Consider the following 144,179-nt stretch of genomic DNA (forward strand, 5'->3'; position numbering starts at 1 on the left):
GGTTGTAGATAGGGTTCGGGTCCTCTATGGAAGCAGAAACAGGAGACACAAAGGAGGGGTTTGTCTGTCAGAGGAAATTGTAGCACTGATGACAATTGGGGTGGGGGCAGAGTGGAAACATATTTAGGGAAGGAGAAGTGAGAGGCAAGTTATTCTTAAAGCCAAGGATGTTTGGAATACGTTACTCATGTTACTCTTGATTAATTAACAAGCTTTGAGGGGTGGAAATGGGAGCAGGGGGTGGGAATTAGGGGGGGGCACTTAGTGGAAGAAGCAACTCTGGGATCAATTATGAACCTGTGGGCTCTGGAGCCTCCTCTTTGTGCCCTCGGTTGACTTCTGAGAATCTGGGACTGAATGACAGTTTGTCTTTACAAAGACAAGGCAATGCTCTAACACTGACCAGATCTACTGGGGCATCTGTCCTCGAATCCCTTTCCTCCAAACTTCCCTCTGGAGGAAAAGACTAGATTGAGCAGCTATCGGGAAGAGAGGAGATATCAGGCCACCCATGAGTTATTTATAGAAAAGGAAGGATAGCAGCAAGTCCTCAGACCATTAGGTTCTGCTCTTAGTCATGAGGACTGTGGGAAAGTGAGGAAGTGTTATGATTCAAAGGGGAGTGAGAGAGGCGTATGCATTAGTGGGCAATATGTAACTTCACAGGTCCAGATTGTACAGATCATACAGATCCTTGGTCATAAAGAAAGACCTTTTTGTCCAAACGTAACAACTCATTCTTGTTCTTTGCAAAATTGCATTATGTGTGGCTTCACCAGTCTGAAATCTAATTTGTACCTTCCAAAGTAACTCTGAATTCCTTCCATTGCAAAAAAAAGACTGAGAAACATTGTCTGTACAACCACTAAGAGGGAATTTCATTCTAAAAAGACTCATTTTGAGACTGTTCTCACAAGAAGAACAACATCATTGGTTGTTTCAGCAAGTACCCCAAAACGACATACCTCAGCAGCCGCTCTATGCACCTAACTAGTCCCGGGTTGGCCCCCTTTTGCCCTCAGAACTGCCTTCATTCTTCATGGCATACATTCAACATGGCGCTGGAAACATTCCTCAGACATTTTGGTTTATCTTGACACGATAGCATCGTATGCATTACTGGTGCTTTTTATTAGTAATTTTTATTGTTTTGAGCTCCTCCAACTACACACAGACATAGACACAAAGACACACACACATGAAGCGCGAGCAGAGAGGCCGCTGTGGTGACGCAGTGGTGGGCCGTCAGGGCCTTCAAAGCCTTCTCTGCCTAAACAGAATCACAAAGTTAAAGCTATTTTATAATTTAATAATGTTTCCTAAATACACTACATGTATCATAATTTATAAAAATATTTTAAGTAGAGCTTTTATCCAATCAGATTTCACCTCTGTGTCTCTAGGTAGAAGAGAGGCCCCAGGCCTGCAGACTCACCAGTGAATCCATGTGCAGTTTAAGTGAATGGGGACGATAGTGTTGATCGTCATAGTCTTCAACCAATCAGATCTTTAGTTTGAGATGTTGGGCTTGTTCTTTGACGTGTCAGAGCTGCTAGCTGGCCTACAAGTACATGCAGCTCAGTTTTCAGGTGCAGCGCTGCAGTGAGATGCTGCGTGTGCTGTGATTGGTCAGTGTGCGAGCACGTGACTATTGGAAACTGAAACTTAACTTGCCAGCAGAGCTTAGTTGGAGGAGTATGAGTTCAAATTGAAAGATATGAAGAAATTATAACATTTTTAGGGTTTTGATTGGTGTAGTTTTTTTTCTTTTTTTACCTAGCTTTGTTTTTTCAACACTCAGTGGCTGAATAAGGAGGAGAAACGGATTTAGTGGCGGAGTTACTGACAACGTCTTTCTCAAGAAAGACATTTCAGGAAAAGCTGGACATAGTGAGAAATGGTCAGTCAACCCATCAGCTGGCAGCCCTGACTCAGCAGGAAGAGGATTTGTATGAACGGAGTTTCTTGCTGACGGCGTCAGAGAAGCGTTGCACATTTTATGGCTAAGAATGTGTTTCATTTTAACTGAGCTCTTGGTGTTTGGAGCTACGCTACGCTAACCTAAGGACACCATAGCATGGCAGGACACAAGCTACCGTGCTTTTGAAAACTTTTGGAGATGGGGAGACTCGACTGTCATCACTGGCTCCATGAATCCAGAAGGACTTCTTACTGGAACTGAAACGATGTACTGGGATTAAACTCTTTAAGTTTCGGTAAGTCACAAACTGCATCAGTTTTTTTACATAGTAACATAGTTACTACTGTTCATTTGTCTATCGTGTTGTTTTTATTAATAGTATTTGAATGGCTCATGCTCTTATGTGGTGGAATGCGTGGATCCGCTGCAGGTTTGCTGGATTGATGCGTCATAATGAGGTTATTAGGAGGTAATTCACCTGTAGTAGGACAGCACAGAAGGCCCAGGTATAAAATGCACAGCCCGCCACTGTGGTGAAGTGAACCAGGTGAATTGAAGGATACACAAGTTGAACTACGCTCGTTACTGTTACTGCAATAAAATATTTCCGAGTAAAAAGCCCAAACTGTATCATTACATCCACGGACATGTAAATTAAAATGAAACCTAATCCAATCGGCCACCGCCGCTGTTTACACAAGCACAGCATGAAAGATCGGCCAAAAGCTCTTTTTTTGTAAACTTCTCTGTTGGCTGAGACAAAGCAGACAGGAGGACAGAAGACACAAGGACAGAGGAAGGGAGGGCAGAGGATATAAGGAATGACTGATACTGACTTATGTCTGTGTTCTTCATTCTTCATATACTTCACTCAGAAATGTTATTTATTTTATTAACATTGGTTTCCAGTGAGATATTTATGACTTTATAGAGTGACTTTGCAGTTGTAAACATAACTGTTGCTGCTCTAGAAACAATATTTAGCTATATCTAAACTATAAATAACTTCTAAATCTGTTCTGAATTTATTTTAGTCAAGTAGAAAAGCAGAGTATTGATAATAATATCTTCTAGTTGTACTAAATACCGATCGATAACACTCCCTACCTGAAGGCCACAGTACGTCTCCGACACACTTGGAGAGGGAGGGGTGAGCTGAGGGCTGCTTTGTTGGTTGCAACCTGACACAATCCACTAGATGCCCCTAAATCTTACACACTGTCCCTTTAACCCAAACCACGATCTCTTCCTACACCTAACTATAGTTTCGTTTTGTTGCCTAAACCTGAGTTCCCTGTGACGACGGAAGTTTATTTAAAAAAGAGCATATGCATGTAACAAGCTGAAATTGACACTTTCGTCGGAAAATGTAGGAAAAATGAGGAGTCATTTTTCATAGGATATCATATGAAACTGGTACAAAGGGGCCCAAATACTGCCAAGAAAAAAAGTCTGACCCATTCATACAATCAGGATGGATCCATGCTTTCATGTCGTTCACAACGAGCCTTTCCATCTGAAAGTTGCAACAGGAATCAAGACTCATCAGACCAGGCAACGTTTTCCCAATCTTCTATTGTGCAGTTAAGGGGAACCGGTACCAACTGTAGCCTCAGTTTCCTGTTTTCATCCGGTGTCCTATGTGATCTTCTGCTGCTGGAGCTAATCGGCTTCAAGCTTTCACGTGTTGTGCGTTCAGAGATGCTCTTCTGTATACTTCGGTTGTAACGAGTGTTGTCTCTCTCCTCTGACCTCTGCCATCATCAAAAAGCACTTTGGCCCAGAGAACTTTTGCTCATTGGTAGTGATGTGTCCTTCTGTGTTGATGCTTCGAAACGTGTGTCGAGTAATCCAGGAAGATTTTTGACTGATTCAGGAAATGGTTCGCGGGTTTGGCGTGCGATTCGAAATATAAGGGGCAGCGAAACGCAATGGATCCCCCCTGGGACTAGCATGACTGCCTCCAGCTAGCCAAACCTGTCTGGTATACAGCTAGTAGACAAGCTTTGCATGTACTGCTTCCCTTTCCCGCTAGTCTGCTGTCTGATTGTGAGGTCAGGCTGATCTGGGATCAGCTCTTTGGCCTGAAGAATCTCCAGGTCTTGGAGGAGCAGTGCTTGGGACTTTATTGTGCGTTTGTTTGCAATCTATACGAGCATCACCAACATCATTCATTCATTTATTCAATTCAAAGCTTCACACACCAAAGCCATGGTGTCATTATCGTCACTCTTCCTGTTTTACATTTATTGTCCACTTGATGGCACAGTAGAGCAAATGAAGCACCATGAAGCTTCGGCCCGTGAGTGAACCAATTGGATGGAAAGCTTTAATGCTTCATGAAGCTTCATCTCGCCATCACTACTCATTGGATATTTTCATATTCTCTGTGAACCTGTAAACCCTCGAAAATCCCAGTAGATCAGCAGTTTCTGAAATACTTACAACCATGCCACATTCAAAGTCACATAAATCACCTTTCTTACCCATTCTGATGATTGGTCTGATTGGCTGATTAAACATTTAGCATTAACAAGCGGACTAACAGCTGTACCTAATAAAGTGGCCAATGAGTAAGTTCCTGTAACAGGGCCCTCTAGCAGCTGTTGTAAGTATGGCAGGGGTGTTGGGGTCTGACCATGTGGCCTTGCCATGTGCTTTGAAACAAAGAAGTCAGGCCTTTCCTTTTGCAAAGGGTTCATCCTGATTAGAGTTTGAAGGACCAAAATCCCCACTAGGACGAAGTTCACATTAAGGTGTGAACTCGTCACCCAATGCAACACTGCGGTCTAATTGGATGAGACCGGGGATGCAGAGGTGGGACTTCCGGTTCCCCGGCCGGAAGCAGCTCTTGAACGCATCGCTATTCCCCCGACCCTGCGTCGGTGCACAGAAGCACGCACGCAACGTTTGCTGTTTTAAAGAAAATCCTAGGTTTAACAGTTTTAGATGCGCTGGACGTATCTACTGGACTGTTTGTTTGTTTTGTTTTTGTTCGCATCCTGGACGAGGAAGCGAACAATTTTCCTGCAGAGCTGAAGAAACAGACTTCTTCAGGGAAAAGAAAAAGGACGACTTCTTTTTCTCCTCAAGTCGACTTTGTGCTAGCCGTAAGGACGGGAATTCCCTTACTGAGCCGAAGAAATTCTCTGCTACCGAGAGAATCTACTGCGCCGCTTGGAGCCGCGCTGCCTGAGATCCACCGACAAACTCAGAAGGACCACATCTTCAAAAACGAAATCACCTCCTAGTAAGCTACTTACGGTGTCTGGGCAGATTTAGGTTATTGTGTTTATTATCTGGTTTGTGTTGCTTAATAAGTTCCTGTCATTTTGATAACATGGTGTGTATGCTCAACAATCGGCCGAGATTAACGATCGAGATCGTTAATGGTGTGTAGAAGTTACTGTGTATTTCATACTGCTGCAATCGTGTTGAGATAATTCACCGCTAGTGGAGGCGGAAGTTGTTTCTCATCAGGTCAGAGGTCAGAACCGCGGCTGTGACAAAGAGTCACCGGCTTTGTTTCTGTAGCTGACAGAACAATCTTCCGCGGCTGGGAGGATCCTAATCTGTTTTTGGAGGACCCTTTTGTTTTGTTTGCTTTCTCTCTTCTTTTACTAACCCACACACACATATAGCTTTAAGCTAATGTAGCTCCGGGGTTGCGCTAACGGCTTCAGACACGTGTAGATAACGAGGTCTCTATTGTCTACCGCCATCGTAGAGCCTCGTGTCGTCTTGTGGTCTCGCGAGAGACGTCGCCACGTTTCAGATTACGTCATACGTTGTCTGAGCTGTTCTCTCGCCCCTTCCCCCTACACACACACTGCGTGCACACACTGCATGCACACACTGCATGCACATACACACACTCTCTTATATACAATGTATAGTTGTTGTTAGTTTTAGATATTAGTTGATTAGATCATTATTATTGGAACTTAATAAACTCTGTTATATTTTAAAGAGCAGCTGTCTGTGATTACTTTGTGCATGTATTGTGATAATAGCTGATATGAGGTCTGTTGCTGGAACTTAAACCTTCACGTTCACTCTGAATGTGTAATAGTACTCAGACTGTTGATATTGTGAGTGAATACTAATTATGAGACTTAGTTTATCGTTTGGTTATTGGTCCCTGTTCGCAGGGTGGTTCCCCGTTATTATTAATAATCATTAATAATCTTACTGACATTAATAATTCTATTGATGTCAATAATTTAGTTTTTTTATATGCTGATAACTCAAACACGCTCCTTTACGTTCCTAACAGGGTAAAGGAGGAAGTCAGGTGCCTCATAGAGGACGAGGAGGTCCTGGGAGATGGATGTGTCAACAAGACATCAGGCTTTAACAAGGGAGACTGCTGTCTGTCATCACTTTTTCACGATCGTTCCTTAAACTCTACCAAATGTCTTTTTACAGTCACCATGGCGACGAAGCTGCCCTAACCTTGAAACCAAACCTTGATGAGAAGTACACCAAACCTTCACCGTAGAGTTGTCACATTGTGAAGCAGACAGTGTATCATGGTGATGACTGTGTTCGTCTCTTACAGTGCTAAAGGGAGAAGACATGTTGTTTTCACACTTCACAACCACAGACTGTATATAAGAAGTGGACGTAGTCTTCGTGATGTCACCCATTGGTTTGTGGACTGATGTTATGGAGCCTCGAATTCGCCATCTTGGATTACTGCCTTCGCCATGTTTTGTTTTTTTGCAACCGATAAAAACAGAAGTGACCATATTTGGAATACAGTTGCCCCGCCCTAAAGCATCCCCTGCTTTATGGTCTGTTTGACTCTAAATGGACCATCATTTACTAAATGAACATCATGCTGTATTGAAGAAGACTTGTAACTAGAGATTGAGACCATAAACTCATGTTTACAATGTTTACTGAGGTAATAAATCAAGAGAGAAGTAGAGTCATTTTCTCATAGACTTCTACACAACCAGAGGAGTCGCCCCCTGCTGGACATTAGAGAGAATGCAGCTTTAAGACACTTCCTCATTGGCTTCACTCAGCAGAACAGGAGGTTGCCACCTGTTCACACACTGCAGTGACCCTCTAGAAATTGTTACCATGCACTGCCATGTTCCACCTGCTCCAGCATTTTGCTCTGGTGGAAAATCCTTCATCGGTGTGATGTGGTTACATTAACAAAAAAATATAGAAAATGTCTCCTACTTCACTAGAGTCAAGTCTACTATTAGTGTATGTTTACTGGAAGTTTCCACATCACCATGTGTAAGTTGCAAACTGGACAACGTCTGACTCCAAACTTGGGATGATGTCACAAATTGTAACTTGTACTGAGATTTAAGAAGAAGACACTACTGTTATCGCTTCCTCGATACTGCTGCTTCTGCTGTTTTTATGACCACTGTGTGTTACTACAGCTTTCTCTCCCTCCCCCTCAAAAAAAACCACACTGATAACACAGGCTGTTCTCCCTCCGACTGAGCAGTGCATTGATAACGTCATTCTGGATCAGCGAGTGTTAGGGCTGTTTGGGTAGTGACCTTATTGACTCTGAGAAGTCTGCTCTCGCATTCCTCACATTCCCCACAGCCATCCTTATCCCCCCATCCCCCACCATCCAGAGCTATGGAAACCAGTCTGTTACAACCTTTCACCAAGTAACTGGCACAAGATTTACTTTTACAAACAGAGTCAGAGTCTAATGGTGGGTAGAAAAGCTTGGCTCAGTTACTCTGCTTCATAATATGAAGCCTAGACCGTCTATGCTTGATACATTGTTAAAGAGACTGGTTGTTGAGTACAACAGAGAAATTAAATGTTTGGATAAAGTCATCAGCTTATCTGGTAGGTGCCTTAGTGAAATGTTATCAAGACTTCAGGTCTGAGAATAAGTACTTTTTTTGCCAGTCCAACGCAGTCACATTAGGACATCGGCATGGTAAAAACATAAAATCATGATTGTCTCATTATCCATAATTCACACCCATTTGGTTGGACAGCTATGTGGAGGAGAGGAAGGAGGCAGCTATGTTGTTACAGACACATAAACTGTGTTCGTAACTGTCCCCGTGAACAACACTATGCTATGTTGCTATGCTTTCCAGGAGAGACTGTGAATGTCCGCCATAATGCCCATATTTAAATAATATTGCGTCTACTCCTCTCAATGATGGCCGGCTTTTCACTCCGCCCTCCTGGGTGGCCATTCGGAACAACTGCTTCTACGTCTTTTCTTTTTAGTGTGCAAGTCGTGGAGATAGATCAACATTGACTTTTGGTTTCACACGGGACACAAACATTAGTCTCCTGGGTGAAAGTCCTCTGTTTGTTTGACTCGTCCATCCTCCCTGCGTACAAGGACGTAAAAAACAAACGTAATCTGGGTGAAAATACGTTTTCCTAAAAACATAATTGACGTTGCAGTTTGGTTGTATGGGAACTTGGACTGACGACCGCTTGGCGCTAAAATGCTTTGTGAATTACTCTGAGTCCTGAAGGTAGGACTGACACACTAAGATTTTCTTCCTAAGATGTTTGCTGAATACGACCACTGGTCTTTAAAAAGCTTTGGTTCTTTGGTTAAAAAGTGTGCAATGAGTGTGAATGAGAGGATTTCAGTGCAGATTTACAGATTTCATCGGAAGAATAAACTGTTTTCTAAAGCTCTGAAAGATGTCATAAATTTGTAAAGTAATTTGTGTTACATGGTGAACGATGTTTGGCACAAGGAAAATAACAAATTCCTAATTTTGCCCTGGACAAATGAACTGTTTTTTTCCTAGGGGGTCTGGTTGAATGGAGTACTTTTCTCTGTCAGGCGGACAGGACAGGTTTGACGGTTTTGGGCTGGTCAGAAATGTGCAAAGCCTTCAGGCTCTTGTGGACAATTCAATGGTAGAGGGGCAGCCTCCGTGTGCCGCTCAGTGAGCGAGGCTTGGGCGAAGACCGAGCAGGCTTCTCTGGAGGCTAAACTGAACCTTTATCTGACACTTAGAATGTGGGTTTATGATAAACTGTGAGAGCACTTGTGTGTGAGCATGAGAGGAACGTCTCAGCCTTTCTGGAAATATTTCCTCTTGTAAAAACAAACCTTCGAGGAAACACTCAGGAGCCTGTGGTTTAATGCATGCTGCCACTGTGGACCTTGGCAAAATAACACCAGTGATTTTGTACACCCCATACCTCAATTCATTTACTGGCTTTATGTCTTTGGCAAAGAGTTACACAGGAAATAGATGGAATTGCTGTTGCTAAATGATTAGAAGAAGTTCCTCACAACCACTGTAAGGAAACAAACTGGCTTCCTCTTGCCAATTGAGGTGTTTATATATCGAAAAACCAAAACCTGTTTTTATATTTGGGCACTGCAACATTTTGGTCAGTCCTTATTTCTCCAATGGGCTATTGAAGAAATAATTAATACTAAAAGCGCACTCAGTAATGGGCAGATCTCTGTAATGGTCTATATTTTTCTATAATGTTGAATGAATACAAACTATTCAATTCAATTCAATCCCCAAAAAACCCTTTAATGGGGAGAAACGAGGGAGAGACCTTAGAGAGAGCTACAGAGGAGGATCCTCTATCAGGATGGACAGAAGTACAATCTTAAATGTGCTGAGTGTGTCTGCCCCCCGGACTGAAACAGGAAGCTGGTTCCACAAAAGAGGAGCTTGATAACTGAAGGCTCTGGCTCCCATCCTACTTTTTAAGACTCTAGGAACCACAAGTAACCCTGAATTTAGGGAGCACAGCTCTCTAGTGGGGAAATAGGGTGCAATGAGCTCTTTAAGATATGATGGTGCCTGACCAATTCGGGCTTTGTAGGTAAGCAGAAGGGTTTTAAACTCTATTCTATTTACAGGGAGCCAGTGCAGAGAAGCTAATACAGCAGTAATATGATCTCTTGTCTTAGTTCTTGTTAGTACACAAGCTGCAACATTCTGAATCAGCTGGAGAGATTCAACAGACTTATTAGAGCAGCCTGATAATAAAGAATTGCAGTAATCTAGAGGTAACGAATGCATGAACTAATTTCTCTGCATCGCTTTGAGACAGGATGTGCCTGATTTTTGAAATATTACGTAGATGAAAAAAGGCAGTCCTTGAAGTTTGTTTTATCTGGGAGTTAAAAGACAAATCTTGATCAAAGATAACTCAGAGATTCTTTACGGTGCTCCTGGATCCCAGCGCAATGCCATCTAGAGAAACTATATCATCAGATAACTGATGTCGGAGGTGTTCTGGGCTTATAGAATAACTTCAGTTTTGTCTGAGTTTAACATCAGGAAGTTGCAGGTCATCCAGGTTTTTATTTCCTTAAGACATGCTTGAAGTTTAGTGAGCTGATTGGTTTCATCTGGCTTGATCGATAGATATAATTGAGTATCATCTGCATAACAATGAATGTTTATCAAGTGTTTTCTGATAATATTGCCTAAAGGAAGCATATATAAGGTGAATAAAATGTTCAAGCACAGAACCTTGAGGTGCGCTGGGTAGATCACGTCACAGATCTGGAGTTTCTGCCTCCGCACTGCTCTGTCAACGAAGGGGAACGTTTCGTGCCTTGGGTTGTTTTATGCAATGTCACTATGAATCTTTTCATAGTGACATTGACTAACGTTGGTCTTCATCGAGGCTTCATCGTTTACATTTACAAACTGAGATCGATCTGATAAATAGGACTTAAACCAGTTCAGTGCGGTTCCTTTGATGCCAATCAAATGTTCCAGTCTCTGCAGCAGGATGTAATGATCAATGGTGTTGAACGCAGCACTAAGGTCTAACAAGACCAGAACAGAGACAAGTCCTTTGTCTGATCAATTAGAAGGTCATTAGTTATTTTTACCAGAGCTGTCTCTGTGCTATGATGCTTTCTAAATCCTGACTGAAAGTCCTCAAATAAACTATTGTTTTGTAGAAAGTCACACAACTGATTAGCGACTGCTTTCTCAGGGATCTTAGAGAGGAAGGGAAGGTTAGAGGTCGGTCTATAGTTAGCCAAGAGTGGGCTTCTTAAGAAGAGGTTTAATTACAGCTACTCTGAAGGACTGTGGTACATGGCCTGTTAGTAAAGACAGGTTGATCATATAAAGACGTGCTAACTAAAGCTTAGTCGGTATAGGGTCTAAAAGGTAGAAGGTTTAGACTTAGAAATTGTTGAAGTCAATTGGTAAAGGTCGATGAACATGGGTTATACCATGGAGCGAACCTCCTTTGTTTTACTAACTTCTTTTTTTGAGGGGCAATAATGTCTAGTGTCCTTCTCAGTGAGCCTGTAGCACTATCGACAAGATCATCAACCTGGGTCGGACTAAAGTTATCACAGGAGTCCTCTGTTATATTGAGGCATGGTGTTGAGTTAAATACAGACGGAATCGCTTCTTTAAACTGAGCTACGGCACCATCAGATAGACATCTAGTGTAGAAACCTTTGCTTAATGGCGTACACTCCGTTAATAGGAATTCAAAAGTTATTAGATGGTTAGATTAATGGTCCGATAAAAGAGGGTTCTGTGGAAAGACTATTAAATCTTCTATTTTAATGCCATAAGTCAGAACCAGATCAAGTGTTAAAACAGTGAGTGGGTTTCTGTTCACTCTGACAGAAGCCAATCGAATCTAATAATGAGATAAACGCAGAACTAAGGCTATTATTCTCGACATCCACATGAATATTAAAGTCACCTACAATAATTACTTTATCTGTTTTAAGGACAAGATTTGATAAAAACTCTGAAAATCCCGATAGGAATTCAGAATACGGCCCTGGGGCCCGGTAAACTATAACCAATAGAACTGGCTGTATTGTTTTCCATGTTGGGTGTGAAAGACGAAGAACCAGGCTTTCAAATGAGTTCTAGTCTAGTTTAGGTTTAGGGTTTAATAATAGGCTTGAGTCAAAGATGGCTGCTACTCCACCTCCTCGGCCGGTGCCTCGAGGAATGTGAGTATTAATATGACTTGGAGGAGTTGATTCATTTAGGCTGACATGTTCTTCATTACACAGCCAGGTTCCAGTGAGACAAAATAAATCAATGTGATTATCTGATATTATTTAATTTACTAGTACAGCTTTAGATGACAAAGATCTGATATTTAAGAGTCCACATTTAATTATCCTATTTTGTTGCACTGTTGCCTTGGTATTAACTTGGATTAGGTTATTTAGTTTAACTCCTCGACTGTTTACTTTTGATTTAATGAATTGAAGTGGCCGTGGGGCAGACACAGTCTCTATATGGTTGTGGGTGAGTAACTGCTCTAATGGAAGTGCAGAGAAGTGTGTAAGACTGTAACTCTGCTTCCTGGTCTGAGCTTTGGATTGTCAGATCTGGGTCAGATTTGCAGAAATGAGATCTGCTCCATCCAAAGTGGGATATATGCCGTCACTCATAAGCAGACCAGGTTAAGCAGTTACAACTTAAGCAGTTGCTGATCACTTGCAGTCCCTACCGACCGGTTAAAAGTTGTGAATAAACAGTGAATTACATATGTTCTCAATAGATTATGTTTAAAAAAAATGTCAATCACTGCAACCACGAGAGGTCGTTGAGCATACAGTCATGAATGAGCACAATGAACATTCGTATGATGGATCCAGCAGAATGCGAGACACAAAGCTCACACACACAACCAAATACATGATCTCTTGGCGGTTATAATGAATAGTAAATATCGCTATATAGTCCCTAGAATGGGTCAAGCTCAAAAACACTGGATTCTACAGCTCCCATAATGCACCTTGATCATCGTCAATATGCTCCCAATGAAGTCGCTAGGATTGCTGGTTAGCCAGCTGGACTTTACAAGCAGGAGGCCTGAAACAGAGATTAGGACAGAGACAGGTTGTTTATTTCACCCACAATGAAAACATGACAGTCTTCTCTATGTAACATACGGTGAACCACGGGCAGCATGTGGTCCTGGCGGCCTTATATAGGCCGACCACCGACAAAGATCCCCCACCACAGTAGAGGCAACTCTGACCCTCACCTGAGAACAAAATGACCCAAACAACAAATGCATTCAAATACATATCTACTATCCTAATGTCAATCATATGCATGAGCTCAATTTCAGTTACACATTACAATAAAGTCATTGAAAGCCTGAATAGGAGTTTCAAGTACGCTAACACCCCTACACTAATTACCACATGGTATCTCCTGGAGCCTTCAAATAGGTGCTCTTTGTCAAACAGCAGTGATATGCCAGGTGTGTGGAAGTGTGAAGGTAGTTGGGGTTGGAACTTCTGGTACCTTAAATGTGAATGCCTTTAGGGCGACACCATGTTTTCAATCAGGAGAGACTTTATTTAAATGTAACAATAATTTACAACACATGCATAAAAATGTAATAGTGCAACGTCTTTGGCAATATCAATACTTTTTTCTTCTTCTGAAAACTGAACAAAACAATAGTTTCAGTGCTTGAGACTATGAGGTCGCCCCCACCAATTGTACACTGGACGTACAAAGATAAAGATTCGCAACAAAGTAGGATAATAGAGGGGCAGTGATGCTGAGGTGAGAATCCCCCTGGAGTCCAGGCACCGGTGGTGATGATGAAGATGACGATGAGGAGCGTGACTGTGATGCTGACTGGAGGTGACTGGGGTGGAGGAGGGTCGCATCTGCTTAGAGCTGCAATGACAACTGACAGCAGCAGAGAGGAGAACACTTTTTAAAGTTTGACAGCAACAATGTGATTGACTTAAGGAAACCGTGCAGAATCTGGTTGGTTACTTAAAAGTGAATGTTAAAGGTCATCACAGGGAGAGAGAGACTATGAATGAAAAGGAGTGTAAAGAGAGTCTTCCTGACTGAACTTCTGCTAAGGCTTCATGTACGTACTTAAGAGGAAAGACTGTCCGAAGAGATACTTATCATCCCACCACTCAGAACAGGTACAAACACTTTTGCCTTTAGCAGTCGTTGGTTGGACACAGTTTGTATGAACAAGTTAGTTTCAAGCATAGCCCGCCTTGAAACACCTTTAAACTCCTTAAAGTCTTTGCTGTCTCCAACCCTAAGCTAAACATCATCTGGGTTATTCACTCAGACTTGACAAAGCTCCACCAGAGTTACAGAAGACATTATACAACAGTCCAGAAGAACCCTGTAAGAATCAGTGAATTGACTTTGACAGAGAGACATTAGTGGAATGTCCCTTTAAAATGTCTTCTTTTTATTGGGACAAATGAAACCAAAACTATTTACATGGAAAGATACCACTAGATATACATCTGTATTTTTAATGTGATTGAACCAAAAACCGTGGATCTCTTTCAGAACATAGTGACTGTAAATGTAACAAATCCAGTCCGAGAGATGCTCATCCTCACATATTCTTTCATACTCTAATCTATTTATTGCTGGATCAAATAGATAGACTCTTCAGTACTAAAATCGTATCCTGTTGTAAAGCTTCTTAGGGAAGAAGCCAGGGTGGCTGGTTAGGCACAACTATGGCCACTAACTTTACCTAAGTACATGTACCTGACCTAACAAACCCGACCAGAACACTCATATCATTGTAGAAGGCAATGGCGACTGCCCCGTTTTGAGGTTAAAGGACTTTGTTACATTTCTGGGTTGAAAGTTGAAACCATGTGACTTTTTCACATTGTATCACTATCATGTATGAGTTATGTGTGACATAGTGTGTTGTGTGCAGCAATACAAATAATTAAATTCTCTCTGTGTGTAGCGGTATGGTTATGTAAGGCTTGAGGTTAGAGCTGATGGTTAGGGTTAAGGTTGGAGGAATGAATGTGGTTAGTAAGTGTTCTCAAGAGTATAGTGTATACTATACACTATACTACTATATCTGTGTGTGTGTGTGTGTGTGTGTGTGTGTTTGTGTGCAAGAATGGAGAAGTTGATACCAATGACCTGAACACTCTTAATGTGGATTAGTGAAAATTTAAACATCCGCTGGTTGAGACATGCCTGGAGCGTGTGAAGAGAAAGACACCTAACCTGCTGGCTTTGAACTCCACCAACAGCTGCTGCTGTCACTTCTGTGTGTCTGCCCCATACAGTCAGCAACAGTTCCTGCTGCAGGCTTCCTAAAGAGCAACATATTGAAAAGAAGGGTCGGCGTATGGATCAGTTTGAGCTTTTCAAAGTTTCCTTGAGAGCTTTCTGGATATAGACTTTTAACGAAACAAATCAGAGGAGAAAGATAATAGCAGCTTGTTCTGAAGTGTGATCAATGTTGTTGCTGGTATATAAAAGAAAGAAGTCTGGAGAGTTGTTTGGTTTGACACATCTAGCTTGTACAAGCCAGTCACTTAAAAGACTACATATACAAATAAAGGCTGTAATGTCTCTGTGGGTCTATTATATAAACGTTTATTTCCTGCAGCTTCACTGATTCTTTTTGTCTGCACAGTGGGTGGGCTGCAGCGCATGCTGCAAACACCCTGGATGGGTCTCCAGCCCACTGCAGCTCCATCACAGACAGACTGTAGACACTTCTGTTCTCAACCTGTCTCAAAAACAAACAAGGAACCAAACTGGAAGTTTGAAAGAAGAAAACACCATTTAGACTGGAACTCTGGAAGGTTGTCAACTACAATCCTTTTGTAGTTTGTTGCCACAACACGTTCTCACACCCAACTCAGCAAATACCAATCAGTGGCCTACACTTCAAACACTTCGAGGTACCTTCTCTAGACTACAGTTCCCACTCGTTACACGCATAGTGTTTTTTTTAAATAAATTGTTTACAGGAAACGTTTCTGCTTGTTATGTGCACACAGTCTTTACCAAAGGAAACTTTAAACATAGGTCTACCTAGTTTACTTATGCAACAAAAATGCATAATTAGGTTTAGGCAACAACTTTTTTAGGCTTAGGAATATATGGTCATTTTAAATGGAATTTACAAGAGACATGAACTGTGAAAGTCCTGTGTTTGATCAAACGTCATCTATCCTTCTCTCCCTCCTACCCTATGTGGACTTTCTCCTCTAATAATGACTTGGGTGGGTTTAGAGGTTGCCATTGGAGTTAGTTGAAAGCCTGGTGTGTCGCATACAGAAATTAAAGTGTGCGTTAGTATCAGGCGGTAAGGGTCTCTGACCAAGCGTGGGTATTTGACAAGTTGGTTGCAACATTTGTGACATAAACAGTAGAATTATACCTTTCATGGTACAAGGTAATCCACCAGAATTGTGTGCCTGCATGTATTTGATTGGCCAACACTGTGTGTTGATGGATGATGTCTCAGGTACGCAGGTTCGGGTGGTCACTAAACCAAACCAATCACTGGATGGATTGCTACAGTGATGCGTGGTTCCCTGAGGATGAACCCTAATGATTTTTCATCTAGCGCCACTTGTAGATTAACATTTTGAGTTTGAAAAGAAACATGTCTGTTGAACAGCATGGATTGCCATGAAATCCACTACGGGTTTCATGGTTCCCTGAGGAAGAACACATAACTTTGATGATCCTCTGACTTTTCATCTCACACCACTAGCAGATTAATATTTTCAGTTTAAAATGAAACGTTGAGTCTGTTGAACTGTATGGATTACCCTGAAATGAGGTAGAGACCTTCATGTGTTTCAGTACAACCTCACAGAGTTATTAACGTGTCTGCAGACTCTTGTTTTAAGTCAGCAAGCTATCTGTCGGTCCTCCTGATACAGATAAATAAGAAACAAGAGACAGTTTTGACTCAGAGGAACTTTCTTCAAATCAGAACTGAATGTCCCAGTTTCATAATCACAAATACTATCCTCTGTTTTTAGTAAGGCAAGGCAAATGTAGTTATAGCGCATATTTCATTACAAGCTTCACATCGAAATGCACACAATGCCCAGTAACAGGTATAGAGCAATATAAACATTACAAATGATCAACAAAATGCATCAAAAACCAAAGAAGGATAAAGCACTTCATATTTATAGCAAGTTGTATTGTGGAAATTTATGATTTGTAGAGATTTGACGGTGTGGAGGGACTTTGAGATGCTCTGGGGGCCTTTGGACCAGCAGATGGAGCCTTCTCCCTACTGGCAGTGTCCCTGATGTATAGAGTGGGCCTTATAAGAGATGGCTGAGTATCTTGGAACTAAGGAAGGAAGGAAACAAATACCAAGTCCTGTTCAATCTTTACAACTGGTCAATAGTCATGTTTGTACATGCCAGCACATCAGCATCACAGCAACATAAAGTTACTAAATCTCACAGTAAAAGTGTTCTAGTAAATCTCCGCTTTTAATCTAAATATGATGATATCTCTTCAGAATGCACCTTCTAGCAGTAATATCTTCAGAGTGACGCCAAAGACCCCTTGGGAGAGACCTCTACGTTTGCAATGTGACCTCTGACCTCTGTTGGTGTGGCGGCTGGATTCCACTGCAAATTTATTGTATTCAACTGCGCTGCTTTAAAAGGTCGCAGTTTTTTCGTCATTTCTTTTCTTCCTTTTGCTGTCAGCTTCCTCTCTATCTCCCACAGGAAGTAAACACATCGCTTTGTGACAGACTGGACTGCTGGGTGGAGGAGAATCACCACCGTGAGGTTCAAAACATCATCATGTTGGTGTACAGGTCCGACACAAGACTTAGTAAAACTGAGCTTTACTGTTTCAGCTTCAATCAAAGCACAGGCTTCATACAGCACCCAGCAGAGGTCAGAATGCGAACACTTCTGGTCAAAGGTCACAGTGCAATTACGTCGGGTCAGCTCTGTGCCACCAGACAGCAGCCTGGTTATATGAGGCCAAATTAGAATAACATAGAAGCTATGGGACTTCAATGCAAGACAGGCCAAGTAATTCATTCTAATTGGAGACGCCATGTAAATAGGACAAAGAGGCATGTTCAGTTTGAAGAAAGATTGGCCTTCTTCTGACAGAACTTCTTGAAGCAATAGTGAGACCTTTAAATAATACTATTTCAATTAAAAAATGTTGCGTTATTGAGGAGTTCCTCAACATTTGACTTCTTGGATTGTAACTTAAAGGTAGCAAACTCTTTTTTTCAATGAATGTAGCTAGCAGCACTAGTTTCAAAAGTCTGCAAATCTAGCGAGAAAGTCGCAAAGTCAGCAACCATTTCAGGCCTCCCTCCAAAGCCACGCCCCCAAAATGATCATTATGAATGTAAACAACAAACATAACTACTGTTAGTATTCACAGATGTAAAGTGAGCAGCTTGTAGAATACTCTGGTGACAAGAAAAAAGTGCACAGGCAAAATACGCACAGGCAGGTAGGTGGACATGCAGGCAGGTGGACATGCAGCTAGGTAGACAGGTGCAGAGACTGAGGCTGAATCACGCTTGGAGCTGCGCAACCGAGTGGAGTTCACCACTCGAAGGACCGATCCGAACAAAAGAAACCTTCTCATAGTAAGAGTTTAACTGGTGTCTGGGCTTAAGTAGGTCATTCAGTGTGTTATTCCTTTAGCTTGTTTTGTTTAAGTTACTGTAGTGTTTAGAACGTGTTATTGTGCAAGCATCGCGGACCGCTGGGTCCCGCTATACTGTGTATTTACTGCTGTAACCGTGTTGCATTAGATCAGTCACTGCTGGTGGATTTGGAGATTATGATTTTATTACTTTAAAGACCAGAACCACGGCGGGCCGAACCCAGATTCGCCCTCCGGGTTCCGGGGTGATAAGAAAGCAATATTCGTAGTTCACCGCGGTGATAAGGATCTGCTTTGTTTTGGGGATTATTTAGTTTTGTTCGGTTTTCTCTTCTTTAAATTGGCCCCGTGAGTAGGATTTAGAATTGTAACTATCACTGTATAAACATTTAGAGATGTGGCTGGCCGGATGCGAATCTGAGCGCAGAGTTTTTACGTGATAGTGAAGCTGTTCTTACATCTTACGGCGGCGCTAAGTGCCTTGCTTTAGAGTTCGGCTTTCCTTTCTTTCTACTAACACGCACACACATAGTTAGACACACATACTGATTTAGCTAACCATCACGTATGACCGCAGTCTATTGTCTCGTCCCACATTGTGCGCTGACCCACGTGGTTACGTACGTAGCCACCTCCCCCTATTTTGTCGTAGTTCTTTTACCTCCGCCATCTTGTTTGTAGTCCACGGGGCGCGGCCCCGTTTGAGATTACATTCTACGTCCCAATCCCAATGTCCCCCCTAAACCCTCAAACCCTGAACCCTCAAGGACTTACTGACGTCACCTGGTAAGTGGGTGAGTGTGAGAGGCTGTGAGGGCTTGAGATGGTGTAAATATGAATGGGACAGCACTTTGCTGCAACATATCACGTTACCATGAAAACGACAACAAATATGATGTATAATTGTGTGTATTCATTTTATACTTTGTACTCCCTGAGTTGAACGTCTTCAGGCTCTTTACTCACAAGATGAGAAGTAACTTCATATAATCCATTTACTCGTTTTTGTCAAAACAGCTTCAATGAAAAAATCTAATATTTGATGAATAAATGAATAAATATTCTCTGATTTCATGTTTATTTTTTGTTCCATCTTTAACCCTTAATGTTTCTGTTTAAATGGAATACTCCAGGCTGAACACACGTGAGCCGTCCTCTTTGTTTACCTTTTTTGTTTACGTCTCCATGCGTCCACTGGTTACTCAGTGTTTAACGTCACATTGCAATGATTTGTGGGTAATTCCATTAGGCAAAGTCAGCATCCTATGCTGAATAACGGAAAGGGTTCATAAAGGGCTCAATATGTCTGCGAGAGAGCCTCAAACACTCGATGATTTGACAGTGGGACATCTCTAAACCCTCACAGACTTTGCGGGAATGCGCCTCAAAGTCCGTGAGTCAATAAGGGGGGACATTGGGATTGGGCCTACCACTGTCTGAGTAGTTCGCTCCTCCCCTACACACGTACACCCCCCATATACATACATGCACATACACATACATATATATATATATATATACTCTCACCGCAGTTTGTTCACTTGACTTTAGGTGTTAGACATAATTGTATGATAGTGTTTGTTGGCTTTTGATATTATTTGATTTGATCGTTTATTATTTGGATTTAATAAACTCTGTTATATTTTAAAGAGCAGTCTTCTGTGATTACTTGTGCATATGTGTGTGATAACAGCTGTATATTGTGGCTTGTGCTGGAATTCAACCTTCACGGTTTGCTCTGATTATAGAACAGGACTTTGACTGTGGACATTCTGAGTGAACACTCATTTTGAGACTCAATTTATAGTTTGGTTATCGGTCTCTGTTTGCAGGGTGGTGCCCCGGTATTATTAGTAATTGTTAAGGAACCTATTGATGTTAATAACTCCATTGATGTTGATGGTTTAGTTTCATATTTGCTGACACCCAAACACGCTCCTCTTCGTTCCCAACAGTCATGAGCTATTGCAGCTCAAAATCCTAAAATTCTGCAACTCACAATTTATTTCCAATACCAATGTTCAGTGCCAAAGCATGAAGTAGTGTGTCCTTGATAAAGCGAGGAGGAAAGTAAACACCTGTGAGATCTCTGAAAGATCCAACTTGCTGGACAAATTAGCCTTTACAATCAGAGATCACATGAGGAACTGGGATAAGATTGACCCCAAAGAAACACTCATTTTACTTCAATCCAGCAAGTCTTGCAATTATAGCTACATCCCAATCCCCCCTCTTCTATACTAATTAATACGTATAAAATATAAAAATGTGCAATGGACTTTGAAGAAAACAATCGTCTAGAAGGTGAGGAAAGAAATATTGCAATAAATGAAGCTAGCGTAAGTTCATGCAGGACACGGAAGTTATACGCCCCAGCTGTAACCAGCTGACAGCCAGCCGATTGAATCGTAGCTTCCAATCGGCCACGCACCATTCACAGCCCACTCTCACTTCAAGGAGGTTTATTTAAATATGGCTTCCTCCTCACTGATTCATTCTACATCTACGCTGTTACAGACCACACTGCTGGCGAAGCTTCGCCTCCTCCACCCCAGCCTACACCTCATTTTTAGTTCATCTTCTGGCAAATGGTTGAAATGTATTTAAAAAATGTACTTCTTGCTCAGTCCTGTAAACCCGGGGAGTTACTGAACTGTTCCTGACTGAAAGAATAACAAAATAAGATCCAACCGACTGCAGGATCAGAATCAGAAAGATTAAATAACACATCAACCAGCCCAGGAGCTGCAGATTGAAAAGAGCCACTTGGCTAAATCTGACACATTTAGCCAGTAGCGCTGACATCGAAAAGTGGCCGATGGTATATCACTGTTGTTCAGCGGTATATACCGATACCTGGAGTGGTATGTCACTGTTGTTCAGCGGTATATACCGATACCTGGAGTGGTATGTCACTGTTGTTCAGCGGTATATACCGATGCCTGGAGTGGTATGTCACTGTTGTTCAGCGGTATATACCGATGCCTAGAGTGGTATGTCACTGTTGTTCAGCGGTATATACCGATGCCTGGAGTGGTATGTCACTGTTGTTCAGCGGTATATACCGATGCCTGGAGTGGTATGTCACTGTTGTTCAGCGGTATATACCGATGCCTGGAGTGGTATGCCACTGTTGTTCAGCGGTATATACCACATTTAATAATGTTGATGTTATAATAAAGGTAACACTTGTGAGATTTGTTCAGATGTGTAAATATCAGTGTATATGTTACACTATAAACGATAAAGCGGTTTGTGGTTCTGGTGCTTGTTGGCTGATATCTCTGTAATGGTTTCATGGAGAGAAACATTGAAGATATCTCTGGAATCTGTGTTGCATTATCTTGCTTTCTGATACCTCGGTTGTCCGTGTTAGCTTTTAGCTTTGACTTGGTAGCTTTGTCCGGAGTGCGTAGCCGGCGGACTCATGGCGAAAAATATGTGATATTGTGGTAAATCTTCTAGTTGATTATATTAGTTGTGTAGAATTGTGTTTGGAGCATGTAAAAATGGCTTGCAGGATCTTGTTGCCCAGACTTTTTTTTTAATCCGGTCTATAACATGTATATAACATGCATTATCTTCGTTCCCGATGTGCATTTTTTTGTATTTATAAGGATTTTGTATTTGCTGATGTACCCTGAAACTGATATTATGGCCGATGTTAGGCCATAATATCAGTTATATATATATCAATGGCATATACCACTGATATAAACGGCATACCACTCTGATTCCATGGCATATACCACTGATATGAACTTTCAAGCGGCACCTTCCTTTAGGAAACGGTATATGCCGTTGGAAAAGTACCACTCCAGTCATCGGTATATACCGCTGAACAATAGTGGCATACCACTTTCCGATCTTGGTGCCACTCCATTTAACACACACACACACACACACACACACACACGGACAAGCAGGAGGATTGACGATGGCTGTCCCTGTCGCTGATATCAGATCTGGTCTAGCATCCACCCTGCTGGATAGGACCACACAGCCTGATGGTGGCCGTGTTCTGCCGGGTGTTTGTGGACAAACAGAGGTCCGCGTGGAGTCGGGCGCAGGTCAGCAGGATCCTGGGAACGAGACCTGCCCTCGCTTGTCCCGTGCTCCTCCACTACATCTCCAAAGCTGCTGCATTCTTAGTGATATGAGAGGCAGCGGAGGGGCGGAGGAGGGGTTGGGGGACCTGCATCTTATCGTTTCCCATTTTCCAACATTAAACAATGGCTATTAGATGCACCTGGGTCACGAGGGTTGAGGCTCTCATGTGACATGCCATGGCACCTGGAAGACCCTGTTAGTTCTGGATCTGAAGTGAGTGAAAGTTAATTTGAGGAGGTGAGGAGAATAGCATACTCACTCTATGTCTTGGTGTTCTAACTGTCCACGAGAGAGAAAGAAGGACGACAGAGGGCACGGCTCAACATTTGTCTGGATAAGCACTGTCCATGCGTTTGGTCGCCTCTGACACACGTACTCTCAAACACACATGTGGACGGCCTATTTGACCCCCCAGCTTCTATATTTAATTTATTAATTTCCTATCTGACAGTGCGGGTGAGCAGGGAGACACCTCTGCTCTCTCACCACACTAACCTCCCTGCAGGAGCTAAACTTCATCCAGAAAAAAGTAAGCACGAGGAGAGAGAGAGAGAGAGAGAGACTGTGTCTGCTGTATTTAATTGCTTTAAGGACACCGTTGTGGTGCGATGTCCTGGAAAACTGTTGGAAAATAATGTAATCCGAGAACAGATAGAAATAGAAATCCTTAAGCAGTCTGAAGTGTTTGGCCCTCTCACCGTAAATGCATGACATATGTGCTGCTGCTTTGACGGAACTTGGGAAGAACGTATGTAGAGGGGAAACAGTTAAAACTGACTTTGGGTGGCAGAGAGGCTGCGGTCAAACTCAGATATTTTAGTACGCTGTGGACTATTCCTCCTCCTGCTTTGCCAAAATGAAGAAAAAAAAATGCAGTTACTATATGCTCTCAAAGAGGAATTTGAATCTGTATTTGAATTTACAACAACATGATGTACAATTCATCACATTGTCTAAGCTGTTGATCTCAAAGCAAAGCTGCATTAGAACATATGAATCTAAAATGAAAGGATGAGTCTGGCGTTCTTCTATATATTTCTTAAAGCCAGCAAATCTCATGAAAAGACGAACATCAACGATGTCTCTCACTACTGTCCGACTTGTCTGTGGCGCTCTAGAGTGAATCTCTAAAAATAGCTTGTGAATGCAAAGCTTTGACTTTTAAAAAAGCACAGTATTTCCCAAAACAGTGCAAATAGTGAATTAGTTTGGGACTATTTTCAGAGGCGGAATAATCCACGCTTGGTGCTCTAGTGACTATCTGTAGCAGTTAAAATAAACTACAGTGTGTGTGTCCATGGTGAGGGAACATGTCAGCCAGTGCAACAGTGTGGCTCATTGATGTGCTCTTAACCATTTTTAAACCACAATGGAGCTCTATGGCACAGGTAAAGAAGATGTATCAGGCTTTGACACGCATATTTTACAAATTAGTAGATACATTAATTGTTCGTTCGGGTTTTAGGATTTGATGATAATTTAAGAAATACATTATCACATATTATCAGACGTATCCTTAAAAACTCAAAGTTCATCGTAACCAGTAACTCTCGTAAGTCTTTGAGGCAGAATGAAAGACTAAATGTTAACATTGATGTTAGCTATTAGCTTTCAGAAAGGATTGTGTGTCTGTATTGTAATGAGGTTGGTCATGCACCTCTTTAACACCGTCGCTTATAAAAGTTTATAAAAACACATTAAAAACACAGAGATACTTGTAGTGTCCAAGAGTGTAAACCTTAAGTTGACGCATGTTTCTGGTCCTATGCACATGCTCACACCGACACCGCCCGTAGGTGAAAGCAAAACGTGTTTTATTGATCCAATTTCTCTCGTACAAGTTAGTGAAACGACTTCCTTTCTTCCTAAAAGTACCGCCGATTACCCCGACACACTTTAATCACACAGGTTAATCCACAAATTGTTCCACAACATAATCCACTTAGCATGGAAAACTGTGGGGCTCCATTCTGCTCCAGATATTACGAACAACCGTAACTAACTGTCGCAAAGTGTCCTTAAAGTGACGGCAGTCTGTCACTTACGTGTATTTCTTACCATAACAAATGATAACAACATCCTTGTAACATTCAAAGTAGAAACAGATGTGATTAAAGTTTAACATGTAAATATTTGACCTCCAATTGAATTTGGCTCTTACAATAATGTGTACACGATATTTCAGTCTAAATTAGTGGTCACCAACCTTTTTAAGCCCAAGATCCCTGACCTCTGCCTTGGTGAACGGCAAGATCTACTTATTGAGGCGTTGAGAGAAAAAGACTGTCTAGACTGTACTTACAACTTGAGGCTTTTTATTTGGCCTAATTGTAATTGAATGAAATCAAACACTTTGGTCCAGCTTTCAAATTGATGTGACCAAGAACACACTAAATGACTTAATTTCAGTGCAACATCAAAAATAAATTATTGGTTAACCGCACACAATATGAACAAGAAAAAACACATTTGCAATGAGCAGGCTGGATGAACTACCAACATTAACTGTTGTATTTATCAACTGACGTTACAACACAACACTGACAACATTCTCAGTCAGTGCAACTAATGTAAGTGCAGTTCAGCTCTGTGTCCCATCACAATGCCATCAGAAGTCATGTGACTCAAGTCAGTGTGATGCTGTGACTGAACACCGTCTGTGAGTGCCTTGTAGTTCGGCTCATAAGCACAGACAGCCAGTCTGAGGCAGTCTGTGAGGTGTCTGTCTCCTTACCTCCTTATCCCTCACTCCCTACCCTGGTGTTCTCATGTTTCCTTACCTCCTCATCCCTCACTCCCTACATTGCTGTTCTCATGATCCCTCACTAACTGTCCGTGCTGGATCTGTCCCCGTTGTTTTAAAAAGCTAAATAAGTTGTTAGCATGACATTCACAAACATATTGCTGGAGATCTAAAAGCCACATCTCATATATATTGTGGGGATTACGATTGTATAAGTGAGCACTATATCACAGCCACGTATAAAGAAATACATTGAAGAAAATATATTTATGGTAAGATCGCATCAACCTGGATTCGAACCTGTCGAGCAAAATAGTAATAGATTCAAAAACGGCCGCGCTACGCGATCCGCGATCCGCCACTTGCATCTTACATCGTAACGCGCATTTTCTTGTAACTGATTGAACATGATTTGCAGACCTCCACCCTCGGTAAACTATCGATGGATAAATCCAAAAGAAGAAAAGTCACGGAGGAAAATAGAGTTTAATTCTGCGTGGACGTATTAATTTGCTTTCACTGCCAACGATGCTGGCTTACCTGAATGCTTGATATGTGGCGAGAAATTTGACATCAAATTGCGTTTGCGGCTCCAGACACATTTTATTTGGTGGAAAATAGGGCAAAATGGCTCTTTGGATAGTAAAGGTTGCCGACCCCTGAGCTAGCTAAACCTGTCTGGTGCAGCTAGTAGAGAAGCTTCATGTTCTGCTTCCCTTTCCCGCTAGTCTGCTGTCTGATTGTGAGGTCAGGCTGATCTGGGATCAGCTCTTTAACTGCAGAATCTCCGCGAAACTTCTCCTCTCAAACGGGTCTTGGAGGAGCAGTGCTCGCGCTGGCGCTCGCGCTCGCCTGTAGAGACTTCTCCTGACGAGAACGCGCAGCTTGGGGCCAAATCGTTTTGGCCCCACTCTGAATCTATCTGAGGACGCTGATTGGCTAAATTGTATGTCACTCATTTATATCTTTAATCAGCAATTGACTAAACTGCTTCATAGAACCGCCTCGGTGGGGCCCACCAGTTGCGCGTTTTGAGACGTGCACACAAGCGGAGATGATGAGCAGACAGGCTGCAGACAAAATCCCCTTCAAAATAAAAGCACAGGATTTTTTGTTTCCTCTTTTTTGTTTTTGATTTATTTTTATTTTATTTTGGAGATCGACAGGGAAAGTCTCCGAGATCGACCTGTCGATCGCGATCGACGGGTTGGCGACCACTGGTCTAAATGATTCAGCTGTTAGGCGGCTGCTAACAAGCTAAGAATTTTCATACATAGAAATATGTCAATTTAGCCGACAAAGCCATTACAGTGTCAGGAATGATGAGCTCCAATATCTCTGGTGCAACAGGAAATCAGTCATAAACAGTTTGTGGTGTCGGTACAGTGTAAGGATACATATTTTTATAAAAGCAGTCAAAACATTGCTTCATCTTAATACACATTATAAGATTATACATAATCAAAAAAGGGCAGTAGGACCAGAGTTTCAGGCCAATATGCAAACAAAACATAACTGGCTCTACAGAATGATATATGTACACAATACATACCTGTAATAATATATTTAGTGCCGGGATAACATTTCATTCTAATCCTCCCATTGAGAATTCATAAGCAGTGTGAAGAATTAATGAATGGTTTACGAAGCATGTAGCTGCAAGTGGAAGCAGATATTTCAACTGTTTATGTCATGAAGCGTTTGTAACTTGTGTTTAAACAGATAATGAACGAATCAAAATCTAACATAACAGTTAGTATTGTTAATAAATTATCTAATTATTTATATATAGGCACCGTGACAACAGAACAGACACCAATGTTGATGAAGGCCATGAGATGTAGCTGAAAGCTCAGGGAGAAACCTCACTGTCAACAAGGAAGAGGATGACATCACGACGTGCTAATATTTCAGTCAATAATCACTACAAAAATATTGTCAACAACATCTTCAAAAATGTTACTTATTATACATTTATCTGGTCCAGAAGGGCACTCGAGCCAAAGAAGGTGAAAGGTTACCGCTTAAAGCAGAACAGGGAGCAGGAGATCTGTACGTCTCCTGCTGCTCAAATCAATATGCCGCACACACACACACACACACACACACACACACACACACACACACACACACACACACACACACACACACAGCTTTCCATCTCATTGCAGTAACACATTGATTTCCTGGTTTCATTGTGCTTAAACGGAGCTGCGTGCCCAGCTCAGCTGTGCTGAAACCAGCCCTGGGTAATGGATCTGTGCAGCCATTGATTGTATTGGTTTGATGCCGACGCCGCTCTGTCTGAAGGGGAGGGGTCTGTACCGCACACAAACCCCTTCTTTGGGGGGTCTCAGGGCTGTTTTTTTATGAATGAAGTGAATACCAGCTCTGAGTTAACCACACATTCTCTCAATAAACCCCCTGTTTCTGTGGAGAGGGGCAGTTCTGCAGTTGTGAAAATAAATGCTTTGTACAATAAGGTGCATTCTGATGATATTTCTGTTCAAAGCTCAGAATGTAGCGGATTCTAACTGAGCTGCTCGTGGAGAGAGGCCACAGGACCGTGGGAAAGGTCCTCCACGTAAAGCACTTTATTCTTTGTGTCTGTTGTTCTTGTGTAATTGATCTCACTCCACGTCCACGGCGGAGTGCTTCAAAGCCACACACTTTCTTTTTCTTTTCTTTTTATGGCCGCACCAAGTGAAAGAATTCAACACGTGCATACCGAGCATTGTTTTGTATTGAAGGAGAATAATTCTCCACATAGCCTGCATATATTCACGTGCCACACTGAAAAAAACGATTCGGCCCCCTTGTAAATGTTACATGTCTTAATCTAGTTTATTTAATCGATTTTAATGTGTAATTGAATCCTACGTATCTTTTTTAATTAATCTCAAAATGTTCTGCACTCGTTTAAAATGAGTTAATTACATTCAGGTAAAAGTAATGAGAAAAAAATATGTACAATTTAATTTCCACACGTTTTCCTGTCTGCGCATTGGCAGACTGCGGCGGGATTGTTTTCACTCTGGGGGGATTTCCGTTAGAAGCTCCCGCACTGCCGTCTGTCCACAGGTCTGTTTTCGGTAAGTAAGCAATTTATAACCATATGTGTGTTATATTTGTTCTAAAACAGAGTTTTCGTTACACTTTAAAACAGTGTTTGATAGAAAAAAGCATTTAGCTGACAGTATCAATTGTGTGTTTGCTACTTTAGCTAACGTTACAACAGCTAACGTTAGCTTAGTTGCTACTTTAGCTAACGTTTCAACAGCTAGCTTAGTTGTGTAGTAACATAATGTGAAGGTGATATGTACGTTAACGTTAAGCTAACATGATATTGCGCTCAAGTGTAATGCTAGGTGAATTCAATTGTAGTAGCTTTTAAACTGTTTTAGTAGCTTGTGGACTTCACAAACATGCATGCAAATGTTAATGGACTATTTAAGGAGTGGTAGACTGGCCATGCTGATTGCCAACTGTCACGTTATATTCCTGACTGGTTGCAAGTATGTTTTTAAATATTTTTAGTATGGTAGAATTAGACAAAGCGAACTGTGAAATCACGTTCGTAAATGGTGTTACAGATGCTCTCAGACAGCAAGGGGTTAATGTTACCGTTGCAGCCCTGACACGGTAACGTTAACGTTATATTGCTGCAGCAAGCTGCCGGTCAGTCAACACAATGACGCTGAGTGGCAGACAGAGCAACAGCAGCAGCTCACTTTGTGCAAGTCTTAAGTCAGAGTTCACCAGAAGCTTCAGTAAAGTGAAAGTAATCACCAGGTTGTGCTTTATGAGAATAACTATAAGTAAAAGTAGGGTCATGTATGCAGAACTAAGATAATTAATTATTCCATTAAGAGAATGTATAATGAAGTCAGTGTATTTTTTAAGGTCACTATAGGTCCTATATATATTCTAGACATTTTTTGTAATTATTGATGTTTTGAGGGATATTTCAACAACTGTAATTCTTTTCTACAGGAGACAAGTGCTTTCAATCTTAAAGGGCTGCCATCCTCCAGGCATCCAACTTGAGGAAGATGATGGGCATCTCATTCTGAAGTATATGGTAAGTCACCAGCCACATGTACTGTTTTGTATTACAGAAAATGTTTTAAGATCCTAATATCACTAATAGTTACAACAAGTCATTGCGACAGCACAAATAACTCAGTTCACACCTGTTGAATAGGTACAGAACATTTCTGTGATTTTGAGTAACAAAAACAATGCTAATTTAACCTCATACTCGACAGTTGTCTGTATGTAATTAAATATATAACTTAAACACTTTTTTCTTTTTTCTCATATTCTCTTTCAGTATACAGGACATCAAGGAGACGACATCCTGAGAGACCTGAAGATATCCACCATGCGCATACATGTCATCAAAAGAGGGTGGAGAAGCTGGACGTTATGATGACAGTGACATTAATGCTGAAGGAGTAATCATTCTGGACAACATTGGATCCGTAGCCCGAGCTCCTTACAATGAGGCCAGGAGTCACCTATGCACTGAACACGTGAATTCATTCAGAAAGTGCTTTTGCTTTCCCTAAAAGTACTTTGACCAAAGTCAGTGCTGGATTGGTGAATTTCTTCAGCCATTCATGTGAACTCTGTTAATTAAGCTGCATTATTATTTCTGGTTTGGAGGTGATGGAGAACATTTACTGCTTGAGCCATAATGTGGTTTTGTTGTCACTATATTTACTATAATGTGAAATGCAGCTTAAGAAGGTGTTGCAGGCTGAAAAACATGTGTTGGACTGTTGTATTAACACTAGTGTGAACCCTGGACATAGGGGCTTGTTTTTGTGAGACATTGGGTATTATATTCAATGCATCCTTTTGATGTACGTGTTCGCTGTCTGGCAGCTATGGTACTGGTGCATTGTTTTTTTGTTAGCAATGGCACTGGTATAAGTAAATGAACTGCATTCCAAGTCTTAAGTAAAAGTGTTGTCAGCAAGTATTCTCATCAAAATGTACTTTTACATTTACTGCACTATCAAAAGTATTGTGCAGTAAATGCACAATAGAACTTTAGTTTCTTTTCATCTGAAAAGAAACTAAAGCTTTCAGATGAACGTTAAAATACAATATTTACCTCTGAGATGTATGGGAGGAGAAGTGGAAAGTATAGCATAACATAGAAATACTCATGTAAAGTAAAAGTACCTTATATTTTTATGTAAGTACAATACTTGAGTAAATTTACTTATTTACGTTGCTGGTAATGAAGATAATAAAATTGTAAAAAGTGAGTATTTTTGTTTGCTTCATTTGTGTAAACATGGAATGTATTGAAAGTTAAGACTAGTAATAGCTAAAAATGTTTAACTAAATCAAACTTAATTTTAGTTTGTAGAAATGAAACCATTAAATTGATCTCAATCTACTAAAACAAAAAAGGTAAATAGTAAATGAGGTCACATAATACATTTGAGTATACTGAACATGAACATAGTGAGTAAACTTTACTCAAAATAGTTGAGGTAAAATTATGAATATAAATTAAGTAAAGTCAACTTAAAATATATATCTGGATTTAGATACATTTATTTCGTGCAACCACTTACCTAAAAAAAATTAAGTAAATCCAACACAACATTTTTTTCAGTGCAGAAAGAATTCACTGGTCCAGGTTTTACTTTAAAAACTCACAACTGCGCACATCTACACAATGTGTTCAGAATAATAGTAATGTGTGTGGACAATTGTTGTAATCAAACAGGCACAGATTTAAAGAAACATATTGTAGAAAAACGCAACGAGCTCTAGAAAAAAACACACCTGACAATTGAAATGAAAATGTACTTTTCACCACATGAAAAATGTGTCTAACTGTAACCCGAGACACCTCACTTCATTTCACAAAGGCAAAACATCAACGTCAATTTCGCATTTTAAACCAGTGATTATTTTACATTTTAATTATTCATGAGGGACGCAACAGATTTTCAAATGTTTTGCATTACTCCAGACAGTGGCCGTCATTTACTACACATACAACCAGGCTTAAGTGTAGTTCACTTGTATTAAGCTTAGAAAGTCCTCGATGAGCAGCAGCTTAACTGCAGCGTGGAGCCGATAGGCCGACATGTCCCTCCTTCATGTTCCACAGGAGTGAACTCTGAATGGCTGTTCAGTGTCCGGCAGCAGCAGATTCCATTGAGACGTGTGAAAATGTGAATTTAATTCATAAATGCGGACCGCCATGTCTGGCCCGCCGCCAGGATTCCGTCTTCCTCTGTTTTCTCTGGCTCCCATCCAGACCCCCCCCCCCCCCCCCCCCCCCCCCCCCCCCCCCCCCCCCCCCCACACACACACACACACACACACACACTCACACACACACACACACACACACAGCCGTGTTATCCACCCACGGGAGAGGTGATTTCTTTCCTTTTTCCTTTTTTTCCATTTTTGTATTTAAACCCATCCTCATTGAGTGGGTCCTGTTTTTTGGGGGGGGAGTGGGCTGTGGATGCGCTTGTTATGCCCACACTTCTAGACGATCCGTGCCGAGCTGTCACGCCTCGCTGCTGCGTGGTTCCTGCCCCCGGTGCCGAGGTGCCTTCTAGCCGAGTTTGATTCGGAGCCGCTCGGCGTCTCGGGCTCCGTCGCCCCCGGTGTTCCGTCTCCTTCTGCTCACTGAGCCAAAAGCCTTCCAAGCTGCTCACCGGCTCAGTTTATCGGCTTCATAGCCGCCGGTGCTGCTGCCCGAGCGGGAGACTTGTAGCCTACAGTGGACGGCAGACCCGTGAAAGTGAGGGATTGAAAGTATCCCACTTTTTTTCTTTTTTCTTTTTTTTCTGTTCACCGGGAGGAACGGAGCAGCAGCAGCAGCGGGAACCATGAGCGCACGCGGGGACGAGGCCGGGGAGAGCTCCGGCTCCCAGGAGCCCACCACGGGGGCCACGGAGCCCCAGAAGAGAAGGCCGGGGAGACCGAGGAAGCCCATAAAAGTAAGCTCGTGTCTCGCTGTTCACTGAGGGCGCTCCGCGGACAGGCAGAAGAATGAGATCCAGACTGTAGTCCATCTGCACATTGTTCCGCCTTTAGACGTTTGCTTTGGTCGGAGAGTTGAGGTAAAACTTTAGCGGTGACTTACCGGGGTTAGTTTTAGCAGTCTGTCTTATGGAACTATATTCTGTTTTAAAGTGAGCTGGGTTTGTAATTGATTGGTCCAGCGCTTCTTGTGTTTAGTAGACTGTAATATTCTATTCATAAGGAACTCCATTAACAACTATGTTTCCCAAATACACTGCTGTTTGGGACTTCATGTATGCTGAATAGGCTCCATACACATGACCAGGAATGCGCCTGTTTACAGTTTGGCTCTGGTCAATGGTCTTTAATTGACAACATGAGTGAAAAGAAAATTGCGGGCATGAACGTAACTCTGCGGGGATCGGAATGTCTCTGTCAATGACTTTCTGTAAATGTGTTTATGGATGAGATTCACTGATGAGTCACAGTCTTATTCCAAATTTCACACCGAAATCACGTCCACGGAGGCGGCTGCAGTGTAACTGTGGGTGAGAGACACCGGACACGTTCAGACACAGCAGCTGGTTGTTGTGGAGAGTCAGAGTTAAAGATTGTGCGACATTTAAAAGTGGAAAACCAGACTGAATAATAGTTCCCTCTCATGTATTCCCTCTATGGTACTTAGACACACACACACCTACACGCACACGCACACACACCTACACGCACACGCACACACACCTACACGCACACACACACACACACACACACACACACACACACACACACACACACACACACCTTTGTCCCTCTTTTGGTCTTGAACCATAAAGCAATGACCAAATGGGGAGGAGGTTAAAAGCTTTTTGTTTCCTGTCCCTGGACACCCATGTCATGTCCTACCCCCCCTTACCTTTCAGGAGCCCAGCGGAGAGCCTGTCCCCAAGCGACCGAGGGGCCGCCCCAAAGGAAGTAAGAACAAGGGCCCCTCCAAGGCGGCGCAGAAGGTGAGGAGCCTCGGCACCTGAACGACACACACACTGACGTCACTTCCCCTTCACCGACTTACATCACATAACCAATACGTGGCTCCTGGTGTCACGGTTGTGATTATTGAAATTATTATTTTTTTAATTAACTTTCCAAAATGGTGAGCCAAAAACCCCTCGGTGTACCACGAGGAGGGATTTTGTAATGCACACTCATACTTATAAAAAAAACAAGTAAACCATTTTTGATGGTATTTTGAGGATTTGTCTGAAATCATAATAAGTAGCTTTCTCTCTTTGTCATTTTACATTCTCTTTCAGCATTTTTAACATTTGATATGTAATATTTAAACCGAAAACGCCAGATGAACACAGACAAGTCATCCGGGTCACCATGTCTCAAGTCAAGTCACAAGTCTTTAACTTCAAAATCTCAGTTCATGTATTTATTAAGTCAAGTTGCAAGTCATCAAAACAATGACTCGAGTCGACGTGAGTCCAAGTCACACTGACTCGATCCCACATCTGCGAGTCACATAGAGTATACATGTGTTTGTGGATGTGTGCAGAGGGTGTATGGGTTACATATGTATCACAGAAATGTCTCATATTGACACCTATGCACGTCTGCTGCCCGCAGAAGCATGTTCCCGTCCTAAAGAGCGCTGTACCTCAACAAGACCTCCCAAGTATAGAAACCCACTTGCAACTGTGAACGCATATGAAACCACAGGAACCTGTTTGTGCATCTGTGATGATGGGAAACACGCGGCCATAACTCAGCAGCACTCTCACAGACCGTGCACGCGAGAGATATCAGTGACAAATCAGAAAAATATTAAGACCATCCCGGGGAAAAGATTCTGAATTTTACAGCAACTTCCCCACCTCACCTTTTTAAGGCTGCGACGCTGTTAATCCCAGTGAGGTAGGGCGAGTCCCCCATGTCTTCACCCATTAGTTAGATGAAGCTGTGTTAGGCTCACGATGACAGCAGCCTTAGTGCTCCCTTGCCACCATGAACCACTGTAAACATTCCCAGCACTTTGAACAGTGAACCACTCTGCTCTCGCCGTAATCCGGTCTCGTCTCATCTGGTACTGCTATGATAAACAGTGAAGATATCAATCTTTCCAGATGAAAGAGTCCGGGGGTCGGCCCACACCTTTAACTTATACTCTTTCAAAAGTTCACTTCCCCTCCCCACATCAATCACCTCTGCAATCTCTGACAGATATCATGGCAGCTTGTGAGTAGAAACAATTGTACTGCAAACCTCAACTTGACTATTTAAACAAAATACGGACCACTTTTCAGACTATTCTGAAAAATAAGGCATTATTTACAGAAAATGTCAGGTTAAGGGTTGAATACAAAGAAAGTAGGTCTTTGAATCTGAGGCGAGGAGTGGTCTTTTGTTTGAACACCAGAATTAACCTCCTGACGAAGCTTTGTGAATAATTACAGTTGTGTCATTACTTCCATTAAGGTGCAGAGGTGGATGGATGGATGAACAAAGTGTTTGAATGCTTCAGCGTGCTTCACACAAAAAGGGTCCCACATCCGGGTGTCTGACCTGCTCTCTGGCCACACTCGAAGGCGGGACAAAAAGCCTGCGGTGTCGTAGCGGTCTCGACGTGATGAATCGTACTAATAGGAATAACGGTTTAGGCTTTCAGACAACCTCTCCTTGCAGACATTTTGCACACACAAAAAGTTTAGGTTCACACAGAGGTTGGGGAAAAAAAGAGCTCTACCAAGTTCAAACCTCGCCTGCTTCCACACCTGCACACATGTGGCCACACAGATTTTGCTGTAAGAAAGCAGGTTTTGTGACATCAAACAGTTCAATAAACACTGTTTTAAGCAGACTACAGCCCTGACTATAAAGGAGGTGGATCAGAAAACTAAAACATATTCGTTTTGGAAGGCACTGACAAATGATGAGCTGTACCCAGCATGCCGTTTAGCGTGTAACACTTACTATTGTAGTGAGCGACGGAGAGCTATCTGTACCCAGCATGCCGTTTGACTTATAACAATTAATATTGTAGCAAACGATGGGGAGCTATCTGTACAGAGCAGGCCTGGCGTTTAACAATTAATATTAGTAGCGAGTCACGGTCAGCGAGATGTACCCAGCATGCCGTTTGGTAGTGCAACAGTTCATATTAGCTAGCTGTACCCAGCATGCAGTTGGCAGGTCAACATTTGTATTTTTGAGTGAAATGTCTCACTTATTGAAATGTGATCAAATTAAAATATTTATTTTGCCAAATCCTTTGTTTTATGACTAAATCCATGCTAAACTAATGACATCCCAATCACCCTCACCATCCTCAGCTGTAGTTTGTGTTAACATGGTAGCATGCTGAACGGCAACGCTTTAGCATTCCACTCAGAGCGCCGCTTTGCGTTTGCGTACAGCCTCATGGAGCACGGCTGTAGACTCGTTGTAAGCACGACCTAATGACACTGTTGTCCCCTCAGAAATCTGACAGCATCAGTTGTTTGTTTACATGCCTAAATAGGACACATTGAATTATCACTTTTGTCTTTTGTGGAATTGTTATGCATCCCAAAAAACTTTGTATGGAGGAGGTTTGGGTGGATGGATCACATTCACCGTCTGGTTTCTTTAACCATGACCTTTCTTCTTTTAACCTGGATGATTAATGGTTCCCTAACCTTGACATAGTATTTTGTCAAACCCAAACCACCATCCTTCCTTCACCCTGAGTAAGTCCTTTTTTCAGCCTAAGCCTTGAACCACAGCAGTGTCAGATCAGAAGATGGTCACATTCATCTTCTTTGATGGTGATTTGTAATGGCTGTGGAAGGCGATCCGGCTGAAAGGCCGTCCGATCGCTGGGTATTCAGGGCTGCTGCTCAGACATATGAAACACACGGATGATTAATTGAACAAGGTGTTGTCTTTCAGACGATTAAATCTCCACATTAAAAATGCAGCATCCCAAACAGAGAACTGGGATTACAGTACACATGTGATACGTCATGACACAAGCATTAAGCAGAGCATTAGAACATCACATCACAAGGCATCATCTTAATATTAATATATCAGTTCTTAATATAGATTTAAAACACTTGATGCAATATTAAAGCACTGCGATTATTATATGATATTCATAGATTCATTTATTTTTTATTTGAAACCTCGGAAAACACATTGAGGGAGAATACTCATTTTCATTGGTGCCAAGGTACACATACAATACGTGGAGACACAACTAAAATCAATCAGCAATAACAGAAGAATACATGGCCATATCAAATACAACAACAATAAAACAAATCTAGTTAAAAGCAATGCCAGTAAGATTAGCAATTAAACCTTGGAATTATCTCTGCGTTATAAACATATGCATAAGTATGTGGAGCACAGTAACACAATCAGATCTCCCTAACTCTCCAGAAAGTCGTATTAATAGAGCTACTACCTGTTAACTACACTGGTGATCCAGCAATGGGAGGCACATTTAACAATTGTAGTTTTAGCCCAGTTTTTATGTGCACACCATAGTATTAGCCACTACTTTGTGTGGACTGCCAAGACAGAGACATGGTCTAAGACGGTGGTATTCAACTAAAATTCCAAAAAGTCCAGATTGAGAAAATCTCCTCATGCAAAGGTCTTGAACATTACAATAATATCTAACTTGTGCTATTTAGTGTGATATATATTCAAGAAGCCTATCAGCAGTAACAACGTCTCTGTGTAGTAAACAACTGTCAAATCAAAGAAATAAAGTACACATCAATAATATTTTAACAAATATTATTCTCAGTTTTCAAATGTAACTGGATGGATTATAAATAATACATAAATAAATGTTCTTCTCATTTCAAGTAAAATAAGAGCTGGATTAAAGAATAACTGACATAACAGAAAGCTTTTGAAAAGTGTGCATCTTAAAATAAAGTACTTCAGTATTTCAATGAATTGTCCTGCAGCTTTAAATTCAGTTCATTCAGGTGTGAAGTGATGTCAATAAAAAACCACGATATTATATTATTCTATCTTCTAACAAGAGGAGTTAGTGTTCAGGACTTTATGTTATTAAACCACTTGTTTCTGCTCTATTCTCTCTGAGATATAACATCATTGTTGTTCAGTGAACTCATGTGTCAGGATTGTGATCATATTGGACTCTTAGGTTGTTTATGATCTGTGACTTATTCAGATGTGAGATGGTACGTTTGCTAAAAAGAGTTGTTCTTTGTCTCGTAGTGGAGCTTCACATTACTGCTTTTATTAATCATCACGGTCTCTGAACATGTGAGACACACTGGTTTTAAACTGTCTGTGTGAAGAATGAACCTATAAGAGTCTGTACATTCCCGTTAAAGACTCTGGACTCTGTGGTCTCTGTGGACTCTCTGGTCTCTGTGGTCTCTCTGGACTCTGTGGTCTCTGTGGACTCTGTGGTCTCTCTGGTCTCTGTGGTCTCTCTGGACTCTGTGGTCTCTGTGGACTCTGTGGTCTCTCTGGTCTCTGTGGTCTCTGTGGACTCTGTGGTCTCTCTGGTCTCTGTGGTCTCTGTGGTCTCTGTGGTCTCTCTGGTCTCTGTGGTCTCTGTGGTCTCTCTGGTCTCTGTGGTCTCTGTGGTCTCTCTGGTCTCTGTGGTCTCTGTGGACTCTGTGGACTCTGTGGTCTCTGTGGACTCTCTGGTCTCTCTGGTCTCTGTGGTCTCTGTGGTCTCTCTGGTCTCTGTGGTCTCTCTGGTCTCTGTGGTCTCTGTGGTCTCTCTGCTCTCTGTGGTCTCTCTGGTCTCTGTGACCACCCCCATGTGTGCACATCTCACTCGAGTCAGGAAACTTGTCAGAATACCCATATTTGATTGGCTGAGTTGCATCACGTGATGTGTTCACTACGCATTGGTCGGCGTGTTTCCTGCACCGCTGAACAAGTGCCGTTAAGGCTGAAAAAGCTGCGCCGGTTAAAATAGAAGTGCTTCGTCAAAATTGAATAATTCTCAATTATCTATCGGTTTTAGGTCCTGGGTCCGGATACAACGGAATCCGGGTCCGGATCGCGGCCCTTCTATTAGTGACCCCTGGTCTAAGAGGCCTTTTTTGAATCTGGGATCCAGCAGGTGACGAGTTAAAACACTCCACCTGCTGCCATGTGACCAGACTGGGTGGCGTGTGCTCAGTGTCAGGATGACAGAGGAGCTGGTGTTTACTGAGCCAAATAGCTGCAGAAAGCCACACACATGCCCACTACACCACCACCGATACTTGCTGGTCATTGTCTGCTAAATGAATCGCAGGTCAGCAGTTTGACTAAGATCTCACCTGACTCGCTGCCAACCAGAGCCGGGATCAATCCCATGAATTATTGACTCAGGTCTGCTCTGGTTAATTGTGGGTGACTGCAGAGCTTGGCTTTTTGACTGCGCTGGACAGTCTGCAGGGTATAATCTCTCCCACAAACATCATCTAAGAAAGGTAATTCCCTCCCCTCAAGCCAAACACACAGGGACATTCCAGGTTTTCATTTCACAGTAAGGGAATGCTCTGTAAACACGCATACTTGGCACATGTCTAACTCATGCCATGTGCATGCTGATGTGGATACAATTGAAAATGTTCTCCTCTCAGCTCACAAATATTTTGTTCCATTTGAATTAATTTCCCAAAACAGCAGTTTTTAGCAAACATTAGTTAAACAGTAAGAAATAGTGTGTTTTTTCGGGATGATATTAAGCGGTGGATTAATCCACATTTGACGCTTTAGTGTGTATTTACTTAACTTGATTTATTTCTGTATGTGCTGCTCTTCCATTTTCTCTCCATTGCAGCAACCTACAGACAGAAGGGAAACAATAGGGAAGTGAAAGGACAGTCAACGGGAGGGAGACGCAAGACGCAAACTCCCCCTGCTGATTGTAATTCAAAATATATCTATCTCTGATCGTGCTACGTTCTTATGTGAGTGCTCTGATGAATGAATGTAGGCATATTCTTTGGTTCTGAAATTGCCATGTTTTTCAAAATATATTTAGTCAGACAGGTTAAGAAACACAAGAAGTCAGATGATCAGACAGGTTGAGAACAAACCCTCAGGTTAGTCAAATTGTCTGTTATAAACATCTATCACAGTTTACAGACCCACTGCTTCAGCTGTGACCCGCTGAGGCTCCCTAATACCTTAAAACGTGTGCCACAGTCAACGTCTTGGCTGATCAGGTGTTTTCAATCAAATGTTCATGTCGTGAAGTGATGGTCAGGATGAAGAAGGATTAATGTATTTCTCCTTAATATATGTCTTCACAGAAAGCTGAGGCGACCGGGGAGAAAAGACCCAGGGGGCGCCCCAGGAAATGGGTGAGTCGGAGGTTTTCTTAAGGTCTGAGCTTGTGTCTGGCACGCTGGATAGTGGAATACACATTGTACACACAACATAAGGAGTTGTGCTAGTTGATGAAATCTATTTGTGGCAGGAGGTAAAAGTGCAAAAATATTTGTTTCTTATCATTCAAAGGCATTTTGTCTAGGTTAGTTGGTATATTGCCTGGTTTTAATTTATATTTAGATGGACTGTTTCACTATATTGTGGTCATCTCTCGATGTTAACTTTCATTATGTGGCCTAAATACATTCAGAGGTTTCCTGGTTATTGCTGGTGTGTGTGTGTGTGTGTGTGTGTGTGTGTGTGTGTGTGTGTGTGTGTGTTCAGGCATATCTCCATAATGTTAGTGTTATCAGTCCGAGAAAATGTTTACTCTTCACCACTGGCCGCAGGAATACTTCAATAATTCCACTGAGAGCTTGAAGGCCTCAGTGTTTATCAGCTCCAAAGTAACAGGCCTGATTGATAGTGCGGGGAAAAGCAGTCAGCAGTTAGAAGTGCCACCAGGGAGGGCGAGCAGAGATGCAGGGAACCTTCTCCCGCATATATTGTGTCTGCGTTTTAATGTGTGAAAGGGGAAAAAAAGAAGAAGTAATAGTTTACAACAACGGAGTCATAAAGTGTGGATTTTATATTTATTTTGATTTCCTGGAAGGAATTGTGTATTCTAAGCATATTTAGTGTATTCTCCGATGAAGAAGACTATGCGGTGGCTTCAAAAGCTACAGCAAGTAAATGAAATGCTTGGTTCACATGCATTTACACTGAATCCTTGGTCTTTATCCCTCAGCCGCCACGACGACTCTGCAGGCTTTATGTCAAGTCTTGTGTCTTTGTGGTGACTCACAGTAGCATTTCATGGGCATGTTTGAGGCTAATAAGACCAGACAAACCAGGTGAAACACACTTCTAGGCCAAATATGAATTCCGTCATGCTTCACCAGTACAACACTAACTTCTAAAAGTAGCTGCCAGGCTGGCCACCAGCCATCAGCTCTTTGGTTGCTGAAACTGAAATAATAGTTGCCATTTTTAGTCACCGTATATTTTGAGTAATTAAAGGTAGGGTTGGTAAACTTCTTCAAAAATATTTTAGATATTTTTGTTGACATTCTTATAACAGCATGACGGCAATTGACGAATCAGTCTGTGAGTACAAACAATAGCCATGTTTCGTTGTTTACGTTTACCATAAAACAATTGGGGGCGTGGCTTTGGAGGGAGGCCTGATTGGACAAGCTGTCAGTGTCATCCTGTACTAACAGGCGCGTGGCAGAGTCGCGTGTGGCAGAGTCACATGCAGCGATGTGTGGGTCTGGTTCTGACTGTAACATCAATATTTAAACATCACTCATTTTTTAAGTATTAAAAATGTATTTATTTTAGGGTGCTTGTTTTGCCTTTCGCAATTTTTCTGAAAGTTGTGATGTATCCCACTTGGCATTAAACACTACGTCAGTGCCTGTCTTTCTCTTGTCTAAAGTGCATCCTAGTTCACATGACATTAGTCCCACTTCTTTGCTTGGTCATTCTCAATAAAACATCTAGCCTTCATTTCTAGAATGGGGTCATGCGTGAAAGGGAGCAGGGATCAATATCCAGGGGAATCTGAAAGACCTCTTAACATTTCAGGAAAAATGCTGCTACGTCGGTGTTGATTAACGGCGCATTCACGTGGAGCAAGCGGACCAATCACAAAACTTTAGAACAGCATTTTGTTTACGTTTTTAAATTCACGGCAATGCTTTCACGACTAACTAAAAAACAGTTTCTTGCCCGCCATTACCGCCATCTGCTGGACTGTCCCTTGCCCCATCTATTCATTGCCATGGTATGTGTGAGAAAAGGTGCAACACAAAAATGTTCCAGAATGTAGTGCATGTGTAAAGGCTCAATGAACGAATGAAGGCCAGATCCTTTAAATGCATTAATTAGTTACTGTTTTTTCTGACTGGATGCAGCGTTGTTTTAACGTAAAGGACTGTCTGATCTGAATCTTAGGGGCTTTGCAGCAATAACAACAGACATAATGTTTACTGTGATGGCTTAAAGTGTGAAAGCAAACTATAAGTCTCGGCAAGTTGGATCTCATCGGGAACTGCGAATCACTAGAGAGCAATCGTCATCTGGAAAACACAACTTGATGGTAAAATAATGTTGCTTGTGGTAAACATGTTAAAATGTGGAAAAACACTGCAGTGAACTACCCTCTGGCCTAATATTGAAAATAATGTATATCAGAAGAGTGTTCTGTTAACCAACCAATCAGTTCCCAGCTGTGGGCAGCTTCTGAACCCTTGGACTGAACTGATAAAACAGTTAAGGTTTACTGCAGGTTTCTCTTTGTTGTGCTGCGTGCTGGGGCCTGCATGTGTCAGGTACACACACCAGCATCCACCCATGCAGCGGCATCCATTACTTTACGTCAACCCTTCTGGCAGAACTACAGACGGGCCGCATTGCAAACTAGTCAGTTGTGTATTGTAGATAGTGTGCCTTTCTGACTGCTGCAGGGCATCTGCTGACACCCATATGCTTTCTGCTCTATCTGAAGTCTGTGGACAAGGAAATGTTTTGTTAGCACAACATCCTGTCAGCAGAATCATTAGTCTTTTTAGCAGCTTTTCTTATTGTTTAGCTAAACATAGGGTTGCAAATTCAAGGTTGAAGCTTTCCATAAGAATTAACGGGAAATAATGGCAATAAAATGTAAATATAGGGGTAACCTTTTAAGCATAATCCAATAATTTGACAAATAAATCTGTTAATTTATCAAATACATACAATATGAAATGTGCCATGTGGTGAGTTAACGTTAGTTAGCTAGTATGGGAAAAGATACACTGAAAATGTTAGCCGACAATGTTGGAGGTGTGCAAACATAGGGTTTAAAGTGAACAACAATGTATAAAATAAATGTTTTACAGCAAAAAATTAGCTCAATTGAGCTACATCCCACATGGTAAATGCTATAGCTAACCAAAACTAGCAGAAGGCGTTAACAAGTTATAAACTGTAATTTGCTTCTATCTACTTTCTGCTGGTTAACTGAAATATAAAAAATATGAAATATATTTACTTCAGTTCTATAATCAAAAGTTACATGAAAGCATGTCATCCTTTGGCTCAGACAGTGCAGTAGTGTTGGCTGAACATGAGATGGGAGAATCCACTGTGCATGCTGAGGGATAAGTGGGTGTATATAATGGACTGATCAATACCGGTGTTTATTATACACAGTACATTTTTCTGCGTATTCGAAAAATTTCAAATATCCAACTCTGGTGAGCAGTAGATGAGTCATAACCTTTCCAGTCTCGGAACCAATCAGTTATTGGTCTGATGATGATTTCACCTCTGGGGCCCACGGACAATATTTCGGGGGTTTGGGTGTAGCCATCGGATATCTAGACCAGTGGTTCTCAAATGGGGGTACGCGCACCCCTGGGGGTACATGAAGGCACTCCAGGGGGTACGTGAGATTCTTTTTAAATAGATTTAAAATTAGAAAAAATCCTTGAAAAATAGTTATTTAATAAATATCACGTGACTATTCACGTACACTGGGCATGCAGTGGGTGCCGGTCCTGCTGGTTTTCAAACCTATTGGTTTCCTTCCGTGCGTGTGTTGTGTTCGCGTAACAGCAGCAGCTGTTTTCTGCCTCTGTTGTCAGATTCGTCACACATTCACAAACATATTGCTGGAGATCTAAAAGCCACATCTCATATATATTGCGGGGATTAGGATTGTATAAGTGAGCACTACATCACAGCCACGTAGAAATACATTGAAGAACATATATTTATGGAAAGATCGCATCAACCTGGATTCCAACTCTGTCGAGCAAAATAGCAATATATTCAAAAGCTGCCGCGCTACGCGAGCCGCCACTTGCATCTTACGTCGCTGTCACCTTTCCCTAACGCTACATAATCATGATCTGCAGAGCCCCGCCCTCGGTAAACTATCAATAGATAAATCCAAAAACAGAAAAGTCACGGAGGAAAATAGAGAGTTTAATTCTGTGTGGACGTATTCATTTGCTTTCACTGCCAACGATGCTGGCTTACCTGTATGCTTGATATGTGGCGAGAAATTTGCAAACAACAAAAAATGTAATGTTGAAAGACGCTTCCAGAACAAGCACACAGCATTTGCTGGAAAGTATCACGCTGGAGATGAGTGAAAAAGAGCGATTCCTCTGCTGCTGCAGCAAACTCTCCTCTTCAGAAGAGTTTGATATTGTTATAACACGTAAAATAGCAATAAAATGTCAACAAGTGTCTTTATTCTTGTTCTATAATTTCATAAATACAACAAACTATAGTTTTTGTTTATATAATATAACTATATATACAACTTTATAAACTGTGATATCAAATAGCTTCTGCGGCTCCAGACACATTTTATTTGGTGGAAAATAGGATAAAATGTCTCTTTGGACAGTAAAGTTTGCTGACTCCTGTCCTAAACAATGCATTCTTCAGTGTTGACAGTTTAATAAATCAGACACTGATGATCTTTTTTTCAACCAAAAATGCTTTGCGCTGGTTAGGGGGTACTTGGCTGAAAAAATATTTCACAGGGGGTACGTCACTGAGAAAAGGTTGAGAACCACTGATGTAGATAGTACAGGGGTATTCAACTACAATTCCAAAAGGTCCAGATTGAGAAAATCTCCTCATGCAAAGGTCTGGAACATTACAATAATATCTAACTTGTGCTATTTAGTGCCATATATATATATTTATATATATCAAGAAGCCTAGCAGTAGTAACACCTTCTCTGTGTAGTCAACAACTGTCAAATAAAATAAAGATATCAGTTATATTTTATCAATTATTATTCTCAGTTTTCAAATGTAACTAGATGGATTAGAAATAATACATAGAAATACATAAATAAATGTTCTTCTCATTTCAAGTAAAATAAGAGCTGGATTAAAGAATAACTGACATAACAGAAAGCTTTTGAAAAATGTGCATCTTAAAATAAAGTACTTCAGTATTTCAATGAATTGTCCTGCAGCTTTAAATTCAGTTCATTCAGGTGTGAAGTGATGTCAATAAAAAAAACATATTATATTTTTCTCATCTTGTAATAAGATAAATTAGTGTGCATGGACTTTATCTGTGGTTATTTAACCACTTGTTTCAGCTCTATTCTCTCTGTTAACATCATTGGACAGTGAATTAAAGTGTTAGGATTCTGATCATATTGGGCTCTTAGGTTTATTTTCTGTGGGTACGTTTCCTCAAAAGAGTTGTTCTTTGTCTCGCTTCATATTACCGTTATTCTCTAAACATATGAAATATACTGGTTTTAAACTGTCCGTGGGAAGAATGAAGCTATAACAGTCTGTTCATTAATGGTTAAAGACTCTGGTCTCTCTGACCACTTTTCTCTTTGTGGAGAACGTCATGTGAAATAACTTCTAAGACTAACGCAATTTTCCTGCTCTTCTTTCTCTTTCCTCGTCTCAGCCCCGTGTGTGTGTAAATCTATGGGGCCAGATCAGTCTCAATAATTGCAAATGCACACAGAAAGATTCACAAATGCGCACAGAACAATTCACAAATATATTCGATTTACAAATGCACGCACAACAATTCACAAATATATTTCTGCATTTGTATGTATTTGTTTGTGGATTTGTATGTATTTGTTTGTGGATTTGTATGTATTTATTTGTGGATCGCACTGCATTTATTTGTAAATCGCTTCACATTTATTTGTGGATTTATGAGACTCAACTCACGTCGCTGGATTCACAAATGCGTTTTTTTCAACATAGACCTATCTGTAGCCAATCAGATGTCCGCCTCATTTTCAACCAATCACATGAGCGCAGCTCCCCCCTCCCCTCCCCACGAGACTGGCAGCTTTGTTGAATCAGGAAATAAATATTGTAGCCGTCTATGTTCACCCAGAGCTCTACGATCCCTCATATCAGTAGAGACCGGACCAAACTATGTGTATAAATGTTATTTCGGAGTTCCTTTTTGTTGGTTTATTGTCGTTAAATCACAGCCAAATCAGTTCATGTTGTGTTCATACAGCTGTGGTAAACAGCCGACATGTGGCTTGCTAGACACAGTGAATACAGTTCGATGAAATCCACGGAGCTCCTCCAGACTATGTTATGAACCAGACATGACGGCGTTTGGTTCCCCGTGATATCTGGGACTTCCACAACACATACTAAGCAGAAATAGAGGTTATTTTTTCCACAGTTGACGGCGGACAGTTGAACGGCTATCAGGGCGATAAGCCGCGCTCCCTCACCGGCACCAGCGCGATTCACCGATTCACGCGAATGAACACAAATAGTCCCCCGGCGAGACCGGCGGCGCGAATAACGCGAATAACGCGATTAACGCGGCGCGAATCGTGTTTGGTGTGAACGCAGCATTACGCTAGCAGCCTCATGGCCTCATTGTTTGTACCATATGGTTTACACACACATAGTTTGGTCCGGTCTCTACTGATATGAGGTATCGTAGAGCTCTGGGTGAACATAGACGGCTACAATATTTATTTCCTGATTCAACAAAGCTGCCAGTCTCGTGGGGAGGGGAGGGGGGAGCTGCGCTCATGTGATTGGTTGAAAATGAGGCTGACATCTGATTGGCTACAGATAGGTCTATGTTGAAAAAAACGCATTTGTGAATCCAGCGACGTGAGATGAGTCTCATAAATCCACAAATAAATGCAGTGCGATCCACAAATAAATACATACAAATCCACAAACAAATACATACAAATCCACAAACAAATACATACAAATGCAGAAATATATTTGTGATTTTTTTTTTTACATTTATATAAATTGTAATTTATTTATTTGTGCATTGGAATGTATTTGTGAATTGTTCTGCGTGCATTTGTAAATCGAATATATTTGTAAATCCTTCTGTGTGCATTGTGAATCTTTCTGTTTGCATTTCTGAGTCTTTCTGTGTGCATTTGCAATTATTGAGACTGATCTGACCCCATATAAATCTCACTTGAGTCAGGAAACTTGTCAGAATACTCATATTTGATTGGCTGAGCAGCATCACGTGATGTGATTTACAACGCATTGGTCGGCGTGTTTCCTGCACCGCTGAACAAGTGACGTAAAGGCTGAAAAAGCTGTGCCGGTTAAAATAGAAGCACTCCGTCAAAATGTAATAATTCTCAATTATCTATCGGTCCTGGGTCCGGATACAACGGCATCTAGGTCCGGATCCGGACCGCGGTCCGCCTATTAGGGACCCCTGAGATAGTAGATATTTGGGCCAAGACTTACTACATCATGCGCTGGTCATTGTTTGAATGGATTTGAGAGATGATGTCTACATGCATTCATATGCAGATATCTGTTTAGTGATGATTTCAAAATCTGCGATAGCAGATGGGTTCAGAGATTGAAGAGATTGAATATTGGCCCTAATCTCAAACGTATTTGGTCAACACTACTCAGACTCCAAATGGAGTGCAAATGGAAACCAGAACGCTTCCGATACCAAAATCATGTCCTGATGCCTACAGATTCTGCATTAATTTGCAGCTATCTGTTTATAGCGATAACAACCTTTTAGGTCAGCCTGTGGAGTGTCTCTGTGACTGGGCTTTGTATTTGGTTTATTCAGCGTCATGCACCGCTTATCCCTCTGTACCACCACCATGCAACTGGCAGGAACTACTAGGGTTAGTCAGACCCGGCTGATCCAAGGTCAGTCCCTCATCGGTATGCATTCTTGCTCTTCCACCGTATGGCCACAGGTCCTGTCTTCTGTGTGCAGGTGCCGGGATGGATAGGCAGACCTCTGCCAAGCTGAACAGCTTCCTCTACTAGTAAAAGCTTGAAGGAGGAGGCTCTGCTCCAATAGATTGCATTCATCAGTTGTGCACAGTTCCCCTTTTCTGCTGCCAAATGGTGACTGTCCATTGGATTAGATTTAAAGCTTTGGCATCCCTAAAACTTGACTGAGTATATGAAAGGCCCTCTTGTTGTCATGGTAATAACAAGGAAAATAGTATAAACAAAAGTTGCATTTATATAGTGCCATCTCATTGAAGTAACTGGTATGGACATACCACAGCAATGGCCTTTTGGTAGGGGACTAGGACCTGGCGACTTCTGTGTTTTGAACTGGCTGCTCTAGTGTAGTTGCACTGTTGAGTTTTCTAGCGCATGTTCAGAGATGCACAAAAGGTGTGTCATGGAGGTCAGTGTGACACCTGCACAATGTGACACTTATGCATTCTTGTGTATGAAGGATAAGAGTTTCGTCCCAATAAATAAAGAAGTTCTTACCTTGAATCTGAGCCAGTGGCAAACATCAGTTCACCCAAATAAACACACACACCACACACACACATACTGTATATATACATATATAAATATATATTTTTAAAAATTCTGCCCGTAGCTTTTTTTTGATTGCACCACAATGCAAAATAGGTGAATTTCATTGATCCTCCTCAAAGTATCCAAACGCCAGATCTTGGTGAGGTTTTACTTGGTGAGACTACAAATCTGGGTGGGACTCTCTGGCACAGCACTTAACTGGTTTGAATCCTACTTGAAGGACAGAGCACTTTGTCTGTAGCTAATCACACATCAGAGCTGACTAAAATGACATGTGGTGTTCCCCAAGGTTCAATACTGGGGCCTCTTCTGTTCCAAATCTACATGCTTCCACTAGCTCAGATTATGGAAAACAACAAAGTGTGTTATCATAATTATGCAGACGACACACAAATCTACATAACTATATCACCAGGGGACTATAATCCCATACGAGGGCTGGGTAAATGCACTGAACACATCAACAACTGGATGAGCCAGAATGTTCTTCAATTAAACAAAGTCATTGTTTTTGGTACCAAGTACGAACGATTGAAAGTCAGCGCTCAGCTTCAATCACTGATGTTAAAAACCTGAAACCAAGCCAGAAATCTAGGTGTAGTTCTGGATTCAAACCTCAACCTCAACAGCATATCAAGACAATTACAAAATCAGCCTCCTATCACCTGGAGAACATATCAAGGATTAGAGGACTCATGTCTCAACAGGATTTGGAAAAACTTGTCCATGCATTTATCTTCAGTAGACTGGACGACTGTAACGGTGTGTTTACAGGTCTCTGTAACAAGTCAATCAGAAAGCTACAGCTCGAGTCCTCACTAAGACCAAGAAAGTGGATCACATCACTCCAGTTCAGAGGTCTTTGCACTGGCTTACTGTCCAAGAAAGAATTGACTTTAAAATGCTGCTGTTGGTTTATAAAGCACTGAATGGTTTAGGGCCAAAATACATCTCTGATCTGTTGCTAGCTTATGAACCATCCCGACCCCTTAGGTTGTCTGGGACCGGTCTACTTTCTGTTCCCAGAGTCACAACTAAACATGGAGAAGCAGCGTTCAGTTGTTCTGCTCCACATATCTGAACAAAGTCCAGAAAGCTGCAGGTCTGCTGAGACCCTTAGCTCCTTTAAATCAAGATTGAAGACTTTTCTGTTTGCTGCTGCCTTTAATTGAACCTGATTCAAGGATATTAATCAATTTCCTGCATTTCTGCATTTTACTACTGTCTTTCTTACGCTGCTTTTTTGTGTTTTAATGACTGTTTTTAATGTTTCAATGAACGTTCTTAATTGTTTTTAAATCTCCTTTTCTTTTGCCTTATGTTTTGATGCTTTTAATGGTTTTATGTGAAGCACTTTAAATTGCCTTGTTGTTGAAATGTGCTATACAAATAAACTTGCCTTGACTTGCCTTTATGTCAGACCCGCCATTTTAGGAGCGCCTGTGGCTCAGTTGTAGAGCAGGGTCGTCCATCAATCAGAGGATTGGCGACTCCGCTAGTCCATGTTGATGTATCCTTGGGCAAGACCCAAATGGCTCCTGCAGGCTTTTCCGGTGGTGTGTGAATGGGTGTAAATGTTAGATTGTCCTGATGTCCATGTGGCATCTTGGATGGTAGCCCCTGTCATCAGTGTATGTATGAATGTTGTGAATGGTTGTGAATGGGTGAATGATGACATGTAGTGTTAATGAGCTTTGAGATGTCAGAAGACTAGAAATGTGCTATTCAAGTACAGTGAAGTCCATTTACTATTTTGACGCACAGGTAACAAAAGTTGAGTCATCTACAGACTTAGAGGGATTCTGCAGACTTATATTATACATAATGATATCCTTTTGTATCCCTGCTGTCCTTCACTGGATTGCTTGTAAATGTCAGAGTCGATTTTAAGATTTTAACTCTGGTTTGAAGCAGACTCCTGCTTGTTGACTTTAAATGACCTTACACATTTTAATCCTATGTGAAGTGACATCTCAGTATTTTGGGGTCTATAATTTTGCAAAAATTCTACTGAATGCTAATTCAATAGAATGTGTTCTTCCTTTACAACGTTGCTGTCAAAAACAGTGCTGAGGAGTCTGGAGATAATCCTTGTAATACAAGAACAAATGAGGCTTCAATCAAGTGGAACAAAGATGATTAGTCTAGTAATGCTTTAACAATACAAAGCAGGAATTGCACTATTTGTATTTATATAGAAAGGACAGGAAAGAGGGGAACATATTATTCTGCATCACCAATCTCTATTTGTGCGTTGCTTCCCTTTCCACTGGTCAGGCAGTTTCCCTCAATGAGAGTTTGGAAGCCAAACCATTTCGCAGCCTGTCCTGCTGCCTTCCATACAGCTGCCTCTTTGTGATTCTCTGCAGTCACATCCGACGTAACCAACACCAAGGACACACTCATACCCATCTCTCCTTTCTGCACTCTTATTGGTGTTAAATGGAGTCTTCTGTGAGACTAATGCCCTCTGCATTAAATGTGCGGAAATGACTAAGTGAATGGCCAAGGGAGCACAAGTGCTGTGGCATGGGTGTGTGTTTAGGGGAGTTAATCTCGTGTGAAAGGGAGAGGTCTACTCCCATCTCACACAATACTTTGCTGCTCTTGGCCTCGGGTCAGACGCTGAAGGCAGGTGCCAAGCAATGAAATCAGAGCTCGGGGGAGAAGAGAAGTAAGAAAGTCTGGCAGAGGTGATGAGCAGCACGATTGGGAGTTTGCCCAGCGGCTTTGAAAAAGTGTCGAGGAAGGCCTGGAAAGTCCTCAGAAATTAGCAGCATGTGAACACTTCTTTCCTTTGAATGTCTGCATGTGTAAAGGTAGGGGTAATTGCACTATTGTGATCAATGTCAGACATTGAAATGCTTTTTATAGTGTGGCAAGCCTCACAGAGAAAATATGAAACTTGGCCTCTGCGCAACAGATACTCAGGGAGAGTTGGTCTCCAGAGTGAGTCAGGGGCTGAATCAGGGCTGTTGGGCACAAACAAGACTAACAAGAGTCTGAATTGTTAGGACAATATATTCTAGAGCATGAAAAAACTCATTCTTGACCTTTATAAGGTCGACAAAAGGGTCTTAACTCAAGGTCCACTGATAACGCAACCCCTGCCTCTGGCACGATCACACAGGCGGGAAATCAACATTGGCAAAAATTCACCATCAGTTCGCGGCCTCAACCAATAGCATAGACGTGGTTGTGTTTGACTTTGATTGGCACTGCCCACATTCAGCACAAATACCGCCTCGGGAAGGCGGTGGTCACTTGCCTGCATTCGGGCATATGTAACAGTGCCCTTACGTGTTCACACCAAACTCATTTTAACAACAAACACGAAATTTAGCGCCAGCCGAAGTGAATAAGAGTCAAAATATTTGAGTGAGAAATTTGTGTGACACTGTGTTGCGAAAGCCAGTGAACATTGAGATTCTCTTGTAGTTGTTTAATCAGACCCCGGACAAAACTCTGTGTATCAATGTATGAGTATAAACTATAACGTAGATTCCATATTTTTGCCTAATTAAGATGAGCGTTTGAGTGTTGATGGAGCAGCTTAACGTTATTTTAGCCAAGTCCTCATCAATCCAAACTCCATTCAGAAAACAAGCATTTTAAAAGTAGTTTGCTTGTCCTCTTGCAGACAGACTTGACAAAGCATGAATTCAGACTTTTTACAAATCAACATTATTATGCAGTTATTTAGGCATCCTTTTGATCTGTTTATTGCAACTAAATGTATTTTGAGTTGATACCTCTGATATTAAGCAGAAAAAGGTTATTTCTACCATGGTTGATGACGGAAAGAAACGTTATTGGTATCTAGATGAAGGTAAGACCCTCTGTGGAGATACCAAACAGCTTCTCATTTGTTGTGAACACAGCATTGGACTTCGACTGGATATTCATGCCCATCACTTCATTTTTGGTATTTTTTGTGTTGGGATCTGGCAGGGGCGTGTTTGGTTATCAGCAAGTATGAAAACTAAATTATTTACATTAATACAATTATGAATATCAAAAAGATTATTAACAAATATTAATAATAATGGTGCACCACTCTAAGATCAGGGACCAATAACCAAACTATAAATGAAGTCTCAAAATTGGTGTTCACTCAAAATGTCAATAGTCAAAGTACTATTCCACATACAGAGTGAACAGTGAAGGTTTGAATTCGAGCACAGGCCACATATCAGCTATTATCACAATACATGCACAAAGTAATCACAGAAAGCTGCTCTTTCAACTACAACAGAGTTTATTCAATTCCAATAATATTGATCAAGTCAAATAATATCTAAACCTAACAACAACTACTATGCAATTATGAGCCTACTATCTAAAATCAGCAAACAATCTGTAGTGAGAGTGTGTGTGTGTGTGTGTGGGTGTGTGTAGGGGAAGAAGCGAGAAAACTACCAAGATGGCGGATGCAGTCTTGTACGTGACCACGCCACGCAAGACCACAAAATGGCATTTTGGAGAGAAAGCTATCACAATGGGGATGTAGTTTGGACTACCAAAATGGCGGAATTTTTGTACGTGATCACGCTACAAAACTACAAAAATAACTGATAGTTACAGTTCCCAACCTTACTCGCGGTGACTGATCTAAACATAACACTATTACAGCAGCATGTAGTACAACAGTAGTTTCTTTACAGCACTAACGGAACTCTGCGGTCCATAAACATACACAATGACACGTTAACATTACAGTAAACAAAGTAACAAACACACTACGACCTATCTCTATCCAGACACAAGCCTCTGAGATAACTTTGTAGCAGTCGATGTGGTTCTTCGAATTTCTTCATTAAATTCTGGATCTGGAGCTTCAAGCATCGTGGCCATAAATCCTTCGTATGGCAGCGGGAATTCTTCCTTACGACCAGCAAATGTCGACTTGACTGGGAAGAGAAGTTGTCCTCCTCTTCATCTGAAGAATGTTCTTCTTCCTTCTGCAGGTTAAAGATGGCAGAGTACGGGGCAAGTTATCCGCTTCTCCTTTGGATCCAAAACTATTCTATTGTTTGACCAGCGAATGTAGAACTACATACAGAACCCCTTACATAAGAATCGCGTGGGATGGCTCAGAGCTCAGGTAATGCTGCTTTCTATAGTCTCAGTGACGTTATGGCCGTAGCACAGGGGGCCCCCTGTGGTGCCCGTGGCCCTCGTCCAATCAGACCTCAGTGTTGAGTTTGGACCAAAAATCACACATAGGTGAGATTTAACGTCTCATGGGGTTTGGTGTGATTTTAACCCAAATCAGGCTGTTGAACAGGTATGAACATGATCATTTCTGAGGTGAAAAGAAGGTCAGAACACACACACACACACACGCACACACACACACACACACACACACACACCATGGGGAAACAATCTTAATGCTGCAGAGACAAGAGACATAAGCATGTTTTGGAAAATAATTCCTAAATTGAGAATTAACTTTAAAATTGAAAAATGACAGACTAAGAGGAATAAACATGTCCATTATGGATACTTCTCAGTAAGGTGCCAGTGTGTGTGTATGTGTGTGTGTGTGTGTGTGTGTGTGTGTGTGAAAGAGAGGGAGAGAGAGATTGATAGAAAGAAAGAGTGAATGGAGTGTTGACACTTGCTGTAATGATGACAAAGTGAGGGAAATGGAGTCCGGTTTTATTTATGATTTGATTTGATTTATGCATAAGAGGTGGTAATTGATCGGTCTTAGAAAACCGCCTTCACAACATTTATAAGTGGATGTTGAATTTCCTTGCAATAAGACAGAGCTCATAGGTCCAGACAGTGCAAATGTTGTATTCTTGTAGTGTACTGCTGTCTTCCTCTGTGACCCTACATGGTTGGACTCCGTCATCTTTAACACCAGCCTCAGCTTAGATGAATCCAGTTTTCTCAATCTGAGAAACAGGTAAAATATGAGACTGTTTCTGTTACTCATGCCTCCATCACGTCTTTATCACATGAACTATTTTAACCCTAACCCTCTGGCATTTGCAAAGGAAATCTCTATCATGTTTACAACTCCTTCAAAACTCAGCTCAGAGTTTCATATACTACACCCGACCTGTTCTTATTCCCAACTCGGCACAATCAGACTTTGCACTTGGTGTCATTTTTTATCACACTGGGTACCACTCTAGTGCCAACTTTCAAAGTGCAGGGTAGTCCAGTAGACTTCACGTGGACTTAACTAGATCTTAACTTAAGTTACGTAACTTTGCACCTCATGTACCTTATGTGAGTTAAGCACGTTACATGAGTTAACTTTTTGTGACCCCAAATAGTGGAGTATTTGACGATCCAATCTAAGGAGTCATATTCGACTGTCGATGTCACAGTAGAAATCGATGCAGTTACGAGAAAATGTGGAAATTGAACAAAAAAATCATTCATAAACAACAAAATGGCTATTTCAAAATCAAATAATAGGCCTACATTTATTAATCAGATTCTTGGCATAAGAACGTAGCTCTATCAGAGCTGGATGTGTTTTGTAGTTATGAACGATTCTCTAAAATGGTCTATTAGTGATGTGGATGGGTTCACATTGGAGTTGGTGGAAAGCCTGGAGTCTCTAATACAGACACGAGAAGCCTTGTTATATATGTGAACTTTAAGTACATTATGTTCCCCCTCGTATCCCTGAGATCCTCAGATTCTTCTCTTCTTGTTACTCCAACCTCTAGAGCTGTTAGGGCTCCTGGACTTTGAAGGACTGGCCTGAGGAAATCAGGGCAGCAAACTCTGTATCTTCTTTTTAAATCACCTTCAAAAACCCACCAATAGCTTTTTAAAAATAAGTATTACAGTGTTGTTAACAAAGTGGAGAAGGTGAAGGTCACCCGGAGAGCATCATCTTTGCTGCCGCCATTCAGTTCAGACTTGATCAGAAATGTTGCAATGTCCCCACTTTTAAGAGTGCCCTCCTGTCTTTTCTACTAAAAGGACTTGAAGGCTTTTGCAGCGATGAGAGCGATGTACACAGCACCATCACATTTACGTAGCAAGGTGCACGTCTGGAAAGGCTTAAGTTGAGTTAAAAGAAGTCTTTCTGGTGGAATTATGGATCCCTCAGTTTCGCGTTTGCAAAATGTATTTGAATATAATTTGAAGGTGATTAAGTTGCATGACTTTGTGGCTTTAGCTGTTTATTATAACCATCCAGTTGTTCCTCTGTCAATTCTAAACAAACACTAGGTGATGTAAAACACATCGTCTTCTTTTGTGCTATAGAACTGCCTACAGGCAATTTCTATACTCGTAGAGTGCTTAGAAGAGCAAAGATAAAACCTTTAATAAATACGCTTTGTGTTTATTACCTCCACCAAGGAAGTTATGCATTCGGTCTGGTCTGTTCTTGTCTTTGTCAGCAGGACTGGAACTTGGTGAAGGGTAGATCATGGCTTCAGAAGAGGTCTGCGCTCTCCGGTTAAACTTCATTTGTTCTTGTGTGAAGAGGACGGGAGTCTTTGATTCAACGTTGCAGTTAATTCCATTTGAAGTGACTCTTTTTTGTTTGTTTGTGTGTACATGAGGTGCGTATAATGATTTTTCGATCGCTTCTGCTGTAATGTACTCCTTCCCGAGGCTGTTTGTGAGTGCGAGAGTAAGAGAGACCTCAGAGACCACGGAGACACTACTGAAAAGGAGTTGGGGGTGGGCAGCAGCTTTGCCTCATTCCCCACATTCTCAACCCCCCACCTTCCTCCAGCCTCGGCTGCTGCCTCGCTGAACGCCTGAATTCCAGCCACTAGAGGCCTTTTGTTCAGACGGGGACTCTACAAACATCAGGAGTTCTCTGGGACCTTAGCGGATTTCCACAGGTCACCTATGCCTCCTTCTCCTAACTCCCTCCCACTTTTTCTTTTTACTGCTGGAAGGGTTTAATCATTTCACTCTGAGCCCTCAGCTGAAACATCACGGCAACGAGCTGCTACACAGTTCTGGATGTAAAGGGCAGTTTAGGAGATGACACAGAGGCATTACTCATTCGTCACATCACACCATATCGTAGTTCTCTTTTACTTCTAATGATTCGTCGTTTCAACAAAAAAGTGATTCAATTCGACAGTTTTCACTTTGCTATAGGAGAAGATTTGCATGCACACATGATGTAACCTCAAGTTTCTTTAAATGGAAACAAATAGTGAAAATTTACATTTTGTACAAACTGGCTGCTACCTTGAATATACATTGCGTTTTCTTGCTAGAAAATATACAAAAAATAAATAAATTGGCTTGATGATTTTGTAAGAATTCCCCTGTTGGAATTTTATGGCATCATTATTGTCACTTTCACACTCATATCTCAGTCATACCTTTTTTTTTTTCTAAACACTGATGGGCAGTTTGTCCTAGTTCGTGTTTATGAAAATCAAGTTTATTGATTTCAGTCCTTGATGGTAGAATATCAGTAAAAGCATCTTAAAAAGACGAGCAGAGCTTCTGCAGGTACATTGTTACAAAAGGAGCAAACCTTAAGATGCATGTTTGTAGTGCAGCCGGAGAAGGAGAGCACTTACTTAGCGTAGCCCACATTCACCGTTTGTTTTACACAGGAAGTTACACGGGTGTCCTGTGGTGTCCTGTGGTGTCCTGTGGTGTCCTGGCTGTTTATGCAGCGATGGCTCCGATTTTTTCCCCCTCTTCCTTTTTCACAATGCAGTTCTTTCAAATTCCTCAAATAGATATAGACATCATTAGAGTATTTCTTCTACCACCATTATGAGGCAGGAAGTGAGCTGTTCCAGGCCCGACAGGTTAATTCATAACATCTGCGACGCTCTGTTAAAACGAGGTAGAGCTGAGTGCCGTGCAGTCCTTCCTGTTTCAGAGCGGCCATGCATGCATGCCACATGCATTTGCATCAAATAGTTCCAAGACACTAAAGACTGCAAAACATAATATACAACAACAACAAAAACATAATTGAGATTTTCCTCTGTAAGCAGCAAAATGCAATACACCGAACAAGAAGCAAAGAACTATTTGTGAAGTCCAAGCAGACGTATTGCATTTCTACTTTACTCCCTCTTTCCCTTTGAAATACTCTGGTAACGGATTTCACTTCAAACAGCAGAGGCTCCTAAATGGAACCGATCCAATTTGTCTGCACTCTCTTTCCTTTCAGAGCACCCCCCCCCCAAACCCCCCCCCCCCCCCCCCCCCAAACCCCCCCCCCCCCCCCCCCAACCAACAAAAGCCTGCTTGTCTGCTAGGAATTTTCCACATTCCTTGCAACGACAGATATTTTTTTCTCCTGTACAAAGGGCCTTTTGGCAAATTCCCCCTAATCGCCAGGTTTAGTTGGATCCTGATAGGTGCAATTCTTAACTCTGGTCGGGCATTGACTGGGTGGGGGGGTGGGGGGGTGGTCATCTCCATCACTTCATACGGTATCACAATAAATGGCTTTTATCCAGGATAATGATGACTATTTGGGAGGGAGAGCTACTGGGCCGCAGTGGTGTCTGGGTGTAATTTGGACTGGTCGATTGAAGGCGTGTTCTTTTGTCATGGATTGTTGTCTCCTGTGTGCTTTCTGGGGCTAAGCAGCGATTGAGTCAACTGAAAGAACCCCCGCTTAACCTTTTCCAATACGATACTATAATCTTTAGAGGAAGAGCTGCGTGTTTGAACACGTTGGAGTGCTCGATCTGGAGACACCTAGACAAATAACAAGCTGTAATCAGACTCTCCCACAGAAGACACTTGAGTGTGGGGGACTACTAGGATGTAATACTCTTTGCTTCTCTCAGGAATCCCCACTAACTGAATCTGGTTGACCACTCATGTACGGAAGTCTCACAAGTTCAAGTTCAAGGCTTTGTAAAGTTGTTGTTAAACGGAAAGAAACAAGAGAAAGAGAGAATGGGAGCGATGCCTGGTTGTTTTTATTTTGCAACAAATGAACGGAAATGACTATAATCGGAATGTGGAGGAGAGACGACAGACGCCATATACAGCTCTGGCAGTGGCAGCACCCTAAAGCATCCCCTGCTTTATGGTCTGTTTGACTCTAAATGGACCATCATTTACTAAATGAACATCATGCTGTATTGAAGAAGACTTGAAACTAGAGATTGAGACCATAAACTCATGTTTACAATGTTTATTGAGGTAATAAATCAAGAGAGAAGTAGAGTCATTTTCTCATAGACTTCTATACAACCAGAGGAGTCGCCCCCTGCTGGACATTAGAGAGAATGCAGCTTTAAGACACTTGCGCATTGGCTTCACTCAGCAGGGTCTTAACGAAACGTCGACTGGTGACCAGAATCCAGCCGGTTGATGTTGATGTTGAACAATAAATCCAATCATTGTTGAGATATTTCAGTCCGGACCATATTGTCAGATCATAGAACTGAGAAAAGATGGACAGTCACATAAATAATGATAATGTTAATCAGTACATATAACAATTGGTCGCCTTAACAATGATAAGATCTAAATAGCATAATTGAAATGTATGATGAATCACTTCATGGCTTGGTTTATTAATGCAAGAAACAACCATAAGAATCCCAATTTGAATGGAAACTCTGATCTCAGCTTTGATTAAGGCAGAAAGAACGAGTAAAAAGTCATCCATTGTACCTGGTGGCAGACAGAATTGCATAGTGAAACCAGTCCAAACACAGATGGTGCCATTATTCTATAACAATTACAGTGCAATCAACATTTTGTTCATAACGATAAGTTAAAGCAAAAAACGTGTCTGACGCTACTTTAAGTACTGTATAATAACTAACCACCAGTGGTGTATAAAGTACCCAAAAGCCATACTTGAGTAAAAGTAAAGATACCTTACTGGAAAACGACTCCAGTAAAAGTGAAAGTCACCTATTAAAATACTACTTGAGTAAAAGTCTTAAAGTATCTGATATTTACTGTACTTAAGTATCAAAAGTAGTTTTCTGATATTAAATGTACTTAAGTATTGAAAGTAAAAGTACAAGTAAATGCTGTTAATAAAAAAGCAAAGAGTCAGAATTTTGAGAATTATGAAGTTTATTCTTTTAAGTGCTGTGGCCACCATGACCAAGGACAAGGAGTTGTGTTGAAAATAATTGGGTTGGCTGTGATCCATCCAGGAGCAACAATGTTCAACATCATATATTGTACATAAGTATACTTTTGCATCTACTATGAACTATGGGCCTGATTTGAAGACAACAGGTTTTGCAAGCTGAATCTGCTCAAGCTGAATCTGCAATTGGTCGACTGCTACCATCATAACTCGATCTGATCATCCACCAAATGACTCAAATATCAAAACATGATCAATACTAAAGTATTACAAAACGTAATGCGGCGCTCTCGTTAGCTAACTAGTGCTGCAGTGATTATAGCTATGATGACTCAAATCAACAACATCTCACAACTGTCAACACTTCCTCAGCTCACTAACTCGCTAGCGATCTGTCTACTACACTAATTGTCTCATTTGATTTACGATAGCTAGTGAACGTTAGCCTAACATACACCATGTATAGCTAAATTAGAAGATCAGACACCTGTCCCCCCCCCCCCCCCAAAAGATATACTCTGTGGGAAACACTGCTAGATATCTGAACAGGTTTATGATCATTATGATAACTAAACATTAACGTTGCGGCTCATGGGATTCATCTTAATTTACCTCAATGTGTTTCCTGTGGTTGGATGGGGAGTTTTTGAATGCCAATATTTCAGTAGCTTTGGGTAAGAGGCACTTCATCCGGTACGAAGAATCTTTCACTCCAACATAAGAAAACATTTCTCGCAAATATGGCCACGGTGTTGGTCATCGTCACCACCGTCGTTTGTTGCGGGAGCAGCAGGTGCTTCCATTTCTGCTTCCATCATGAAATCAGTCATCGTAGAGTGGAATTCTACTCATGTAGTCGCTCGCTAGCTAGCATCCTGGGCATCACTGGGAATCAAAAAACCGCGGCTTTGAGAGCACTTGTTTGCAGTTACGCATTAACGTGATTAACCAATGATTTAACTTGCAAGCTAGGTCCACTGATTCACCAAACCTGCTTGCTTGCAGCCTGTGTTCCACCACAGTCCCTGACGTTGGTCTCATGATTCATTTTTTTTCGAAAGATAGATTTTATTTTGTAGAGAGTAACGAAGGTTTCAGGGGAAATGTATCGGAGTCAAAGTATCAGTTTTCTTTGCAAAATGTAGTGAAGTAAAAGTAAAAGTCAACAGAAATATAAATAGTAAAGTAAAGTACAGATATCCAAAAAAACGACTTAAGTACAGTAACGAAGTATTTCTACTTCGTTACTATACACCACTGCTAACCACTACTTTAAAGTAATTAAATTCAAATTAATATTATGAATTATTCTTGTAGCATAGCCTCCATAATATATTGACTTTTATCCCTAAAAGTTTCCCAGACACAGTTTGCTTCAGCAGTCTGTGAATTCCCAAGTGTGTTACAAACCTGCCAGATAAGTCAAATGTTGACCTACATAAGTGCTCTATTTGGCAAAGTTACATTTTAATAATTTCAATGGTGAGCCTTCCAGGTTCTAACATCCTCACGCTCTACACAGCATTTCACCCGAAGTATATCTCGTGACAGTTTTTCATCCATGCAGACTTGTGTTTGTGGAGGGAAGGTTGGTCAAATTATCCGTTTGGCTTCAAAGGAAGTCCAAAGGTTAGCAGGCCCAGTAACGGTTAACCAGAGCAAACAGCAGAAGCACCTTTCTTATGGGATAATTAACACTTAGACTGTAAGGACTACAGAGCAGGAGCACAATACACTTAATATACACACAAACAGGACACTCAGGTACACAGATAAAGAGATATAAAATACAGTTATGAACATTTATTAATGCTAAACATGCAATCACATGTTCAAACATAGAAGGAGAAGGCTCAATAACAAACATTTGAAAAATAGAATCCAATGCTGTAATTTATTTGAAAGTGTTGTTTGTGGTGTAATGTAAATTCTGTCTTACATCTGTGTATACATGGGATGTGTCCAGGCACACAATAATTACTATTACATATGCTACATGTTGACACATTTGGTTGATTGGTGAAGACAGGATGGTGTGTGGAAATTGCCATTTTAGGGACAATCTAAATGGGCTGCTTTGATTCAATTACGTTTTGTTTTGATTATTTTGGACTGAGATGTGTGGATAAACTTTGGCTTCTGGGTAAAAACCAACATCTTTGACATCTTTGACACTGAGATACCAGCTTGTTGATGTACTGTAAAAACTTTGACAAAATGGTTCAAAAGGAAGCGGTGCGCCAGGTAAAGAGAGAAGGGAAAGGTCAAATTATGCTGAGATTAAAAATGTAATTAATTCAAGGGTAAAATGGGGTATAGGTTATTAATTAAAATCAAAAAGTTTGGGCTTTGCTCACTCACTTTAACATAAAAAGCTGCACAATATCAACTACCAACCCAGTTGCCAGAAAAAAATGTATGGCATAAATGTATGGCATTGTACGTTTCTGTAAACATGGGATACGTTTAATGTTATTTAACCTAAAACAAGTTTCATATCAGTCTCACGTTATGCAACAAAACTACTAAGTTAGGGTTAGAAAAGAGATCTTTTACTTTTGGTTTCACATGCGGTGCTCTGCACATCCCTTGCTTTGACCGACTGCAAAAACATCCACATTCAATATATCCGTGGTTTGCAGAAACGTACAATGCCAATATTGTTATCTGGCGACTTTATCTGGGCTACAACCAGTGTCAGATTTCCATGAAACTTGGTGTGAATATTTATGCTTCTCTTACCCTTTGGCCTTTCATCATCTACCAATAAACCTCTGGACCAATTGTTTTGGTTCTACAAGGTATCTCAACATCTAATTAACAGATTTCCATTGATTTAGATTTGAATGTCTTAAGAGCTCATGAATGGCTCTGCTGACCTTTGACCTTCTCTCTAGCCTCAACATGAGGCCAAATTAAAGATGTTGATATAAAAATAACTTTAATTAAGCCCCTCCGTGCTCTCGGAGCATGAGTTCTTTCGGACACTGTCAGCTCTGCACACAGAACTCACAGTCTAACAGAGAAACTGTCATTAGGTTTGTTGAACACATTCAATGACCCCATGGTGTTTCCTGTAGCGCCACCCTCAGGACAAACTGTCTCATCGGTGCTTTCATTCTACTTTCTTGCCGGCTCATTTCTGTGTCGAGTTGTTTGTTCATCCAATGCTTTTGAATTGTGGAGTGGACTGATCATAGCTCTGTGGAACGTTCGCACAGCTTGCTTCAGGCTTTGACTTGTTCTCTTTCAGAAATATATAGAAAGATGTTCTGGAGGTAAGTGATCACACCAAGCTGTCTAGAAGCGGCCTCAAGAGCAGTCTACAATTTAAAGCGCTCGTGCAAATCTATATTTTATTTAAACTCAATAAGATAAGATAAGATACTCCTTTATTAGTCCTGCAGTGGGGAAATTTACAGGATCACAGCAGCAAAGTGGACAGTGCACACAAGGTACATGGTAAAAAAAACAAACAAGAGCAGCAAGTATTATAAATAAGTAATAAACAGTAAAGAATATCAACTAAGTAAAAAATTACAAAATTCCACAATAACTAAATATAACTAAAACTAAAACCAAAACTATTATATATACAGACAGAGTATTTTTTTATTGCACAGTGTAATTATTGCACCGATTTGTTTTAGTGTTGTTAGTGTTGTGTTGTGTGGTCTACTGGGAGCACAGCTGGTTGTGCAGCCTGACAGCAGCAGGAAGGAAGGACCTGCGGTACTTCTCCTTCACACACCGGGGGTGAATCAGCCGGTGGCTGAAGGAGCTGCACAGAGCTGCCAGGCCGTTAAAGAAGGTTCTCAGAAGTGCTCCCTGCACTCCAAAAGACCTGAGTCTCCTCAGCACTGCCCTGACCCTTTTTGTAGAGTGTGTGTGTGTGATCAGTCCAGTCCAGTTTATTGTTCAAGTGGACACCCAGGTACTTATAAGATCTCACGATCTCAATGTCTATTCCCAGGATGTTCACTGGTACCGGAGGAGAGTGTTTACCCCGGTGGAAGTCCACCACCAGCTCTTTGGTTTTACCAGAGTTGATCTGGAGGCGGTTCTGCTGGCACTGAAATGAGGCCGACGATTGCAAAGTCGTCAGAGAAAAACATCCACTTTGGGGTCCAAGTGCAGTCTACAATTTAAAGCGCTCGTGCAAATCTCGTGCAAATCACAAGGACCAGCCTCTCTAGCGTCTTCATCAGGTGGGACGTTAACGCCACCGGCCTGAAGCTGTTGAAGTCTTTGGGTCGCGGGGTCTTTGGGACTGGTACCACGCAGGATGTTTTCCACAGCTGTGGTACTCTCCCCAGCTTCAAGCTCAAGTTGAAGACGTGCTCCATTACTGGGAGCACAGCTGGTTGTGCAGCCTGACAGCAGCAGGAAGGAAGGACCTGTGGTACCTTTCCTTCACACACCGGGGGTGTGAAGGAAAGGTACCTTGGGGGTGTGAAGGTATCTGCACAGACCAGCTGCACAGCTGGTCTGCACTGGACCTGAGGAGCCTTGAGCTGATGCCGTCTGGACCCGTGGCCTTTTTCACCTTGATCTTTCTCAGTTCTTTTCTTGATTCACCTGGTAGGTTGTGAAGGACAAGTTGGGGGGTGGGGGCTTCAATGGAAGTGATGATATAACTACGGACAGTTGGAGAACCAGTAAGAGTTTTTGACAACTTAAAAGACACGAGGACAGCTACTTTGGTGCTGGAGAGACAGAGCAGGGCGAGTGGCCCACCTCTCCTGATAGGTGAAGCTTTTTGTGAATGGCGGCTCAGCTGAGCAAAGGCTTTCCTCTCTTTGATCAGAGAAAGACTTCTGGAAGGAGGCTGCAGGGTGGCTGTATAGCTGAGAGCCTTGAGGGCCACATTCTTTGAGCAACGGAGGGATGGGGTTTCAGCCGAGATGGGGTCCTATTTTCAGTCCCGCTCCGACCATTCAAAAGTATGCTGTGCAAGTAGCCCACGCTGCCCTCATGCTCTGCCTGGTGGTTCTGGTTTACCAGTAGATAGTAGATTTGACTGTCAGGCTGTAAACATAGAGGACTCTTCATCCTTTGTATTCATGGTCAGTGAAACTTATGAAGCTCTAGCGTAAGTTCAGTCAGGAAGACTATACTCTTGCATGCCAAAGCCCGTAGTTTATTTCTCATACATCTGCCATTCTTTCCTCATGCATGCATTGCTCACTCATTATTTCCTTGCTGTTATATCAGCTGGTCTCCTTTATCCAATAAGCACAACGACACAATTTCATTGTTAGCCTATCATCTTGCTGCTGTCTCTTTTAAATGTGATTGTCTCTACCTTCAGTACGTTTATACTGCTGTTACATACCCCTCCACCTCCCATCACCGCCCATCTTCTGCTGCTCAGGGCAGATGCCCCTCCATTACAAATCTCCCTGTAGAGTCCAAGCACAAAGACTTAAGATTTTATCATCACATATCATCTGTTAATAATAAACAACTATCTTTTCTTCATCTGACTTGTCACTTCTGAATTGAAAAGGCATCAAATTACACACAACTACAAAAATATCAAGGATAACCCAATAAACTCCAAGACTTCATGGGAAGATGCATCAGGCTAAATATAACAAAGGGTCCCCAATGTCCATGGTACCTCAATTGTGTTGGTTCTTGATTCAAATTTTTGACCTGAACTATTTACCTATTTATTTCACAATGACTTAACATTAGATGGTCATCCATTCCTGCCAGGAAAATAATAGAACTTGTGGAAAAATCTTTTGTTATGAAGTATTATGATTCAGGAGAAGAGGTCAAGCACACCTGCCCAATAACAAAGGACGGGGAAACCTCTCTGAAGCCTGGTGGTGTTCAGAGGGTCTGCATGATCCTCTCTGTGTGCACTAGTCTCCAAATTCTTCCTCCACTGCTGCTTGCATTCCTCATGCAGGACCTATCCGGTGTTGACATGGACTCCATTACTGTGTTTGAGCCTACTGACATTCCAGCCAGAGCTGGCACAGAAAACACCAGCTGTTTGGACTGATATTGGGTGGGTGTGTGTGTGTGTGGGAGGGGGTTAGGGACATGATGCTCTCTTCTTAGGACCAGCAGCTGGCCGGGCTTACAAGCACCAGCATTTTCTTTTTACATTCTCAGAGCTGATGGAGTGCTCAGCTGTTCAGACCTAGTCCAGACCGACTTCCTGTGCGGTTCTGAGCTCGATCAGGACCTCCTTCACCCGACAGTGTGTGTGTGTGTGCTGTTCAAGGCCAACATGAAACCTCAGTCAAATACAGACCCAGACTGTATATACTTGTTGTTCCGCACATTTAAAGGGCGTACAAATATTTTAATGTATAGCCATTCATCGTTACATTTACAGACCTTTATATCAAAAATAATCCATCACCCCTGAAACTCAAAGGTAAGGTTCACCCCAAAATAAAAAATAAATGTTTGACTTGTTACCTATTGTTCTGCTTATCAATATAGTTTTGGTGTGAGTTGCAGAGTGTTGAAGATATAGTCCTTAGAAATGTCTGCCTTCTCTCCAGTATGATAGAACTAGATGGCACTTGACTTTTGCTGCTCAAAGCGACAAAAAAAAAAATACATTTGAAAAACTCAACAGCAATGTCTCTTTCCAGAAATCATGACCCGGTTGCTCAAGATTCCAAACCCACCAACCTTATTGCCGCGCAAAAGGAAGCTTGCATTTATTCATGGTGAGAGGCTCATAGCTAATTGATACCGGTGGCTCATCTAGCACCACTGAGCTAGGTAACGCTAGCTGAGGAGGACACCTTAATATTTTCACCTGGCGCTGCCACGAGTATGAGTGTCTTGTCCGTGAGTAGACGCTCACCTCCTTCTGCACGTTGATATGGTTTGCGGGTGTAGTTTGGTAGAAAGAAAATAGTTCCTACAAGAAGCTGCTCACAACAAGGTCTGTGGATCATCTTGATTAACTGGGTCATGGTTTCTGGAAAGAAACATTGCTGCAGGGTTTTTCAAATGTTTTTTTTTGGCGCTTTGAGCACAACAAGCAGAGCTATGCAGTTCCATTATATTGGAGAGAAGGCAGACATCTCTATGGCCGATATCTCCAACAGTCGGCAGCTCACACCAAAACTATCTCGAATGATAAATAGAACTATAGGTAAGACGAAAAAATATTACGTTTTGATTTGGTGGCAAAGTGTTCCTTTACACACAAAAGCAGACACGTGTGGTGGAGAGGCCTCAGAGATATCAGGGGTGGCTGCGAACTACCTCAGTGTTGGTATTTCCTGGGTGTTCACCTGTTTCCATTTGATTTTTGGTGACTCACTGCTATGCCAAAGAGGGAGGAGAGCTGTAGTCGAGGCCGTGTCTTGAAGTGCATGCCACAGTAGTTGTGTTATTTTTTTCATGGGCAAGCACAAACACATCCCATTCTAAATCTTACACACACTTTGGTGGATAATACCTCAGCTAATTAACCTTCATTGTGAGTTCCCAACATTTTCTATTTTTTGAGTTTCACATGTGGCTTTGGAAGGAGAATTATTGTCATCCAATATGGTTATATGCTTATCCAAAGTGACATGATTTTGAAGTGTTAGAGGCAGCTGCATCCTCTGTATACATCATCCAGCATGACAAAATGTCTCTGTGGTGTGCTGCTGCTTCCGTTTGGCTCTTTACCTGCAATCATTAAACTGTTTAATGACTCTGTTACTGATCAGGCTAAAGGCAGGTTCAAGTCAGTCTGGGTAGGAGGACAGATTTGTGGGCTGTGTCTGACAATCCAACAGTCCTGCCCGCTTCAATTTAATGTACCTGATTGGTCAGGGAAACTAAGGAGGGCTTGAACTCTCTCAAGCAGTGGTGCGCAGACAGGTGTCTCTCTCTCTCTCTCTCTCTGTGGCATGTGTCATATGTTGCAAGTAGATACACAATACTCGGTACAGCCATTGTGTTGCATTTGCTTGATGAGCTAACAATCAGTGATGAAGGAAATATGCAAAAATATAGCTTTGTGTCTCGGGTCGGGTTGGGTCACTCAGTTCTGAAAGACTAGGTCCTACGTAGGCCTGTGCAGAGCTGATAACTGCTGTCAATCATCAATCTCACTCGACTCTCAAATAACCAATCACTGCAGATGTAGTCACTGCACATTGTTTTAGACCGAGCCGAGGCACACTGTGCCTTTCATATTACCTTTGTTTGGTTCTGTTTTCTCACTTTTACTTCCAGTTGAATCTTGAACCTGTCAGGCTTATACGTTACTGCCGATCCACCATATGACATTTTTTGTTGAATGACAGCTGAGAACTGTTGTTCTGGCTGGTCTTGGCCCACCTCCGACCACAGGTGAAATCCTCACTGGACCCTCTGCAGTTTGCATAGCAGCCTCATGTGGGAGTGGACGATGCCATCATCTACCTGCTGCAAAGAGCTCTGTCACACCTGGATGAACCGATGGCTCTGTGAGAATCACTTTCTTTGATCTCTCCTGTGCATTCAACACCATCCAACCAGTGCTACTGAGAGAGAGTTTCTAGGGATGTAACAAAACACGTATTCGTATTAAACCGTTCGGTACGAGGCTTACGAACCGAACAATATCTTTAAATAATACTAGTGCATTTGGAAAATGCAGAAGCTTAAATTGAGGGAAATATAATGTTTTCGGTGGACTGTGCTCTCGTAGGAGACAACGGGCTTTGTGACCTCTGAACCCAGAACAAAAAACAAAAGACAGCTGAGGCACCGCACTTCTGGGAGGCTATGCTAAACTAGCTTAACAAACAATAATAATAATAATTAAAGCTGCGAGCAGCGATGAACGGGCCCTCGCCTCCTCCGCCGTGTCGGGGTGCCGGCGGGTTCCGGCCAGGGCGGGCGAGAACTTCCGCGACCGTCGGACGGCGCGTCTGCGAGTGAGACATTTTTAGTCCTGCTGGAAATGATGCTTTGGAAATAGTCCAATGCTTCCTGTATCCGCTGCCTGGCGCTATGGAACACGTGCAAACATGCATTATGTTGCTCTATGTCAAATGTAAACCACATTGTGTAGAAGTCATGTAAATCGGATGGTGTTTGTCAGAAAACGCAGAGTATCTTTCGCCAGCAGGTGGCGCTGTGAGTTCTAGTGAAAATTAGCTTGTTGACATCCTCAGGCCATGAGTCTTATCAAGCATGTGAAGTTTGGAACCGTTTGGAACAAGTCCAGTTGAGTTATATTAGTTCTTTGCATGGGGAATCACGTAAAGTAGCCGCCCGCTACGGCTAAGCCGTTCGGTCAAAAGTAAAGCTTTTGATAATTTTTAATCACAATGGTCTTAAGAGCATTCTGAACAAATTTGAAGTCGATCGCATAAATTCTCTAGGAGGAGTTCGTTAAAGTACGAAGGCTGAAAAATGGAAAATGTGCCAAAAAACACAACTTTGCGGGTTTATTGTAGCGCCCCCTATTAGTTGAATATAAAAAAAATCTCAGGGTATGTTACAGGATGCGATGTGCACTTATGCTGAAAGCTTCGTGAATTTTCGACAAATGGTTGATAAGTTATGTGTATTGATATTAAGCCAGGCCCTTAAGAAGTTCATTGGTCCATATCTTTTCAACACAAAGAGATATCAAAAAGCTTTTGATGAATCTGAGTGATCTACATCCAATAATGATCCACAGCAAATTTGGTAGTAATCAGAGCCAGCGTGTAGGAGGAGTTCGCAAGAATGTGTTTTTCACTAAATTCAAGATGGCGGAAAATCTAAGTAGGCGGAGCTTAGAGGTCTGATTGGCTTTTTTGTAGATCTAGCATGATTGGACATGTGTGTTGAATTTCAAGTAAATCGGACATACTGGCCGAGAGGCGCCGCAAATCCGCCTTGTAGGGGGCGCTAGAGAGCCATTTTTTTACACACAAATATGCAACCTTGCTCAGCAGAGTTTCTACACCAGATGTGAGAGGTGAGCAAATTTGGTGAGTTTTCATGCATGGCAAGTGCCCCAAAAAGTCCTTTCCTGGGCAGAATAAACGCGGACGCCTACAATAACAATAGGGCCTTCGCTGGCCCGACGTTGTCGGTGGCTCGGGCCCTAATAATACATTTTATTTCTAGAGCACTTTTCAAAATTCTCAAAGACATTTTACATTAAAATCATCATATAAAAGAAAGCTATACACTAAAATTCTAAAACACATAATATCGGTCACACGTTAAAAGCAGTTCTGAATAGGTGGGTTTTGATTTGTGATTTGAATACGAAAAGGTCGGTGCAGTCTCGGATGTGTTTGGGGAGGGAGTTCCAGAGGGAGGGGGCAGCTATGGAGAAGGCTCTGTCGCTCCATGTCCGGTGCTTGATCCTGAGTGGAATGGACGGGAGGTTGGCATCAGAGGAGCAGAGCCGACGGGATGGAGTGTGGTGGTGAAGCAGGTCGGTGAGGTAGGAGGGTGCCTGATTGTGGAGGGTTTTGTGAGTGAGGAGGACTTTGTAATGGATTCGTTGTTGGATGGGGAGCCAGTGGAGATTTTGGAGAACAGGGGTGATGTGATCCCGGGAACGCTTACTGGTGAGCAGGCGAGCAGCAGAGTTCTGGATATACTGGAGTTTATTTTGGATTTTGGATGATGTGCCATAAAGAATACTGTTGCAGTAGTCGATTCAGGAGGTGATGAAGGCGTGGATCAAAGTTTCAGCGGCAGATAAGGAGAGTGATGGGCAGAGACGGGCTATGTTACAATAAGCATGACGGTATGCTTCGTAATTTACGGACAATGCATATAGTCCAAATCAATATAATTAACACAATGACAACAACAAACTCACAAGAACAGGTCACATATATTTATATGACGACAAAGCAACAAATCAATCCAGCAACACTGCAGCGGAACACACATTCTGCTACACACTCGAGGGCCATTCAGATATTAGATGTAAAAAAACAAACGCAGTTGACTTTCTCAATGCTGATCACTTAAAGACAAACTCCATCCTCTTTTCTTTGTTGACAAAGAGTTTAATCCCACGGTTAAATCCCAACTCACAAATCCGTTTCTCCTCCTTCAGCCATTGAGTGTTAAAAAAACAAAGCTAGGTAAAACAAGAAATCTACACCAAGCAAAATGCAAAGAAAATATCTTTCAATTTTAACTCTTACTCCTCCGACTAAGCCTCTGATGGCTACTTTAAGTTTTGTTTTCCTATAGTCACGTGCTGGCCCACTGACCAATCACAGCACACGCTGCACCTCACTGCAGTGCTGCGCCTTAAAACTGAGCTGCACGTTAATGCTGACGTAGCTGTAGGCCAGCTAGCAGCTCTGACATGTCAAAGAATACGCCCAACATGTCAAACTAAAGATCTGATTGGTTGAAGACTATGACAATCAACAATATCATCCCCATTCACTTAAACTGCGAAGGGATTCACTTGTGAGTCTGCAGGCCTGGGGCCTCTCTTCTACCTAGAGACACAGAGGTGAAATCTGATTGGATAAAAGCTCTACTTAAAACAAGCTGCACTGGAAGCAGAGCAACTGAGGAACACAGTAGCTGTGCAATGAGAAAATAAGATAATGGGAAAAATATTTTTATAAATTATGATACATGTAGCGTATTTAAGAAATGATAAAATAGCTATAACATTGTGATTCTGTTTAAGCCAGCAAAGAAGGCTTTGCAGGCCCTGATGGCCCACCACTGCTTTGTGGAGTGGGCTGGTAGAAATCACCTGCTTCTGAACATGACCATGACCAGAGAGATGGTGGTTGACTTCAGGAGGAAGACAACGTCTCCACAACCGCTGAGAGTTCTGGGAGAGGATGTGGACATGGTGGAGGATTACAAGTTCCTGTGTCTCAATCAACAACAGACTGAACTGGAAGACCAACATCAACGCTGTGTACAAGAAGGGGAGGAGTCGACTCTTTTTCTTGAGGAAACTTCGATCCTTCAACGTGTGCAGCAAGATGTTGGAGATGTTCTACCAGTCTGTTGTGGTCAGTGCACTTTACTTCTCCGTAGTCTGCTGGAGACACCAACAGACTTAACAAACTAGTTAACACGGCCAACTCCACCATTGGCTGCAAACTAGACAATCTGGATAAGGTGGTGAAAAGGAGGACACTGAATACATTATTATCCATATTGGATAACCCAGACCACCCTCTCCACCACCTACTGCAGGGACAGCGGAGCACTTCCTCCAACAGACTGATCCAGCTCCGCTGTCACAAGGACAGATACAGGAAATCATTCCTGCTCACTGCAATAAGACTGTATAATAGATCACCTCTGGCCAAATCATCAGTCTCTTGACTATATCGCTACACTGTCTTTGCACTACTGTTTAGTTTATCTAGTTAGTTAGATTAATACTATTCTATTTCATTGTATATACTGTGCATTTTTTATAATTAATATTTTTATTTTAATTTTTTTATTTGACTCTGTCACATTGATTGCTTAGTATATTTTTTGCTGCTGTAGTGAACAAATTTCCCCTTGAATGAATAAAGTATCTATCTATCTATCTATCTATCTATCTATCTATCTATCTATCTATCTATCTATCTATCTATCTATCTATCTTCTTGTTAGTGATATCTGGTAGAGGAACAACACTAACCTCTCCCTTCTGCTCTCTTGCAGCCGCAGCAAGTCGTCCAGAAAAAGCTTGCTCAGGTAAGATTACGGATTGTGCAAATACACACACACACAAATTAATGCAACACACTTGCAGGACAAATGACTGTAATTCTAATTAGACTACATGTTATTTTGTATTCCAACTCATGACTCTAACATTTTTACTTTGTATGGATAGTGTTATTGTATACTTCAAGTCAAGGTAAATTGAGTTGTAATTCTGAAAGGTTCAATGTCACCACTTGCATATTGTTTTTCGCGCATTTATTTTTAATCCCTGATGATCCACCTTGAACACAAAGTACTTCCATACACAAAATGTACTGTTTTTCTTTTCAAAGGAGCTGTCGCTGCAGCTGAACTTGTAGCCATCTTCATCGTGTTGTTGTTTTTCCGTGCGAGTAGACATTCTTCTTCTTCTTCCCTTGGCATGTAACGGCAGACTAGTGCACATGTAGGAGTAAATGTGCCCCCGCCAGGCCCGGAAGAATTGCAACACTTGTACCCCCGGTAATGCAGAAAAACTGTCATATTTTCAGAAATTTTGGAATTGACTCGCTACCAAAGCATTGGTTCTCGAGACATCCCTAATCAAGGCCATGAAAATATGACCTAGGTTGTCCTGGGTTAAAGTTTATTGCACATAGTGAAAAAACTCACTGTGGGAGAGGTTGTAAAAGTTGCAAGATTTGGTGCCCCATCCATCCATTCCAATCTCCTCCCTAGCTAATAACAACAGCACACTACTTCCAACTTTTGTCCTGACTCGACTGACTCGACCAGAAGACGTCCATGACAGGCAAACATAATTTATTGCTCCTTTTTTTTTTTTTTTTTTCTTTTATGGGTCTCATATCTTGGGTATCTTGTGTATACTGGCTTGGTCATCAGTTTAAGTGGTGGAATGATGATTCTTGTCAAGCTTCTCTAAGGCTTTGAACATCCTCATAGTCTTTCATAGCCAGACCTATCTGCACACTTTGGGAGAAGGTCTGGCTGAACCCATCATAACACTGCACGACGGGAAAACAAGGCTCTGAGTTGTTTGTATTTCTTAAAACCAAGAAAAGAGGTGACATGAGACAGGAGTTATTGTCTTGGAGATAAATTCCAAAGTCGACTGCGGTCCCTCCATGTGGGACTGTTCATATGTAGCAGATAATTAGATGCTGTTTTGTGTTACTGGTGTGAGCACCTACATCAGAGGGAGAATGAAAGCCGAATGGTAATAAGTGAGTGCAACATGACACAGGACCCCCACCCCCAGCATTCCCTCACACTCCAGGAATCCACCAGCCTCCCGTCTGTTCACTGGTGCGGGCCACTTCTTGGTGTGAATGCATAACTCAGCTCTGATTTGTGGCTGTGTGGGAACAGGGCTGAGGCAGTTGGGAGGCGCTGTGAGGCCCTGGGAGCTGCAAGCCATAAAAATGTAATTTAGCTCTCCCACTTTGATAGGCTGCTTTATCTCCCACCAGCCTGTATAAAACCTCAGACCCCTTTCAGTCCAGTGCTCAGGGTGGGGTGGATACATGACCCAACAGAAATATTTATTTTTGCATATGCACAAAGCACAATTTCCTATTGGAAGTTTTGGCTACTGCTGCAAAGCTGTTTTGTTGTTGTTATTTTTTTGCTTAAAAAACACAAGTTCAAAAGTCTGAATATCTCTCCTCATTGATGGCTCAGCCAAACTAGGGCTAACAAACAGTGTAAAGGTGTGTTCACACCAAACGCGATGAACGCGGCGAGATTACATACAAAGTCTATGCACAGACGCGATGAACGCGAATTTGCGATGGCGCGGCGTGTTTGGCGCGGCGCGATAGCCTATCAGCGTTGAGTTGCTCCCCCTGTCATCAGTGAAGTCCTGCCGTTGTTGAATCAGGAAATAAATACTGTAGCCGTCTGTGTTCACCCAGAGCTCTACGATCCCTCATATCAATAGAGACCAAACTATGTGTATATGTGGGTGTGTGTGTAAATCATATGGTACAAGTAATGAATAGACGCTGCCGTATTTACGTCTAGATGATGTTATTGTGAGTGTTGATGGAGCTGCTATAATGTTAGCATAGCCTAGCACTGATTGATCTGAGCTCCATTGAGAAAACAAGTACAAATCGGCATCATTACGTAGTTATTTCGGAGTCCCTTTTTGTCGGTTTATTGCCGTTAAATCGCAGCCAAATCAGTTTATTTTGTGTTCATACAGCTGTAGTAAACAGCCGACGTGTGGCTCGCTAGACACAGTGAGCTCGATGAAATCCACGGAGCTCCTCTGGACTATGTCATGAACCAGACATGACGGCATTTAGTTTCCCGTGATATCTGGGACTTCCACAACACGTACTGAGCAGAAATAGAGGTTATTTTTTCCATGGTGGATGGCGGACAGTTGAACGGCTTTCAGGCCGATAAGCCACGCCCCCTCTCCGGCACGATGCACGCGATTCACGTGAATGAACACAAATAGTCCCCAGCGAGACCAGCGGCGCGAATAACGCTATGAATTAATCTTTTTGTAAAATTGATCAGTAGTGGTTTGGGAATGCAATGACAAACAATTAAGTCCTACTAGATCTGAAAGAGCTTGATGATGCTTTGATGGATCAGTTTGAATTGAATTGAATTGATTAAAGAATAGTCCCTTGATATGTAGCATGTCATTTTCGAGGGGGTCCTATAGACACAAATACAAACACATACAGACAAAAACATCATTACATAACATAACATACACTATAAAAACACAGATACAGACAGCTCACTTACCCTCTCCCACCCACACCTCAGCCCTCAGCTATTACACAAGATTACAATGATGATGATAATGACTCATGTGATAAATTAACAAATCACGTCAACATAAAGAGCAACTGACTTTAGTTAGACTGAAAGAATGCACAATACAATACAATACAGTATAAAGAGGTTGATTTAAGATGAGAAAATGAAGAGGTCCCCAAGCATTGGAAGGAGGCAATTGATCTCAGAGAACGAGGGCGGTTATTTCAATCGAAAGCAGCTTTGCATTGGAATGACCTGCGCCTGTTTTCTTTGAAAATTCTAGGGACAAAGAAAAAAATGTCCGAGTGGATATAAGAATCTTCATGCTTTCAAATAGGAAGGACAATCAAAATAAACACATTTGAAGATTAACTGAACCCAGTGAAATTGCCTTCTAGATTCAAGCTGTTGCCAATTAATTGATTGACAAGAAAAAATGGTAAGTTCTATATAGACACCTGAAAACAAACCTGCATAGAGAATGATACACAACATGAAGGGGCTTAAGATCAGTGTCAGAGGTGTTCTGATAGGCAACGTCAGTATAATCAATAAGAGGTAGTATCTATGGACAAAATATTCTTTTTCTAATGTGAAATGTAAAAGACTTAAATGAGCGATAAAGTGAACTCAGACAACCATGTGTTCTTTTTATAATATTGTATCAATGTGTGGCTTAAAGGAACGTTCTGTGTCAATCCAAAATCTAAGATATTTGGATGAATCAACTTTCTCAAGGGGTGACCCATCATCATAAGTAATATGCAAATCGGAGGAACATGAATGACTGTGTTGCATAGCAAACACCATGCTGCAGGACCTTTTTCATTCAGCACAAACGTGTTGTTATGATACCAGTTTTGTACAAAGTTATACTTGGAATGAATGAATGAGTTACAAGTGTAAATAACAGTGTCATCAGCATAAAGATGAACATGACAATTAGAACATATTTAATGTAAGTCAAAATAAATGTAGAGAAAAGGAGTGGTCCCAAGGAAGAGCCTTTTGGAACACCATTTTCAACAATTAAATACTCAGACTGAGAACCCTGAAAGACCACACATTGATGCCTATTATAAAAGTAAGAACTAAACCAAAGGAGAGCATTTTGAGTTAAAACCAGTAGAATAGAGCTTCTCAAGGAGGAGGTAGTGATCAACCATATAAAAAGCCTTAGAAAGATCGTAAACACAACCACCAGCTTGGGTAAACTGCAGGTTTTAATCAAAAATGCTTTCTTCCTCGTAGAATGATTGTGTGAAATGGTGGGGGTGGGGAGCCATAGGATTAAAGTTTATTTTTTGTCCCCCACCCACGCTACCACCACCTTTTTTCTCTCCTGCGCTCACTTGCCCTCGTCACACATGGTAGCATTTAGCGGGCCTTTAAAGCCCGAAGTGTGTGAGCACTAATGAATGGAGTTGGAGCTGCACCGCCACAGCCTGGGAAAGGAAGAGGGTTATAAATTGTGGCAGTTAGCCTCCCTGAATAAAATGAAGCCATGTGGAAAATGAAATCCATTTCATCTGAGGAGGAAGGAGGAACATGTCCCCCCCCTGCCAGTTGTCACAGTGGTCATCGTGCACTTATCCTGGGAAAACAGAGACATTTAGGGTTAGTGAGCCATCATTAACACAGCTGCAATGAAGTCTCTCTCAAAGAAAACCCCAAATACACTCCAAAAATGATGTAAATGTTGCAATGTTCTTATGCTTGAGTGGAGTGAAGGAAAAACATGTCCTTGATGTTATGCTTTGATACTTGCGTACACAGCACATTGATGGAACAATTCAATCCACACAGTTTCTTTTTCTTTCAGTCCAAACATCCAACACATCAGAAGTGTGTGAATCAAAACTTAATTTTCCCAGCAAATTCCTTACTAGCTATTAAGGCTATGCTCGTAACCACCATAGCTATTGCAAACTGCTTCATCCAGAAGTATAAATGAAGTTTAACACCTTCAATACTGGCTGCAGAGCAAAAACAGCACATTAGCAGTACTGCAGCAGGATCTTCAGTCCTCCATTGGTGTCTACACTGGCATCACACCATATAAATCAAAAGCAAATAGACGGGAAACAAAGGTGACAGCTATGCATGTCGAGCACAAGTGAAGATTATTGATGACTTTGTCGCAGTGACACTCACAAGGTATACTGTATAGTACCATTTTTTGAGTTATCTAAAATAAAAATGTAGCATGTCAAACTAGGACACGTAGTTAAAGTAGCATTAAACCATAAATGAAGGGAATACAAATCTGAGGACAGACCACAGGCCAAAGTGAGTTTGAGAGAACCTTGTAAGCATTAACTGAATGAAATGTGGCCTTGACTTGACTTGTTAATCAGGGTCAAAACAGTATGTTGGTTCTGCATCAGGGATGGCTCTGTCTCATCATGCACATGAGCATTTCCTGTCGGAGATTAAGCATTCACTTTGTGGCCATGCTGCTTCATTAACCCTATTAACAGGTGACTGAACAGCTCTGGTTGTGGTCCTCCTCACCTTGAAGTGCGAGCCACTCAGTATGAAACAAGATATGATAACTCATCCAAAGGGAACTGGATGTGCAGAAGAGTCCTCATACCTAAAACACAGAATAGGTAGTTAATAGCCAATGACTGCATGCAAAAACTACATATATGAACATTCTATTTAAAGTTACAGTGAGGAACTTTTAACTGGAATGAAACAGTCTAAATGTAATACTGATGACTCTTTATGACCTTCATCAGTAAACGAGACAGTCAGCAAGAAGACTGTCTATTTCTATATAGTTATTCTGGTGAGAGCAGATGAAATCATGCAGGTTCACCAGACTCCAGACCTCCAGCAGAGACCAGCCTGACACATACAGACCAAGATCCGTCTTCTGTGTCGCATACGATCTGAAGTTGGAAGCTCCGGCAGGAAGAGAGAGAGCTCATTGCATGGCAGCAGAGTCTCCTCTTCTGGCCAGGAGCAGAGGTTGGCCTCACTGCTCCTCGGGTCCCCAGTGGGCCCAGCAATACAGCCTGGGTCTCCATCAGCGTGGTGTTGGCCCCACTGGGGAAGGGAGGCACGGGAGAAACAGAACCAGGACTGAGCGAGGCAGACTGTCAGACCCCGCTGCAGTACAATTGATGTTTTCTGAAGGGACTCTGGAGCTCTGAAACACTACCACTTTTGTCGACATTAACACAAAATGAAAGTTCCTTGTGGTAGCTATTGTGAAACATTTGCACAATCATAGTTTTAAATATGTAGCTAACATTATGAATTGGTTTTGTTTTGGCAACAAAAATACTTTGTTAGGTTTAGGAAAAGATCATGGTTCGGGTTCAAATAAGTATGTTTGTGTTCTACCCAAGTTTGTGACATAGTTACTAGTTATGTACAAACATATTTACGTACATAACTTCCATTAACTCAATGTGTTGACTTTTTGTTTCACACAGGACATGAACATAACGTTTGTTTTACCCATCCATCCACTCCGACCTCCTCCCTACGCGGACTTTGTCGCTCTTTATACTATGTTACCTTACTTCCTCTTTTGCTCTTGTCAGAACTCTACTATGGCCCAACAAGTACTGTAAATATGGGTCGTAATGAGCTGCTTGCACAGACGACCTTTACAGACTTGGAGTTGTATCTGAATTCCGATGTGCAGAGGGTGAAAAGGAAGTGTGACAGGACTGTCCCTTGTGTTGCTCATCACAGTGTCAGAGACACAGACATATATATTGTATACATATATAACTTTCTACAACAGGAGTTGAAAGAGTTTAAATGACACAGACCATCTTGTTTTTATCTACAGGAAGAAGAGGAAGAAGAAGAGGCTGGAGAGAGCCCAGAGGAGGACTAAGCTGCCACACCATGAAATCTCTACCTCATTCAGCTGTCAGGTCTTTCAAAGGGAAACGACTGCCTTCACCACTTATTTTTGACATGCTATTTTACTCGCTTTAATTTCAGTTAGAGAATTTTACACCGTGGCTCTGTCACTCAATGGGTAAAAATGTCCAGCAACAACATTCAGCCTTTAAATTCCCTTTCATACATTTTAACATAGACCATACAGAATGCAGCAAAAGGAAAGCTTTAGTAGCTGTATCTTATTGGCCGAACAGATTCAAACAAGCACAGAGTTCAGCTCCACAAATCGGCCCTGTACAACACACCTACACTCCTCAACGAGACACAATGAGTAAGTAAATGTTTGGCTGTTTTTGATTCAGGGTCCTCAGAGCATCATCATCTTCACATGAGTGAGAGCTTTAGCAGAGGGAGCATCGTTCTGAAGACTACTCTATTGTACTGAGGTGCACATACACACAGTTTTTCACACACCCTGTCATGGTGAATGACTCTCCAGACATCGTTGCAGAAATGAGACTGGGACAGAAGAACAACTGTTCCAATATATAAAATAATATAAAACAAACCAACCCGCCGACCCCTCACCCAGACTGTTAGGTCACCAATCACAAGGAGACACTGAGATCTTTCCACAGGGCAGCGGTTTATCCATCATGTTGGCTTAAAGCCATTTAAAAAGAACTTGCTCAAGTTGTTAGCATTGCCTCAGATTGAGTCCCCAAACATCATCTTTACATTTAAATAAAAAAGACCATCTTCCTGTATCCGCTCTCTCTAGAAATATGCAGGGAAGAAGCAGCACCCAATGCAAAGTTTGAAATGTCAGTGTAAATGTTCGTCATTTAACCATGGCCAACACCCAACCATGCCCTTAATCAAACATCCGTTAAGGATCAGTTGAGCCTTAACAAGTGGCACACTTTAGATAATTCCTTCGATGGATTACTGCTAATTATAGCAATGGTAAATTCCACTAGCTTGCAGAAATGAAGATAATAATGTAAGATGCTCTGCTGGTACACTTACGAGGTATTAGACCACAATATCAGAGCACAGGGCAGCACGTCAAAGGACGGTTGTTAAATGTCAATGAAAAGACCATTTAATTAACTAATAATCTTTATAATTTAAATCAATCAACATGGAGTCTTTTCCTTTTGGCAGTTTAAAAACACGACAGCTTTAAAATCCACATAATGCAGCTTCAAATGATATATTCGATGTAGGGTTGGGTTCTACATTGGATCCTGCTCCAGGTTGACAAAAAACCTGTTTTTGCTACACTCTCAGGCTAACAAATTATTCTTATTGAATATTTTCTTTTTCTTATTCAGCAGAACATTTGCTTTGAAAACTAGAGGCGATCGAGATAGCAAGCAATTCTTTGATTTAGTTGAGTAGAAAGTCTAGTCCAGCAGTGCCTCCAGTCTGCTTTGAGAGCTTTCGTTTTGATGACTTGACCCAGGATGGTGCCAGTGTGAGTTGATAGACTATCAGAGCTCTGCTTTGCTCTCCCTGTTGGTGGACTGCCTCTTCTACTGCTCTAGAAAACGATAGAACCTCTCCACATCTTGTTGGTGCTCCACCACCAAACAGCTCAACGTTGCATCAAACTACTGTCTACCATTTGCTCAGATTTACATTAGCAAGCTTGTGTACATTGTTTCATTCAGTTTGTTCTTTGCGCAACATAGCTTTAAAACCTTGATTCCATCATTGACTTCACACTGTCAAAGATAATAGACCTCAAGAACAAAATCCACAAGATCAAACCACACATTACCTCATGAATCACTTGATACCTGGATTTAGTGGCAATGGGACATCGGACGAAACCTGATGGTATGCAAATGCTTACTAAGTTATTAATGCTGATAACTGATATGCAATATCTCCTCTCATGATTTCAAACTACCTCTGACTCAGCACAACCAGCACACACAAAGCAATGCCAGGCAAGGCAGTGTGCGTTCAGAGGGTGAACGTTATACTGGACATTAAAGCGAGGTCATGCCGGTTGGTTGTTGTCTTGTCATGGGGGAACAGCAATTTGTCTGCGATTGTTTCGTTTGATTCAGTCAGGTAAACACTGCGTAATCCAGAAAGAAGCAAAAGTCAGACATGAGGAGCCATGTGCATCAACATTAAAGGAAAAGTCTTTGCTGCAGCTGTGACCATCTGTCCTGTTGGTTATGCTTTTACGAGGTTACAAGGAGTGCTCAGACATGAAGAATGTTTATTAAAACTCATCCATACAGATAACATTAGATTACAATATTTACCTAAAAAAGGTTGTGGCGCTGTAACCACATTGTCAGAACAACATTTTAAGAGGGATAACAAAACCTGACTGCACCTGAAATATCGTTTTAAACTGCTCAGCGTGTTTTTAAACCACAAACTAAGTCGATTCTGGAATTAGCTGTACAAAAATCACAGCAGACCTTTTTTAATGCGCACATTGAAGTATCGCAAAAAAAATCTGTATGGAAGCGGCAAAAATTTAAAAAAAGTCCTCAATTGCAGAAAAAAAATGTTTACGCTCGCTTGACATTTTCTTTTGGACTCCGTCAAGAAATAGTTGATATGGATTATGGAAAACGCCTTTGGCGAATAAATTCTGACGTAGTGAACATTTAACTCATGTGACTGATCTGCTGTTTACATATATATTTATACTGTGTTCGTCTCCGGACAGCATGGAACTCAGCTTCTACTTCTTCTGCTCTGTTTACTGGTCTATGCTTTCACCAAGATCTTTTTGCTCAAACCAATTGATGGAAAGACGACTAATTTGCATTTCTTTTTTTTCGACATTTAAAAAGGTTTGGTTAGAATTCGCTTGATATTTGGGTAACAACTTTAATGATACAGTTGGGATTTATTCCTACATAAGGCAGTAAGACCTCCTCACTGATAGTGAGATTGATGCGGGGCCATTAGTTATCCACCCTGTAACATTTGTCTGTTTTCTACATTCACCGGTTAATCTGAGAATGTGTTTACTCGTTTCCAACCTCTTGTGAAGAGTTGCCAGATATTAGCAATGTGACTGAAATGTCATCATAACCTTCAGACACGATGGTCAAAACTTTAGAAATAAGACACAGGTAAAACCAATTATCTGAATTTTTCCTTTAATTGTAGACGACTCTAAAGCCTGCAGTCCAACTTTTGCAGTTTCTAAATCCATTTGTCCATAATTAGACCGTGCATCAAATGTTACAGTCGCACTGAAAGTCATCTTCTGTTTTTTTGGTTTTAGTTTCAGCTTTGGTTGTTTCTGTACAAAATCTCTTCCTAGAATTGAAGTGAAGTCTTGAGAGTTTGTCTCCATCATCACTTGGCACTGACTGTCCTGACATTATCTTCTTTAGAGATTCCTGGAAAAAGCCTCCATTCAGTGGTCTGTTTATAATATTTAAAACACAAAAGCAGCTAGCATATTACGTACTGTTTTTCTTATTTACCTTAATGTTCATTTGTATCTCAACATTGTAATGAAACAGAATCCTCTGCAAACTGGGACTTCTGTTTGACAAACTGTTAACTTGAATTTATTTTGTTCTGATTTACACAATGGTTTAATGAGGATCAAGTGTCTTTATGGCACTACATGATATAACTACAATTGTTGTTTTTTTGGTTTGAATAGTTTATCCTGTCGTTTATCCTGAGTTATGTACTACCTATAAATGTACAGTACCTCAAACAGACCGTTAAAAATGGACTAATCAATTGACAAATACCTACCTCCAGTCTCTTCACATACATGTATGATATGGTCACATCAGGACTGCAGAAGCTCCTTACTTAATGTATCAGATCAAGCTTCCAATCTCAGTACATTTGGATTCTCACCTTCAAAGTGACTTTCAGGTTTTGAAACAGATATGTCTGGATTTTGTACAGTGTATTCATGAATATGTTTTAATGTTTTTAATTAGTAGATATCGATATACTTGATTAGCTGTTTTGTGTACTTCACACAAATGTGATTTTCTTTTCTTGTGATATGGTTAAACCAGATGTATATGGAATTGCTTTTTACTTAATGATGGAATATACAATTTTTCAACTGTCACCATGGCAACCTTTGAACAGTTGACATGGTATTTTAAACTGGGCCTGAGGTAGAGCCTCAGAGGAGGAGCCTCAGAGGAGGAGCTACGTTGATCCTGTCAAACCTGCCTTCATCAGCAACACCACAACCGTGGCCACTTAGCACAGGTTGTGGTAAACTCTCACCAACCAACAACCTGCACAATGTTTTGGATCAGAGGGTGCCTTCAAACTGCAAAAGCTAATTCTCACCTTGATTCATTCAAAATTTGGAGACATTTTTTTAGCAAGAGGACATTTTTTTGGGCCAGGATGATTTTCTTTTTTATTGCTTTTTTTAATATGTCAAAACAGTTCAAAGTGTTTGTTGTGGTTGAAGTGCAGTCCTACCACATGTTCTAAATCAGATTAAACGTAATGTTGGTGAAACATGTCCCCACCTGTTCTTTAGTCTTAAACAGCAAATTATTTCGATCAGAATTTGAATAAGGATAACCTTTTGCTTTCTCACTTGCCCTCAGGGCTTCTGTACTTAATTGGACGAACAGAGATGAGACATAGCTAACTACCCAAAACATTTATTTTAAGTGTCAGAAGGAAGTATGATTTGGAAAACTACACCAGTAATTACAAGTTACTAAATATATTTCTAGTACCATCAATACTTATGCAGACACTTTGCAGGCAATGCTGTTTCTAATAATCCAACCAATCCAAACAGAGAGAATCACAAGCTGCTGTTAAATGAGCTACCTAAGGAATACTCCAAAAACTGTGTGCAGCTGTTGATGGCTGATCAGCAGCTTTGAATGAATGCAGGCTTCATCATTTAACACCACACCATCCATCAGCCAGACGGACCCCATGTAGACCTGCTATTAGCATGTGATCTGCATCTATCTGGATAAGGAAAAAAGACGAGCATCACGTGATAGTACCAGGTTTAAATGGGGTCTAAGTGACACAACTGAGCTCATCAAGCTCCAGGCTTTGAGCTTTTTAAAGTTAGTCATTTCCTTCCGAGATGTGGAGTTCAGTAGATTTCAAACCCCCTGCTGAAGTTCTCTGGAGGCGATGCTACCTCGCTGTTGGGCGGAGTGATTGTAGAAGCTGTTGACAAGCTTTCAGCTCTGGGAGTCTTAAGTTTTCTCTTCATGATATCATGTTCTAGTACAATCAAATACAAATTACTACCTCCAGAAAGGCCTACTTTTACCTCATTTTCAAACTTACTGTTAACATTTCAGGTGTCCAAGAGCATATGGAGAACATTTACATTTTTTATATATAGAGAGTTTATTTTTGTGGGGGATGAATTTTATAAGATTGTTTTTCTCTGCCTCTCAGTCACCGTTTGGTAAGACTGAACATGTAACCTTTGAAAAAGATTTTCTAATGATGCAATGTTTCGTAGTAGCTGAGATTCTCCGTCTCTCCCTCTGCCTTGCTCCTTCTGTATCATTTCAAATGTCTTCTACCGTATCTAACTTTTGTTGCTTTCTCTATCCACACAGTATTACTGTCTTTCATTTCACTACAAATTATGCTTGCTTGCTAAACAACATCTGTATAGATATTTACTGCATTTTATCCAGCACAATAAAATAAGTATGGCATCCATAACAGCAACGTGTGAGTGAGTTTTTGATTTCTGTTCTTTGAATGTTTTACAGGGTGGATGAATCCTGTTTGGTTGAAAAAGTGGGTTAAAAACCTGTGTTGTCCAAATGATGTGTCAGCTTCAGTTCTCTATCCTTCGAAGACTATCTCTGCACTTTGTTACAAAGGATCCTCCTGGGATACAGACCACGCCCTATGATTTACCTATAAAACACCTAAGCAGCTGTGGAACAACTGATTGTTTATCTCCACTGGAGTCAGGGTGCACTGTGTGACAATCATTGTTGTGGTATTGAAAGAAAGAGAAAGAGTGTGTTACAGCCTTGAAGCTACTTACTAGGATCAGTTTGTGTGTTTGTCTGCAAGAATCCTCCCTAGATTGCTTATTCCCTTGTTATTCTATCTTTCTTTCTGTGGTTTAAAGTACCGCTGCCCACTCTCACCATCCCAAGAGCTGTCTCTGGTGGCCTCCAGCAGCCCTTTTCGTGCCTCTTCTTTCCGGCGTATATACCTTTTCGAACTTAACAATGTAAGCATTCTTTGTTAATGCAGTAGCTGACGGGAAGTAGACTTGGACCAAAATTGTTGCCCTAGCAACAGAATGACAATGAAAAGATCCATCGCTTGCAGGACTCATGAACTGGCCTTGTTGGGACCCATGCTGAGAGTGGACTTTGAAAGTTGGCTAACAGCGTGCAAGACAGTTCAAATCCTCCAGTCAGCGGTGGCATCCCTCCTCTGGTGAAGTGAATAAGCCACGTGAGTGCGAGTGAGATCGCTTCTGGGTTGCTGACATTCTCTGCAGATTTCAAGGTGCTCGTCCAGTATGCCTTGGCAGTCAAGTATGGTGAGAAAGCTGGGACGATTGTGTGGGTTGTGGGGTTCCAATATCACTGGAAGGAAGCAATAATAAGTTTGTTTTGTGTTTGGGACATTGTCTAGGGAAAATCTGCAAATTCCAGAGACTTTGCCGCTTTTTTGGGAAGTTTCTCTCCGTTTGAAAGGCCCAGTGTAAAAATTGGTGAAATCGCTGAAGCCAGAAAGAATATAGGGAAGTGTTCACTCTCCGACGGCCTAGCAGGAACTGCAACATTATTGGTTGCCTACATGGTAAGCTGCACAGAGCTATGGGTACTTATATCTATCTGGTTAGTACAAGGGGCAATTCTGTCCCTACCTTCCCTGGACTTTAGAGCCGAAGCCAGTACGGTGAGCAACTGTTGAAACTGTAAGTGGTGGACAACCGACCACCTCTTTAGTTTATTCACAAAGGCCATTGGATTGCCACCTCCAATTCCATTTGGAAGTCGAATAATTCTTTGATGACGTTGTCTACTGTGATTCTCCAAGGCCTTTGTTTTCTGTATCAACTTGGAAACATCTGCTCAGGGTTCTGTGTTTTCTCTTTCCCTTACTTTGAGCCTGAGGCCTGTATAGTTCGCAGCAGCTTCTAGGGATTCAACTTTGGTCACACGGGACAAAACTTTATCCTGGAGTTCATTTAAAGTGTCTTTGTAAGAGATTTACAGTCCGACAATTGTTCCAATCAGTTTTGATTTGATTAATTAACCGCAAAGTTATAGCAGCATGACTGACCGTATTTGGAACCTGTGGAAAGCTGTAGTGCGACCTTCATGCACTCAGTCCATGCTACTGGAACCGGAATTTCTTTTTTCAGAAATTGTGCATTTGTCAAGGACTATTTTCAGCAGCGGATTAATCCACAATAGGTTTTCTAGTGAGTAGCAGCAGGACACTGTGCAGGTTTGAGTGTGTATGTGTGTGTTCATAGTTATGAAATGAAAGTATTTCTACGAAAAATGTTCTTAACATTTTTTAAAAGAAGCCACAAAATCTCATAACAATGTCTTAAATGTACAAGTATGTATTCAGTATACATCCATCCAGTACTGTGTGTGTTTGTGTAACTGGAAAGTAGAGTAAGCCACCATACAGAAGTATTCACACAACAAAAGCAGGCTGCAATGTTGGCCTTTCACATTGTCTTCACTGAATCTGAGGAAAACACAGGTTTTAAAAGGTTTAAATAGACTTTTAAAGATTGCCTGCCCCCCCCCCCCCAAATGCCACGCTGCACCCTCTCCCACTCTTCCGCTCCATAGCATCTCTTTCCTTCTCTTCTCAGAGTATGTGACCACCTTGGAGCCCCGGATCTCTGACCTTAATGGGATTTCTGCAAGACAAAAAAGGGGGCTCCCTCCCACACATCAAAGCTGGCCGACTCGCTGTGTGCTGACACGTCCCCCCCCCCCCCCCCCCCCCCCACATACACACACACACACACACACACACACACTCCACCTCCCGTTGTTAGTGCCAGAGCTCATCCTGAAGCCTTGTGCTAATTCCTCCCGATTGATCCATGAAGAGGAGCAGGTGTGTGTGTGCATGTGTGGGTTTGAATTGCGATGTGGAGCAGCTTAGTAACACCGCGCCCTTCTCTTAAGTTTACCACCCGGTTTTACAAGCAATCATGATAATGGCTCATTTATGCCATAGTGAAGTGAATCAGATTACAATTTAAGTCCAAATACACATAATAAGAAATCTGACATGGTAACTTTGTGGTACATATATACGTTAAGGCTTAAGAGCATATGCTCATGCAGGACGACGGGAAACGTATGGAGCCAAATCAGGTCAATAGTTTTGATCATTTGAAAAAAAACATTTAACCTGAAAGTTCAAGTTTAAAATTTACAGCAATGTATTCAAAATAAAAGTACGTGAATGAAAAGTTTTTTGGGGTGGAATATAATTTTGATTCAGTTCTCCTAACAGACCAGCAGAACACTGACAAGGATTTTCAGTGGCACCCCACGATAAACACACTTTCTAAAAGTAGGATATACCACCACCAGTGCACCACCACCCCTCCCTCGCCCCGAACACACACATATACACAGACACTCCAGACAGACACTTCCCCAGACCTCTCGAGTAAATAACCTAAATATCCCACTTCTTGTGTCAGGAAGTGCTACTTCCGGACATCTCCAGAGAGGAGGCAAGGTTACAGTCCCTCCTCTGGCTTCTCTCTTCCTCTCATTCCATACATTCAACACTGCCAAACTATCCACTGAAATGTTTTACAGCTAATTGCAACCAGCAGTTATGAGCTGTATATTTTGAGCACCTTCACGGTCATGATAAAACATGCTTAGTTTTTCACATCCTCGTATCAGTCATGCTGCTACTTGAGTTCAAACTGAGGCTACTTCCAACATGAATTCTCTCAAAACCAGAGCTGTTACTATTATAATTTTATATCGAATCCACAGGAATCCTGTGAACACAAACAAAAATAAAATGACGTTGTGCTTAAATCATCGTCCCTCCACATAGCCGCTCTTCCACCCGCTCGAGATCCAGCCGCTCGAACAACGGGCAAAACCTCAGTGACCCTTCTCCTCCACGCCAATGCTCCGATGGCCCCCATACATCCTGCATTTCCGAGTGGACAGTCTCTCGACTGAAGCACGCACTCACCCAGCTCAATATCAATTTCCACCAGTCCGACAGAAAAGCAAAACTCTTCAAACTACTCATGGACGCTCAGCACTACACCTCCCTCGATAGCCAAGCCACCAGCGTCAGGCGCTACGTCGATGACGTCACAACGCACAACATGGCCAGACAAGCCCAGTCACTCACACCGGCCCCTCCAGAGGGCCAGTTTGTATCGCACCCCCTCCTTACTCTCTCTGCATCAGGAATATCTCACCATGCACTCTTTTCCCCAATCTGCACTTCCAACCCACACACATGCATCCCTTCATCCCAGCATCTTTTCATCTTCCCTCGCTCCTGCCTTTCCGTTCAATACAACACAGGCACGCGAAGAAGCCGTTCGCATAAGGCAGACATCACCAGCACCTCCAAAGTCCTTACCACCGAATCCGACTACCGGTATCTTTCCTTTTTCTTCGGAAAGATGCGTATTACTCTGCCATGCGTCCGTCCAAGAGCAACCCGTAAATGTGCTACCTGAATTCGGACAAACGTCTTGTCACCGCAACCTCTCCCATGCATCACTTAATTCTGTTGTCTTAATTACCACGGCCATTAACTTCTACACAAAACTGTCCTGTCCTGTCCTGTCCTGTCCTGTTCGGACCTCCTCATCTGTCCCCCTTCATGGACAAAGCATTAAAATCCATGTTCTTGCTGGCTTCTTTTGCTGCTCCGAGTTCACCGCCTTGAACTCCATCCATTCCAACACGCCAACGCATCAGACACCAAGTCCATCCTCCCGACACAGTCGTCTATCCCCTCAAAAGACCAACCAATACGGTCCACCTCAACCCATCTACCTTTCCCAACCAGACTCACACTCAAGTCCGTACGAACTCATCCGCGACTACTTAAGCTCAAGTTCAGCCAGCCGAACTCCCCCGCAAGATCCACTGTTGCGGTCTCGGGCTCACAACTACTTTCGCCATATCTTAGCCCGATCCAGAATACCCCCCGAGTTTACTTATTACTTGTTTCTTATTCCTTACATCTCTCCATCCCTACCCTACATCCCTCTACCTCGACCCTACCCTACAACCCCTCATCTCTTCACCCCTACCCTACATCCCTTCATCCCTCTACCCCTACCCCTACCCTACATCCCTTCATCCCTCTAACCCTGCCTACAGCAATAAACCTCTCGAAATTCATAAGGTGTGGTCCTTGTTAGTGAAAGCAAAGTTAGCATCACAAATGATACCACATTTAACGTGAATTACAGATGCACCTTGATAGCTTTAGTAGGTAATCTTGCATTTGTTGAGCTTCATTTTTACACAAAACAAATAATAACTGTAGCTGTGGCGTCATAATGAGGTTAGGTGGTTCAACTGCAGGACAGCAGTGAAGGCCCAGGTATAAAATGCACGGCCCGCCACTGGTCTACACACATATATATGTCATTGTGACATGTTCAAGATTGACATGAAAGCGAAAAAACTATTGGAATATGTTCTGAATCAGTTAACATCTATTCAAAGGGTAATGTTTGCCGGGCACTGATGAGTTTCCTCACACTTTGAGAGGATATAACTGCTTCCCTCTTTGTGTCCTGTCATCAGTCACAGACTGCCCATCTATGCATTCTTACTTCCTCCAGGAAGGTGGAACAGTGGAAAAAAAGAATGTCTTAAAGCAAAAGGTACCAGGATGGGATTTATTGTTTCCAGTGATTTACCAGTGGCCTGGAGGATGGAGGAGGGTGGTGGTGTGTGTGTGTGTGTGTGTGTGTGTGTGTAAAAATACTAGCTTCACCTTGAGCAGCTACAACAGAAAAATGCTGCATCACTACTAACAATCAAATGTCATAGAACAGCTTCAAATGGACGTGGGCCATGACCAACGCTTCCTTGGTAGAGCATGAAAGCATTGGGGAATGAATAAGATGCCAGTGTACCATTGTCCACTGCAGTAACTGGATCCAGCGTGGTTAGCTGGGAGTAGCCGTTTAAAGGTATGAGTCAGGTGTCGTGAAAGAGTCTCCTGACTACACACCCTGAAACTGGGTGGATGTTCTCATCTCAGGTTCCCAGAACTGACCGTAGCAACCTTTTCTGTGTGTGTGTGTGTGTGTGTGTGTGTGTGTGTGTGAAAGCACTGAGGATACACTGGTGGGAGGAATTGTGGTTTCTGAAGTACGTGTGCTGGTTTGAGCAGCGGCAAATAAATTGATGTTGTAGTTCAGCGAGTTTTTAATTTAGGTTATCCAACGCACTACATTAAAGAGTAATTTCTACCAAGTAATGCCCACGCATGTCTTCTGTCTTCCCTGTTGTGATATCTGCCCACGCAGACACTGCAGTATTGGTTTGATTTGTACAATAGAGAATAAACTGTTCTCTGAGGGAGGATGAAGAATTGGCAATCGTGGCGTGTAGAGTGTAGAGCCATCCTTCAGTCAGAGGATCGGCGGTTCGATCCCCGGCTCCGCTCCATGTCGATGTGTCCTTGGGCAAGACACTTAACCCAAATTGCTCCCGTAGGCTGTTCCTGTGGTGTGTGAATGTTGTATGAAAGTTACATAGTCCTGATGTGCAGGTGGCACCTTGCACGGTAGCCCTGTCATCAGGGTGTGAATGGGTGAATGATGACATGTAGTGTTAAAGAGCTTTGAGTGGTCGCATGCTAATCACATGCAGTTTGGGGCAAAAATCATGCCTTTTTTCTTTATAAAGAATGCGTATATGTATTTGAGTAAATCATATTTAATACACATTAGGAGAGACAAGTGAGGAGTCACTGAGAAAGGGACGGGCAGTGAATACAGAGGGTGAGAGAGAAGATATTACAACAACACATCGTCAACATTCATTTTCAGATGTTTTGTTATCATTTTAGCCTCTTCAGTTTTTTCTCAGATTGTAGTGTGGATCATTTATTGTAACATTTCACCTGATTCTCATGCTTGACAGATCCTTCGTGGTACCGCCCTCTGACATGGTTTTAAAGATTTGGTTATCTAAATTTTTCCTCTTGAAATATTGTAAAATGCACATAGTTAAATGAAGGAAATACATTTTCTTTTCTGAGGGGCATACCTCTTTTGGACCATGGCATTTCTAAAACTGTTCTAATACAACTGAAGCTATTGCAGCATCTATGCTAACATCTTCAGGGGCCGCCGTGTCCACTCGTGCACACCTAAGCCATGCCCGTAACTGCCAGTAGCTCCTCACAGGGCGCTGATCATTCTGCAACACTGTGGGTTTGGGCACGAATCCTGGCGAGATGGATTTTCCTGCAATGTGTGATCTGGTGAAATCGCGAGGGAAAGATTATCCTGCTCTCCTTTCCTACTGAAACAGCTTGACACTGTACCATGGCAGCTGCCCAACATGATACAGGACAAGACACTAGCAACAAACTGTCCAACTAGCAAAAAACAGGATTGCCAATCACAAACCAGCTAAAACCGATCAGGCTCAGATATGTAAACCTGGAGTAAACCTGTGGAGGGCTTTCACAAAGACAGTGTTACAGTTCTGCTAAAGTCAAGGTTTGGTGAGGAACTGTTTATTTACAGCAGGGCGACTGTCTTCAGTCTTGGAGCGGACACAAGCATGGCACGCAGCTCAGAAACAGGAGCCCACTGACTCACTTCCAGTGGGTTCCGTTCCTCAGTGAGTCAGTGCCCCGTCACTCTCACCAGAGCCCAGTCATCGAGGAACAATCCCCCCCTCCCACACATCCTCCTCTCCTATTACTCTTTCTGTGATTCATTTGGGCCTCAGTTTGCCCCCCGCTTCACATCTCATAGCGGTCCTCCCTTCTCTCCCCCCCTCCTCGGCTTTGAGCATGATCTCAGTTTAATGAGGCACAGAGTCAGAGGGCCAACCAAACCACAGCGGCGAGGAGAGCTCCCCCTCTCCACTTGCCGCTCAAAAAACCACTCCAAAGTGGCATAATTGTGCATCATTCACATTTATGCAAGGATCAAAGACACACGCCACTATTCTAGAAGATGCGTCTGTACATTCTTTGGCAGCCGAACAGTGAGATGATTCAATAACCTGGAGGGAAAACACATCCTCAGTGGATTCATGACAAATGAGATCGCTATGCACCGGAAAAGATGTTGGCAGAGAAAGATTTGCTGTTAGCAAAAAAAACTATCTCTGGTGATAAGCTGGATCTGGTTTTAAGAGGAATTCCACCTCATGTGTCTTGTGACAAAACACACGGGACATGGAAGTTTGAGACTGCCGCTCACCCAGGAGGGATCGCTATTTATGTACACGGCATAAGCACCTACTTTTGATCCAATGCAAAGGAATTCTGAACTCATTCGCAGCTTGTTGCAAGGTTTTCTAGGATTATTCAGTACGCTGAAACCAAACAGGATAAAACCCACACCTTATTTGAATTTACAGTGACAGTGTCTCCTGCTTAATTTTGAACACATTTTCCCAAGATTCAGCCTGACGTTGCTATATAATCGGATATGTGATGACTTTCCATTGGAATTTAAAACATGGTCTTGTTTGGCAGCACGATTTTAATTATTGAAGACAAATATAGGACTTTGGGTCTCCCTGCTGGAGTTCTGAACCACATAAAAAAAAGGTGAAGTGATCCAGCACTGCACTGGCATCTAGTGGAAGCTCAGGGGACGTCACGGAGGATTTCCTCATTGCAGAAGAAGCAGAATCATTATGAAGTCACCATCATTTGTTGCAACACTAACATCTATTCCCTCGTGTCGAAGCTGCATCATAAAAAGATGTCTTCAAAGTGTCATGTGTCTGTAGTTTTTAAAGGCTATATCTAAAGGCAGCTAATGTAGCTGTGAAGAAAGAATACTGACGTCAATCTTATTTTGAGCTATTTTACAAGTTTTCCAGTTTTGGTTGTGGACTTTGGTCAAGTTGAATTATCTTTACATTTAAATGCTGTGGCATCTTTTTGCAGTGCACTGGCTGGTTAAATGCCTGGTGTTGGACCACACACACAAACAAGTAGTTTGAGTGTCACACCTCCTCTCCTGTCCCATTGAGGGTTGTTTTTCATAAGGACTACATAACAATACAAGTCTCCATAATATTATGCAGCAGCTCCATGGTAACCGGGCAGGGCTTGGCGGAGGCCCTGTGCTCCCTCAGCCACAGATCCTATATGTGCCTCTGCATAAGTCTGGTATGCAACAATTACTCGAACATGTAAAACACACAGGCGTGAGCCTGTCTCTACATAGGGGCCCTTTACTTGAAACGTTACGAATGAAAATGGATTAAACTGAAACAGTCATTTGGCTGTGTGGCTTCACTGACATTGGATTATTATTATCTGGTTATTAGTTTGAAAGTACCACTGGTGATTAATCAATGCAGAGGTGCGCGTGATAACGCATCAGCAATAATGTGGTCTGTTCCTTTAATATGTCTAAGGTCAAGGTTGTAAGCCTGAAGGAACAACAACCACCGTGTCAGCCTCTGGTTTGTGTATCTGATGGAATGCACAAAAATCAGAGGATTGTGATCTGTGTACACCAAAATCTGCCCTCCTGTTCCTACATACCCATTAAAATGTTGTAGGGCCCAAATGAGCCCAAATAAGCGACAAAGTTTCCTTCTCAAGCCTTCTTCTCAATCAATCCTTCTAATTTCTCTGATAATCATTACATTTTTTTGACTGGCCTCACCAATCCCTGGTCGTCACTCTGAAGCAAGATGGCAATAGTAGAGAAGCTTTTACAAAAACTCCTGTAGTAACCCACTAAACCCAGAAACCTTTGTAGTTCCTTCTTTGTCATGGGTTATGGATTTCCGGCTATTTCCATGACCTTGGCATGAACTGGGGCTACACGACCCTGTCTCACCACACAACGAGGTATGTCACTGTAGCACTTGCAAAGTCACATTTGGCCAAATCAATGGTGAGCCGCGCTTCCGCCAAACGTTCAAACGGTGCGCTGATGCCAATTATCGCTGTAAATTACCAAATCCTCAAGATAAACAGTACAACCTTTTAACCCGGACACTACGCGATTCATCAAATGCTGAAATGTTGCGTTGGCCTTCTTTAACCCAAAAGGCATCACTTTATAGGAGTAAAGACCCAACGGTGTGATAAATGCAGAAATTTCCTACGCACGCTTGGACAAAGGAACTTGCCAATTTAAGCAAATCAAATTTGCTGACCAACTTTGCAGACCCTTCCTGATCTATACAATAATCCATATGTGGCAAAGGAAATGAATCATGTTTCATCACAGAATTCCCTTTTCTCATGTCAGTGCAGAATCTAGGTGTTCCATCCTGCTTGGGCACCAAAATACATGGAGAAGCCCAACTAGATGATGTAGGTACAGCGATGCTGTTTTGGAGCATGTAATCTACCTCAGCATTCAAATGATCACTCGTTGGACCCTAGCCCCATTTTGAGGCCTCTGCTCGAAAATTGCATTCACATACTAAAAAGACTGTAATTCTGTAACTACAAGGTCTATTTTAATAAATGTTTTGATGTTATATTAAAGGGAACACTTGTGAGATTTGTTCAGATGTGTAAATATTGTGTATATGTTACTGGTTAATAGTAAATTAAGATGGCACACAGCTCAAATTGAAAACTTTCAGGTTTGCCTGAAAGAAAAGCACTGAAAGCATGAATATCTTTTTTTGATGATGCTAACGAAAGTTTAAACCTCTCCCAAATCATAACACAACATGTCAGCAGTCTCTCTGCACATTTTTACTTTGATAAAGTGAAGAATAAAAAGGTTAGAGAGGTTTCAGTATCAGAGAGGTCAGGCGAGGTCATCATTTTGGAACGAGCTGTTCCAGCTGTTCCATTGTACTTTTATATACTATATAACTATATATTTCACTTGTTTTATCACTAATAGTGTTCAATCTATCAAAATACAGCAGTTTGACATCATTTTGAGAGCCAGAATCCTCTCTAAGGCTGTAAACCATGAATCCATTCTCGTCTGAGCTCCAGTCTTCATGTGTGTGTTGGAAGCTCAGCCAGCCTATGATTGGTCAAATTTAGAAAATGACCCCATTTTAGATGCATCAGAGTCTCAGCAATGCGGTAGTAGATGTCTGGTGTTGATTGACAGTCTTTAGCCAGTCAAAATCGAAAAAACACCGAGCACCTCTGTGCGTAAAATTCCATTCGACAAAAGTCTGACCCCCCCCCCCCCCCCTCCGGGTTCCCACACGTTAGGTTGACCCCCCATTCTACAGGAAACAGATGAGAAAGACACAGGACATCCGTAGCAGCAGTGTTTTGCCGGTGTTATGTCCCTACTGGTTTTTGAACCTACTGGTTTCCCTTCTGTGCGCAGCAGCTGTTTTCTGCCTCTATTGCCAGATTCGTCAAACATTCACAAAAATATTGCTAAAGATCTATAAACCACATCTCATATTCACTACGCGGATTACGATTGTACAAGTGAGCACGTCATCACAGCCACGTATGAAGAAATACATTGAAGAAAATATATTTATGGAAAGATCGCAACAACCTGGATTCGAACTCTGTCGAGCAAAATAGTATTAAACCAAAAGAAGGTCGCGCTACACGATCCGCCACTTACTCTTAGAGAAACATCAGTCATTCAGGTATTTATCCATTCACTCATACCTCATCAGTGTCCAGGGAACGTTTTGGTTTAGGGTGAACTGAAACTGGTTACCTCGGGCGTCTCTAGAACACTTCCAAACATATTTATCAATGCTTTTTCAAATGTTTAGTGTTCACGCCCAGGGTTTTCTAAATTATATTCAGTCTATATTAACATCCATCCATCCATCCATTTTCATCTGCTTATCCGGGGTCGGGTCGCGGTGGCAGCAGGCCAAGCAGGCTGACCCAGACTTCCCTCTCGCCCGCAACATTTTCCAGCTCATACTGGGGGATCCCGAGGCGTTCCCAGGCCAGCTGGGAGATATAATCCCTCCAGCGTGTTCTGGGTCTTCCCCGGGGTCTCTTCCCAGTTGGACGTGCCCGGAAAACCTCCAGTGGGAGGCGTCCAGGAGGCATCCTGATCAGATGCCCGAACCACCTCAGCTGACTCCTTTCGATGCGAAGGAGTAGCGGCTCGACTCCAAGTTCCCTCCTGATGTCCGAGCTCCTTACCCTATCTCTAAGGCTGAGCCCGGCCACCCTACGGAGGAAATTCATTTCGGCCGCTTGTACCCGCGACCTTGTCCTTTCGGTCACGACCCAGTGTTCGTGACCATAGGTGAGGGTAGGAACGTAGACCGACCAGTAAATTGAGAGCTTTGCCTTCCGACTCAGCTCTCTCTTCACCAAGGCGGTCCGGTGCAGCGCCTGCTTTACTGCTGCAGCCGCACCGATCCGCCTGTCGATCTCCCGCTCCATCTTACCCTCACTCGTGAACAAGACCCTGAGATACTTAAACTCCTTCACTTGAGGTAGGCACTCCGTCCCCACCTGGAGGGAGCAATCCACCAGTTTCCAGCAGAGCACCATGGCCTCGGATTTGGAGGTGCTAACTCTCATCCCCGCCGCTTCACACTCGGCTGCAAACCGCCCCAATGAATGCTGGAGGTCACGATCCGAGGAGGCCAACAGGACCACATCGTCTGCAAATAGCAGAGAGGTGATCCCGAGACCCCCGAACCTGACTTTCTCCACCGCCCGGCTGCGCCTAGAAATCCTGTCCATGAAAGTCACGAACAGGACCGGTGACAAAGGGCAGCCCTGGCGGAGGCCAACACCCACCGGGAACGTGTCTGACTTATTGCCGAGAATGCGGACACAGCTCCTACTGCAGTCGTACAGAGACCGGATCGCCCATTGTAACGGGTCCGGCACCCCATTCTCCCGCAGCACCCCCCACAAGAACCCCCGAGGGACCCGGTCGAAAGCCTTCTCCAAGTCCACAAAACACATGTAGACTGGTTGGGCAAACTCCCAGAATCCCTCCAGTAGTCTTGCGAGGGTGAAGAGCTGGTCCACTGTTCCACGGCCGGGACGGAATCTGCACTGCTCCTCTTGAATCCGAGGTTCGACAAACGGTCGGAGCCTCCTTTCCAGCACCCTGGCATAAGCTTTCCCCGGGAGGCTGAGTAGTGTGATACCCCGATAATTCGAGCACACTCTCCGGTCCCCCTTTTTGAAAATGGGAACCACCACCCCGGTCTGCCAGTCCATGGGCACTGATCCCGACCCCCATGCGACACTGAAGAGGCGTGTCAGCCAAGACAGCCCAACAGTGTCCAGCGCCTTCAGCATCTCAGGGCGGATCTCATCCACCCCCGGCGCCTTGCCACCAAGGAGCTTTTTGACTACCTTAGCGACCTCTGCCAGGGATATGGGTGAGCCCCCCAGGTCTTCAGGCGCTGCCTCCTCTGCAGAGGACATGTTGGTCGGGTTTAGGAGTTCCTCAAAGTGTTCTTTCCACCGCCCGACGATGTCCCCCGTCCGGGTCAACAGTTCCCCCCCCCTGCTGAGAACAGCCTGGGGAAGGCCCTGCTTTCCCTTCCTGAGCCGTCGGATGGTTTGCCAGAACCTCCTTGAGGCCAACCGAAAGTCCTTCTCCATGGCCTCCCCGAACTCCCCCCATGCCCGAGTTTTAGCACCCGCGACCACCGCAGCTGCAGTCCTCCTGGCCTGCCGGTACCTCTCAGCTGCTTCAGGAGACCCCTGGGCCAAACAGGCCCTGAAGGCCTCTTTCTTCAGCTTGACGGCTTCCCTCACCTCCGGTGTCCGCCACGACAGGCACCGATGACCTTCCGGCCACAGCTCCTAGCGGCCACAATAGAGGCTTTGAACATGGTCCATTCGGATTCCATGTTCCCAACCTCCCTCGGGATGTGTGAGAAGTTCTTCCGGAGGTGGGAGTTAAAGACCTCCCGGACAGGGTCCTCCGCCAGACATTCCCAGTTCACCCTCACTATACGTTTGGGCTTGCCGGGTCTTTCCAACCGGTTCCCCTGCCATCTGATCCAACTCACCACCAGATGGTGATCAGTTGACAGCTCTGCTCCTCTCTTCACCCGAGTGTCCAAGACATATTTTTATATTAACATAAAAAATAATAATAATAAACTTTATTTACATATTACACAGTTTAAAAAGTGCTTCAAAGACATAAAAACGATAATACACCGTGCAAAATTCAGGATCAAGCAATCACGTAACATTAATTAGCAACGTCAGTATAAAAGGACAATGGGGTTAATACGACATTTGCTCATGAGAAAATTATTTCGTACAGCTAGCAAACAAACGAACAATTTAAAGAAAGCAACGATGGTCTCTCAGAGAGTGAAATAATTGCTTGAGTTCAAGCAAAGCAACATATATCTGACATATTTCAAGAAATATGAGCGATACGTTCTTAATCTTATGGTAATATTTACATTTTCAATATCAGAGTGTTCTCAATGGTTTCACTTTGTTAGATTGCCCAATGTGATGCCTGCCAGAAAAACAGGACCTCTATGAAGGAGACAATTCAGTATAACCCGTAGAGGTTAATAAACATTCAATGTAACATGTTGGATGAAGTCTTGTTGGTGTTAAGCTTTGGTTTGCATTCTAAGGTGACTGAGCCCTTCGAACTAGTCTGGATGGATCTTGTTGGCAAGCTGAAATGCACCAACAATGATTACGTATGTGTGATGGTGGACTACTTCACAAAGGGCTTAGAGGGCTGCCCTCTAAGAACTAAGAGACATTGTGCATAATGGTTTTTATGGCGCCCCAAAACGTATCCTGACCGACCCTGGCAAAGAATTTTGTTGTTGTGGGTGACTGTGCTGAGTGGAGAGCAGGGCCGTCTTTCAATCAAAGGGTTTGCGGTTCAAACCCCTGCTCCGGCACTACTGGTTGCATGTCGATGTGTCCTTGAGCAAGACTCTTAACCCTAAAAGAGCCTGTGGTATGATAGCATCTGAATTGTAAGTTGCTTTGGACATAAGCGTCAGCTAAATGACTGTAATGTTAACAAAGTAAGTTGAATTCAGAGACAATAGCTTGCAATTATTTAGTGTATTTTCACAGTACGATCGTCACGTAATCGTCACAAAAGTACATTTGTTTTTGTCAAAATGCGTTGGTGGTGTATGGCCGAAGCCTTGCGAAAAAGCATTGATAAATATGTTTGGAAGTGTTCTAGAGACCTCCGAGGTAACCAGTTGTTTCAGTTCCCCCGAAACCAAAACGTTCCCTGGACACTGATGAGGTATGAGTGAATGGATAAATACCTGAATGACTGATGTTTCTCTAAGAGTAAGTGGTAGATCGTGTAGCGCGACCTTCTTTTGGTTTATTACTATTTTGCTCGACAGAGTTCGAATCCAGGTCGTTGCGATCTTTCCCTTCGCACGGAAGTGAAACCAGTAGGTTCAAAAACCAGTAGCGACGTAACACCGGCAAAACACTGCTGCTACGGATGTCCTGTGTCTTTCTCATCTGTTTCCTGTAGAATGGGGGGTCAACCTAACGTGTGGGACCCCGGGGGGAGGGGGTCAGACTTTTAGGTTAAAAAACCAGTAGGGACGTAACACCGGCAAACGGGGAATTATGCCGTTCTTTTCGTGATTCAACGTAAAGGTGAGGTGCTGGCTGTGATTTTTTCGGTGAAGCGGTTTGTTGTTCTGGCATTTGTTTGCTCACAGCTCTCTACTGGTTTCACGGAGATAAATTCTGAAGATATCTCTGGATTCGTTGTCGAATCCTCGTGCTTTCTGGTATGTTGTTTAGCCGTGTAGCCGTTAGCTTTTTTTATTTAAAATAAAATGCTCCTGATGTGTGTGAGCATATCTGCACTCATTTTGTTTAGTTTTTCACAGGTTGCATGTTATTGTTATTATCTTGAAAAGATATTCAGCTCAAAACAGGTTAATTGCAGCCACAATAAGCTATTTTTTGCCAAATATTAGTTATTTTTTGTACAGGTAGAACTTTATTTGTATTATTCTAACAAAGGGATTGCACATTGTATTTGTTTTTGTCTGATGGAGCAATCTGGTTTACTTGAAAGTGATTGCAATTTTCTTTATTCTATTATTTGAAAAAGCACAGATGGAGGAGTCACAAAATGTTGTTATTTCAATAAAAGTTCAACAACGAGAACATCCCGGAACTCATTTAGCTGCACAGGAAGCTCGAGCTGTTTTTGGTTTGCGTTTTATTGTGGAGGGATTCCTCTTCCGAAACCCCATAGCTCCATGCAGGTTGTAGACAGGAAGTGGAGGGTTGACGGGTCAGTGGCTCGTGCGGTTAATTTCAATATCTGCCCGTAAATAAAGACTATCCTGTCCTTCGACATGTCGGCCAGGAACCCGGGGACAAAGCTCGGTAAGTAGAAGCTGAAAGCTAAAGCTAAATTCTGCCCCCGTTAAAACGTTAACGTCACTTATTTTTCACATGTGAATATCTAACGTCACATTTTGCTGGGTCTTTACCACAACTTTTATTTTACCAGCATTATTTATACAAGCTACGCTTTGTTAATAATTTCTAAAATAGATAGCACCTTTCACCGTTTTATAGAAATGTTTTATTAAAAACAGTTAAGTAGGCTAGCTAGGTTAAATCAGCGTAGCCTTGACTTCAGTTTAATAAGTAACTTTTAGGAGGTAGCTGACCTGCTGAACACTGAAATGTTACTGTGTAACCACACTGTAACACACTGTAACATGTAACATACACACTGTAACACCTTGTCAAATACATACTGTAACGTGTTGTCATAAAACAACAGTTCTAGAAACAAATAGCTTTACTTTTCACTTGCTAACTTCCTTTTTGCTGTAACGTCAACGTGCATGAAGGCACCGTCTAGTAAAACAGAACGGGCTGTGTCTGCAGTCACACTGTGTAGCCTGTGAGGACTCATGACAGCCCAGCTCTGTGTGCTCAGCTCACTGCTTCAACCCTCTGCTCTGTAGCTCTGTTCTTCTTTTGGCTGGTTTAACTTCAGGCTCACATGCTATTGTACTTTAGTTAACGTCTGTTAGTGGAGGGTAAAAATGCTCTTTTTCAAATACATCACTTTCTTTGCATATCTTTACATTCTCTGTCACAGACTTCCTTGTTTGTAGTTGACACACTGGGGTAGATGCAGGATGGGAAACTTTAAATATCAAACATGACAGCTGACAAAACATTCTTTAAATCTCGGATTTACATTATTGTGCGCATATCATTTGTTTTGAATAGTACTTACTTAAATGCCCAATTAAACATCAGTGTTTTGCTAAATGTTGATGCCAATCACTGAAGTTGGAGTATAGTTTCTACTAGTTTGCCATATTTCATGGTCCAAATTCACACTTTAGAAAACTAACTAACTAACTTCTTTCTTCATTCCCTGCTCATGGGCGTCAGACCTGGAGCAGATATCCAAAGTGAGGGTGAACACACATGCCGTCCTGAAGAGAGCTCAGCACATACAAGGACAGAAGATCCCCAAGAAACAGTGGCAGGTAGAACTCCTCATACGCCTGCTCCCACTGTCCCACTGTACTGGACACCATGACCAAAAAGCATGTACTACTTTAAAAGATGACATAAATATCCATTTATCATGTTGTCAAGTGTATACATAATATATATGTTAATGTTTTCATTTTTCTCTATTCTGAATCACAAAACAGCATTATGGGTGGTATGTATAACTGTTGGTTTGACACTGAGCTGTGCAGGTGGAGACAAAGTGAAAGCGGTTGACTCTGACGTTGGGCACCGTGTCTGGTGTGTCTGTCCCGCAGGCCGCCTGGCTGCTGAAGGCCGTCACGTGTATCGACCTGACGACTCTCGCTGGAGACGACACGCCGTCCAACGTCCACCGGCTGTGCCTGAAAGCCATCCAGCCGGTCCGACACGACCTGCTCCGGGCGGTGGACATGCACGACAAAGGTCTGCTGCCTGACTCACCGCATGCAGCCCAGTGTTCAGTCACTGCAGCTGGACTGTGAACATACTGTTTACATTAATGGCCACCGTGAGGTCTGAGTAGATTGTATGATGATTAAGAAATTCAAAGAAAGAAATCATTGAACCCTTTGGTTAAAGTGGCTTGGGAAGCAAGTGATAACTTCTGGAGCAAACCGACTTAGTTAATGTTTCATGGTCCAGGTCCTGTCTCAGTTCTCCTGACTGTTGAGGAACCGAATTTAAGTCCAAGGAGATTCTGTAATCCGTCGTTACAGCGTCACAGATTCAGAGAACTCTTTCACAGACACCTCTCCACAAAGACTTCATAAACCAGAGCCACATTTTTCCTGTAACTATTATGCAAAGTACAGGGAGAATGAAATGTTTATGACGTTATAACAAACGATATTAAAAACACACTTACTGTATAGTTTATACAAAAGTCAATATAGTATTAATCGATTTAAAAAGATATATTACTACTTAGTCGGCCACATTCAGTTTACTGTCAGATAAAGTAAAAAACAGAAATATCATTTTAGTATTAGACTACTGTAAAATGACAGTGGTGGCTGCGTAGGATTGTTTCCGACTCATTTGATCCAAACATTTACAATAACTCAACTTAATGTTGTAAAGTCTAAACATATAACCCGTTAAGACAGCATCATTTTATTTACGTAGATGAAACCGAAGAATTATATTCAATATAGAAAGTTGATTTTAGTGAAAAAGGACTTAACTCGTTTAATGCACTGCATCACTTTAGTTAAATGTGTTTTAGGGTGATGACATCAGCGAATGGGGGGTGCTTCAAGGAAAAAAGCTTGGGACGCAATAGTCTATCAATGAGATGTCAAAATGATGATCATCGAACCAGAGACAAAACGGACACCTTTTAAATGTCTCATTCTATCCAACTTCACACCAAGATATTCACTTTACTAATATATAAAACAGAGAAGAGCACACGATTGCTGTAACAATAGCACAATTATAGAAATGGTTTCCATTTCATCTTCTCTTAATTGACTAACTGATTGGATAGTTGTTTGAGCAGTACATAAAACCATAATACGGGTTTCTGTTCATAGATTTCATAGATCTTGTTTACCATGTCACACTGTGTTCAGACCTGAATTCAGCCTGCAGAGGGCGACACAGACCAGTTCATCTCCATGTCTCCTCTTCTCTGCTGAGCTTCCTGTGTTGTGTGTCATGTGCCAGGAGTTACTACAGCAGCAGTGTGTGTGTATCCATCTCGTGTGGCCGACGCCGTCAAATCACTGAAAGCAGCCAACTCCAGCCTGCCCGTTGCCTCAGGTGAGTCACCTGAAACTCAGTCACACCTGCAGGAATGACATGATCTGTGTGTGACCGTGTGTCTCGTCTTCCAGTGGCCACTGGTTTCCCAGCAGGCCAGACACCACTGGAGACCCGGCTGCAGGAAGTCCGCTTGGCGGTGGCTGACGGTGCCACGGAGATCGACATCGTCATCAACAGGACGCTCGCCCTCAGCGGACAGTGGGAAGGTACGCTGAGAACGAGGAAGACAGAGAGGAAGTTTAGCACAGGTGTCCCACAGGGCAATGGCAATCCAAAGTGTGTTTGACTTTACAGCAGGTGAAAACAAGTTTCTCTCAGGATAATCTTTCTGAATTTCTTTTTTCATATGTGAAACAAGTGGGACATTTTATTTTCACCTGACCTCAAATCATAAACACAGGACAGAAAATGACGATCCGGCATAGAAATTGGATCCAGAATTAGTTTTCACACCTGCCTCTCTCTATGACCCACCGTTACAAAATAACAACTCCCAAAACTATTTTTGTCCATTTGCTCATTTTCGTAGGACTTTAGTCCGTATCACACGCTCCTCATCAGCAGATGGCATTGGAGATGATCAAACTTGTTGTTATGTATATTTTTAGGATTTATTGTCCATGATGGTTGAAAGCTCATTCTCGAGCTTGGAAACGACAGTTGACGAAACAATATCCACTCAAGGTCAACTTATTTGCTTGTTCTGTAGCTTTCGATCACATCACATGGTCTTCATCAGCAGATGAAGTTAATATAAGAAAGGGCACATTGAGTGGAGATTGTTTTTTGTTGTCGAGGTCGGAATGGTAAAATGTTTTAACTGTAGTAGTGAATCATTTTCTTACTGAGATTCTTTGGTTTGAGCTCCATAGAGAACACAACAACTATTCCTGCTTCTTACTAAAAAGCAAAAATGAATGTTTTATGTGATTTAATTACCAAATATTGAGTAACCCAAATCATGTTGTCCTCACAGTGGGGACACTGAAATAGTAACCAGGTCTTGAAAGTGTTTAGTGTATTTCTCAGCTGATCACAACTAAAATCTTTTTACTTTTGGTCTGTGTTAACATACTTGCGCCCCCCCCCCCCCCCCCCTCCTCCTCCAATACAGCCATGTATGATGAGATCCGTCAGTTTCGTCAGGCCTGTGGTGACAGCCACATGAAGACCATCCTGGCTATTGGAGAGCTGGGCACCTTCACCAACGTCTACAAGGCCAGCCTGGTGGCCATGATGGCTGGTGAGTCTGACCACATGACATGTTCCAGCTGTCTGTCATCGCTCATTGTGGGAATAGTTGGCATTGAGGAGGATGAGGAGCTCGTTATCAGTCTGTCTGTGTTAAGTACGGTTAGTAGCTCCTGTCAGACAAGTGTGTCGATTAATAGAACGTTAATCATAACACATTACATGTTTATGTGCACAGAATAAGAATGACTTCCATGTATGTATGTGGCATTCTCCGTAGTCAGTGTATTACCTCCAGTAGATGGAGAAACAGACAAGAGCAAAGCAATGTTCTGCTGTGGAAGATAAAGGAACAGCTTTAAAAAGAAAACTGGAGCAGTTATCTACGCTCTCTTCAAAGCCACCAGACTCCTCAGACAAAAACAGAACTGTTACCATTTTACACGGGAGTTGCTGGTCTACCGCTCGATCAGTTGGTGTGTTTGTGTGACCTTGGTGATAAAGAGTTAGTTGGGATTCACCAAATGCAGCGACAGACCAGCAACTTCCATGTTGCAAAGTCAAATTTGAGTTTTTTCTTAAAGGGTGTCTGTTGCCTTTTGTAGAGAGCATAGATAACGGCTTCAGTTCCCTGTGAAAGCAGTCTGACAGCAAGGTAAATATAGCATACACATAAGCTGATATCGTCTACTGTAGACAATACATTGACTATGGATAAGAACTTCATATAACCCCACTTTAAAACATCTAACCCTTAAATGAATAAGAAACTATCGTCGTGTCTACACGGGAGGCGTTACAGCTGCTCACAGATGCTTCTATGAATACATCAAGCTGCTAACAGGCTCTTGTCTCTTGTTTTACACATGTAATCATTACAGTGATTGTGTGTTGGGGCTCTGAGCAGCACTGCCAAAACACAGGTGACCTATACTCAACATTGTGCCTGAACACATCCCGTGTAGACACAGATGGAGGATGCTGCTCACGCTACGCCTCCCATGTAGGAACTGTTTAATACGCTATATTTCCTTATTGTCAGCTGATTGGCTGCGAGTGTTTCTCCTCAGTCAGAGGAGTTTGTCTGCAGGCTGATGGATCTCTGTGGGGAAACTGAAATGTCACAAATAAACCCTGGATATCAGCGTCTCACAGAGGGAATAGCACACAGCCCACTATATTTCATTACCATGCCACCATTTCAGTCTTGTTACCTCCAGTGTGTGTGTGTGTGTGTGTGTGTGTGTGTGTGTGTGTGTGTGTGTGTGTGTGTGTGTGTGTGTGTGTGTGTGTGTGTGTGTGTGTGTGTGTGTGTGTGTGGTGGTTTTAGAAGGTGTGGAGTCAGTAGCAGCTGTTGTACTTCCTGCAGCCGTCCTGCTCGTGGCGCTGCTGCTTAGCTTTTTCCTTTGTGAACCTGATAAGTGGAGCTCTCTCTCTTTCTCTCACACACACGCTTAACTAGCCATCACATAATAAGCCGATTACAGAACCAAATTGTCAGGGGCTCTGATAGAGATCATTATTAAAATGCATTGCTTTTGTCGCCACACTCGCTCCTTAATCTCCCCTTGTTCCTATGAATTGCGTATGAGATTCCTGAAATTGAATGATAATTTCACCTATTAATCTCCGATGCAGGCTATTTTACTCCGCTGGTCCCTCGCCAGTATCCCCCTGCCCACGCAAATGAATAGAGCTTCATTACCGCCACCCGCATTTAATAACCGTTATCCATTATCTGGTAATTAAGACTCCCCATAACGAATCTTAAGGATTATGCCAGTTTGAGGAAGAGGGGAGAGAGGCTGAAAGGAAGACCTGACTGGAAGAATACATAGAACATGTCTTTAATGAACTGGAAAATGTTCATCTTGTTCTGTTCAGTAATGAACAGTCATTATACACCAGGGAGGCAGAAGGTTTGTGGGTAATCTATTAAAGAGTGTCAGTTCATCTTCTATTTTTATCAGGAAAGCTGATAAAACATAATTGGCTGTGAAGGAAAAATGAAGGATTTTATTGATGAGAGTGCGAGCGGCCCTCTGTTAGCCTTCATCGGCAGCATATGTTCTTGTCTGGCCGGTCCAAACGGTCAGAGTGATGCCCTGTCCGTACTCCCACCAACACTGTGTGCAGCGTGAACCATTAAGGCTTTCTTTTGGCTCACAATTCTACGTGCACACAAAATAGTCTTATATATTAGCAGTTATGAAAGAACAATGTTCATTTTGACATGTTTTATCTTTATGTAAGTACATGGCTCTAAAGTTTCACCCTCATCCTCTAACGGCGCCTAACTAAACTCCTGTTTCCTGGATAATTCCAATGCTTTCTTGCACTTCAGCTCTTAAACTTTGTCTTTACCCGCTGCCCGATCGGGACTGAGCATGTGCAGCTCTCAACGGAGATGAGAAGGCTCACTCCTGAGCTACTTCCATCATCTGCTCCAGAACAAAAAGATGTTTGAATCTTTTTTAGATCGGGCATATAAGTTGATGGATACACTAGCCCAGCATCAGCAGCTTGTTGGATCCTCCAGGTCTGAACAGAGAACATAGGAGATAGAAAACAACGAGTGCAACATGACGCTATCTCAATGTCACCCGTTTAAACCCCGACAGGCTCGGACTTCATCAAGACGTCAACAGGAAAGGAGTCCGTCAACGCCACTTACCCTGTCGCCATAGTGATGGTGAGGGCCATCCGGGACTACTTCCTGTGCACAGGCCACAAGGTACAGTCCTGTTGAATAATGCAGCGTGTCTTCTTTATTTATTACTTCCATACAGTATATTAGAATCAAATTAAAATAGCCAAAGACAGATCAGTGTGACTATCGCCACACATGATACAGTGATGCAGTTATGAGGCCTGTGTATTTTTATTTTAGTAAATAATGTTTATTTAAAATGAGATAAGAAAAGATAATTACTTGGTTGACTTGGACACGCCGTTATTTAATCTAGATTAAGAATAAACGTCCATCACCTGGAAGGATTATCCTGTTCTCAAGTCATATTCATATTCACAGGAGAGAACACTATTTAGATCAGACTTTAGAAATATGCTGGCAGGTATTGGCCTAAATAACAAGACTTTCTCATATGCAGCAGTTAAATGTTACCCGTTCCAAGTGTGATCATGCTTTAAGCGCAGCGTGTCGTCCTGTTGACCGCGCTGTACGTGTACCTCAGGTGGGCTTTAAGCCAGCGGGGGGGATCCGGACGGCTCAGGAGTCTCTGGTGTGGCTCGCTCTGATCAAAGAGGAGCTGGGCAACGACTGGCTCTGTCCGGCCCTGTTTCGCCTGGGAGCCAGCAGCCTGTTGGCTGACATCGAGAGGCAGGTGGGCACGCACGCGGGCACGCACACACGGACACACGCACGCACGCACACACTACTTTTCTGCAAGAGTTTTTTTCCATTTGTTCTTGTTTGTACAGATCTACCATCACGTGACCGGACAGTACGCTGCCTATCATGAGCTGCCTATGGCCTGAAGCTGTGGACTTCCTGTTCTAACGACCAATCACAACCATAGACTCACCACACAAGCCTGTCAGTGTGCATCCAGGCAGCACTCCTCTATTCTGTGAGCCACACTCAGATTCCGTGCTGTGAGACAGAGAACATGCTGTTATTGCTCTCTATAATGCGCTAATGTACTTATCAAGAGACTTTGTTCCACACGTAATACATTCATGGTTGGTCACTGTGAAGGATGTGATGAGTTAAAGTTAATTTGTTTCATGTGAAGCAGGAAAGAGATTTAGAGTGAAGAAAATAATATTGATCAATCTGTCCCTCACATCCTGAAAGTCTTAATTTGAACTCTTTGATCTTTTACAAAATAAAGTGTATATCTGGAAATACTCCTGTTCTCATTACTTCCACCCAGGGTCACAATCGTGAACACAGAATTGTAGTGCAGAGCAGAGATATCACTTGTAAACGTGCACGTAAATGAGGTTATAGCAATATAGTGGTAAAGACGATTAAATATTGACATCACATTAATAATACACACATGATAATATCATGTGAATAATCCAGTACATCTTAAATAATTGTATATAGTTATTGTTAAAGACTCCTAATGGGCAACGTGAGTTTAGCGGCTGTTAATATGAATGTACATTCTGTTGTCTAATCTGCTGATTTGTTCAAAGATCCGTCTGTTCTTTAATTGGTGGATGGTCATTTACCAAATGCCCACATAGATGTTGTGTATGGCCAGAGCTGTGCGATTTCATAAAGGTATTTTCTGTTCCTGTTCAGCGTTGGTAAACTAGGACTTTGAGAATAAGGCAGCACAGACGGATGTCCTGAGAGCTACAGAGCTTCCGAGTTCCAACACATCCGAAGCCTCTGGCTCACGCAGCCGGTGTCCCAGTGATGTGTGCTGAATCTGTTATGCAGACTTCTTTTGCTCTTAATTTCATTAGCAGGAAGCTCGGCCAACTGAGGAGCGCTAGGGATTAATCAGGGGTTAAGTGAGTTTAAAAGATCTGATTGAACAGCTCACAAATTTGAGGCTTCATTTGAAGACAGAAAACTTTTCTTCTTTAATTAAGATATCACAGGCCTTGACCTTGACGGGAACAGAGGATACATGAGTGAATTCATTGTGGAGGGAAGGGAATGTGAGCTTTTTGGGGTGAAAATGTGGGATTTGATGGAAAACCCATGGGAGCGGGTCTGCTTCAAGACACTGGTGGAAGGGCTGGGAATGAGGCCATGCTGTGTTAGGAACTGTAGGTGGTGGTTTGACGAATGAAGCCTGTGCTATCTACAGTGGATGCACAACTATCCCAAAGTTTGCAATGAATTTGAATTTAAAGTTCCTGTGATGAAATAGTCTCAATTTAATACTGATGTCTCTATATGACCTATGTCAGGAAACAAGACCATCAGAGAGAAGATTGTCTATTTACAAAATCAGATGAAATCATGCAGGTTCACCAGAAACTCCATCAGAGACCAGCACACCGTGGACACACTCAGATCCATCTTCCTGGCGCCTTCCTCCTGCATTTGGAAGGTGAAGAGAATACTTAGCACAAGGGGACTCTGGTCTCAAAGTGTACTCGTGGTGCGAATGGCTAAGGCCCACCCTACATCCAGGACATGGTCAAAGCTTATACCCTAAACCTTAAACCCTGTACCCTAGGCTCTGCTACCGTCAGTCAGCTTGCTACTCCCTTACTACCAGTAGTGCCCGGCTACAGCTCACTGATATCATCCTGGTCCCATGATAGTGGAAACGACTCCCGATGAGGACAGCAGAAACTCGACACACCCTTTCTCTTCTTGTATGTATTTGATAAAGTTGTTGTACTTGCATGATTCTGGCAATTTTTTAGGTTTGAATGCACTTATTTGAAGTTGCTTTGGATCATAGCGTCAGCTAAATGAATAATGCAATGTATCTATGCAACCAAGCTATCATAGAATCAATTTAGTTGGAAGCAACAACGTGCAGTTGTAGCTCATTTGTTACACAAGAAAAAACATGACGAAACAAAAACGGTAGTGCATTTCATGAATTTGCATCAGGACAGTAACCAGCAGCACCAAGCACCATTGATGTAAACACAAAGTCCACCTTTCACGCTCAACGATCCATGTTGTAAGAAAGCAGAACTATCCTACAGTCTGAGTCTTTAAAGCTCAAACATCTGTTCTCTGTTTTTATGAATAAACCTTCTATATTCTTTCAGATTCCGGAATTCCGAAATAAATTAGCTGCTACAAACTCTACAGATATTTCATAATAATGAGCTCAGTTAAAAAAAAAAAATGTAATTGTCTCCCAATTTGCTAGTAAAAGACAAATCTGTATTATTATATTTAGTATTGAACTCCATACATGGAAAGCATGAATTTAATTTCTAATGATCAGTACTGATGAGATCATTTTCATCTCAAACACTTCAAGCATAGCAACAAAAACATTTTTTTAAAATAAAAAGCTAATCCACACCAAGACCAGTATAATTTGTTAAAATTAAAATGACAAAACAAATGTTACCATTGAATGTGGAAATGTATTTCACAATTACCCAACACAAAGCTGGTTTCTCACATCCATATGCCACACGACTGCCACGGTTACATTTTGACCAAACAGGAAGTTTCTGACCTTCCAGTGGAGCTGCTGCAGTGGACACATGAGCTTGTTGGACCACTTGCAGTGGGTCTTTGATGTGAATTGGACGGTGTGTTATTTGACAGTGTGCAGGTCTGTTTGCACTTTCACTCTCTCAGAGCTTCCCATTGGTTTTGGATAAACACCCAGCAGCAGTCGGGGCCGATCCAGTCGCTCACACCTGACAAATCGGCTCGCTCAGATTGATTGGTTTGCTGTTGTTTAATTCATCAGTGTTTCTTTGGCCTGAAGCAGGTGTGAAAAACAACACTTCTGAGCCACCAACACCCCACACGTAGTTTATAATGGAGAAAAAATGGCCTGGCGGGGGACAGCAGTGTCAGTAATGGCCTGACTATCCGTTATGAGTCACAGCCCTGATTTGTCATGCTGAAGATACTCTATGTGCATGCTTTTATTAATATCCTGGGATATATGCACAGCAGAAGAATGATGTCAGTGTGTGTGTGACTGATAATTCTAAGGTTCAAGTATCATTTTACATCTAGTTATGGGAATACAAATATATATATATATATATATATATGCTTGATATGACATTGATATTATTTGTAGATGCTGCTACAAATGGCATCTACAAACAAGCCAATCAGAACACGGTATGAAATGAAGAATTGGCCGGCGTGGCATTTTGTTAGTGCCATTTTTAAAAAGAAATTGGAGGGTTTTCATTTTTATCTCCGCAAGGAGATTATGTATTCAGTCGTGTGTGTGTGTGTGCATGTCCGTCTGTCCACGGCTAATCTCACATACTGCTTTGCCCGTCAGCATAATATGTTCATGCTCATTCATCATGACTGTATGCTCAAGAACCTGTTGCGGTGATTCACACTTTTTGAAAACCTTTTTCATTGACATTTTATTGACTGTTTTATGTCATTGACTGCCAACTCCAAACTACCCGTAACCAGCCAGCAGGGGCTGCAATCAATCAACAGCTGCTTCAGTCAGGAGTCTAAGGAGTTATATGAATTGTTCCTCTTTTGATACAAACGCGTGTATGTATGTATGTATGTAGAACGCTTCGCAAATGACAATCTGACCCGAGCGCTCACAACAATAGGGCGTGGTTAGTAAGCTGATATTTAATTCAATTGTATAGCCCAATGCCACAGATCACAAATTTGCTTCAGAGTTTTACAATCTGTACAACCAACTCCCTTCAAAAAACCTTGAACGGGAAAATCCCTCTCCCAGTAAGGACAGCAATTGTACAGAATGAACGTGACAGACGTGACATGCTGGCGTGTAAATTAATTAAGCACAAGTACTCGTCCTTCAAGCCACAGTCTCTCTACTCTATTCCACTTCTACAGGGTGCACGCATGACACCTCCCACCTCGTTCTCCCCCTGGTGGTTGGCTGACTGTTAGTTGAGGAAGCGTTTGATTTGATATGTAGCAGAGCATTTTAAATGTCAATATCACTGACGATCATGCTCATTTAATTGTTGCAGCCAAAATCGTGATCGCGATTAAAATTCGATTAATTGTGCAGCCCTAGATAGTCATGTGACAGAAATGAGACATAAGAGTGTATAATAGTAATATAATTTATAATAGGATTCAAGAATCATTTATTGTCATTATGCAACACAGGGATGCGCAACGGAATTCAGTTGTAGCTCATTTGTAACAAACAAAATCAGAAGTACATTCCTGTCGAGCATTCTTTGAACACGGACCCACGGTGACAGTTACATATCCTGGAAAGTTGCTTATACACTTATCCTTGATTTTAACTCTTGAGTTTCCTAAGTGACACATACGGAACATCCTGATGAAGTCATGTGACAGTGAGTTAATTCGTGTACCAATGACATCACTTCCAAAATGGCTGCCAGAACTAGCTATTTTTGTTGCTAAAGGTAAGTTTCAACACAATTCTAATGCTTTGATAACATGTCCTACATTACATTTAAACTGTTCTAACTATGTTTATCAAACTAATTTATGTCTAAAAAGTTATGAAAATATCCTTGCGACAGATATGTCGCATCAGGTTTTTAAACTTAGAATTGTCTCAGAAAAAACTATTTGACATATTTATGTCACGGGGTGTGGTGGAGGACTCAAAACCAGACATAACCAGAAGCAGAGTGAAACGGGTTTTAATGAGCCAAGAACACAACAGGAAACTTACAGGGACACAGCAGGGAAGCCAAGGGCAAGACGAGGGACGAGGGGGGAAGTCCGGCAGGGCGAGGCAGGGCGAGGCAGGGCGAGGCAGGGCGAGGCAGGGCGAGGAAACCGGGAGCAGGACGAGCCAAACGGGCGGGTAGACATGACAATGATCTGGCAAAGTGTGTCTGAGAGGCAGGGGTCTATATAGTGGCTTGATCAGAGGCAGGTGAGTGAACAGGTGAGGGGAGTTGTGCTGATGAGGAGGGTGTGGAGCTTAAAAAGCATATCTTTGTTATCAAGCAAAAAATAGGGCAAGTTGATTGGTTTTCAAATGTATAATACATTTATACGTAAACGCCCAATGTGACATATATTATGTAACATTTCAGATCTTTGGCTCTCGGAGGTAGTAGTTAGAAAATATTTTCAGAAATGTGTTCCATGTGGTCCATTTAGTCTGTTTGACATCATTTCCCTTTAAGGAAAAATTGGTTTGGTTTCTTATGGGTTAATTTGCATCATAATGATTGTAAACAGCAGCAACAAAAACAAGTCTCTGGGCAGATAATATGGCCGACATCTTCACATAAAAAATTCTACATCAGTGAACATTGTCCCTCAACTTTGACCCCTTTCCTCCCTCTCCCCCCTCTCCCCCCTCTTCTCCCTCTCCTCCCTCTCCTCCCTCTCCCCCCTCTCCTCCCTCTCCCCCCTCTCCCCCCTCTCCCCCCTCTCCCCCCTCTCCTCCCTCTCCTCCCTCTCCTCCCTCTCCTCCCTCTCCCCCCTCTCCCCCCTCTCCTCCCTCTCCCCCCTCTCCTCCTGGGGCAGTTTGGTGGCGTCTGGTCCAGCAGGTCTGGCTGGTACGTCGGCCGTGGACGCTGATCGTCTCAAAGTCTGCTGTACTTAATCTCCACGCTTCCTTTTCAGATTTTCAAATGTATTCTTTCATATGCCATTAGTGATACACACAAAAAAAACAACAAAGCAAGACCATCATGGGAGCTATGGACCGCAGCCTGAATATGCACCGCTGTGGCTAAGTAGTCGCATGTCGATGTGTCCTTGAGTAAGACACTTAACCCCAACGTTGCTCCCTAGCTGTGCCTGCTGTGTAGAAATATGATAGAATCTGAATTGTAAGTCACTTTGGAGAAAAGCGTCTGCTAAATGACTGTAGTGTAATGTTGCCATAGTAATAGCAGAAATAATAATACAACAAATATTTCCAGCAGTGGATAAAATAGAATGATAATATAATAAAAGCTGTAAGATAATTCTGACTAATAATAGAAACAGACTGTTGCCGTGGGCAGCAGAGAACTGAACACACATCAGGACTGATGTTTCTGTTCAGCTGTCAACAGGAAGCGTGTCAGTGAACTGCAGGTCAGCCGCACACTACACGAGAGCGTATCTATTCAATATTTATGGTTCATATTCAATCAATCATACACACACTTTTCTGCTTTTAATTTGTATTTAAAATTGAAATAAAGTTCAGAAAGTGAACCAAAATGTGAGTTTCAAGAATGGCACTCGCAGACATGGGTCAGCACGTGCATGTACATCATTAGACACCGTACATCACACTGCATTGTTTCCTTATTAGGAGCCATTTGAGGCTTGTTGTACCGTCACATGTTAAACCTGCTGCGTCTTTGGGCTAGAATCCAGTATCCACACGGCTTTGATCACAGATGACTGGAAAAGCTCCTCTATCACTAACACAGCCAGCCCGTGCTCAAATAACGGAGCAGAGCCCGATTCAAGGTTGGGGCAGGTGAAACTCAAAGAGAGAATAATTGGCTCTCAGACTGCAATGATATTAATGATACAATTAGAGCAGGCCTTTGGTTTCTCTCTGTGGCAGAAACAGGTAGTGATAGGCGATACCGGGAGACTTCACTAGTGTCAGTCCGATCCTTCTGATGCCGCGCTGATCCCACGGAAGCAGGAGGCTGGCACACGCTCTGCTCAGGCTCATTTCCCATGGTGCACCTGGCCTTTTGAGCGCTGACCTTGGTAGGAGGCTCCCTCGTGGTGAGAGAAGAGATGGAATACATGTTTGAAAGATCAAAACCGTCCGGGCTCACCTGTCTCTACAAACACAGGCTCACAGTTCTCAGAGCCCACATTAAGTTAATCAGCATTGATTCAGTGCAGCTCCTTACACTGTGAAAAAATGTTTACTAGTAAGTGATATCTTCTGTACACTGACTGACACCATAGTAATGGTTTATTCAGGCCATCATCTTTTGATTCAAGACATTAAAATGGCCAGCAAAAGTAATTATTCATTTTCAAAAATGTGTTATTTATTTAGAATTTTCTTTACAAAAGAAAAATGATAGCCAATTAATGTAGTCTCAGAAAAATATACATATAATATATGAGATTGCTCTCCAAATATGTATGTCAATATTTTTCTAAAGCCAATTCTTCATACTTGATCTGTGTCGCAGGTAAACAAAGACGATGGTTAGTTGGCATCAAGACCCTGTGTCATCAACTGTCTATTCAGTACCGGGACTAGAAACAGACAGAACGCTGCCATCCATGGTTTGAGTTAAGAGAAGTATGTTTGTTACATACTAGATGTTACGTATGCAAGTCAAGTACGTCAAGTATGTTAGTTAAAATAACTCAACGTTAACTTTTGGTTTCACATGGGACACTAACATCAGACTCCCTTGTTTGTTTGATCCATCCACCCCCTGGTCTTTATACGTCATCTGACCCCCTAAGGTGAGTGAAGTATACGTTAAGTTATGCTACCTAAGTTAAGTATGTGACGTACATGTTATCAGGTATCGGGTCCAATACTGTGCTTGTGTACTCGTAAAACTACTCCGATACGATCACACCTGATACGAATACAGCAACGTCACATGAACCTCTCGTCGGTAGAGCCGAATAAGCCGCCCAGCTGCAACAATAACCCGATGCACAAACAGGTTAAATCCATCATTTATCGCCAGCTAAGGTTAGTGTACGAGTCCCCAGTAAGTTTCCACCGCATCAATGAGTTCAGCTGTGCGTCTGTGAACTATGCTCTGTTTGCATCAGGAAAACACAAAGTTGAATGTTAAAATGTCAGCAACAGCATCATGTTGGATATTTAAGTCAGAACATCGGATGAAAATAAAACATGATTTTAAAGAACTAATGGTATTATTAAATACCCATACCGGTACGCAATATCAAGTACTCTAATGCAAGTACTTGTACTTGGTCTGAAAGAAGTGGTTTGGGTGCATCGCTAGTTACGTAAATTAACTTAAAATAAGTCAACATTGACCTTTGGTTTCACAAAGGAAGCAGTCTCCTGGGTGAAAGTCCTGTGTTTGTTTGATCCATCTATTCACCCCAACCTAGCCCCTCAGGGACTTTGTTGCTCTCTATACTACGTCACTGACTTCCTCCTTTGCTCCCGTCATAATTACTATGATAGGACAAACAATAAACACAAATGTTGGGAATGAAAAGGAGCGTGTTTGAGTTATTAGCATATAAGAAAAAAAATTATTGACATCAATATAATTATTAATGTCAGTAAGATTATTAATAATAATGGGGAACCACCCTGCGAACAGGGACCAATGACAAAACTATAAACTAAGTCTCATAATTAGTATTCACTCACAATGTCAACAGTCTGAGTACTATTACACATTCAGAGTGAACGTGAAGGTTTAAGTTCCAGCAACAGACCACATATCAGCTATTATCACAATACAAGCACAAAGTAATCACAGACAGCTGCTCTTTAAAATATAACAGAGTGATCTAGTCAACTAATATCTAAAACTAACAACAACTATACATTTATGAGCATGCTATCTAAAATCAACAGACTATGGTAAAGGGGGGGGAGTGTGTGTGTGTGTGCGTGGAGTGTGTGTGTAGGGGCAGGAGCCAGAGAACAGCTCAGACAACGTATGACGTAATCTGAAACGTGGCGACGTCTCTCGCGAGACCACAAGACAATAGAGACCTCGTTATCTACATGTGTCTGAAGCCGTTAGCGCAACCCCGGAGCTACATTAGCTTAAAGCTATATGTGTGTGGGTTAGTAAAAGAAGAGAGAAAGCAAACAAAACAAAAGGGTCCTCCAAAAACAGATTAGGATCCTCCCAGCCGCGGAAGATTGTTCTGTCAGCTACAGAAACAAAGCCGGTGACTCTTTGTCACAGCCGCGGTTCTGACCTCTGAACTGAAACAACTTCCGGTCTCGCCAGCAGTGAATTATCTCAACACGATTGTAGCAACAGTAATTTCTACACAACATTAACGATCTCGGTTGTTAATCTATGCGATTATTTTGTTGCTCAAGTGTTCAAAACTGTTTAAAGCCACGTTATAAAAATTACAGAAACTTAAACAACACAAACAAGATAATAAACACAATAACCTAACACTGCCCAGACTCTATTTGCCTGACTATGAGTCGATTCCATGGCGGTCGATGCGGTCCTTCTGAGTCCTTCGCTGACTCAGGGTTGCGTGGCTCCGTGCGGCGCGGTGATAAAACTCTGTGCGTCAGAGAATTTCTTCGGGTCGTTCGGGAATCTTTCTTTCCTTACGGCTAGAACAAAGGCGACTTGGGTGGAGAGGAGAAATGTCCTTCTCTTTCTCTAAAGAATAAGTTTCTTCACTTCTGCAGGAAAATTGTCTCCTTCCTCTTCCAGGAAGCGGAACAAAAACAAAACAAACAAACTGTCCAGTAGATTTGTCCAGGGAATATAAAACTGTTTAAAACCTAGGATGTTCTTTTAAACACAGCAATGTTGCATGCTTCCTTTCACCGACACAACGTCAGCGGGAAAGCGATGCGTTCAGGCGCGCTCAGTGGTTTTATAAGCTAGTCGCTTCCGGCCGTAAAACCCGAAGTCCCGCCTCGGCATCCCTGGGCTCGTCCAATGAGCAGCACCAAACTACCTCAGAGTTTTACAGTTAGGTGTGAAATTGTTTCTGGTGGGGGGTTTGGTGCTTATCAAACTCAAATCAGGCTGAATAGGCAGGCCCAGATTCCCTTGTCTCAAAGCACATGGCGAGGCACATGGTCAGATCCCAACACAAATATGGGTCGAAATAAGCTGTTTGCAAAGACGACCTATATGGCCGTTTATGGGGAGGACGGTCTGGTAGCATCTCATGTGAAACATATTTTGCTTCATATTTATTGCATTTCATGGCAAAATACATTGACATTGAGACACGTGGTCTATAACATCTGAAACAGCATCTGTAGTTTAATTACTTCGCACACACATCGTTTTTTTGGACATTGTTTCATGTGAAATACTACATTTCAATCAGGAGAGACTTGTTTTATAGTTTAACAATGATTTATTACACATGCAAATATGAAAAGTGCAAAGTCTTTGGCAATTAGACTCCATCATGAAGTACTATCACCGAGGGTAGGGATACTGCGGTCCAATAGGCCTAATCCCCCAAAAGAAATTTATTTATATAAATAAATAAATACCTTACTGCTGTGGTGAATTTCCTAAGAACATAGAAAATTAGTCACGAGGGAATTCAAGGCTAGAACGTGAGTGAGTAGATGTTAGAGCAGAGGTAAGAGGTCAAGGTTAGTCAAAGCCAAGGATAGAAGAATGTCATGAAGGACTGCAGACTAGGACAGGTTGGGTCAGGTTAGACCGCAGATACAGGATAGTGCGGGTCTAGATAGCCCATAGTGAAGTATGGTAGGATTTCAACAGATCCCGAAATATATGGTGGGTCGGCCCTGCGGAGGGCCCGAGCGCAGGACGGGATAGGTGAGGGTCAAGCTAGACCGCAGACAAGGATAGGTTGGGTCAGGTTAGACCGCAGCTTAGGATAGTCGGGGGTCACGTTTAGACCGCAGCGCAGAATAGGGGGGTTCAAGGGAGAACGCAGAACAGCATGGTTGGGGGTCTTGCTGCCTCCGCACAACCAGAACGGGCCGCCCGGGAAACTAGAACGTATGTCAAGCTTTTGACAGGTCTCACAACATTCGGACCGCGAAACTAGAAATGTTTTCATTCTGACTGCGAAACTAGAAATTGTGTCCTTGGACCGGTCTCTCTTCACTTGGACCAGGAAATGAGAAATAGGGCACCTCAGACCCATCTTTCTTTTGTGAATGGAAAGCGATCCCGTCGGACTAGGAAACAGACACGTTAAGCCAGGTCACGGTCACCTAGGAAACACAGTTACGTTAATCCAGGTCACGTTCACCCAGGAAACACAGTCACGATAAGCCAGGTCACGTGAGACCAGGAGATTGAGAAACAGTGTTAGACCAATCAGATGGGGAAAACGGTCGAGTCACACCAGAGGAAAATAGAGTAAGGTAAACACAGCAGGGAGGGCACGGTACTATACCGTGATGAGAGACTATCCATTAGCACGCTAGAGAAATATCTTTAGTGTTATTAGAAGGAATATTTTCAGAAGGATATAATGCTATCCCCTGCTATGAGCCGATACTAATAATATGACCTATCAATAATATAACAATCGACGTGAACATGTCACCACCACCAGTTATATGCATTCCTTACTGGATTTTAAGGCTTCAATGATCTTGCTTCTCAAGGATGGTGTTGAGATCAGAGTGGACGTAAGACGTGAAGGCAGAGGATGACCAACGACCCAATTTTGTAGGGTAGTAGAGGAGATGCCTTGGTTAGCTGCCGAAGTAGCGGCCCTATTCTAAAAAGAGTGCCCAGAGTGTAGCTGAGGTGAGAAGTTGAGTCTAGTGAGGATAACCTCCAACTGCTACCACGTTTTGGATAAAGGAATGTTGCCTGGGGTAAGAATAGTGGAGCAACTAATAGGTCTTACCCGGAGGAACTTAAGCATGGATTTGAAAGGGCAAAACCCAGTCTATCTAAGCCACAACTACTGTGCAGCACCTCTGCATTTGGAGTGTTTAAGCCATGAGTTACCAGCCAAGTCACGTACCAATTAGACCACAATGGTGTGAGTCCAACAGACTTGAGAGACATGGTCTTATACCGTGATGCGAAGATCCACTGGAATAGAATGCGAGAGGTAGCTTTAGAGATAATATAAAGAACATTTTGTATGAATGAGATAATGCTATTGGACAAATTAAATGACATGCAAAAATGCCAGAAACAAAGTCAACATGACACCACCACCAGTTATATGCATCACTTACCGTACACAAGGCTTTAATGAGCTTGAGTTACCGTTTGAGTCTAGTAAACCACAGGCCTTGACAGAACCCCCCCAAAACCCGCGGATGGCCTGCATCCGTGTCAACGTAAATCAGCGAAAATCACCAGCTTGTTTGTAGAATGTTACACCATTCCAGTGACTGCACAGCAATCTGACACACAGGTCAGCGCAGCACCTGTCATCAAGGTAGATTGTGCATCTTAGGAAAAGGAAGATGTCATGTCCAACGAGCAGGAGAGGAAAAGCGCATCCCTAGGGGAAGAGCTTGAATTGAGGCAATTAGACTTTATGTATAAATGTCCAAGTATGTTTTGCCACTAATCCGCCTTAACCAATATGGACAGACTCTTACATGTCCATTCCTCCCCTGCAGTTTAACCCAGTGTGTTTCATATGTCCAGAGACCATTACGATTATACAAAGCAGCCAGGTGAAGCGCCACTAAGCAACATCTTTTGAGCAAACGCACCCACTCACTCCAAAATAATAGGAGGTACTGATATGAGCTACGAGCCCAATAATCGGAATCCTATCGCATGATTTCACTGCCCAACTATGATGTAAAAAGAGGAATAGAGCTGAAGCAAGTGGTTGAAACCACAAATAACGTTGCTGCACACAATCCTCTTTAAGATACGCTGTAATGTCATACTTTCCTTTACATCGCATCACCATGATTGCACTGAATTCTAACGCTGCGTAGCGATACAGTTCCATTAAATTAAGTACTTTATTTTTTAAGATGCAAGTTCTTAAAAAAGCTTCTGTTATGTCATTTAATCTATAAAAGCAACCCTTACTTACCTGACATATTCCTTCGACTTCTTAATTTAATAATCAGCTGCTGGCTACATACAAACGTTGATACAACTGTTGGGCTACGTCCATTATATGGGACTAAATCATCACGCACTTTGACGTTCCGGACCTTTGCATGAGGAACTCTTTGTAGAACTCTATTTCAATACCCAGCACTATGCGTTATTATTCTCTAAAACACCAGAGGCGTACAAACAACATGGCTGTGAAGAATAAAAGATGAGTGTTACTCATAGATATACCCACAGAATGTTGGTATAGCTAACACAAGCCATGAACCAACCTCCACAATGCCGAGGAGGGATTGTAGCCAGCTGTAGCCTCATATTCATGAACTACTTATCGCCTTAGCCAAGCCCTGTTAGGAAAGAAGTAACGTATTACATGTATCATAAAGAAACAAAGGTTAAATATCCTGTAAACTATTGGATTTGGCTGCCAAACATTTACTCAAATTAAACCCTGCTGTTCTGAAGCATCTCAAACGAATTGGCCCATCTCCTATAATCCCCAGACATGTCAGTGTTTTATCAGTGCACTATTTGTGATATACCATTGATCATGAGCACAGCCCGTGTCAGATTGAATTCGGAGGTGCATGACCAAACTGTGACCACTGGCGGGCCTACCCGCATCACGCGCCTGCCGTGATTACCTGCCGCGAGTACACATCGCGCCCTTCAATACGGAGATGATAAACTAAGTTTAACTGCTGCTTAGTTGTGTTTATTCCCGCTCATAATGATTGTAGTCTCGTGAATACGCTCCACTTCCACTACTGGAACAGGCGCTATCATACTGATTAAATGAGTGATGCTCCGGAGCTCCAGACGTGTGTCAGACCCATGATTTCCTCATTTGTCGGTAAATGACGAGGCACGGAAACAAAGTCTCTGTTAAACCGCGAGGAGCCTGAACTGTCCTGTGGAGCTCATTTAACATGGCTACCGGTTGCCGCATGGAGTCCTGGTGGCGCCGATGTTAATATAATAGAAGCAGCATCGTTTACCAGAGATTGAAGACCAGCATCGACGGAGTGGATGAAGCTACCCAGTGGCAATTACGGTGTTGTCTGCAATGGAGGCCAGGAGTTGCTGGTGGAGAAAGAGTACGGGACGCGACTCCGCCCGCGGAGCTCGGGATGAGCCTGATTCTTCCGGTGCGCCCACCGGCGATGGATCGACTGATCGCGAGTAACTGTCAGCCTTACTCGGATACCACCGCGAACTTCTAGCTGAGCCAAGAGGGCCTCTTGCTCGTCTGTGGGGAGTTGCTGCGCCGCGCTGGGCGAGTGATCCTGCGCCGGCCACCTGGCGGGCTGAATGCCGGCTCCGGCTAAACATCGATGTTGAGACCCGACTCTTCCACAAACGATCAAAGTCGGGATCCGTCATTGTTTCAGTTACCCACAACTAGATGTTTAAAACGGTAAGGGGAATTGTATCGCCTCGCGTCTGCTTAGCTGAAATGACAACTGACAGCAGCAGAGAGAACACTTTTAAAGTTGACCGCACAGATATGATTGGCTTAAGGAAACTGTGCCGCATCTGGTTGGATAGTTAAAAGTGCACGCCCCGAATCAGCTGATAGAGTAATTACAAGGAGAGGAGAGACAGAGATTACCTGTTAGTGTCTTCCTGACTGAACTTGCGCTTGAGCTCCATTTCATTACCTATTATTAATTTATAATAATATTACATTTGATGACATTACATTTTATTGATTGTGTTTCTGTCCTCAGACCTCATGTAAAGCGATAATCATTGACCTGAAGGATTCTCGGGCTCTTTCGCAGTCCAACCTTTCACCTCCCTAAAAGTTTACACATGAAAACATAAAATACACATGTTCTATTAAAACATTTAATTATCCTTCAATTAATTAGTGAACTTCTATTGAAAATGAATGTTTGAGTCCAAGTTTTCTTTTTATTTAATATCTCCTTAAAGAGTTTCTTTATTTATCACATCTTACCATAACTTTCTGATTGATTTCAAGGCTGGCTTCACTTCATTTAAGTCAAACAATAATGTATTTTTGACAGCAAAAAAAGCCGATATGATGTTCACTGTGACGGATCACCGAACTACAGCAAGTTTAAAATCTCTGCAAATTCTCTGCATGTTGACTTTTACTGTGTAAAAGCTTATAAAATACAACTTAGATATTTAAAAGAATACATTTTTACACTTTAAAAATATTAAACAGTAAAAACAAGTACGGATTGTATCATAACAATATGATATAAGGCTGGTATAAGCTTTGCTTCCCTAATATTGTGTGGATTTATGAGGCTGCTTGCCTGACCAACAGTTGCCTGGAATGCAGCGTATCTCAGGTGGGCCCTCTTTGGTTTCAAACTTCACCCGAGAGTCCTGCAGCAATAATCTGAAATTCAGAACAAAGAGAGCTGATGCATTTATTTATTTGTGCGTGTTTACTCACATTCATTTCTCCCCTCCAGGACATGTGCGTCTCCTCAGTGTGGGTGGTTACCTGAGGGAGGTGTGCTGCGTTGGAGTGAAGCTTCTTTTAAAGCACCAGCCTCTTGTTTTCGTCGGCTGCTTGTGTGGGGCCTTTGCTGGGACCACTGCTGGGGAGACTTCACAACGCCTTCCTGTGGCTACAGAGAGGCTTTCTTATCTATTTTGGATGGTACACCATGAAAGACCCCCCCCCCACAAACACACACACACACACCCCCTAGCCCAGGTGGATATCCCAGGTACACAGGCTAGACAGGTTGTAGGACTTCAGGGAAAGAGGGGAGAGGGTGGGAGGAGGGCTGGACCAGAAGTAGTGAGTTAAAAAGTTAGCTGAACCTCAACAACCCAAAAACTCTGAATGGGAAAACGTCTACATCTGAACTCTCCTTTTCCCCTAAATCTGCTCTCTAAATCTCACTCTTGACTGAGCTGTTGTGAATTAAATCAGCTCCCAGATCTCTTCTACAGAGAATAATTTACATTCAGCTCAAGGTTTTGGTCAATAGCATAACCACTGTGAAGCACGCGGCACCGCTGAGACAGAGAGAGATCTGATTCATGGCCTAGTAATATAAATCTAAAGAAATCTCTGTCAGAGAACCACGGACAGAATAATTGTTTGCAATGGGAAATCCCACCGGAGTCCTCAGAACTCATTCTGAGGCTTTTGAAGTGAGCGCTGACATTGGAGAAACTCAAGGGCGGGGAGGAGATGAGGGGCAGAAAGATGGAGGTGCGTTCACCTCAGAAATGATAAGCAGCTCTTTTAAGATGCCATCAAGTTTGTGCAAGGATATATCTGCACTTGAGGAGATCATTAGAAATTAAACAAGTTGTGTTTGTAAAGTGGGGAGGGTGAGGTGGTTTGAACTGAGCGGATTCAGCGGAGAACCTTGTCGTTCCAAAACGAAACAGAGCAGGGAGTTGAGGGGAGGAACATTCCCCCATTATACACCACAATGAGAAAAATACATTAAAAACCTTGAAGTCGTTATGAAAGGCTTTGATGCCCGGGGGTCCCCCGCAGCATGCAACACATAATGTGTGATGCTGATTGCCTTGTTGTGGCCAGGAGCCCACGCTGGCTCCGTGTGCATGCTGGGAGAAACAGCTGGGAGGCTGATGAGGACCGGACTGGCCTTAAGCAGCACATACAGCAGTTCTCTTCTCTGTTATTTAGCCACGGCACAGGATTCAACGAGGCCTTGATGCACTGAGAAATACTACCAAACTTCTTTTGGAAAGACTTTATGTACTACAAGGACTTTTGATACTTAATATCTCCCTGGTTCTAATACAAACAGACCGCCTCCATGGCCAAATGCATGATATAGAAATGTTGGTGAAAGTGATTGAAATTTGCTCCAAAGTTTCTTCCATGGTCCATGCTGTACACTTCCACCAAAAATTCTGCCGACAAACAAATCGAACCGAAAACATAATCACATCACCTTGTTTCAAGAATTTCATACAATTAAGTGTTATTTTAAGGTTTACTGTCCACTTTGTGATCTGTTGTGGAAATAAGTCCCAGAAACAAAACTATCTAACTATGTTTTGTTTCCAGATATACTGATCCTTATATCTTTACAAAAAAGGTTCCCTAGAGAGCCACAGTTGGAGAGTTTTACTGTAACTTTGGTGTTCCTACCGAAAACATTTTGATGAAAAGTTTTTTCATTAATTCATCCGAACCTTTTGATATCCATTCCATATCCATTCCAATTAAGCATTTGTCCAACTACAAATAATCAAAGGTACAGTGTATAGGATTAGTGAACCGTGGTAATGGCGTTCCATCCACAATAACACTACTTTAGCAGCGTATCCTCACGCAACGGTTCGTATGATATCTTACAAAAAGTATCTCCTCATTTTTCTTGCGTTTTCTTACAAAAGTCAGCAACCGCTCGTTACATGATCTTTTTCAAAATCAATTGCCATCTTCACAGGAAACTCAGTTAGGGTTAGGCAACAAAACTACTCAGTTAGGTGTAGGACAAGATCGTCGGTTTGGGTTAAAATAACCACAGAACAAACCAATTACGAAAGTTTTGTGAAAAAAACATGTGGAACGAACAGCTGTCTCGTGGTTGAAAGATCTCTGTTTGTTGGACCAATCGACCTCCCCTCTCTCCCGCCCTGCGTGGGCTTCAGCGGTCTTTATACGTCCTCGTTCAAGATTACGTAGATAACATACAAAATAATGTTGTGGGATATCTACGAATTATGACGCACTATCTTTCGTAGGTATAGCTACAAATGCTGGATGAAACCAGCCCGACTTTAGAAACATTGTAAGTCAGAATGCAGCTGCTTGTACCACATTTTCTTTTGGCTTTCAGGTAACGTAAGAATGCTCTAGAGGCTGGGTTTGGTTTGTCCGTTCTGGGCTACTGTAGAAACATGGCGGACTCTGTGAAGAGGACCTGCTCCCTTTGTAGATATGAAGGGCTTATACTAGGCTAACGAAAACACAACGATTCTTAGTTTCAGATGTTCATACACTAATAACACCATAGTTATGAAATATTATATTCATTTCTGGTAATAGAGCCCACAAAATGCTGCACGCTGGATCCTTAATGAATGGTTCAGAATTTTGGAAAAAATAGTCGTAGTTGTTTTCTGGGAGTGAGATGGATGTCAGTCTCACATCTGTGTGTTTAGTACAGAGAGTTGGAATCAGACATGGTTAGCCTAGCTTAGCATAAGGAGTGGGCGCAGGGGACACAGAAAGCCTGGCTCTGTTTAAAGACAGAATCAGAATCATAAAGTATGTGAGGACAAGACTGCACACGTGGTCTTCACACACATCAGTGACCTAAATGCGGAAAGCCCTGCATTATGTATGTTCTGGAATGTGAGGAGATTAAAAAGTCATTTCAAAAACTCCCACCATGGCCTTCTGGGACTCTATAGAAACTGCACCGATTTGGCAAAAATGATTCTCAGGAAAAATAAATCTTGAGGGCTGAATATGGAATTTAAATGCAAATTACAGAAATATAAAGAAAAAAAATGTCTAACTTATCTTGATCGTGTAAAGTAATAACTAATTTAAATGGCAATGCTATCAAATCAACTGTATGGAGAACAAAAAAACAGCAGAGATTTATTAACACAAAGCAAAAAGCTTACCGTTAAACAAATCCACGCAGTTCTGGGGGTAATGAGGGAAACTTTTTCTATCATTCTCAGTTATGACACAATTGTCACAGTCTGTTTGAAGTCTGGCAGGAATCAACAAGGGACCCGAACGAGTAAATAAAACATGCTGCTTTACTTTGCCTTCGTCGGTTAATAGGGCGGCAGCGCTGATCAAAAGAACATTAGCTTTGATTAATCAATCAATACCCCGGTGGCCTCCGTCCTGCCCATTGATCTGCCGGCTGTATGGAGGTCAGTGTTGGGCTCGGCAGCATGTGAAATGCTCCGCTGTATTTTTCACACTGGCCTGCTCAGACAAAAAATCCTCCCTCATTGATTTTTCTTTTCATTTCCCTTCTTTAAAATGTTCTTCTGTTCAAAGGTTATCCGCACCGAGGAAAGTTCTGCAGCTCTGCACACAGCTGTGTGATTTTTAACAGATAACAATGTACTCTGTCAGGAAAAGTAGATGGACCCAGAAAGACAGCAGGTTACTTGGAGAAATAGAACAGCTTGGTTTTGGAACCATGGCCATTGACAGGCTCTGGAAGCACAAACCTTTTTCTTCACAGCTCAAACGAGAATAAAATGGTCAAGTCTTCAACTGTAACCAACATATTAACAACAAGAAAAGTGCACTCAGAAGAGCAAAGATCTCCGCAAGTGTCTCCCTCTCCCCTCCTAAACAAAGAAGAATTACATCTCACATTATAGCAGCAGAGATTACAAAAACAGCGATTAATTTTCTTGTATCATGTGTAACCTGTGTATTATAACATATCAAGAAATGAAATTCATCTGTAGATGCTATGTTTTTAAAATGAGACCAAACTTTTCTATGGATGTCAGTTTTTGAGCCTTGCAAAATGTGTCCTGCAACACACTCGGTAAGGCTTGTTTTTAGCCTAGCTGACAGCAGGAAATGCCTCAAGCTACTGAAGCAGTTGTTCATCACTTGCAGCCAGTTAAGAGGAGTGAGGAGTAACCAGTCAATGATGCTGTAGAGCAATACAATATGTTTTTCTAAAATGTTGAATCACCACAACCATCAGAGGTCAGACTTTGAAATATTAAGAGGATGCATTACCAAATGTAATAATCTTTCTGTACATCCGGCCACACTACGACACTTTTTTCATATTTTCACTGACAATATATGTAATTTGTTTGGTGTTTATTAATAGTGTAAGATAAGGGATAAACAGACAGACACATGTGAGAAATGTCAAGGTGAGAGAAAGAAACAGCAACATCAACCAAAAAACTAAAAGGATAGAGATACAGATAAGCTTAGGTAATTAACAGGAGATACCTGATAACATTTGAGATTTTATATTTTGGTGGTCTTATTGTACTAGTACACATGTGACAAAATATTTCCTCAGACAGAAATATCAACACTCACACAGACTCACAAGGTGAAAACAATACCAGTGTCACGGCTGGTAATTAATGAGTAAACTACTAATGAGCCGCTGAGCATGGAGGTTGTGTGTTTGTGTGTGGTGTGCACATAAAGATGTCTGTGAATTGTGGTGCATGCAATGTGGTAGGAATGGAAATGAACACATGAAACTCAAGTAACTAAAAAGTATCTAAGCTAATTATCAGCATAAACATTTTTTTTTTTTAGATGATGTCACACATCGGCATGCTTTCCAGATGGAAGGCAGGCAACTGGAGGCAGGTTCAATACTGCAGCAATGGTTTGCACTGTTTACGGCTGTTCCAACCGATCAAATCGGGGGAAAATAGTTGTACACGAAGGTGAGAAGTTTAAAAAACTCACAAGCAACAGACATAGATCAAAAACCTCCATCTAAAGTCTGGAGGAGCGGAAACATTTAGCTAACTACATAGCTAGCTAAAAATGACGAAAAACACAGACCATGGTGATACGACAGATGAAGGCGTAAGAGTCTAAAGCAGTGGTCCCCAAACTACGGCCCGCCTCCACATTTGGTCCGGCCCCCTGAACAATACCAGAGACGCATTATGATTTTTTTTCAGTCTGCACAATTAATCGAATTTTAATCGCGATCACGATTTTGGCTGCCACGATTAAATGAGCATGATCGTCTGCGATATTGACGTTTAAAATACGTGCTCTGCTACATATCAAATCAAACGCTTCTTGAATCAGCCAACCACCAGGGAATGAACGAGATGAGAGCTGTCATGCGCGCACCCTGTAGAAGTAGAAGAGTAGAAGAAGTAGAAGAGCAGAGAGACGGGAGCTTGAAGGACGAGTACTTGTGCTTAATTTATTTACACGCCGGCATGTCATGTCTGTCACTACATGGTCGTGCGTTTTCAATTCCCCTGCTCTCTGTATCGCGCACGGCGGTGTTCCGCCCCGATCCGCGCGCACGATGCAACAGTCGCTCACCTGCGAGTAGCACGCACGTAGCACCCCCCCCCCCCATAATGGTGCGGCCCTAGGTCAAACGATATGTTCAATGATGTGGCCCTCACAGGAAAAAGTTTGGGGACTCCTGGTCTAAAGGTTTACAACTATTTGGTGAGCAGTTGGGTCCACGACCTCGGAACCAAAGTAGCATTGAACGACTGCCATCTTGTTTTTGCCCGAGTAGCTAGCATTACTAAAAACAAATCTCCCGGTAGATAGCTAACTAGCTTTCCCCCTTTAGATTCTTGTACACCTTCATCTGGTGAGCCGTGTAGTAGGGGGACGAGGTCTTTTGTTGTGGGAAGAATCGCTCTTCTTCCTTTGGTAGGAATCACATCTAATATGCATCTCTATTTTCTGGCCATAACTTCTGCGTACAGGTTCAACCAACCCTTTTATGTATTCACTTTCCTCCGATTCCAATTTGCGCAATATATAGGTTCTTCACTTCCTGCCCTGCATCTGAATTTTGCGAGTCATAATAGTCACGTGATTGCAAACAAGCTATATAAAGATGATAAAGAAAATAAAGACTTAAAATGAGTCAATATTGACTTTTGGTTTCACACGGAACATGAAAAGCGGTCTCCTGGGTGAAAATCCTGTGGTTTTATACATGTCCCTATGCAGACTTTTTCACTGTTACTACGTTACCTGACTTGGTCCTTTTCTCCGGCCATAGCTACAGCCATGTAGAGCGTCATAGTTTGAGTCGTAGCGCCTGACCAAGCCACCGTATTTGATGACTTAGGAATGAAAATGAGCTGGTGGTCTGCCAATAAATAGTTCCAACACAACTCCATCTAAAACAGCAAACTGCAGTTTTTAAACCTTTCTACAAATTAAACAAACGGGCTTTAAAGCTTTAAAGGTGTTGGTAGGTGGTGTATTTTTGAACTTCAAACATTAGCCGTTTCCCTCAACTTTCAGTCTTTATGCTAAGCTAGGCTAACCGTGTCCTGACTCCAGATGCGTACTTAAACACACAGACAGATTAATAACCATCTACTCAGCTCAATCTCAGAAAGAAAGAGAACACGCTGAGGAAGATAAGTTGCATCTGAATGCTGGAGGCGGGTGGAGAGAACATTACCCAATGGTCCACTCCTCCACTAGTGTTGGTGAAGCAGTGGAGGAAAGGCAGAACTCTAGCAGACATCTGGAGAAGTTTCTCCTTCTCCTGAGTTACAGATTCTTTATATAACGCTGCAGGGGTGATCACCAGACAGCTCATCCCCATTGAAGTGCTCCGAGGTTCCATTTCAAAGACGCATCGCGTCTCTTCGTGCCCCGCTTGGTGGCATCGTTGTTTTTCATGTGGCCCCGTTCTCCTGGAAAAATGCAAATGAGTGTAATTTCAAATGACAAACGAAAGTAAACTTCTTTTGTGAGTTGTGTGAGCCAGGTTCCCTGTGGGGGACAGTGAGCTGAGAAAAACCCTGCTCTAATTCTGTCATTGTCAAACTTTGACATAAGCGATTGTTCAGTCGCCTTTGTTGAGTGATACAACGGGTAACAGGGTCCCAATTCCTCCACGTTAATTTTTTAAAAGAAAGCGCAAGACATGTATTCCTTGAAGAAATGTTTGGCGCTGCTTATGCTAAATATTATAACATTCAGGCAGTGATGTCTTTTCTTTTTCCCTTTTATCTCCTCTTATCCACAGGAGGCCTTTACCTTTGCCACCCAGCCGCATAACAGCATCTCAGAAATAATTTAAGTAGCCTTTTTTTTTAAAACACTAAGACAAGTCGGAAGAATTCGGATTCAAGATCAAGGTGAGCAACGAGGGCGAGGGCTGCCTTCTTCCTGCTTCCTCTCCGACGGTACACCATGATCAAGTACACTGTTTTGTTAAAAGGCATGTCCTGGATTTCCCAAGATCTGCCCGCAACACACATGTCTGCATATTTACCAGCAAGTGTGTGAACAGCAAATTAAGTGTCAAGTTGAATGATGTCCTCCGATGACGGAAGCCACACGACGAGGGCTCTGCCTCGGCGCCTCTGCGCCGCGGCGGGTTTGTCATTGTGAATGATGTAAATACAACAATGACCGTTTGCTCGCCTGCAACCTTTGTTTTGAATTGATGCGAGCGTGAGTCACAGCTCGAGGCCAGGTGAGGAATGAACACATCGCTCACACCGCGGGGATTTATGGAGTCGGCCTATTACAGACGGAAAAAGTTTTCCACTTTCTCTTTTCCTTTTCTTCTTCCCCCTGACAGATAAATCTGGGGAGAAATTTCACAGAGAAGAAGTTCTTTAATTTCATCAGCACTCCTGACTGACAAGCATCATTATGGATAAAATTATCTCTGTAATTATCCTGCTCAGAGGAGATTTATATCCCTTTGTGAGGGTTGAGGGGGAACGCATGGGATGTGGAGCCGCCTCTACACGCCTCTCTGCAGCACAGGGAGAAAGAGCTTTGTTAAACCAGCTCCCTAATGAGGCGCAGCCGCCCCTCCCTGCCGCGCGGGATCTTGCCTGGCCTGATCACCCAGAGTGTATTGCTTTTATTCTACCAAACGCCGACGAGAAAAGGAGAGCTGCTCCTGAGCGAACACGCCCTGAACAGCTCAGTATGGCACGCTGTCCGCAATTATCTGTTTGTGAAAGAAAAACTAGGTTACATTGATATCAGATATCTACATCACTGTCATTTCAAGCGAATGGTGGAAGGATCACTTGAGGTCACTGACAAATGTTGATTTTGTTTGTAATCTTCATTTAACTTCATCTCGACTCCAAACACAATATTCAACAAAGACCATTCAACTTATAATCATCATTAATTAATTAAACAGCTATAGTTTTATTGCATGTTTCTTCTCCATGAATCACACACTTCTTACAGTGTCTTTGAATGTCAGAGCGGGTTCTGTTGTTTTTAGCTAACAATTACCATTTGGTTCAGGTTGTTTCAGTTTGACATGCTACTTGTCACAGCTTGAATTTAATGTATTTTTGTACTGCAAAAAACGAAAAAATAATGTTACACTTTCTTTTCTAAATAAGAAACTGATGCTAATAAAGTGAGATAATTCCAGTCAGTTTCAGAATGGTTATCTTTGTTTTGGGAATTAGATTTTTTCACACGTGTCAGCATTTAGAGAATAAGGAACATTTCTGCAGTGGTATCAAGGACTGATAGACCATAATAGAAAACACATTGACTTCAGATGTGAAATAAAATCTTGCTAGTACAATCTCATTATTGTATGTTTTGTTAGGATGGAGATGTTTGACAGTGTGTGAGTGTCACCTGATCATTCTTCTGCTGCTGACATCTGTGTGCTGGTTAGAGGCTTTGACACAGACTTGATGGCACATTTACTGACTTTTAAAGCTATATATATATATATATATATATATATGAATATTTTACTTTTTTTAAAGTATACTAATTATCTAGCCATCTAACTAATCAATAACATACACTAACAAAACAACTATGCTGCCCCAATTTTTTAAAAGGTGGAATAGTAGGCCAGTTATGCCTGAACATCACAAATTAGCCTTTTCATTTCAAGGACTCATTCCTCTGTATATACTGTTATATTTTTTCTTTAAAGCAAGCCATCAGGATCCATGAGTCCACATGTTTTAATCTCAAATTGCAGAGCAGTCTACACTGACTGTGATCCTCCCCAGTTGCTTTAATTAATGTAGCCCATGATTTCACCAGAAAATCAAAACTTGTGTAAATGTAAAGGAAAAAGTGTCCCACACTCGTAGCTACCATGCAAGACATTTAATAATTTACCAACATTTCAATATGACAGTCTTCTTCAGGTTAAAGAGGGACAGAAGCAGCTCCACAGGACTTTAAGGTATAGGATATGACACAAGTGTGTTCAATCACAATCAAAATGTATTTATTGTGGGAGGAACTGCCTGACTCAAAATCCCATTTGAAGGAATGGTTTGATCAAGTAAAAAATACAGGTTGTACAGTGATCAAGCAAATCTATCTCCCAAAAACAGACAAATTAGGAGTCTAAAATGCAGCTTAATGACACAGAGCATAAGGAGAGATATCATATATATATATATATTTTAAGGGGAAAACCAGAATACCGCTAGAAAGGAGACCTATCGCTAGACAGAATACCTCAGTTAGATTTCAAATACACACATTAAGATATTGTGTAAAAACCTTTTCTATTTTGGTGAATTAACTACTTGAAATTGCTTTTACTTATTTGTTCCCCATGACATCACATCATTTTTCTGGGCTGAATGCAGGGCCGTAAAAACAGATGGCTAATGTGATGCACCTTTGTTCCAGGAACAGAAGCAAACCAGTTACAAAATGTGTAATACCTAAAAAAGAAAACCTGAAAACCTGCTTCCAACAGCTTGGAGAAGGAGTGTCTGCAGAGCGAGTATAACAAGTGTGTCATGTTTGGGAGTAAAGGTCATCAGTGCAGGGTGTTATAATAAGGAGGTCTTTACATGAAAGGATCACTCAGTGTGAATGCTGGCTGCTGTACGTTGGCACTGGCCGGCTGCAGTTCATGCTGACCACAGTGAGCTAATCAGCTCTGAAACACGATCACTTAAGACATTCATCCATGAAGGCATGTCCTTCTGCTCACTCACACAGCATGCAGCAGAGAATGCTGAGTGAGATCTCCTTATTATTCACTAAACTCAGCTGTCTGGCCAAATGAGATGAACTAAGTGAACCAGAGATAAGGAAGGCTTGATGACACACCCGACATCACTTAGAACCCAGAGAAGGCACGACTCATGTAGATTCTTCTTTGAAGGCTGCGCTGGTGCTGTATGCTACATGGGTTAGAAATAAAGCATTTAATGACGAGGCACTACTCAAGATACTTAGTCTTAGATGTCTGAGCTGTCTTCGTCATAATAACATCTAGGACAAAGTCAGTGATTCAGTACCAGTTAAGAATTGATATACTGTAGTCATCAGCCAAAATAAAGAAAAATAACTTGTAGGAGGTTGGTCTAGTCCCGGACATTTCTGCTAACAGTGAGGCTCAAAGGAAGTTACAACACTGTGATTTCTAAAGTAACACCAGAAGGTGATGACTTTGCTAAATAAAGGTCCATGAGACGGTTCAGCAGGCCAACAGTTAGGACTCGTGGTTAAGTGGGGAGCAGGGTCATCCTTCAATCAGAGGATCGGCGGTTCGAACCGCTAGTCGCATGTCGATGTTTCCTTGAGCACTTAACCCCAAAATTGCTCCCGCCTAGGGTGTATGAATGAGTTAGTCTGGCACTTAGCCCCTGTCATCAGTGTGTGAATGGGTGAATGACGACAAGTAGTGTGAAAGTGCTTTGAGTGGTCGGAAAGACTAGAAAAGCACTATACAAGTACAGTCCAATTACCATTTACTCACAGGATCATCTAAAGCTATTAGAAGGACAAACTCAAAGTTAAGTTTCATTTGAAATGTCCTAGTGTCCTCTCCACAAAAACAGCAGGATGTTCTCATAGTGTTCGTAGCTATACCTACGAAAATGAATGTGCTGTAATTTCTAGATATCCCACCATAAATCAATTTGAAGTAATTCACCGAATCATGAAGCAGGAAGTATAACAACTGCAAAATAGGACACAGGGTGGAAGGGAGGGGAAGTGGTTAGGTCTCTGAACTTGTTCCAGGGCATCTTTGTCCCGCTTGAGTTTGGGCGACCAGATGACTGAGGCGTACTCGAGGTGTGGACGTACCAAGGATTTGTACAGGTGAAGAGATGAGGTTTGGACTTGAACGTGTGTTTGATTGCTCCTAAAACTCGGTTGGCCTTGGATATCTGAGTTTGGATGTGTGAAATGAGAATTTATAGTCGATAGTTACACCCAAGTCTTTCTCTTCTTGTGTGGTTTGAAGCCGGTGGGTTGTACCGTCCTTGTTCTTCATTGTGTATGTGCGTTGTGGGTTGGTTTTCCCGAGGTGCAGTGCTTTGCATTTGCCTGGATGAAATAATATGCACATTGTTTGGGCCCAAGATTGCAGATGGTCCAAATCACACTGAATACTAGAGTGCTGCGTCTCATATAACTCTGATATGACTTCAAAGATCTTAGTGTCATCGGCAAACATCAGGACAAAGTTGTCAAGGAGATCCGGTATATCAGCCACAAAGAGTAGAAACAGCAAGGGGCCAAGTACTGAGCCTTGAGGTACCCCGCTGTTGACGCTGGACCAATCAGAGAGTTGTCCATTTACCACTACTCGTTGTCTGCGGTTGGTAAGAAATTCACGGATCCATTGAAGTATGTTGTCTTGGATGCCAAAGGTTGAAATTTGAAGGAGAAGTCTCTCATGTGGAACCGTATCAAAGGCCTTGGCATAATCTAGGAAGAGAATATCGACTGGAAGCTTGTGACTAAGGGCTTCAGTCCAGATGTCGAATGCTTCTAGTAGGTTAGTGACTGTTGATCTACCAGACGTGAAGCCGTGCTGTTGGTTGCATAGAAGCTCGTTGGACTTCAGGTGCTCTGTGATGTCTTCAGCAATCAGTCTTTCCATGAGTTTGCACACTAACGAGGTAAGTGAGATGGGCCTGTAGTTTGCTGGATCGGACTTGTCGCCTTTTTTGAAGATAGGGGTTACTGTTGCCGTTTACCACTGTACGGGTACCTCGCCGCTAGTGTAGTATATTTCATGCTGCAGTGATGTTGAAGTGATGATCGAAGGAAGCTCCGCGGACACTGTTCTTGATAGTATAATGAAGTTTATTACAGCAAGCAACACATGTCATACGGCCGGTTAACACGGCCGGAGAATCCTCAGTCAAATCAAAAAGGTTCTAAAGTGCGGGGAATTCTCAGTCTTCTTATATCCCGCTGATGCCCATCCCCAGAGGTTAGAGGAGATAACTCACAAGGAGCGTAGCATGTTGGCCGCTCTAGGACCCCCGATAAACATGTCTCGGCCATGGGCCCCTGGTCCGCCACGCACCCTGCTCCGATAATAAGGAACATCTGGACATGTCACCGGGCGCATAAATTGAGGACATGCCTCCTACACTCCCTATCTCTGCTCCATACAAAGGACATGAGTTCAAACACTTATGCTGTTTAATGTGTAGGCGGAAAATACACCACATAATCCCCCCTTCGAGACTTACACAAAGTCTCGAAAAAATCAAAGAAGAGAACATACAGGTGCATAATCATGACAAACAAACAACCCGTCATACAGCATATTTTTACATTAAAGCAACTGTAAGGAGTATAAAAGTGAGAGTGAAAAACCTGTCAGGCAGCTAATTTTTTTGAACAATGTAGACAGGAAAATTCCCTCACGGTCCCTCTGCCAAGGCAACCATACATAGTACTCCATATCACTGAAATGACGAATTTAAACGAATTGTGTAAGGAAATGACTTAAACAAATACATATGGAACTCTCAGCAAATCAAAACAATGTCCAAAGTCAGGCTGGTCGACCCATCGCACCTTTCGATGGACCTTTTCCTGCCTATCCCCCTGTCCCTAAACATCGAAGAAAACAAAGAAAACATCCGAGGTCCCATTACATTTAGAAAAAATCATTTCCCAAGTATTTAATACATAAAGAAGAAAATTCATTTTTTATTTGACTAATGTAACATATAAGATAAGACATAAGAAGGTATAACACTGCAGTTTCTCAGCAGCCTTGACTCTCAGTTGTAGTATCGATGACGCCTTGAATCTGGATGTTGTATCGCCAGTCCACGTTCAGAGTCCTTCAGACCATTCGTATGTTCATGTTTGAAGTGTCTGAATCCATTCAGCCCCTCGGAGTCCCTGACCATCCACCACCCTTACAGTGGTCTTCTCCCCATATGTACTAGAATGAAAGAAAAGGAGAACAGTATCTTTTGCATACAGAACAGATGCAAATCAAAACATCCATACAGAATAAGAACACTTCTATAAGTAAAATGTGAAATTAAAATATGAAATTGTGAAATTATAAATCATATTGTCCCTTTATCATATTGTTCATTTGTTTCTATACCCCCCCTCGAGACTAAACAAAGTCTCGAAAGAGTAAAACAAAATCAACACTACAAACTACCCGAAATATACCGGAGGTAAATAATAGGATTATAATAGTGTCAGATATTCAAAATGGATATTCCTCCACCAATTCGCTTTTTATCGCGTCGTCCTCGTCAACGTCCGTGTCAGCTCCATGTAATAATGGCATCAGAGTCTGATCGCTGGGCATCACCACTCCAACCCATCTCAGTATCATAGCCTTTGCAAAGGTCAACATCACCGTACAAAAACAAAACATCACACACAATGCCAGAACGAGCGCTATTATCCCCTGAACTATCATTGCTCCTAGTGCCCCAAATTGATCCCGCAACCACGCATTTAACGACCATCCTGCATCCTCTGACCGGCCAAACGCATCTCTTATGATCTTCAATGCACCTATGACACTAGTCATATTATCAGTACTATCAGGAATCAACGTATAGCAAGCCGTCCCTGTTAAGTTCAACGCCATACAAAGGCCCCCTTGTTGGGCCAAAATATAGTCAAGAGCCATGTCATGTTTTAGCAACGTTAGTCTGTGGCTTCTCTGAGTGTTTGACAAATATTCAAAACCTTTTATGGTTTCGTTCGCAAAACCCTGCAAGGTGTAGGTAATGTTGTCGATGTGATCTGCCAAGAACGTCACCCCATACGATGGAAATAGTGCTATAAGCCACTTTTCTCCTATACTTATTCTCCAATGGTAAGATTCCAAATTGTGAAACTGTGCCAACGCACGTTTCTTCCTACTACTTGACTCAACGTCAGATTGGACCCCCTCTGGCCCCACTCCCTTCTGGACAGTAAGAACCTCATATGGAAGTTTCAACTTTGCCATATAACAGCATCCTGTCCACCCATATGGTAGAAATATGTATGCCTTATCACCACAAACCCACCAAATATCCTTAAAATTCCCTATAGTCACATTCCCCGGCAATTTTTGGTGATGTACCCTTAAAATTTTCTTCTTTTTGTCCTGTGGTACCTGAAAAGATGCTTCATACGAATCATTACTATTCCTATGTTCCATGTTACCCAAATCCATCATATATTTCTCACAATCTGACATCCCCATAAACATTCCTGGCCCACCATGGGTTATATTTGAACAAAAACAGCTGGTAGCTCCCACTGATGTCACATCCATTATGTCAGGGACCGCCGTTCTGATATCTTCATGCCGATCAAGTAAATTTACATATGGTAATTTCGTCAACCAAGAACAAGTAAATTTAGGCCTAAACAGATACACTGACAAAGACATCATTGCATCTCCTACTGACTGCTGCTGATACGAGAGCCAGGATAATGCATAACTTTGGCATACAGTGGTTAGTGGTTCTGGTATAGTCTCTAAAATTGAAGGCCATGAGCTTGGCGCTAGGACTTTCACCAAACATGGACCCTCCGTTTTCACAACCGATCTTACGGAATGAGTTAATTGCTGGAACCATAAGTTCCTCCTTGCCCAAGGGTCTGCGATTTGTAGCACTGAAGGATCAAATCCATATGCCCTCCATTTAGTGTCTCTCTTTCGTACTGTATGATATTGATCCGTCATGTACTCTGGTGTCTGATCAGAGTCAACAAAGTTATTATCTACGTCTGAAATACTCCTCTGAGCTGTCATAGATGAATTTACATAATTCTCTTCTATCATCTGTTCTCTAACTTCCACATTCTCATTACCACGGTTCCCGCTAGGCTCTATTTTTAACATTAGCTTCTGGGTTGCATTAATTACATCCCTAAATGTCCAGGATGTCACACTAGATGTCTGTGTTACATTTACACCTGTCGTAGATGCCAAAGATGTCGTCACTGTTGTAGTATCAATCCCCTTCGAAGTCCTAGCTAGAGTAGTAGCCTGAGTTGTTGTATGAACATTCTTAGTTGTTTCTGGAACTAACGTAACAAGCTTCATCTGTGTACTAATCACCCTTAGAGTGGTTGCTGTGGTAACTTGTTCCTGAACCCCTGTAGTAACCGTGGAAACTCCAATAGGCCTTAAATCTCTTATCATGAGTGTCACTCTACGAGTTACACGACCTCCGATCCAATAATTACTAACTGGAACAAATTTAAACTTCGGTTCTAAATAAGTACACCTGTATTCCCCTTGGTCTTCCCAAGTAACGTTACGCAAGGCGAGTGAACAATCATCTCCAAGTTTCCCCCACCTCATCTCATTAGACCAAACATACTTCCTTTGATCAAGGGGTGCAATGTCATCTCGAGGTCCTGTCAACCTCAAATCTTCACCACGACTATTTTCCCATTGCGCAGCCATGATACCACCTCCGTTCCACCTCCCACATTGACAAGGAAGGTAAGCTGTTTCTCCTAACCTAGCTCTGATCACAGTAATCAAAGAAGGTGACATTGTAGAAACCACCTGAGGCGCCTTTGTAGTTACCTGCGATACATTTATACCTTCAATAGCCTTTGCCATTGAAAGAGTAGATTTCTCTTTCATTTTCTCAGCTTTCGTCTGGACGGTTGATGTCATCTTTGTCAATTCTCTCATTTCCCCAACATCTTGGAGATCTATACTCCTATTCCCCCCTAGTATCACTAGAGACACTATGTGAACCCTAAATCCTAACTCGGACCGCTCACTCACAATACGTGGATCGTAAAAAGAACACCTGAAATCACCTTGATCTTCATGTTGAGGCTTATGTACATAGAGACTACAATCTCCCTCGACCTTCAGTCTCCTTTTGTCATTAAGTAATGCATATTTCCCTAAAGGTAATGTCTCTGACAGATCTAGAATCTTACCATGGCTATCTTCCCACTGAACTCTTAGTTTCCCTTTACCACTATTTCCTTCTGTACACTGACATGGAAGCTGAACTGACTTCCCCAAGGTTGCTTCAACCCTGGTTCTCGTAACGGTCTGGTTTAACTCTTCTCCTAACTGGTCTCGGGCTCCTTCGTCTAACTGGATCCCTGAGTTGTCCTGCAGCGGAGTCACCGCCCTCTGATATCTCTGGCGCTCTGCAGGCCACTGAACTCGGTCCTGCTGGGTCTGGGACATGTTGAAAGACAATGTCTCTAAATCTTCTTTCCTGTCCATCAACTGCAGAGTCATTCCTGGCATCATCAGGAATGTGTACAGAAACATCATCATTGTCCATACCCTGGACAATCTCTTCTTCTGAGTTCTGACCCTGGGGATTTTCACGCATCTCCCTATCTGGTGTATGTTCTTCCACATTGTCTGCGGGCTCTCTTGAGCCTTCAACATCTCGGATCTGTGCAGGTGGCGCCTCTTCACTTGGCGCTTTGACACAATGTGATAAATGATACCACGTTGGAGACCCTTTAACCTGGACCGCGGTCCCAGTACTGCGAACTACTTCAAATGGTCCTTCACGGCGTTCGTTATACCACTTCCTTCGAAACACCTTCACGAATACCTTGTCTCCAGGTTGCACTGTGTTCCTTTTTTGCTCATCGAGCTTCTCCTGCACCTCCTCCTTAGTTTGCCTGTCAGACACATATTTGGATATTCTTTTATGTAGATTAGCCATGTATGTGACATACGTTTGCATTTCATCTTCTAAAAGGGCCAGGCTTGGGCCCTTTCCACCTGTCCGCAGACAAGGCGTTGGCATCAGTCTTCCTGTAACCAACTCATGAGGTGTCATATGTAAATCGCGGAGCTCACTCGAGCGACGTACCATTAACGCCAATGGAAGCGCTGCAACCCAATTTAACCCCGTGTGCTGGCATATTTTGACAATACGATTTTTCAGAACACCATTCATTCTTTCGCACATCCCTTGACTTTGCGGATGATAGACTGCACCAAGACGCTGTTTAATTCCTAATTTTTGCAAAATCAATTTCACCGTCTTATCCACAAACTCTTTTCCATTGTCTGAGGATATTCGATCTGGAAGTCCCCATCTGCTTATGACCTCTCTGCATAAGAACTTGGCAACCGATTGAGCATCTTTTCGTTTTGTTGGACAAGCCTCAGGCCATCGTGAAAATCTGTCCACAACGACCAGCATATATCTTTTTCCTTCAATCGGTTTTATCATGTCAACATAGTCCACAACGAGTTCACGCATCGGACCCCTTGGAGTTGGGATGTAACCAGGAGGAACCGTCACTCCCCTCCGAACATTGTTTTTCAGACAGATAGTACACCTGCCTATGATATAATCAATCTGTTCAAGCAAACATGGTGCCCAAAAACCATACTCCTTTGCAATCTTTCTCTTAACTTCCCCCCTTGCCACGTGAGCTAAACCATGCGCCTCCTGAATCATCAGACCCAACAAATCTGGAGGCGAAAGTATCAGCCCCTCATGATTTCTCCAAAGTCCAGTAGAATCTCGGGTGGCACCTCGGTCTAGCCACAACTGTTTGTCCATTTCAGGAGCAGCCTCCTGCATTAAAATCACATCTCTGAGCGTAATTCTGTCTTCCAAGTTCACTTCATGCGTGACGAGAAGAACTTTGCCCACTTTATTTGCTCCCGTGACTGCTTTTGCAGCTTCATCAGCTGCTCTATTCCCTTGTGAAACTCTTGACGCATCCATCTTATGTGCTGCACATTTAGCTATTGCTATTTCTTTAGGCCTCATCATAGCATGCAACAATTTCATGATCTGAGCGTGATGCTGTATCGGAGAACCATCCGTTTTCTTAAACCCTCGGCTCTTCCACACCGCTCCAAACAAGTGACACACATTATGTGCATATGCTGAGTCAGTATATATCGTCACTCGCTTCCCTTCTGCCAACAAACACGCTTCAGTTAGCCCCACAAGCTCAGCAAGCTGTGCAGATGCAGGCTGTGGTATCCCTTCAGCCTTCTCAACAGCAAATCCAGTTCCTTGGGCTCTTACTATTGCATAGCCAGCACTTAATTTATCGCCCACACGATAACAAGACCCATCAGTCCAATACTCCAGGTCCACCACATGCAATGGGAGAGCTTGTAAATCTGATCTAAGCCTAGAGTATTTCTCTGCTTCTTGAACACAATCGTGTGGCTCACCGTCTTCGGGAGTTGGCAAATTCTCCGCTGGATTCACCGTAACACACCTTGCTAGCGTAACATCTTCCTGCTCTAAGAGCCTATGATAGTCTCTGAGCCTAGACATAGTCAAGTTGTTCTTACCATAATTCAAGAGATTTCTGAGACTATGATGTGTAAGAATTGTCACTGGATAACCCATTGTTACAGATGATGCTTTATTGTACATTAGAGAAACTCCCACCATTGCTCTGTAGCACAGTGGTAACCCTAGCTCCACTTCTGAATAAGCCGTGGAGTAGTACGAAATAGGTTGAGGACTCGTCCCCGTACCTGTTGGTTGACAAAGAACTGCACATGCATATTTACCCCCAGTAGACGTGGATACATATAACACAAAATTCTTAGAATAGTCTGGAATTGCTAGCGCCGGAGCCTCTTGCAACTTCTTTTTTGTCGTTTCAAATGCCAAAAGGCCATCGTGTGTCCAGGACAGATTACAGTGGAGTTTAGCATTCCCAGTGTCTTTAATCATAGCTCTTAATGGCCCCGTCAAGCTAGCATAATCCTCAACCCATGCTGAGGAATATCCTGCAATACCAAGAAATGTCATCATCTCTCGGACTGTTCTGGGCTTTGGAGCCTTGCGAATAGCCTCCACGTGACTATCAGAGATGCTTCTGTGTCCCTGCGTTATTGTTTGACCCAAATAAGTTACCTTCTCTTGACAATACTGCAGTTTCTTCAGAGAGGCCTTGTGACCCTTCTCTGCCAGTATTTCTAGCAATTTAGTTGAGTCCTTATGACATGTCTCCTCATCTGGTGAACAAATGATGATGTCATCCACGTATTGAATTACATTGCTTTCTAATACCTGATCTAACCCCACCAAATCGTCTTTCACTATTTTGTTGAAAATGTGAGGACTATGTTTGAACCCTTGTGGCAGTCTCTCATACTCATAAGACTGACCATTGTACGTGAACCCAAATAAGCTTTGACTTTCCCTGCTAAGTGGAACACTGAAAAACGCACCACATAAATCTAACACTGTGAAATGCGTCGCATTTGGAGGAAGTTGGGCTAACAAAGTATGTGGATCCGGCACTTCTGCTGGAAAATCAATCACCACTTCATTCACCGCTCTCAAATCATGTGTCAGGCGATATGAACCATCTGGCTTCTTTATAGGCAACAAAGGCGTGTTGCTCTGTGGATGCTGTGTTATCCTCAATACACCCGCTCTTAAAAGTCCTTCAATCTGTGGTTCAATTCCTCGGATTGCCTCTTCACTCAGTGGATACTGGTGCTTCCAAGGTGGTTTGACTCCTGGTCGGAGTTCAACTCTTACTGGTTGAGCTGACTTCACAAGTCCAATATCAGTACTGTGCTGAGACCACAAACATTCGGGAACTTGTTTTAGCATCTCTTCTCTCTTTGAGTCGGAGTCCAACTCAGCACTGCAAATTGACTCATGTGTCATCCGCACAGTTTGTGGCTGTCCTTGTCCTTGAGCAGAGATCATGATCTTAATGAACCTCTGATCCTCACTCCTCCAGATGGCAAGATTCTCTGTTACTGGTGTAAAAACAGCCTCTTCTGCCTCCGCCATCATTTCTCCCACTTGCTTCGGCGTATGTTCTTCACGCACCAACAAGGTCACATGTGGAACACTCTTCTCGACATCGAACTCTTTGTCCAAATAGTCATTTCTGTGTATCTTCATAGCTGCTCCTTGTGGTCCCAAAATGATACAGCCTGAGTTTAATTGAGCTTGTTTTGGTTGACGACTCAACCATTCTCCTGCGTTTGTTTGAGCATCATTCTTGAAATACTTGAGCGTGCAGTGAAATGGATACTCTGGACGGTTCGCGTCAGGCATATTTGCGATGATAAACTTTTCCCACAACTCAGCTGGCTCAAAAAAATCTCCATTAAGATTTCCGATCCAACATACTGTAGAAGCTTCAGTCTCTGTTGTCATCAATGATTGGTAAACAATCTCGTTTGGCATTTCCACCTGGCAGCCGTCTGGTGAACACTTTATTATACACCCCAATTTACACATCGCATCTCTTCCCAACAGTGCAATAGGTGTATGTTCTGATACCAAAATGGGCATTGTAATCTTCTGCTCTTTATAGCTGAGCTCAATTGGTTTAGTGAGAGGAATTAGCTGTTTCACTCCCTCGAACCCGATTGTCCGAATCAATTGACCAGACATGGGGAGATGTTTAGCGTCTTCAGGCCTAATACAGGTAAAAGCAGCTCCGCTGTCCACCATCACTTCCACTGGACGATTATTTACTTTTACCTCTATTGTTGGATCTTTCTCCGGCCCTGATACTACCAGCTGACACCCCCCTATCGAGTCTTCAGGGCACCTCTAGAATCCAGGTTCCGGGCCTCTGTAAGGATTCACCGGTCCTCTGGGTGACCCTGATTGGCCCCTGAATCCTCCTCTGAAATTCCCTCTGAAGTTCCCTCTGAAGTTTCCTCTGGAAGTTCCTCCTGACCTGTTGCACTCGCGGGCAAAATGGCCTTGTTGTCCACAAGTATAACATTCGTTTGATTGCTGTTGAAAGTTTGGTTTAAACCTTCCTCCTCTTCCGAAGTTTCTTTGATCTCTTCCTCTCCAGGACTGCGCTTGATCGAAAGCTGGCTGTGGGTAGGAGACGACTGGAACCACCGGCGGTGGCTGGAACGATTGGAACTGAGTCTGGTTCGGCTGTGGTTGTGGTACTAGTTGATTTAGTGGAGCCTGATTCTGCATAACCAGAGCCTGTTTCTTCTCCGTCTTCTTATTATCCATCAGTTGTATTTGATTAAGTTTCCTGAGGGTCTCTTGGTCCTGGTCTTTCTGATCATGTTCCTTTTTCCTATACAGCTCCACTTGGTGGGCTATATGATCCGTATAGACACCCTTTGCCATGCTTCCAAGACCAACCACCTCGGCCAACTTGCTTCTCACTGGCAGGGGCAACCCCTTCTGTATTCTGGCTCGCAAAAT

The 144,179-nt window shown here is 42.3% G+C and overlaps 2 protein-coding genes across 2 annotated transcripts; both read left to right on the top strand.

Moving 5' to 3' along the window:
• Window positions 1-31,966: 31,966 nt before the first annotated feature.
• Window positions 31,967-81,770, top strand: hmga2 (high mobility group AT-hook 2). Its single transcript, XM_079183762.1, has 5 exons — window positions 31,967-32,142; window positions 33,088-33,174; window positions 39,457-39,507; window positions 71,547-71,579; window positions 78,145-81,770. Exons 1-5 carry the CDS (start codon window positions 32,032-32,034, stop codon window positions 78,190-78,192), a joined length of 330 nt encoding a protein of 109 aa, XP_079039888.1. The 5' UTR covers window positions 31,967-32,031; the 3' UTR covers window positions 78,193-81,770.
• Window positions 81,771-99,559: 17,789 nt separating this feature from the next.
• Window positions 99,560-107,669, top strand: dera (deoxyribose-phosphate aldolase (putative)). Its single transcript, XM_079184038.1, has 9 exons — window positions 99,560-99,701; window positions 100,734-100,831; window positions 101,117-101,264; window positions 102,510-102,605; window positions 102,680-102,814; window positions 103,723-103,851; window positions 106,421-106,533; window positions 106,994-107,143; window positions 107,241-107,669. Exons 1-9 carry the CDS (start codon window positions 99,671-99,673, stop codon window positions 107,295-107,297), a joined length of 957 nt encoding a protein of 318 aa, XP_079040164.1. The 5' UTR covers window positions 99,560-99,670; the 3' UTR covers window positions 107,298-107,669.
• Window positions 107,670-144,179: the final 36,510 nt, after the last annotated feature.

The sequence above is a fragment of the Pholis gunnellus genome (assembly GCF_910591455.1).
Source record: "Pholis gunnellus genome assembly, chromosome: 22".
Lineage (NCBI taxonomy): Eukaryota > Metazoa > Chordata > Actinopteri > Perciformes > Pholidae > Pholis > Pholis gunnellus.

What these genes read in the sequence shown, in the direction of transcription:
- hmga2 (XM_079183762.1), top strand. Translation starts at nt 32,032, where the DNA reads ATGAGCGCACGCGGGGACGAGGCCGGGGAGAGCTCCGGCTCCCAGGAG. An exon ending in CCTCCAAGGCGGCGCAGAAG is followed by an intron (nt 33,175 to 39,456) that starts GTGAGGAGCCTC and finishes ATGTCTTCACAG; the next exon opens with AAAGCTGAGGCGACCGGGGA. An exon ending in GGGGGCGCCCCAGGAAATGG is followed by an intron (nt 39,508 to 71,546) that starts GTGAGTCGGAGG and finishes GCTCTCTTGCAG; the next exon opens with CCGCAGCAAGTCGTCCAGAA.
- dera (XM_079184038.1), top strand. Translation starts at nt 99,671, where the DNA reads ATGTCGGCCAGGAACCCGGGGACAAAGCTCG. An exon ending in GGTGGACATGCACGACAAAG is followed by an intron (nt 101,265 to 102,509) that starts GTCTGCTGCCTG and finishes GTCATGTGCCAG; the next exon opens with GAGTTACTACAGCAGCAGTG. An exon ending in TGGCTGACATCGAGAGGCAG is followed by an intron (nt 107,144 to 107,240) that starts GTGGGCACGCAC and finishes TTGTTTGTACAG; the next exon opens with ATCTACCATCACGTGACCGG.